The sequence below is a fragment of the Poecilia mexicana genome, unplaced genomic scaffold (genome assembly GCF_051168715.1).
Source record: "Poecilia mexicana isolate PSO_F unplaced genomic scaffold, ASM5116871v1 scaffold_16, whole genome shotgun sequence".
Taxonomy (NCBI): Eukaryota; Metazoa; Chordata; class Actinopteri; order Cyprinodontiformes; family Poeciliidae; genus Poecilia; species Poecilia mexicana.
Window position 1 is genome coordinate 2,939,073 of NW_028263385.1, and position 121,896 is coordinate 3,060,968.

The 121,896-nt window shown below is 47.3% G+C and overlaps 6 protein-coding genes and 1 long non-coding RNA gene across 15 annotated transcripts; 4 read left to right on the forward strand and 3 right to left on the reverse strand.

Moving 5' to 3' along the window:
* Positions 1 to 2,632: 2,632 nt before the first annotated feature.
* pik3r4 (phosphoinositide-3-kinase, regulatory subunit 4) lies at positions 2,633 to 12,770 on the reverse strand. 7 transcript variants are annotated; one of them, XM_088013783.1, is made up of 21 exons: positions 12,437 to 12,770; positions 10,521 to 11,255; positions 10,310 to 10,443; positions 9,510 to 9,720; positions 9,085 to 9,444; positions 8,873 to 9,007; positions 8,376 to 8,597; positions 8,135 to 8,308; positions 7,771 to 7,916; positions 7,502 to 7,705; positions 7,036 to 7,252; positions 6,710 to 6,813; positions 6,319 to 6,541; positions 6,077 to 6,242; positions 5,785 to 5,949; positions 4,650 to 4,861; positions 4,442 to 4,573; positions 4,271 to 4,371; positions 4,112 to 4,200; positions 3,616 to 3,736; positions 2,633 to 3,234 (listed from the first exon to the last, which is right to left on the reverse strand). In XM_088013783.1, exons 2-21 carry the CDS (start codon positions 11,236 to 11,238, stop codon positions 3,064 to 3,066), a joined length of 4,005 nt encoding a protein of 1,334 aa, XP_087869909.1. In that variant the 5' UTR covers positions 11,239 to 11,255; positions 12,437 to 12,770; the 3' UTR covers positions 2,633 to 3,063. The 7 variants fall into 7 exon arrangements, with proteins under 7 accessions (XP_087869909.1, XP_087869914.1, XP_087869913.1 ...); XM_088013788.1 differs by having other exon boundaries at positions 6,710 to 6,810; positions 7,036 to 7,237; positions 12,437 to 12,769; XM_088013787.1 differs by having other exon boundaries at positions 7,036 to 7,237; positions 12,437 to 12,769.
* A 4,507-nt stretch (positions 12,771 to 17,277) lies between these two features.
* atp2c1 (ATPase secretory pathway Ca2+ transporting 1) lies at positions 17,278 to 42,274 on the forward strand. Of its 2 annotated transcripts, none has more exons than XM_014977006.2 (27): positions 17,278 to 17,364; positions 22,979 to 23,083; positions 26,065 to 26,181; positions 27,210 to 27,299; positions 28,475 to 28,510; positions 31,755 to 31,816; positions 31,882 to 31,990; positions 32,064 to 32,219; positions 32,299 to 32,367; positions 33,192 to 33,267; positions 33,345 to 33,411; positions 33,517 to 33,641; positions 33,721 to 33,818; positions 34,950 to 35,045; positions 35,149 to 35,238; positions 35,483 to 35,587; positions 35,697 to 35,853; positions 35,939 to 36,109; positions 36,881 to 36,978; positions 38,136 to 38,186; positions 38,283 to 38,449; positions 38,583 to 38,651; positions 38,727 to 38,843; positions 39,007 to 39,154; positions 39,238 to 39,333; positions 39,406 to 39,547; positions 40,967 to 42,274. In XM_014977006.2, the coding sequence occupies exons 1-27, from the start codon at positions 17,341 to 17,343 to the stop codon at positions 41,086 to 41,088; spliced, it is 2,763 nt and encodes a 920-aa protein (XP_014832492.2). In that variant the 5' UTR covers positions 17,278 to 17,340; the 3' UTR covers positions 41,089 to 42,274. The 2 variants fall into 2 exon arrangements, with proteins under 2 accessions (XP_014832492.2, XP_014832490.2); XM_014977004.2 differs by lacking the exon at positions 17,278 to 17,364 and adding an exon at positions 18,987 to 20,464.
* Positions 42,275 to 45,822: 3,548 nt separating this feature from the next.
* LOC106910393 (zinc transporter ZIP1) lies at positions 45,823 to 50,065 on the forward strand. Of its 2 annotated transcripts, none has more exons than XM_088013800.1 (4): positions 45,823 to 46,012; positions 47,046 to 47,270; positions 47,351 to 47,481; positions 48,761 to 50,065. In XM_088013800.1, the coding sequence occupies exons 2-4, from the start codon at positions 47,093 to 47,095 to the stop codon at positions 49,436 to 49,438; spliced, it is 987 nt and encodes a 328-aa protein (XP_087869926.1). In that variant the 5' UTR covers positions 45,823 to 46,012; positions 47,046 to 47,092; the 3' UTR covers positions 49,439 to 50,065. The 2 variants fall into 2 exon arrangements, with proteins under 2 accessions (XP_087869926.1, XP_014832494.2); XM_014977008.2 differs by having other exon boundaries at positions 45,824 to 46,159.
* A 12,892-nt stretch (positions 50,066 to 62,957) lies between these two features.
* aldh5a1 (aldehyde dehydrogenase 5 family, member A1 (succinate-semialdehyde dehydrogenase)) lies at positions 62,958 to 70,438 on the forward strand. The gene is made up of 10 exons (XM_014973122.2): positions 62,958 to 63,360; positions 63,754 to 63,837; positions 64,011 to 64,181; positions 64,290 to 64,406; positions 64,481 to 64,624; positions 64,694 to 64,837; positions 64,908 to 65,066; positions 67,505 to 67,668; positions 67,746 to 67,804; positions 69,345 to 70,438. The coding sequence occupies exons 1-10, from the start codon at positions 63,073 to 63,075 to the stop codon at positions 69,554 to 69,556; spliced, it is 1,542 nt and encodes a 513-aa protein (XP_014828608.2). The 5' UTR covers positions 62,958 to 63,072; the 3' UTR covers positions 69,557 to 70,438.
* kiaa0319 (KIAA0319 ortholog) lies at positions 70,220 to 76,368 on the reverse strand. The gene is made up of 13 exons (XM_088014190.1): positions 75,752 to 76,368; positions 75,503 to 75,614; positions 74,929 to 75,024; positions 74,465 to 74,636; positions 74,241 to 74,389; positions 74,024 to 74,175; positions 73,819 to 73,957; positions 73,588 to 73,747; positions 73,346 to 73,482; positions 71,780 to 71,902; positions 71,601 to 71,691; positions 71,435 to 71,526; positions 70,220 to 70,950 (listed from the first exon to the last, which is right to left on the reverse strand). Exons 1-13 carry the CDS (start codon positions 76,358 to 76,360, stop codon positions 70,799 to 70,801), a joined length of 2,184 nt encoding a protein of 727 aa, XP_087870316.1. The 5' UTR covers positions 76,361 to 76,368; the 3' UTR covers positions 70,220 to 70,798.
* Positions 76,368 to 82,203, forward strand: LOC148154927 (uncharacterized). The gene is made up of 2 exons (XR_015765704.1): positions 76,368 to 78,601; positions 78,652 to 82,203. It is a non-coding gene; the product is annotated as an uncharacterized LOC148154927 (long non-coding RNA).
* Positions 82,204 to 96,188: 13,985 nt separating this feature from the next.
* Positions 96,189 to 120,669, reverse strand: dennd4b (DENN/MADD domain containing 4B). The gene is made up of 29 exons (XM_014973113.2): positions 120,515 to 120,669; positions 112,990 to 113,349; positions 109,985 to 110,240; positions 109,847 to 109,916; positions 109,183 to 109,352; positions 108,850 to 109,091; positions 108,670 to 108,736; positions 108,274 to 108,332; positions 106,978 to 107,122; positions 103,354 to 103,529; positions 103,178 to 103,278; positions 102,893 to 103,108; positions 102,507 to 102,652; positions 102,290 to 102,423; positions 102,101 to 102,215; positions 101,203 to 101,409; positions 100,999 to 101,127; positions 100,603 to 100,744; positions 100,355 to 100,513; positions 99,939 to 100,155; positions 99,579 to 99,864; positions 99,330 to 99,428; positions 99,085 to 99,260; positions 98,854 to 99,010; positions 98,548 to 98,787; positions 97,739 to 97,835; positions 97,499 to 97,664; positions 97,359 to 97,417; positions 96,189 to 97,263 (listed from the first exon to the last, which is right to left on the reverse strand). The coding sequence occupies exons 2-29, from the start codon at positions 113,328 to 113,330 to the stop codon at positions 97,118 to 97,120; spliced, it is 4,518 nt and encodes a 1,505-aa protein (XP_014828599.1). The 5' UTR covers positions 113,331 to 113,349; positions 120,515 to 120,669; the 3' UTR covers positions 96,189 to 97,117.
* Between the last annotated feature and the right edge of the window lie 1,227 nt (positions 120,670 to 121,896).

Here is a 121,896-nt window from a genome sequence, read left to right on the forward strand (position 1 = left end):
GGATGCTGATGTTGGATGGTTGTTGGATGGATGTCTGATGTTGGATGGTTGTTGGATGGATGTCTGATGTTGGATGGTTGTTGGATGGATGTCTGATGTTGGATGGATGTCTGATGTTGGATGGTTGTTGGATGGATGCTGATGTTGGATGGTTGTTGGATGGATGTCTGATGTTGGATGGTTGTTGGATGGATGTCTGATGTTGGATGGTTGTTGGATGGATGTCTGATGTTGGATGGATGTCTGATGTTGGATGGTTGTTGGATGGATGCTGTTGTTGGATGGATGTCTGATGTTGGATGGTTGTTGGATGGATGTCTGATGTTGGATGGTTGTTGGATGGATGTCTGATGTTGGATGGATGTCTGATGTTGGATGGTTGTTGGATGGATGTCTGATGTTGGATGGTTGTTGGATGGATGTCTGATGTTGGATGGTTGTTGGATGGATGTCTGATGTTGGATGGATGTCTGATTTTGGATGGTTGTTGGATGGATGCTGATGTTGGATGGTTGTTGGATGGATGCTGATGTTGGATGGTTGTTGGATGGATGTCTGATGTTGGATGGTTGTTGGATGGATGTCTGATGTTGGATGGTTGTTGGATGGATGTCTGATGTTGGATGGTTGTTGGATGGATGTCTGATGTTGGATGGATGTCTGATTTTGGATGGTTGTTGGATGGATGCTGATGTTGGATGGTTGTTGGATGGATGCTGATGTTGGATGGTTGTTGGATGGATGCTGATGTTGGATGGTTGTTGGATGGATGTCTGATGTTGGATGGTTGTTGGATGGATGTCTGATGTTGGATGGTTGTTGGATGGATGTCTGATGTTGGATGGTTGTTGGATGGATGTCTGATGTTGGATGGTTGTTGGATGGATGTCTGATGTTGGATGGTTGTTGGATGGATGCTGATGTTGGATGGTTGTTGGATGGATGCTGATGTTGGATGGTTGTTGGATGGATGTCTGATGTTGGATGGTTGTTGGATGGATGTCTGATGTTGGATGGATGTCTGATGTTGGATGGTTGTTGGATGGATGCTGATGTTGGATGGTTGTTGGATGGATGCTGATGTTGGATGGTTGTTGGATGGATGTCTGATGTTGGATGGTTGTTGGATGGATGTCTGATGTTGGATGGATGTCTGATGTTGGATGGTTGTTGGATGGATGTCTGATGTTGGATGGTTGTTGGATGGATGTCTGATGTTGGATGGTTGTTGGATGGATGTCTGATGTTGGATGGTTGTTGGATGGATGCTGATGTTGGATGGTTGTTGGATGGATGTCTGATGTTGGATGGTTGTTGGATGGATGTCTGATGTTGGATGGTTGTTGGATGCTCATTTCCTGACTCAGCAGCTTCTTCATCCCAATGCTAATCCAACATGGCCGCCCTCCATAACCACGGGCCTCGTGCATAAAACCCTGCGCAGTTTTCACTGGAAGTCTGCCGCCACGTGAAGCAGTAACCATGGAAACGGCCTTGTTTGAACCAGTTTAAGTATTTATGATTATATATTTCATTTAAAAGGTGCTTTCAGGGCTCATAATGTCACCTCACAAAAATAAAAATAATACATTTTAAAGAAAACAAAATCCAAAATAAAGAATAAAGAGATCCTGTAAATGCCTGTCTGCACAGCAGCAGAGCGTTCAGCTTTTAAAGACGGAGTCAGAGGGTCTTTGGTGGGAAACTGGACGTTTATCAATAGTAGAATCATGTGAATAAGTTGTACAGTTACAGAATCAAGATGCTTTATGTCCATAAGGCGCTTTCACAAAGCGGGAGGCTGGATGGCTGCAGCTGGACCGGTACCGGTACCGCTCGGCTCTGTCTTTAAGTTCTGCTCAGAGCCCCAGGATAATCAGTCTGGATGAATCACCATCAGATCAATATGATCTCTGATCAATCCTCCCTCTGTTCTCCATCAGAGCCAAAGCTCCACATTACGGCTCACCTGGATGCAGCTACTGAGATCCGTGTGACTGCAGACACACCTGGATCACCTTAAATAATCAAACCTGTTGATTAGTTTTACTCAGCAGGTTGGAGTTAATCTGCTGAGCCTGTTTCCTGTTTTCAGTGAGAATGAAATGACCCCATAGATGCATTTCGGCTCACAGATCAATGTGTTACATCTCTGAGACACAAACTGAGGAAAAGTGCCATTTACATTAGAGCGAGGTTTTCACATGCTCTTATTTTCTTTATTTTGTGTTCGTGTTAGCTTATTGTCTGAGGATGAATGGGTTCAGTTTCATCGTTTAACAATAAAATCATGAAAAACATCGGTTTGGTGCTCCTTGGTCTAAATAACTGAATGTCCTCAGACTTCAGTGCATTTATGTGAGTTTGACGCTTTGTGGTTTCTTATCGTCCACAGAAAAAGTTTGTGTGGCTGCTGCACATTTTCACCCAGCGAAAACGTCTGCGTATATTTACACACACTTTGACGCAAAGTTAATTTTTATACATGCCGACTTTTGTGTAAAATATGAGACCGCACTGTTTTTGTGCACACGCCGCTTTATGCACGAGGCCCCAGGTGTTTAATTATCATGTGAAGAATTCAGTTTCAAACTTGGACTTTCAAAGTAAAGCTCACAGATTCTCTTCAAAATAAGAGTCTGGCTTCTTTATTAAATATGAATGACTGGAAAGAAGAAAGTGGGATTTTATTTCTCTTAAATGGTTCTGAATTATTCCAGAACCTCACGTCTGATTAACAAACCAGTTTCACATCAGTTAGACAAAACAAAGTGACTCATGATGAACAGAACCAGAACCGGGTTGAGCTGCAGGGAGTCTCTTTAAACAGAACCCAGATGGTGCTGACGACAAGCAGAACAAGACGTCCAGATTAACATTGAGACCAGACCTTCAGGTCAGTCAGAACCCGGCTCATTTGCTGGTCTGACTGGTTAGAACAGAACCAGAATCGGGTCCATCCACAGCTCACTTCCACATTCTGGGATAAGTTGCATTAGGATAAAGCAGGAGAGGAAGTCTGATGTCAGGAAAACCCTTCAAAATAAAAGCCGGTCCACGTCTTCACTTCCACACTTTGACTATGCCGTCTCTGGACGAGGTGACGATGAAGCCCTGCGTCGTCTGGAAGGTGGCGATGTCGGTGATGATGTCATGATGGCCGACAGGAAGTGACTCCAGGCCTCGGCGAGGCGAGTCCTCGGCGGCGCCGCTCTTCTGTTTGCTGTGGATCTCCTGCAGAGATGGGAGGAAGGAGGCAACTCTCTGTGTGTGTGTATACTTGTTTTCATGCATAAGCAGGGCTTCCCTCACCAGTTTGACCTGCAAACTGAGGTCATTGTGGGAAGGGGGGACATTTCTCTGGTCCTTTTTTCTCAGATTTACTGCGCTCTACATCAGTTAGCTCTAGAAGTATGGATCTTTTAATGTCATTTTCTCATTTTGAAGATTTAAGTTTTGCTGATTCAGAGTGATGTCAGCCCACCCAGGAACTACCATCAGGTTTCACAAGCTGCTGTTTGATCAAAATTGGAAATCATCTTTGGTATAAAAAATTGGAGATTTGCCCAGCTGGAGGTAAGGAGTGATTTCAGCTTTGGTTTGTGTTTCCTTTACCTGAACCACTTCGGTTCCCTCGATGATCTTACGGCTGTAGAGGACAGACGGACAGTGCAGCGAGTCGTGGGCTCCTCCCGCCACGATGTACGACCGCTCCGGGTACGCCAGGTCCCAGAACCTGAACAGAACCAGGCAGTGAACACAGAACCTGAACAGAACCAGGCAGTGAACACAGAACCTGAACTGAACCACCTGGTTAAAACCTGCTGCGGTTCGAATTGTTTTCTGCAGAATCTCGTTGTTTATGCTGTGAAGACTGGGACCAGGACCGGTTCTGGTGGTCCATATGGTTCTGATTAGATTACTCTGTGCAGCCTTTAAAGAGCAGCAGCTGCAGAACTTCCGACTCGGTTCTAATTAAACCCTCAGACAGTTTTAAGGAGCAGAACAACTGAAACATTTCCCTTTTGGCCTCCAGTTTGACATCAACACGTCAGAACTGACCGGTTAGATGTTCCAGTCCGATCTCTACGGATCCAGAGGTTCTGCTCACCTGATCCTCATGTCGGACCCGGCCGTCAGCAGCAGAGGGTTCCCGTCGGCCGGGCTGCAGTAGATCCCGTGGACGCTGTGAGGAGACGGCTGCAACACAAAGCAAGACGTCAGAACCGCTGCAGGGCTGGACCCGGACCCAGAAACGGACCGGACCGACCTGCATCTCAGAGAGTGGAGGGGCGGAGCTGGCCCACAGCGTGAACTTCCTGTCCCCGGTCTCCATGTCCCAGATGGACACCTCGTTGTTCCCCTGGACAGCTGCAGAGACACAGACAGGCGGTGAGACGGGTTCTCCTTCGGACCAACCCGGTTCTGACGCGGTGCCGACCTGCGATCACCGACGACTGGTACAACGGGTGCATGAGCAGCCGGCGGACCCGGGCCCGGGCTGGGTGGGAGTGGTTGGAGATGGGGAGCTGGAACCGCATATCCCAGCATGCCATGGTGCCGCTGCTCGTACCTGCGGGGTGAAGCAAAGCGGCTCGGTCACCGGGGAAACTGACCAGAACCAGGAAGGCTCCAGGACCGGGACGGACCTAGGCAGAGCCAGCACTGGTGCACGTCCACGCTGAAGGAGGTGATGAGGCCGAGCCGCAGGTCGTGCCGCAGCGTCCAGGCGTTGCAGTTGGAGCGCAGGTCCCAGCCCACCAGGCCACCGTTCACCGTGGCGTAGGCCAGCACCGACTGGGCGCCGCTGTGGAAGTGGTGCATGTCCACAGCGCAGCCGTCTTCCTGCAGGTCCAGAGTCCTGGAACCAGATGGAACCAGAGGAAAACATTCATTCAGATTTTTACTTTCAGCCATATTGGATCTGATATCTCATTTCCTTAAAGCAGCAAAACATTGGCACTTATTATTATTATTTATTATTATTATTACTTATTACTTATTATTACTTATTATCCTTATTGTTTGGCAGGAAGCAGACACTCATCCTTTTGAGATTAAAAGATTAGTTATTAATTTAATGTCTGTGCAGCAGATGGCGCTACTTCCCCCTGAGCAAAGCTGCTATGAAGCATCACTGCCGGAATAAGAAAATCATTTTTGGTTTTTACTTATGAGTGTTAAAGATGGGAGAGGTGGTGGGTTCGCCAACAGCCGAGCTACGTTTCCACTTAGCATTTCTGCTAACTGAAAACGTTTACAGGATTTATCTTCCCCTAAATGATTTTTTCCAGAAAAACTCTGAAGCTCTAATTTACTGGGCTGTTTTGTAAACTTTCAGCTGAATTAAGTTTGAAATTGTGTTAAAGCAGCTGGACATTTATGTTCAGGCTCTTATTCTGAAGTTTTGCTTCCTGTGGAGCAGCAGTGATGTTTATTATTATATAAGACCAAAAGTCCACAACAATAAAACTGAAGCAGGAGTGAAAGGTTGATCCGGAGGTCGGGTGTAGCTGCACACGTAGTTACGTTTCAACATGGTTAAACTTGGCGCGTTAGCGTTAGCTTCCACTACAGTGGAGCAAAATAATGTGTCAAACTGACCTTTAGAGGGTTTCAGACCCAAATAATATAAAAATATAACTGAACACTTCAGACTGAAGGAGCTTTGGGCTCATTTAATGAGGTTAAAAATAATAATTAGACCATTTCAGCAGCAGATGTTTGTGTCCTGATGACTAATATCATCTCCATGTAGAGAGTGTGTCGGGTTCTGGACCTTACCGGCTCTGGAACGGCTGAACTTTGGGAGATTTGGGAGGCTTGTTGGCTTCCACGGCCAGCAGCTGGATGGATCCGTTATCAGACGCCACAGCTAAATAATGTGAGCCCTGGCAGAAGGTCAGCGTCTTCACGTGACCCCCGATACGGGAGTAGGTCAGCACGGACCTGCAGGAACACGGAGAGACGGTCCGGATCATTCAGAACCGATCCACAGGAATGGAAAGACATTCCCACTGCCTCCTACAGCCTCCCACTGTCTGTAGGAGGCAGTGGTGAGTCTGGAGGTTCCCACCTGGTGGTGGTGGTCTTGCCCTCCATCTTCTGACTGTCCCAGACTTTGACTGAGCCGTCGTTGGACGCCGTGGCGAAGATGGAGTGTTCATCCGAGACGCGGATTCTGTTGACGGCCGCTTTGTGTTCGTGAAGATGGGCCACCAGCAGACCCTTGGGGTGCCAGCCTGAAACAGAGCGCAGCCAGGTGTCAGGCGGCTGCAGCTGGACCGCAGCGCCCACAGCCAGGTGTGCAGGCCTTACCAGGAGGAGGCGGCCGGCTCTCCCACTCGGCGCTCTCCATCATGTGCTTGGCCATGCGCTCGGCGCTGCACTGCTCCCTCTTCTGCTGCAGCAGCTGCTGCAGCTCTGCCTTGCAGGTGTTGATGCGGCGCTGGTAGGTGGGGCCGCTGGCCACCGCCTGCTGCACGGGTGGCGTCGGAGCTGCAGTCGACTTCCTGACCTGGTTACCGGAGCCGTCGGCGGACTGAGGGAGAGCAGGAAACATCTGCCTTAAAGATCATCACTGAACAGAACCGGAACAAACGGGTCGTGTTGCTCTGGTCCAGCCAGAAACCACACAGAGGAAGGGGCGGAGTTACAGTGAGGGGCGGGGACATAGAGGGGGAGTGGTCACTATGGTGGGCTGGGTTACCGTGGTTACCGTGGTGGGCTGCGTGGCCGGCGGGTCCTGAGATCCAAACATGCTCTTCCACTCCTCGTTCATGGCCGAGTCCTGCTTGGTGTGTTTCCTCGCTGCTGGGACAAACAAGAGAACCTGATCAGAACCCGGTTCTGGAACAGAGATCGGCCCACATGGACGCCTCCAGCTGTCCGTCTCATTACTGATCCACAGATAATCAAACCGAGCAGAGCTCAGAACCAGAACAGAGACCCGGCAGGTTCTGGTGACTAATCCAGATCCATCTGAGCCGCTGCTGCAACCAGAAACACAAGAACCGGATCAGAACCATTTCCCACCTCTCTTGTCGTCAGACTCTGTCTTGGGTTTGACCAGGTCCACCTGGCGGCCTGTGATGCCCAGCGTGCCCAGGTCGATGACCCCCGTCTGCCCCGCGTCCCCCAGGTGTCCCGCATCCCCCATGTTGGCCTTGGCCTTGTTGGACTTCAGCATGAAGTCTTTGAGAGCCAGAAGCTTGTCCTCCTCGTCCTCCGTCATGCCCTGGACAGGAACACGCTGAGGTTTGATTCATGGGAACAAGAAGAAGGTTTAAGTTCTGGGTCGGTTTGATCACAGAACCAGAACGACTGCAGATCTGAGACTGATCAGAGTTCTCTGAGCTTCAGAGCATCAGGACCGTTCTGGTTGAACTCTGAAACACACTGAACCACAGCATGTAGAGAAAGCTAATGCTAACGCGCCACAAAGCTAATGCTGGCGCGCTGTATCATCCTGGTACAGACTCTCCAGACGAGCTGTCCTGACCTGCGACAGCAGCTTCTTCAGCAGCTGAGCGATGGCCGGGTCATCCGGAGTCGGACATTCCGGGATGGAGCCGGATCTCTTCTTCTGCCGCAGCAGCAGGTGTCGGAACAGGCTGCCGATGTCTTTGGAGCGCAGGGCGTAGTCGAAGATGGAGCGGCTGACCGGCTCCTTCAGGACGCTCAGCAGGACCAGCTCCTTATCGATCTGAGAGGAGACGGGCGCGTGAGGAGGGGAAGGAGGAGGAGGAAGAGGAAGAGGAGAACACGCACCTGGATGATGGGCTGGGTGACGAAAGGGGTCAGGTGAGGCATCAGCTTGCAGTAAACGTCGGCCACGTTGAGGTGCTGCGCCACCACAGTGATAAAGCCCACAGCGCCGTAGCGGATCCACAGGTTGGGGTGGCACAGGAAGGGAGCTACGGCAAGCAGAGCAGGACAAGTTAGAGCCCAGAGACAGAGGGGCGTGGCCAGGCGTGGAGCGGTAAGCAGGGCTGTAAGAAGCACTGATCTCAGCTTTCCAACTGTCGCTTTATCAACATTTATGACCCTGAAGAGGCCTTTTTGTTTCCTAAAGCAGCAGTGAATCTTTTGTCAGCTCGGCTGCGATGCAGAGCGAGAGGAGCTGCCATCTTACCGATGTCACTGACGAACTCGTAGATGTGCGGTTTCTGCAGCAGCCCCAGCTGACACATGCAGGTCAGCGCGTTCAGAGCTTTGAAGATGACAAACTCCTCAGTGTCACTCAGTCCCTGCTGCAGCAGCGGCTTCAGGATGGACGAGCTCTGCCAGCCCACGTACGCCGCCACACCTTCAACACGACACAGCGTTAGTGTGCAGCCAGGTGCCACTGCACCGCGCCGCCACCGGCTCCTCACCCACGATGCTGTCGAAGAATGCCCCCCGCAGATGCCAGTCGTTCTTGTCGTTCAGGAAGGTGATCATGTGGGACAGCAGCACGTCGTTGGCCTTCTGCCTGCCGAAGAACACGCACAGTCGCGTGATGCCGTTCTCCATCAGCGTCTGCTTCACGATGTTCTCTGAGTCGCTGAGCAGCGTCACAACCTTCTGCTGCACCATCTCATGCAGCGCCTGCAGCTCTGAGGTCACAAACATACAGTGGCAGATTAGTGTGGCTAACGGGTCATGGCTAACGGGGGCGTGACTAACAGGGCGTGGCTAACGGGTCATGGCTAACATGGCGTGGCTAACGGGTCATGGCTAACGGGGGCGTGGCTAACGGGTCATGGCTAACGGGGGCGTGACTAACAGGGCGTGGCTAACGGGTCATGGCTAACATGGCGTGGCTAACGGGTCATGGCTAACATGGCGTGGCTAACGGGTCATGGCTAACGGGGGCGTGGCTAGGTGTCACCTGAGTCATAGTTCTCGTTGGGGTGGCTGCTCTCCTCTGCGTCCTCTCCGCCCGGATCCTGCTCCGTGTTCACGTTGCTCTCCTGCACCAGCTCCAGGAAGCGCAGCGCGCTCTCCGCAAGGTGAGCAATGTTCTCTGTGCAGCGGGAGACAAACATGGAGACCTGAGACGCAGCTGGGAGATGGGACTGCGTTGCGGACTGCAGCACAGACCTGCGTAGGCCAGCCTGACGATGGTGGCGTCGTCCTGGGCCAGGTGAGCGATGCCGGGCAGCACGTACTCCGGGTAGATGTTCACGTCGTTCCTCGGAACCTCCTTCACCAGCGCCAGCACCTTGGTGAGCGTGCGCACGGCCTGGGCGCGCACACGGGGAACCGGGTCATTGCAGAAGTGCAGCAGGTATGGCGTGATGCGGTCCAGCAGGATGTCGACGCCTAACCGCGGCGACAGGTGCAGGACGAGCTCCAGTGCCGCCAGCTTGGAGTCGCAGGAGTGCAGCGTCTGCAGGCAGGAAGTGATGACGGAGACGAGCACCACGAGTCCCTGCTCCTCCTGGCAGGAAGAGGAGGAGCCTGGAGGAGAGGCAGGCCGTCAGACAGGAACAGGAAGTGTGGTGACAGGAAGCGGACGGGCTCACCTCCCCGCAGGTTCAGCAGGATGTTGTCCAGGTCCTTTCGGATCACCAGGATGCGCTCGTCTGCAGACTGGAACGTCTCCTTGGCAAACTGAGCCATGTAGGGCTGCAGGAAGCTGTAGAAGATGTCGGGGAACGCTCTTCCTCTCTGCAGCTTCAGGTGCTCCTCGGCAGAAAGACGCTTCTCCGGCTCGCGCTGAACCATCTGGGCCACCTGCAGGACAAGATGGCGGCCGCACATTTCCAACCTGCTGACTCAGCTCTACTTTCTCTGTTTCACAACAAACTAACCACAAATCTAAAGCTTCAAGAATGCAAGTAGCGACAAAACGAGCGGCTTTGTTGCGTTTTTGGAGACATTATGCATAGAAGAAAAACCCTTAGTGACCCATTTAGCCCGTCTGCAGAAAAAAGCTGAAGTTTAGATTCTCCTGAAACATTTTTATTCATGACAGGGAAGAAGCATCGTCTGGGTTAAAGTTCCTCCCTGGAGAACTCTGGAGGAAACCTCTGGGTCGCTTCAACAGAACCAGAACACAAAGGCCTGGAGGAGGCAACTGGGTCAACGGTTCTGTTGGACCAATGATTGCAACAGAACCGTTTTTACTGGAGACCAAATTCATCTGGAAGTTCAGATCCAGAAATCAGAATTTCCTCTCAGATCACGATGAAGGGACAGAAACCTTTGGGTCAGGCATGCCGATGTGACCTTTGACCCTGAATTAAACCATTGGGACCAGCCTGGAACCCAGTCAGACCTTCTACATCTGGCCTGTATCAGATCAGAACCAGCCCATGCCTACCAGCTCGCGGATGCTCTGGTCCTCGATCTTCAGCAGGACCTGCTCGGCCTGGAAGTGTCCCTTGCGGTAGGCCAGCAGCTGGGACAGGTCAAAGAGCGGGACGCCCTCGGTGAAAAGCTCAGCGATCACGCAGCCTGGAACACACACACACGTTCCCGTTCAGCCCTCCAGCCGGGCCTCTGGGCCTCGGCCTCTCTCGTCAGGTCCGTACCTGCAGAGAAGATGTCCATGGCCGGCCGCAGTTCGCCTCGGCTGCGCTGGTTGTTGTTGGTCAGGTCCACCAGCGGCGTGTTCTGGTCGCTCTCTGTGGTGAACATGCTGCCGTCCACGAACCTCTCAGGGGCGATGTAGCACGTCCGGCGCCTGGACGTGTCGAAGAAGTAGTTGAAGTCGGCAGGGTTGTCCTCTGGCAGGTAGGTGGGCTTGAAGCTGGCGAAGTCGGTGAGCAGCACCCAGTTCCAGCCGGTCACCATCACGTTCTCCGTCTTGATGTCGCCGTGGCGGACGCCGGCCTTGTGCGCCTGGTCCACAGCGGTAAGGATCTGGAAGGCGATCCAGCGCTTCTCCACATTGTTGAGGAAGGGCCGCGTGCTGATCCGATCATACAAGTTGTCCCGGACAAACTGGCGGAACAAGATGGCGGCCTTCTCTGTCAGGGAGGTCTTCTGGAAGGGCAGGCAGTTCTGGCAGGAGTGCAGGCGGATCTTCAGCTCCTCCAGCTCCTGCTTGTAGCTGGTGAGTGGCAGCGATGGGTCCTGGATGGCGAACACCTTGACCACCACCAGGCCCTCGCGGTGCTTGGCGCGTGCCACCTTGAAGAAGCGTGTGCTTCCCAGGCTCTTGTCGTACTCGTGGTCGTGGATGTCTGAGAAGTAGCTGTCCACAGAGAGGATCTGGGAGGGCGCAATGCCTGCCAGCTGGTTCCCCATCCTGCCGCCGAGCCCGTCTGGGAGACAGACGCCACGGGTCACACACTTTACTGCAACTTCACACACACTTTATAAAAGTAAACTCTGTACCTGCCTGGATGCTAATCTGGTCTTAATAGTTTTGAGTTTTTCGTTACAGTTTATTTTTATTTTGTGATGATTTTTTGTTTATTTAATTGAGTTAGTTTTAATTAGTTTTTGCTAGCTATCTTTAATTGCATATTGTTTAGCTTTAGCTTACTTTTTACTAGTTATTGTAGTAGTTTTAGTTTTTTCATACGTTGCTTGATTTTTACATCGATTGGGTAATAAATACTCAACAGAAGACTACATTTTCATCCTTGAACAGCCAGTTGGCTCTGGAGTTTCTCTGTAATTTACCAACAGCTGACATAAACAGACACATCAGTTTGTAAAGTGAAAAAATTAAATATATTATATCTATAATTTTGTTTTGAATTAAAAGAACTATAAAAAATTATGTATGTTTAATTTGGTTTGTTTTAGTTTTATAAATGCATGATATAGTTCCAATTAGTTATAGTTTTCCCCATTATTTACCAAAGTTATTCATTTGAGTTAACAAAAATGTTTTTTTCAATTTCAGGTTTTTGTTAGTTTACATTAACTATAACAATTTTGATGCTAATTGGGTCACAATAGGAAATAATATTTCAATATCTAATCTGAGGTCTCTTTATGATACACATTAACATGAATCCCTCATGTAACAAACTGATAGAATGAAATGTGACCACCACATTGTTCTTTTATTTATAACATCCGTAGGTTCTGACCACATCTTCTGTTTCTCAATCCTATAAAAGCTGAAGTTACTTTAGCATTTCTTTTTTCCTTCCACTCAATATTCCAATAATATTCTTGCTACAGTTCTCTGAACAGCTCCGTGATGACCTTTAGCAGCCTGTAGTCAGTGGCTATCGGTTGTGTTGGACTGAACCGAACATTTCTATATTAAATTCTTCAAAAGTTGTGCAATTCTATGATTAATTACTCAGAGGAAAATAAGTATTTAGACGTATATCAGAAACATATCTGTCTAGGTTTCTGATAGTTCCGACAGTTCAGCAGTTATCTAGTTGCTCTCTGCGGAACCGGCTGTCAGCGTTAGCTCCGCCTCAAAACGCTCGTTTTCCAATAAATATGAATAATTCGTAATCAAAAGGTGTGACTTTACCGGTTTACTTTCAGATGTTTTCGAGTTCCCGCAGATCGCGTGACCGGTTCGCCGTTTGCTTTAGCTTGTTAGCATGAGCCAACCATTTCTCCTTTATCCGCCGGGGCTCTGATGCTAGCAACGGCTAAGAGATGCTAACGGCGTCAACCCGCGGGGCTTTAACTACTTCCGTTCCGCAGGCTTCACCATCTTCCGCCCCGCTTCGATTAGACTCCGGTAACCGTTAAAATGTGCTATTATGCCGTAAAAGCCCCAGACTGGACCACAAACCTGAGCGGCCAGCCGAGTCCAGCTGTTGTTATGAATCCGGGTCACAGTAGATGTGTGCTGTGGCGCCCTCTGCTGGTCAGCATGTTCAGATCGTCTATTAGACAGATGAAGTACTCTGCACTTAGAGCAGAGGTTAATGGAAGAGACTGGAGAGCATACGAATACAACATTTTTAATTTTGTATGTGGTTTCAATAAAAAATTAATATTGCTTAAATAGTACGTTTGTGTGGGTACACCATTATGAAACGCTTAGTCAAATCAAAGTATAATTTATTAGGACATTTAAAACTTCCGATTAACCAGAATGCTGCATCAGCAAAAACAAGCTACAATTAATATGAAATATTACCAAATAAAATCACGTAAACTAAAGTAAAAATTCAACAAAGAAAATCTTGCGAACTAAAATACAGTGAATAAAGCTTTCATTTTTAAATTAATTCAAAAACGTTTTATCCCGAGAGAGAGAGAAATAAAATAGTCAAGTTTATGTTTACAGCACATTTCAGCAACAAGGCAGTTCAAAGTGCTTTACCTCATCAAAATAGTCGATTGAGAAACCAGCAAACATTACATTTCGATGAGTGCCATCATGAAAAACATCTTACACAGATATGTTGGTCAATGTTTCATTTATTATGGTTCAGAAGAAACGAGACAGGTGGGTTTAAAAGAATTCAGTGTTTCAGCTGTTTTACAGTTGTTTTGTTCCAGATTTGTGGGTCAAATGTTGCATCTGGAGAGCAACCAGAATCAAACGGAATAACTGTTCAAACAGAAAAATGATTAACTGAAGTCTAGAAAAAGATTGAGTCAGAGCTAAGAGCTGCTCCAACACGCTGCCGCCAGGAGGCGCTGTTTAAAGCAGTCTGTGCAGTTCTGAGAGGAGGAGAAAGTGGGGTGGGGGAGGACCATAGACATAGACATAATATAAGGATAGACCCTCATGGACCGCTCTCGCCTATTGGAGCTGACGAGATTTAGGGCGGCCATCTTGGAGCGGTCCACCACTCCACTCAGCTTTATGTGTTTAGCAGCACAATGACGTATCAGCGGATTTAATCCATCATAACACACTTTGTTACTGTAAACCATATTCAAACATCTATCAAAGCTACATTTATAAACAATTGTATTTTTTAAGTATGTTTTTAATACATAGTTCATCATATTTAAATATGCTTAGTGGCTATAACAATAGAATAGGAATGGAATATTCTGATATCGATGAATGAAGAGCATATTACAAAGCACACAGCCGTTCATAATGTATTTAATAAATTATTTAGTAATATCAATATATATATTTATATAACTACAAACACTAATAAATAAAGATTAATAATGGCACAAAAAATGATTAATACTGAATTATATATATATAAACATTATAAACATGTGTGTGTGTGTGTATATATATATATGTTGGTAAGGATCATTCTCTACAAGTACCTGGGAATACCACAAGCAAATGGCAACCTCGATGAGGTCACAAGGAAAGGAGCCACAGCCAAATACCTCCAACGAATAAGGCAAGTCCTGAGAAGCCAGCTCAATGGCAAGAACAAGATCCGTGCAATAAACAGCTATGCCTTACCAGTAATCAGATACCCTGCCGGAATAATTAGCTGGCCAATGGAAGAGATGAAGGCCACGGATGTTAAGACTCGGAAGCTACTAACCATGCATGGAGGGTTCCACCCCAAATCCAGCACCCTGAGACTGTACACAAGCTGTAAGGAAGGAGGCAGAGGACTAGTGAGTGTGAGAGCCACTGTCCAGGATGAAACATCCAAGATCCATAAATACATCAAGGACAAAGCCTCAACGGACGATGTGCTCAGCGAATGTCTCAGACAATGGGGAACAGAGGACGAGGTGCTGGAGGAACCATCATGGGAAGACAAGCCCCTACATGGGATGTACCACCGACAAATAACTGAAGTGGCTGATATCAGGAAATCCTACCAATGGCTGGAGAAAGCTGGACTCAAGGACAGCACAGAGGCCCTCATCCTGGCCGCCCAGGAACAGGCCCTAAACACCAGAGCAATAGAGGCTCAGATCTACCACACCAGACAAGACCCAAGGTGTAGGTTGTGCAAGGAGGCCCTCATCCTGGCTAATGGAAGATATGTCATTAGCCTTTACAAAGGAAGATGGTGTGAAACTTTTTAACTGCTGCAGTATTGACTTTTGAAATCTCAAATGTGTAGGATACTCAGAATGGTCGGCGATTTGGGATCAGCTCTGAGAGGGGCCTTTTGTACAGTGGTGCCTGTGGTCATCGGGGCCCTCGGGGCAGTCACCCCCAAACTGGAGCAGTGGCTCAAACAGATCCCAGGAACAACATCAGACATCTCAGTCCAGAAATGTGCAGTTCTAGGCACAGCCAAGATACTGGAGGAGAACCTGAAGCTCCCAGGCCTCTGGGAGAGGATGAGAGAGAGAGAGAGAGAGAGAGAGAGAGACAGAGACAGAGACAGAGAGAGAGAGAGAGAGAGAGAGAGAGAGAGAGAGAGAGAGAGAGAGAGAGAGGGAGACAGAGAGAGAGAGGGAGAGAGAGAGAGAGAGAGACAGAGAGAGAGAGAGAGAGAGAGAGTGAGGAAGAGAGAGAGAGAGAGGGAGGAAGAGAGAGAGAGAGAGGGAGGAAGAGAGAGAGAGAGAGAGAGAGAGGGAGAGAGAGACAGAGAGAGAGAGAGGAGAGAGAGGAGAGAGAGAGAGGGAGACAGAGAGGGAGGGAGAGAGAAAGAGAGGAGGGGAGGGAGAGAGAGAGAGAGAGAGAGAGAGGGGGAGAGAGAGAGAGAGGGAGAGAGAGAGACAGAGAGAGAGAGACAGAGAGAGAGAGAGAGGGAGAGAGTGAGGAAGAGAGAGAGAGAGAGGGAGGAAGAGAGAGAGAGAGAGGGAGGAAGAGAGAGAGAGAGAGAGAGAGAGAGAGAGAGGGAGAGAGAGACAGAGAGAGAGAGAGGAGAGAGAGGAGAGAGAGAGAGGGAGACAGAGAGGGAGGGAGAGAGAAAGAGAGAGAGAGAGGAGGGGAGGGAGAGAGAGAGAGAGAGAGAGGGGGAGAGAGAGAGAGAGGGAGAGAGAGAGACAGAGAGAGAGAGACAGAGAGAGAGGGAGAGAGAGAGGGAGAGACCACCCGCGGAGGGTGAGAAGGGAATTTTTTTTATATGTCTATGGTCATAATATAAGCTGAATTATATATATAATTCAGCTATGTCTATGACCATATTATGTCTATGGTCATAGACATAATAAGCATAGACGCCTCATGGACCGCTCCGGCGCAGGAAATACGGCGGCCATCTTGGAGCGGTATACCCTCCTACTTTGCTCAACCAAAACAGCAGAAGATGCCTCAGCACTGAGGGATATTGTTGTTCTGGTCGATGGATTATTGATGTGAGGGCTCCACAGACAACATTTCACAAGTAAGATGGACATATTATTGTGTATATATTGTGATTAGAATATTACTTTACTGTATTTATGTCCACCGGCGAGATACCAGCTAATATTAGCTACAGTGCTAATATTAGCTACAGTGCTTGGTGTAATACGGGTTCAGCCCCGCTATGAAGGCTAACTGAGATTCTGTTAATATAAAGAAATTAATTATTCTCTAACATTGACTTAGATTATCTGACACAAGGGCCTATATTAGAAATGAAACAATATAACACATATTATAAAACTTATATTATGTGTTATAACATTCACCGGCAAAGTTTACACAGGTGGTAAAGACTATTATTTATATTCTTTCACTCTGTCAAAGTAAGATGCATCCTAAATCTTCAGTTTTTGTTTTGAAAGTTTCCTAAAGACACGATGTGAGGAAGAAGAGGGAGAAATCTATAAAGAGAGACGGATTCACTGCAGCACGGATGGATCTCACATCGGATTTTGGACTCGTCGGCTGAAAAACATATATATATATGTGTGTGTGTGTGTGTGTGTGTGTGTGTGTGTGTGTCTGTGTGTGTAGGTGTGTGTGTGTGTGTTTTTAAAAATAAAACCATTTGAAAAAACTAAGGTAAATAAAGTAATTCCTGTCCTGTGGTGTTTGTGACTCTAAACATATTTTACTTAGTTGGACCTTTTACCTCAACAACCCAAACACATTCAGGAATTCATCAGTCAGTTTTAATTCCTTCCAATAAAGAGACGGAACAATAAAACACGGTTTTCCACTATTGCAATACTATTTCTGTTTCATGATTTTTGAATTGAATAAAAACACATATATAGTACTGATTGTTTCTCTTAATATCACGTTTTACATAATTTATTGATATAAACATCCTGACAGAAGAGTCAGAAATACTGATTTACATTTATTATTAAGTTATCCTGTTCATCTAATAAAACCAAAATGTTCGGTCCAATAAAGTTTAACTTTTCCTGAATCAGTTATCATTTTACAGTTTATTTCACTGAGCATGATGATGATGAATATGATGATGATGGTGGTGGTGGTGGTTCTGACCTGGTGAAGCTAACACAGCGTACTCTGGATGCTTTTATTCTGGAGGGTTAGATGCTTTTATTGTGAAGGGCTCCCTCCGCTCTACCTAACAACATGGTGGACTCTGTCCTCTTCAGTCGCTTTGCGGTGGGATTTCACGGAAGATGCTGAAGAAACGGGAGCTCTTGGTAAGTTCGGAATCTTTTATGTCAGTCTTCCAAACGACACCGTGTTTCGGTGCCGGCGCTTCCTCCGTGGAAAGCCGGCTTTCCGCGGAGGAAGCGCTGGCAGCGGCGACTAGTTTGGGGAGTTTGTATCCCGGAGTGAAGCTGCTGCTCTCGGCTGTTAGCCGCTGCTGCTACCGGAAAGCGGACTGGACGCACGGAACCGATCTTCCTGTCGTCTGACTGGACTCCGAAGTGTTGTTGCTCTGATGTTCTCTGTCGGTTCTGCTAGTCGTCCTTCTGGTTCTGAGTTGTTTAACAGTTTCTGACTGCCTCCTGGAGGGAAGCTAACGAGCTAACGGAGGCTAACAGGAGCCTCAGTCCCCATAGAAGCTCCACTCTGGTTCCTTTTGGTCCCAGTCTGGACCCAGGGGTTGCTGACAGATTTCCTTTCCGGGTCCAGTCAGGTTCTTCTCTCACCTGGTCACCATGGCGACACTCTGGGCTCTATAGGTCCTGTTTGGAGTTTTTCTTTCTGGACCTCCATCATGTCTCCTTCAGGTTGCTGGGTAAAAAACCTGAGAATGGTCCGACCGAAATCTGTTCTGGTTCAGGTCGGGCTCTGTCTGGAACCACTACTGGCTGCTGGAGGAGACTGGTTCGATTTTGTGGTTCTGCAGCAGAGTTCGGATCAGACAGCAGGAGAACCTAGCTGTCAGTAATTGGGTTAAGGAGGCTCGGCTCTCATGTAATCTGATCCCATCCTGATGGACCGGATAGGTACCGGGGTGAGCCGTTCTGATGCTGGGTCCATTAAAGTTCTGCTGGCTATCCAGGTGAGCTCCTCTATCTGATGTTCCCAACTGGATGATCCGGACTCTTCCAGAACCTCCAGCCATTTTGGATCCTGCAGCTGAAAAATAATCTGCTATTTTCCACTGAAGGGAGCGAACCGAGTCTGGGGCTCCTGGCAGACATCTTGGTCTCAACCTGCGTTCAGCCCCAAGCAGGAAGTTTGGATTTTAATCTGCTGGAAGGTAAATATGGCTGAGCAGCAGGTGTGTTTACTGATCCTGGAGATGCAGCTTCTGGCGATGTTGGAGGAAGCTAGCGCTCAAGCCAACATGATATTTCATGGAAGCTAGCGCTAAAGCGCTATACCAACATGATATGGAAGCTAGCGCTAAAGCGCTATACCAACATGATATTTCATGGCAGCTAGCGCTAAAGTGTTATGCCAACATGATATGGAAGCTAGCGCTAAAGTGCTATACCAACATGATATGGAAGCTAGCGCTAAAGCGCTATACCAACATGATATTTCATGGCAGCTAGCGCTAAAGTGTTATGCCAACATGATATGGAAGCTAGCGCTAAAGTGCTATACCAACATGATATGGAAGCTAGCGCTAAAGCGCTATACCAACATGATATTTCATGGCAGCTAGCGCTAAAGTGTTATGCCAACATGATATGGAAGCTAGCGCTAAAGTGCTATACCAACATGATATGGAAGCTAGCGCTAAAGCGCTATACCAACATGATATTTCATGGCAGCTAGCGCTAAAGCGCTATACCAACATGATATGGAAGCTAGCGCTAAAGTGCTATACCAACATGATATGGAAGCTAGCGCTAAAGCGCTATACCAACATGATATTTCATGGCAGCTAGCGCTAAAGTGTTATGCCAACATGATATGGAAGCTAGCGCTAAAGCGTTATGCCAACATGATATTTAATGGAAGCTAGCGCTAAAGCGCTACATTAAATTGTAACCAAAACTTAAACACAGATGTTGAACTTTATTCAATTGAAAGTTTGTAAACCTGCAGAATAAGTTAGCATTTAGCATGGATAATTTAGGGGAAGCTAACTGTGCTAAATGTTTTTAAAACTCCAGTCAGGGCTTATTGACCAATTAGCTCTACTATTAGTTGATTAGCAGAAGTACCGCCCATCATGGATCTGACGGTTCCAGACGTTCTCTGCTGGTTTGGACCCAGTCTGTGGTTCTCTGTTCTCCAGAACTTTTGGTTCTCCAGGTATCTCTCTGGGCCCGGCTGTTTTAAATGGACTTTGGTCTTGAAGGGGAATGAGATGATAACGGTAAATCATTGCCAGACTTCCTGTTCCTCCTCCTCGTCTTCCTCTGCTCTAATTAGGCCGCTGTCACATGGTGCGTCTAATATTAGAGCAGATGTTCCTGCAGGGACCGAAGGTGACCCCGACCCGCTTTCTCAGAGGAAACTCCAGGTGATGGACCGGGACAGAGCCAGATCAGAACAGAACCCATTCTGGGTCCAGGGTTTTGTTAAGGAAGATATTTAGGATAAGAATTGTGATTCTGAAATCCAATCAGGATGTTTTGGTTCTGATCCGATCCAGGTGCAGCATTTAAACATCTGCTGATATTGTTGTTTTTTCTTAAAGCATCGGTACCGGTGTTGGATCAGATGAGCCGGAATAGGTCCAGATGTTGGTTCCGTAGATCTGCGTGTCAGATTATGATAAATATCCTGAGGCCCGGTTCTACCAGAACCTTTAGTTAAAACGAACAAACCGTCTGAATCTTAATAAAAGCTGTGTCTCCATCATTCAGTGAGGCCCTCTGAAGTGGCCATGGCGGGCCGGGTTTGGCCCCTGGGCCACCAGTTTAACACGTGATCCAGAACTATTCAGAAAGTCGTTGGTTCAGAAAAGCAGCCAGAGTCCAAAGAAAGCCGGAGAACTGCTGATCTGGTCCTCTGGATTAGACTCCATGAAGTTCTGGACCGGATCCGGGTTGGACCGGACCGGATCTCAGTTCAGACGACGTTCTGCAGATCCAGCCGAGTTCCTGTGACTCTAGCAGGAAGGAGCGGCTTCCTGGAGGCAGGTGTTCTGGGTCAGGTGGTGGGCGGAGCCAGCAGAACCGGCCCGTTGCGGGGCCCGGCAGGGTGGAGGCGTGTTTGCTTTAAATGCTCAGCGTCTCCTGCCTGTGACTCATCCTGAGAGACGACAGCCTCCTGACGGTTCTGCAGCAGAACCCGACCGGTACCAACATGTTCCGCTTCCCGTTCCCGGCGTTGTGGCAGAAAACGGAAAAAAAGGAAAACCAGGAGATCATGGTCCAGCCGCTGGAGGTAAGGCTGGGAGTAGAACCAGAACCCTGGTTCTGGTTCTGATGGAGAAATGGTCTGTTTGTTCTGTTTCCTTTCTCTTTTAGCTAAACTTTATTTATTCTTGTTATTTTATGAAAGTTTCTAAGTGCTGATGAAGTGAAACTGATCCTGAGCTGCTTTGACTAAACTTTGCATGAGTTCTGGAGTCCAAACGATATTTACCAGAACTTCAGTCTGGAGGCCGCGACCCCGTGAGCCTGCTGGGGTCAGGTGACGACGGGACGGCCTCATGGTCCAGGCCTCTGCTGCCCGTCACTCTGGCGCTCCTCTCAGGTCCAGAGCCTGACCTCTGACCTCCAGGGAACATTCCTCCCTGTCAGGTTTTTCCAGATCCTTTCCTGCGTGTTTCAGATGCTTCCCTGGTGTCAGAGCCGGCTTCAGGACGCCACAGGTTCTGGAGTGACCCGGTGCCGACCCGGTGACTTATAGAGTCAGGACGGGGAGGAGAGCTGCTTCCTGTTGACATGGCCTTCTTGAAAGGCCTGCAGGGGGCGTGCTGGTGGCTGCTGCTCCCCTCTGCGCCTGCAGGGGGCGTGCTGCACTCTAATAGGTTTTCAGCAGCATGGAGGCGTTTACGTCAGTAATTCATAATTTGTTCCTCTGGGTTTTGGTCCAGCAGCTCCTGGTTCTGGTTCATCTTGCAGCGGTCGGGTCGGGTCAGCCGAGCAGAACCAGAAACTTCACAGTTGTTACGACCAGTCTAGAGGTGGCCAGGTCGCAACATGAAGGATCCATCCTCCTCAGATCTCAACAACCGACACACGAAGTTCAACAGTTGATAATTATTTATTTTTAACCCTTTAAAGACGAGGTCCAAATGGTCATCCCGGCGTGGAGTCTCTCTTCTCTGTGCGTCAGCGCTCGGTATGAAGCCATGTAACATCTTTATCAAAAATACATATGGAGTCGCTGCCCGCCGTGCGGCGTACAAGCATGTGACGCATTTATAAGGCTTCGTAATAACATGGACGCATAATGATTTTTATATTGGTTTTGTGGTTATTTACTTCAAAATAAAGCCAGAAATAACCACAAAACCAATATAAAAACACCACTTTTATAAAGTTTGAAGTCCGTGCTGTCCAACAGAGTCGAAATGAAAACTCGGTATGCGTCCATGTTATTACGAAGCCTTATTAATGCGTCACATGCTTGTACGCCGCACGGCGGGCAGCGACTCCATATGTATTTTTGATAAAGATGTTACAATCGGAGTACTTGGCTTCAGAGTGAGCTATAGCCGAGAACAACAAACAAAAGGAAACTATCTAAATAGTAACAGAAACTTATCTAATCGAAAGTAAATAAAACCAAAGGACAAAAACTTCCCTTCCTCACTTAGAAAAACATGAGAAAATTAAGAAAACATAAATGGCAGCTCACTCCTACACGCCAGAACTGACAACAGATGAACAAAAGAAAGAGGTGCGGCCTGACCCCGATCCTGACCCCGATCCTGACCCCGACCCCGATCCTGACCCCGATCCTGACCCCGACCCTGACCCCGATCCTGACCCCGATCCTGACCCCGACCCCGATCCTGACCCCGATCCTGACCCCGATCCTGACCCCGACCCCGATCCTGACCCCGATCCTGACCCCGACCCCGATCCTGACCCCGATCCCGACCCCGATCCCGACCCCGATCCTGACCCCGATCCTGACCCCGATCCTGACCCCGATCCTGACCCCGATCCTGACCCCGACCCCGATCCTGACCCCGATCCTGACCCCGACCCCGATCCTGACCCCGACCCCGATCCCGACCCCGACCCCGATCCCGACCCCGATCCTGACCCCGACCCCGATCCTGACCCCGATCCTGACCCCGACCCCGACCCCGATCCCGACCCCGATCCTGACCCCGACCCCGATCCTGACCCCGATCCTGACCCCGATCCCGACCCCGATCCCGACCCCGATCCTGACCCTGACCCTGACCCCGATCCTGACCCTGACCCCGACCCCGATCCTGACCCTGACCCCGATCCTGACCCCGACCCCGATCCCGACCCCGATCCTGACCCCGACCCTGACCCTGATCCTGAGTAGAGGATGGAACACAGGAAGTCCGCTTCAGCAGCCTTTATATCCGTCACCTCTGGGAAGCAGCCAATTAGACGTTTCCGTCGTCTTCTGGTCAGCCAATCAGGAACGGGAACCTGCACACCATGTTTGTATAGTTAACCTTACGACGTCGTAACAGGCAGTGTGAGAAGTGGCTGCCCTTCCCTCTGCAGAACTGGGTCTGGAAGCTCTGACCTGGTTCTGTAGAATGGCTCTTTTACTCTGTTCACTCTTGGGTTCTGTTTGGACCCGGTTCTGACCCAGTCAGCTGTCAGAGTATACACTGGATCAGATGATGCGTCTGACCCGGTGAAGCTTTATACGGAGCTGCTCCAGAACCTGTGCTCCTGGTTCTGGTCCGGTTCTGGTTCTGACCCAGTGTGTGTGTGTGTGTGTGTGTGTGTGCAGCTTTCCCAGAACCAGCCCTGCAGTGAAGATGAGACCATGGTCCCAGTACTGACGTCCAGAAAAGCCTCAGAACTCCCGGTTAATGAAGTAGCGTGCGTCCTGCAGGTGAGCCGACCCGATCGGGTCAGAACCAATAAATATCTGTTCATGTGATCATCTCCACAAAACTGGTGAAAACATGAAATAAACTCTGTTTTAAACATCTAGTTCTATAAATTCATGAAACATTAAAATGATTAGAAACCAATTAATTTGATATTTGTTTACGTTTTCTCCCCCTGTATGAATAATTATGAACCTGAGGCGACCCGCCATCAGCTGATCCGGTCCGGAACCGTGAGCTTACATCCGGTTTGCAGCTCTTATTTTGACCGTCTCTATGGAAACCAGATCAACTGTGTTATCTTTATGGTTCCCTCACTGCTCTGTTTACTCAGACCAGATCTCATCAGAACCGCCTGAGAACCGGGTCAGGAGAAACGACCCGGTTCAGAGCCGAGCTTATAAAAACAGGAAATAATGGAGCGTCCAAGTTGAGTCAGGGTTCCTGTTTTACAGTCATTAAAGCAGCTTCACATGGAAATTAATGTCAGATTCCCGGTTTTATGTTAACGGCGTATTAAGTATCAATAGCAGCTTTATTTGTAGCTGAACTGTGAGAGAGAGAGACGGAACCGAGGTTCTGATCCAGATCTACGACGGGGAGTCAGGGGAATCGGGGCCAGGCTCACAGTTCTGCTTAGATCACAAGAACCGAGTTGCAATATTACCAGAGCAAAGCCGCATTATTATGAGAACAAACCGGTAATACCAGAGTAAATCAGAATGCTTTGTTGTCTTTGTGCAGAAGCAAAATGAAATTTCATTCCAGCGCAGCCCGTCCACAGAGACGCAAACAAAAGCCGGGAGAAGACGGGCGCCTGGGTTCGCCGCCGCCATGGGAGGCGCCGCCGCTCTCTAGATCACAAATGAAAACATGAAGTTTGACGTAACTCACAGTCTGTGCCGACATTAAGGACAGACATTTCATCAGTCAGTGAGGCTGGGAAAAAAGCAACGTGGGAGAACTCTGACATGAAAATAAAATCACCTGTAACACTGAGCATGTTGCGCTACGCTTTGGTATCGGTTTTAAAAGTAACAAAATATTTAATACTTTAACATCAAATTCAAATTATTATCAGCATCAGGACTTTTTTGATGTCTGACTGGATTTAAAGACCAAACCAGAAGAACTGATGTTTACTGAGGGTGCCTTCCTGTTTGCTCCCTTCCTGTTGTGTTTGCTGCCTTCCTGTTGTGTTTGCTGCCTTCCTGTTTGCTCACTTCCTGTTGTGTTTGCTGCCTTCCTGTTGTGTTTGCTGCCTTCCTGTTGTGTTTGCTGCCTTCCTGTTTGCTCACTTCCTGTTGTGTTTGCTGCCTTCCTGTTGTGTTTGCTGCCTTCCTGTTTGCTCCCTTCCTGTTGTGTTTGCTGCCTTCCTGTTTGCTGCCTTCCTGTTGTGTTTGCTGCCTTCCTGTTGTGTTTGCTGCCTTCCTGTTGTGTTTGCTGCCTTCCTGTTGTGTTTGCTCACTTCCTGTTGTGTTTGCTGCCTTCCTGTTGTGTTTGCTGCCTTCCTGTTTGCTCACTTCCTGTTGTGTTTGCTGCCTTCCTGTTGTGTTTGCTGCCTTCCTGTTGTGTTTGCTGCCTTCCTGTTGTGTTTGCTGCCTTCCTGTTGTGTTTGCTCACTTCCTGTTGTGTTTGCTGCCTTCCTGTTGTGTTTGCTCACTTCCTGTTGTGTTTGCTGCCTTCCTGTTGTGTTTGCTGCCTTCCTGTTTGCTCACTTCCTGTTGTGTTTGCTGCCTTCCTGTTGTGTTTGCTGCCTTCCTGTTGTGTTTGCTCACTTCCTGTTGTTTGCTGCCTTCCTGTTGTGTTTGCTCACTTCCTGTTGTTTGCTGCCTTCCTGTTGTTTGCTGCCTTCCTGTTGTGTTTGCTGCCTTTCTGTTTGCTGCCTTACTGTTTGCTCACTTCCTGTTGTGTTTGCTGCCTTCCTGTTGTTTGCTGCCTTCCTGTTGTTTGCTGCCTTCCTGTTGTTTGCTGCCTTCCTGTTGTTTGCTGCCTTCCTGTTGTTTGCTGCCTTCCTGTTGTGTTTGCTGCCTTTCTCTTTGCTGCCTTCCTGTTTGCTCACTTCCTGTTGTGTTTGCTGCCTTCCTGTTTGCTCCCTTCCTGTTGTGTTTGCTCCCTTCCTGTTGTGTTTGCTGCCTTACTGTTGTGTTTGCTGCCTTTCTGTTTGCTGCCTTTCTGTTTGCTGCCTTTCTGTTTGCTGCCTTTCTGTTTGCTGCCTTCCTGTTGTGTTTGCTGCCTTACTGTTGTGTTTGCTCCCTTCCTGTTTGCTCCCTTCCTGTTGTGTTTGCTGCCTTTCTGTTTGCTGCCTTTCTGTTTGCTGCCTTTCTGTTTGCTGCCTTTCTGTTTGCTGCCTTCCTGTTGTGTTTGCTGCCTTTCTGTTTGCTGCCTTTCTGTTTGCTGCCTTCCTGTTGTGTTTGCTCCCTTCCTGTTGTGTTTGCTGCCTTCCTGTTGTGTTTGCTCCCTTCCTGTTGTGTTTGCTGCCTTCCTGTTGTGTTTGCTCCCTTCCTGTTGTGTTTGCTCCCTTCCTGTTGTGTTTGCTGCCTTCCTGTTGTGTTTGCTCCCTTCCTGTTGTGTTTGCTGCCTTACTGTTGTGTTTGCTCCCTTCCTGTTTGCTCCCTTCCTGTTGTGTTTGCTGCCTTTCTGTTTGCTGCCTTTCTGTTTGCTGCCTTCCTGTTGTGTTTGCTCCCTTCCTGTTGTGTTTGCTGCCTTCCTGTTGTGTTTGCTCCCTTCCTGTTGTGTTTGCTGCCTTCCTGTTGTGTTTGCTCCCTTCCTGTTGTGTTTGCTGCCTTCCTGTTGTGTTTGCTGCCTTCCTGTTGTGTTTGCTCCCTTCCTGTTGTGTTTGCTCCCTTCCTGTTGTGTTTGCTCCCTTCCTGTTGTGTTTGCTGCCTTCCTGTTGTGTTTGCTGCCTTCCTGTTGTGTTTGCTGCCTTTCTGTTTGCTGCCTTCCTGTTGTCTGACTGACAGCGCCCTCTGTCTTCCTGCAGGCAGACTTGCAGGCTGGTCTGACCCAGGAGGAAGTGACCCGGCGGAGGGTCTACCACGGCTGGAACGAGTTCGACATCAGTGAAGACGAGCCGCTATGGAGGAAGTACATCTCCCAGGTAATGGATGATGCTGGAGGGGGCGGGGCATGTTGGGCTTCTACTTCCTGCTGAGGAGGACTAGAGGCTGCAGCAGCGATCACCGATCAGATCAGAGCCGATGTTCCAGCTGAGCAGGAAGTGGCTCCAACATCCAGAAACTGGAAACGTTGGACTGTTTGTTCTGCTACTGTCACTGTTTACGCACAGAAACATAAAAGCTGCAGCTCACAGGCTTCTGATTGGTCGGTTGCTTCGCTCTAAAACAGGGACCAGTGGATGAGGACGTTTAGGTCCATTGTGTCAGGCCGTTCCAGCTGTAACATTTATCACATCAGGGCCAGTGTTGTGTCGCCCTGGGAACTGTTCCCTGGAGGCTCTAAGCTGGGAACTGTTCCCTGGAGGCTCCACGCTGGGAACTGTTCCCTGGAGGCTCCACGCTGGGAACTGTTCCCTGGAGGCTCCAAGCTGGGAACTGTTCCCTGGAGGCTCCACGCTGGGAACTGTTCCCTGGAGGCTCCACGCTGGGAACTGTTCCCTGGAGGCTCCAAGCTGGGAACTGTTCCCTGGAGGCTCCAAGCTGGGAACTGTTCCCTGGAGGCTCCACGCTGGGAACTGTTCCCTGGAGGCTCCAAGCTGGGAACTGTTCCCTGGAGGCTCCAAGCTGGGAACTGTTCCCTGGAGGCTCCACGCTGGGAACTGTTCCCTGGAGGCTCCAAGCTGGGAACTGTTCCCTGGAGAATCTGGGCTGATTCCTGCTGACTCTCTGTCATCTGAGACACAGGATTCAGTATGTCTGACCTGAAACCAGACAGGTTTGGTTCTGACTGAGCTGCAGACGGAGAGAACAGCAGGATGTTTGATTCTGTCTCATAGTGACTCTGCAGTCAGGTTTTTATTTTGGATTGAAGGTTGAACTCTGTTCCTCCAGGTTGACGCTGCACGCCTCCTGAAGGCGTCGCTGGTTTGAACGTTCGTCTCGGCAGCAGCTCAGGCTGCCATGTTGTTGTTGTTGCAGCTCTTTAATCTCTCTCTTTGTTCCTCTGCAGTTCAAAGATCCTCTCATCCTGCTGCTGCTCGCCTCGGCCGTCATCAGCGTCGTCATGCACCAGCTAGATGACGCCATCAGCATCACCGTGGTAAGTCGCTGCCAGCAGGACAGAATCAAAATGGCTTCCTCCCTCTTATGACCATGACTGTAACTGGGCCGCCTGGCATTTTTTTTATTTTTATGGCAGTAAAAGTCTCAAAAAATGTGCATTGAGTCTGTATTTTTGCTCTTTTTTCCAGGACAACCTCAGCTTTCAGTGTTTCATAGTTATTTAACATTTCTGTCTCTTAAACATTCTGAACAGTTTCCAAAAACAAAAGTCAGAATTGAAATTTCCAGGTTTATTACTAAACAAGAACTTCAAGACGACAGAGACTTTATTTCATAAATGCAGAGAAAACTGAAGCCTGGCCTCCAGTTTACCAGTTTTTATTCCTGTTTTTCATTAAATTATTTCAGGTGTTTTTATTTTTTTGCTAGGCTCTAAAGCAGTCTCACTCTGCTTGGTTTTTTATTTCCATCCTTCCATACACTTCAGGTTGAGAGTGTATGGAAGGAGGACCGGTGACCTGTCTCAAGAGGACAGGTCACCGGTCCTCCTCCGGACCGGTCACCGGTCCCTCACTCGGCTGATTGTTTGTCTTTTTTTGCCAAAATCACTTTTGGTTAAAAAAAATGACTTGGGGCGTTATTTTTTGGAAGGTCAGGATTTTATTTTCAGCACAATAAATATTTATTGTAGAAATTGTGCAGGAATCAAGATGAAGCCAACATTTAGTCAATGGTTGTGCAGCATTCATAACTTTATGAATGCATAACCCGGTTCGCTGGTTATGCGTCTCATGTTCCCTGCCCTCAGATCTCAGCCTTCTGGGAAACTTCTTCACTCTGGTGGGTTTTCTTTTGGACATTTCCATAATTTTATGCGATTTCCACTGGTCCTCTGCCGTTTTCTCCCTGCTGCGTTGATACGAAGCTCCGCGGGAAATTCTGTAACGGAAATATTTTCTGTAATGTCTATTGCAACATGCAGATGTGATGCACCGTTTGAATACAGCCAGCCGTTCAAGAGTTATGACAGAGTAACTTAGGTGACAAATATGACACAAGCCATAATCTTTGGCGACAGGTTGGTTCTGAGAGGGTTTTGAAGGATCCTCCAGAGTTTCCAGGCCTGGTTTGTTCCAGTGGTGCCTCTCCTTTCAGTCAGTGGAGCCCAGCCCTGCTGCCTTTACCTGATCGTTTCTTCCTCTGTGTTGACAGGCCATCATCATCGTGGTGACGGTCGCCTTCGTGCAGGTGAGTCCCGCCGGCTCCGGGCGTGTTCACGTTCATGAACCCTGAGGAGAGCGGATCAGAACCAGCAACCCAGCCTCACTTCATCAGAGAACTTCACTACACACAGGCGTAACTTCCTGAAGTGGACATGTCCCCACCAGTATTTCCTTCTTTTTCTTTATGTGCCTGCATCCATGTGCGGCCAGTAACTCGGCAGCAGCTGTGGAGCGACAGTCCTAGTGGGCTCTGCTGCCCCGGAAATTAAGATAAAATACTCCAAACTATGCATTTCCACTCATTTTAATAAACCTAACACCAGTTTATTATCAAGGTGGAAGTTCAGGATAATGACTGAGTCATTGACCTGAACTTTATTTGAAAATCATACTAAGAAATTGCATTACCCTTATTTTTATCTGAACATTATGTGGCTGTTGGCCTTTCTTCTTGAAACAAGAATGTTTGTCCATCTATGGAAAAGAAGAAATTATGAGTCAGAGTTTTACTATTTCAGTTCACAGATCATGAAGTGAGTCTGCTGGTTTCAGTATAAAACTCCTTTCTGCTCACAGCCTGACGCCAACAGATCCTGTTCTGTAGTCTGACCTTATTTAGTGACTCCAGAGGTTTGGGAAATTTATTACAAAACACAAAAGTCACTAGTCAAACTTCAAAACAGAACAAGAGTCATTACTAGGATCAGACTATACACAATATACACAATTTTGTACTGAACTACAAAATACTCTACAAATAAATAAAGCCAATTTGGTACACAATTTCATTCATAAATATAAAAATAACTCTATATTAATTAAGTACTGCATTGCCACATAAAATTGCCTGTTGCAACAAATCACTAAGCAAACTATTTTGCTTTGCAAATTATCTGAATAAAAGTGCTGATGATACAAGTCTGCTCCCTTATAGCTGTTTAAAAATATACATATAAAGATCTTTACCGTTTTCTTTGGAGGCTGGCTCTAGATCAAATGTACCATGGGGGCCGTGTAGTCAGTGATTTTTCATGGAGACACTTGAAAAGGAATGAAAGAAAAACGGAGCAATATTTCATCATTTATTGTTGTGAACCAAAGAGCTGCTTGTGTCTCCAGAGATCCAGATCCAGCAGATGGAAAGTCTGATCCCATCTCCATACAGCGGCTAAAAGAGCAGCACTATAATTTTTAATGGTTAAAATAAAATTGTGAAGGCTTAAAAAATATCTACCACTGAATATTTAAAAAAGACATTTATTTAGTATAACTTCTTGAGAACCCCTCCTGGCCGTGCCATGGGGGGGGGGGGGAAGCCGTCTGGATGAAAAAAAAACTAACAAAAAAACATGAACACTGTATGCGCTGGGTTTTTACCTTAGAATGGCCAACTCTCTGTTATTCCTATGTCAGTTTGATACAGTAGAGGCTTCCACACTTCCCATATCTGTGTCCTCTGTCACTTTTATCAGCAGTTAAAACTGTTTAATCCGTTGTTAACATGTTGTAACCTGTTTTTCCGAGCCGCCTTTAAACGCAACATGAGCGCTACGACGCTCGCGCTGGGTTTCCACCTGTGAAGGAGACCTGCTGCTGCTGGGCGGAGCTACGTAGGTTTGTGTTAGAATCACGGCAGCAAACCAGCAAAACGCAAAGAACTTTTCAGTTTTTCCCCCAAACTTAACCGCCTGTTCAGTGAAGCTCAACAGGCCTGGATGCAGGTAATGTTAGCTAAAAGATGACTAGCTAATATCAATACAGAATAGAGATGTGCCGATCAGGGTTTTTCCTCCCGATACGATAACATAATTTTTTTTTTATCATAAACACTACCGGTTACATTATGTGGAAAAAGGAACCATGAATTCACCTTAATTTAGACAAAAACTTGTTTTTAATAACTTTTTCCAAGAAGAAAACTAAACAAAACAGGCATTGTGCAAATTGTACTGCTATTGATAATACTACCTTTAACAGACTGATAACATATGAAGGCTCTGAAGAGGCTAAATAACACAAAGAGCCAAAATTAAACCTCTCAACATTGCCAAGAAGTTCAAGTATAAAACTTAACATTCAAAGGCAAAAACAGGTTCCATACAATAAACAATCCAGAGTTACTGAATGAAAACTTCCTGTTAGCATGGCGGCTAGCTGATTGCTGCTAGCTCTGATTGGCTGTTTCTGACTGAGCGGAGTAATTATGCAGATCAGGGAGGAGATTCAGAGATTATCTGTCTCATGTTAGGACAGCAAAGTTTTAATACGTATGTAAAATGTATTTTTTAAGTTAGATGCTGCAGCTTTAAGCAGGTTCGGTGTGAGAGTCACCACCAGGTGGAGCAGAAGCGAAGCTCCGTCTGTCAGATATTACTACCTGTAGCGTAGCAGCGGTTCAACAGGAGAGCAGAACCAGCGTCTGACATCGCAGCTCGAAGACTTAAATAATTTTGCGGGTTATTTGTTTAGCTTTCTGACCGTCATGCTAATCCGGGTGAGTGTTTGTAGCTGTGCGCTGCTTTACCTGCTGTCTGATCCTCCGTATGTCTTTTTTACTGCAGTGAGCCTCGATGTAGCCAAACTCCGTCAAGTATCTCATTGTTTTTATGTCGTATTAGCTTCGTTGTGTTGATGCATTTTGACCTGCTTCAATTTTCCGCTGCAACACGCAAACTTCCCCATTTCACTCAGTGGTTATAGATCCACATCGCTTAGGATTTGTTGCTGCGTTTGCGCAGAGTGAAGGAAAGAGGAGACCAGCTGCACAGGCAGGCTGGAAATGAGATGATCGGTATCGGCAACAAGAGCCAATGATCGCCTATCACCGATCATGCACTTTTTCACGGAAATCGGCCCGATTATGATCGGTGACCGATCGATCGGCACACCTCTAATACAGAACCTTAAGGTTGTTAACTAGTAGCTTGTAGGCTACCGACGGTGTCTATGTTCAGCTACAATTCATTTTGCTCCCAAAAAGTTGATTTGTTGCCTGATGTATTCTTATTAATGTGCTAATAAAGAGACAAATTTGTATTTTACAAAATGGATTTAAAAATGTTAATCAGAAATGGACATTCCTGTTCTTTCCTATTAACTTCAGATTTACCTTACAATAATCCTGAGTTGATCTGAGATGATGGACCAGTTGAGTCCAGCAGGTCTCGGTAATCCTGTCAGATGTTTGGGTCTGGGCTCATCCTGCTGCTCCTTTCCTGCCCTAGTTCTGATCGAGTGCGATTGCTTTCCTCTCTCTGCCCCGGCTGCAGGAATACCGCTCAGAGAAATCGTTGGAGGAGCTGGGGAAGCTGGTGCCTCCAGAATGTCACTGGTGAGGGTTCTCTCTCCTTCCTCTTCCTGTTGGCGGTTCCTCTCTGACTCAGGCTGTCCTCTCAGCATTAGGGACGGACAGTTGGAGCACCTGCTGGCCCGGGACCTGGTTCCTGGAGACACTGTGTGCCTGTCGGTGGGGGAGCGGGTCCCTGCGGACCTGCGGCTGTATGAGGTGAGGACAGTGCTGGTTCAGTTCGTTTCCTCCTCGCCTGGCTTTCCGGGTAATCCCTGCCCTCCTCCTGCAGGCGAGCGACCTGTCCATCGATGAGTCCAGCCTGACGGGGGAGACCCACCCCAGCTCCAAGTCCACAACCCCCCAGCCGCCCGCCTCCAACGGGAACATCGCCTCCCGCAGCAACATCGCCTTCATGGGGACGCTGGTTCGCTGTGGCAAAGCCAAGGTACCAGCACGACCCTTGACCTTGGCTCCACCTTCTCCTATTCTGATGGAGGCTCTGAACCTGGATTTCTGATCCTCAGGGCATCGTCATCGGAACTGGGGAGAACTCTGAGTTCGGGGAGGTTTTCAAGATGATGCAGGCGGAGGAGGTGAGTACTCCTGGTCCGAGAGACGGAGAGGAACATGTCGACCAGCGAAAGAGTTAGAAAATATCCAAATGAAAAGCTGAAAGGTCTCTGAGCAACGCTGGGTTCAGGATCCAAGATGGCTGCCACACATAAAATAATGAGGACGTTGCAGAAAATCTCCTGAAACAACCGAGGAGCTGTCTCTAAGCAGAAACAAGCAGAGATTCTGGTTTAAGAAATGAGATCTGGCTCGGGATAATTATTTAAAAGGAAGAAATTTCCAGCCTTTGTTTCTTTTTATTTATCAAAAAGTTTCTCAAACAGATTCCAGCTCAGACGTCACATCCATGCTGGCCTCTAGGGTTAGTCTCAGCAGAATACCAGTTCCTGCCTCATGTTGGCACCAATTTGTTGGGAGTGGAATCACAAAAGTAAAATGATCACACAGGAGTTTTTCTGTTGCATCATAAAAAGTTTTTACCAGCACATTTTGGACTTCCAGGCCATAAACTGTGTTGCTTCCTGCCTGATTTCCATTTGTTATTCTGACTGACAATGACTGCAGTTTGTGTGTTTGGAGGCCAAACCCTGCAGGAACACCATAAATGAAACCGGAGGAAGAAATCTGAACATTCTCCTTCTGGGAACGTTTGCAATTTTTAAATTAAAGCTGATGAAGATCGTCTTTGCTGTAAAATGCAGTTAAATGTTTAAAAATGAACAAACAGGAAGTAGTTGTGACTCCCTCCTGCAGGGGCAGCTGTTGACCTTTAGACGCAGAACAGTTTGGTTTCCTGCCCTGGTGGCGCCTCCTCAGTCCTCCTCCTTCCTGTCTCCTGTTGCAGGCTCCTAAGACTCCCCTCCAGAAGAGCATGGACCTGCTGGGGAAGCAGCTGTCGCTTTACTCCTTCGGCATCATCGGTGAGCCGCTGGCCTCTGCAGACCCAGCTCTGCCTCTGCCTCTTCTTCATGCTTTTGTGGTCTGTGTGCCGTTGCAGGGGTCATCATGCTGGTGGGCTGGCTGCAGGGGAAGAGGATCCTGGACATGTTCACTATCGGCGTCAGGTAGCTTCATGCTAACCTTGCTCTCCTCCAAGGTTGCGGCTGACTGCAGAGACCGAGCCGGCTGCGGTTTGTGTGAATCAGTGAAGAGTTTCTCCTGTGCTGCAGCCTGGCGGTGGCGGCCATCCCAGAGGGTCTGCCCATCGTGGTGACGGTGACGCTGGCGCTCGGCGTGATGCGCATGGTGAAGAAGAGAGCCATTGTCAAGAAGCTTCCCATCGTGGAGACTCTGAGTACGTAGCGCTGAGGGAGGCGGCGGCGAGCAGCTGCTGCATGTTTCCATGGTAACGTTGTTCCTGTGGTTCCTGCTAGGCTGCTGCAATGTGATCTGCTCAGACAAGACGGGAACGCTGACCAAGAATGAGATGACTGTGACCCAGGTCTTCACCTCAGACGGACTCCATGCTGAGGTCTGAACCCACAGGAACGTCAGCGTTCATCAGCCGCTGCGTTTCACAGCAGATATCTGCTGAACGGGTCGGTCAGGTTCTGGGTCAGGACAGACGGCCTGGTCCGGTCTAACAGTTTGTACAGCGATACAGAGCTGGTGATGGGTCAGGTTAGTTTTCACCTGCTCAGCAGGCCTCAATGTGGGCATCATGGGATTTCCAATTAATTAGACTTTCTTTATGGTATTTTTTAATTCAGAATTAAATATTAACATGATTCCAATTTGTAACGGATTTATAAAATGAGGGGTGACACACAAAGGTGTGATCACGTTTTATACATGAGTTAGTTAATTGAATTGAGGTGTTGTACCGAGTTAGACCACAGGGTGGCGGTGCTGCTGCTCTCAGCCTTATTCTCCTTCATTCCAGGTTGGTGACTTCCACATGGAAACGATTCCCTTACAGTTTTGATTATTATTTCTATAACTTGGGATTTAAAAAAAACTGAATCAGCAGACTAACAGACATCTGACCGTATGATCATAAAGGTTTTACTGCTCTGGTTGCATCCCAGCCTGGTGTGCTGTAGCTGTGATCACATGTTCAGTTACATCCACCCTTCTTTCATGGCTGTTTTGGAATCCATGACTAGCACTTTGTAAATTCAGTCTGCTTACTCATGTCAACCAATCTCATGTAGATGATGCTTTGAGAGTGAAATAACTTCTACTGTGTTAGCATTTTGGCGCTGGTAGTCCCCTAGCTTAGCTGCTAACAGCTAAAGTATTAGCTATGATTGTATTGGTCTGATGGCTACTACAGAGGTATAAAATAATGTATTTCAGTCAGAAATGAAGACATTCAATGAGAAAAAAATCCTCATTATGTTAAAAGTTCTTTATTTTATTTAAAATAACATTTTGTTCATGGCAGTGGCATCGGACCATCACTTTGGGAGAGTCGGCCTAAAGAAGCTGTGTGGTTTATGCAGGACTAAGCCTCGTTTGTTGTAAAATAACAGTTGGGGGTTCAAGCTGAAAAACGCAGTTTGACCAGCAGCTGATCTGAACCAGGTGGACCAGAACATCTCTGGGGCCAGGAAACACAAGTAGATGTTTGGGCTGCTTAACCCTCGGTGTTGTCTTGCAGGTGACAGGCGTGGGCTACAACGGGACCGGAGAGGTGCTGCTGGACGGAGAGGTGGTCCACGGCCTCGCCTGCCCTTCCATCAGTAAAGTTGTGGAGGTGAGAAAAGCAGGTCTGCTTCTCTGTAGTTCTGATGTTAGAAAGTAAAACGCTTTAGATGAGGCTCAAACAAAAGGGCTGATGCACCTGCTGCTGTTGCCAGGTGGGCTGCGTGTGCAATGACTCAGTCATCAGGAACCAGAACCTGCTGGGCCGTCCCACAGAGGGCGCGCTCATCGCCCTCGCCATGAAGGTAAGCAGCAGCCGCTTCTTATCGCCTGGAACCAACTTCCTCTGATAAACACCCAGACTCCAGAGTCCGATCAAACGACCTACACAGAACCAGCTTTTATTTCAAAATGCTGGAGCGGGCCGGAACCAACCAGTCTAGGGCTTTGGTGGACCTTTCTGCTTGGTTCTGGTTCAAAGTTTGAGGAAACCATCAGCCAGAGCAGATAGCAGAGGTCAGACGTGACGACAGTTTGTGTTTTCCTCAGATGGGTCTGGAGAGCGTTCAGCAGGAGTTCATCCGTCTGGAGGAGCATCCCTTCACCTCCGAGCAGAAATGGATGGCTGTTCGCTGCGTCCACCGCACACAGCAGGTACAGGCTAACACCCGGGTCTGGATTCGGGTCTGGGTCCTGGACTGATTCTGCAGTGTGTCCTCTGTGCTGATGTAGCTCCTCTCTGGTTCTCTGCTGCCCCCTCCAGGATAAAAGCGGAGTCTACTTCATGAAGGGTGCCTATGAGCAGGTGATCCGTTTCTGCAGCTGCTACAACAGCAGAGGCTCCAACCTTCCTCTGACCCACCAGCAGAGGGAGCTCTACCAGCAGCAGATCAGCTACATGGGCACCTCAGGCCTCAGAGGTACCGATCAGAGACGAGATCAGGACGATCTGACCTTACATCGACCTCCCTCTGACCCTGTGTGACCTCTGTGTCTGCCACTCAGTGCTGGCGTTCGCCTCGGGTTCCCAGATGGGGAGCCTGACCTTCCTGGGTCTGGTGGGCATCATCGACCCGCCCAGGGAAGGGGTCAAAGAGGCCGTTGCTACGCTGCTCAACTCCGGGGTCGCCATCAAGATGATCACTGGAGACTCCCAGGAAACGGCCGTGTCGATAGGTCAGAGGTCACTCTGCTTACCGCAGCTGTAGTCTCACCTGAACTCACCTTTAGTCAGGCTGAATGAAGCAAAGCGTTTTTACTCCCTCCGTTCCTCTGAAGACGCTTTTATCGTAACTTCATGGTCAGCTAAAAACATGGAGGGAAGAAATCTGGACCATCAGAACCAGAACATTCTTTTAAAGTTTCCCTCCTCGTCCATCTGCTTCAGTTACACTTAGTGATCCAAGACCAAACCCTGCCCATGACCTCTGGCCCCAAATCCAGAATCCCAACTAGCTCTCTGACAGACTGTTTTATAAACGATCCCTGCAGAGGGAGAAGCCAGACCTCAGAGTGCATGCAAAGTTCAAAATGTCTCGTTTATTTACAGGAATTACAGCACACACACACACACAAACACACACACACGTTTCTCCCTCCTCTCTCAGATCAGATCCGTTTGCAAGTTAGCAGCAAACTACAGTGGACAGCGTCATGAGAGAGTCGCTCTCTAATGTCAGACAGCCGATCACCTGACAAATGGAAACAATGGCTGCCTACAGAGCTGGGGGGTGAAACCAGGATGAGCCGCATTATTACAATAAGACATTCTCCAGTTTCTGGTTCTGGTCTGCCCGTTTTAGACAAGGCCGTTTATTTCTCTGGAACGCCTTCAGAGAAAGGCATTCAGGAATGCTGGGAAAATGCTAAACACCAGATCTCTATACAGGACATTTAGTAAGGAGGACAATATAATCCACTGACAGGTGTGTGTGTGTATGCGTGCAGCAAACCGTCTGGGCCTCTACTCCAAAGGATGCCAGTGCTTATCAGGAGAGGAGGTGGACCATCTGGACCTGCAGGAGCTGTCCAACATCGTTCCTAGGGTGAAAACACACACATTCTTGTACTTCTATCGTTCTGAGGTCTTCCATTCGTTTTAGTCGCTGCATGTTTGTCTAACCCAGACATGTTTCCAAACCATTTCCAGGATATTCCTAACCTTGTTATGGACAAGTGAAACCAAGTAGCTTCCTCTCTTTTTCACATGAACACAGCCAATGTTGGTTAATTGAATCTTCCTCTCATGATACGGTTGCTATTAGAAGTGGTTTGATACCATCTAGTGGTTAAAGTGTGAGCTACATGTGGTTCATGGAAGCAGAAGTTTGCAACTGGCTGATAAATTCAGTAAGTTAACTTAGCCCTGAGCTAGGTTGTCCAATAAAAATACATTTAGACTTACTAATGTCTTTTACAACTGATATATCAAAATAAACAACATGTGACCAAAGCTCTAAGTTGTTTTTAATTTATGGTATGAAACTTCTTAGCAAGACTGAGAAATACAGGTGTTAGTAAGCAATATATGAATTGTAGTCATAGTTGTAGAAAAAAGTAAATAATGTGCATTCATTTTGGCTATGCAACCTTATATCAAAATATTACATTGCTTTCAAGATATCCAATATAAATATTGGATAAATCATTTTTTGTACATACCCTGTTTTTTGTATCATGAAATACAGAACAAAAACTTCTAGGACAGTACAGTCAAAGTAATTTTGCAGTATTTAGCTGTATTTAAAACTGTCTTGCAGCAAAACTAATGGTTGTTCAAAAACCTATAGTTTAACTTATTTGTAGTGTGGTTTGAGCAAACACAGCATCAACAAAATAATCAGTAGACTGATTCAACAATGTTTGACTCCTTACGTTCCTACTGCCGCTGATTAGCATCATGGCTAAATTTACACTAATAATGGGTGCAATGTTCAAATAAATCATCTCTAAATAATACAGCATCTGACTGACAGAAACTCAGGTCAGATGTTTTTTTTGTGCAGTTGCATATAAAATAAGGAGTGCAGTAGAACTGAAACAAAAGTGAAGAAAAATGTCCCCACTTTTTATAAGGGCCTCCTTTTGTGGGTTGAGCAGGTGAAAGTGGTCCTCTCAATGTACTAAAGACAAGTACACACATGCGCACTCACACACCACTTTGTCCACTTTCTGAGCTAAATTTGTACTGTTTTCTTCACAGGTGGGTGTGTTCTACCGGGCCAGCCCCAGACACAAGCTGAAGATCGTCAAGGTGAGTCTGACCCAGTTTCAAACTGGGCCACAAAAACAGAACTCATTCTGCTGGATCGGTTCCTGAACCGAAATGAAGAGTTCTGTGTCTCTGCAGTCTCTCCAGAACCTCGGTGCCGTGGTGGCGATGACTGGCGACGGCGTAAATGACGCCGTGGCGCTGAAGGCGGCCGACATCGGAGTGGCGATGGGCCAGACAGGCACCGACGTCTGCAAGGAGGCGGCAGACATGATCCTGGTGGACGACGACTTCCAGACCATAATGTGAGTCCGCCATCAGGGGGAGCTGCTCCAGCTGACAGATGCTGGGAAGGCTGGATCCAGAATGTTTGAATAAGATGCAGATTTCTGTTTTATTCTACTACCCTTCAAATGAAAAGACTGACTTCGCTTCCAGGTCGGCTATCGAGGAAGGAAAAGGAATCTACAACAACATCAAGAACTTTGTCCGCTTCCAGCTGAGCACGTGAGTCGCCGTTTCCTCTGCTTCCTGGTTTAAATGTGGTAAACTCAGCTTAACGCTGCCCCTGCTGGTCACCAGGAGCATTGCAGCGCTGACGCTCATCTCCCTGGCAACGCTGATGAACTTCCCCAACCCTCTGAACGCCATGCAGATCCTGTGGATCAACATCATCATGGACGGACCGCCCGCTCAGAGGTACAGCAGCATCATGGGAAATGGAGTCTTTTAACACTGATTTTTAGCTTTTTCTCTATTTCTTTAACTTTCTGGATATGTTCTCTTTTACATTTTTATTGTTACATGTAACTTTTCTGACTAATTATGGACAGCATCAGCTAAATGTGGCCTCTATATGCAGTCTGGGGGTGGAGCCTGTGGATCGTGATGTCATCAGGAAGCCGCCTCGAAACGTGAAGGACACCATCCTGACCCGCAGCCTGCTGGTCAAGGTTCTGGTGTCAGCCTTCATTATTGTCTGCGGGACGCTGTTTGTCTTCTGGAGAGAGGTGCGCCATCTTCCTGGTTGTGCTGGATCTGTCTTCTGATTGGCTCTCCGGTCTGACTGGTTTCTGTGCTTTTTGGATTTCAGTTGCAGGACAACGTGATCACTCCTCGAGACACCACCATGACCTTCACCTGCTTCGTCTTCTTCGACATGTTCAACGCTCTGAGCTCGCGCTCTCAGGTGAGACCCGGACCCGGTATCTGAACCAGATCCTCTGACTCTGGAGTTCTGATGAATGAACTGTGTCCTCAGACCCGCATGGTCCATGAGATGGGCCTGTGCAGCAACAGGACGTTCTGCTACGCCGTCCTGGCCTCCATCATGGGGCAGCTGCTCGTCATCTACTTCCCTCCACTGCAGAGCGTCTTCCTGACGGAGAGCCTCAGCATCCTGGGTGAGGTCCTGATCTCACACGCTCCTCCTGATCGCCGCTTTGGTTCCTCCCACTTGATTTTGGACCCGACGTACTCTGGTCGGGCATGAGCCGATGATTTAAAGCATGCTAACCTGTTCTCAAACTGACATATAAAAAAACACGGGCTGCACAGTGGTGCAGTTGGTAGAGCTGTTGCCTTGCAGCAAGAAGGTTCTGGGTTTGATTCCCGGCCCCGGTGTTTCTGCATGGAGTTTGCATGTTCTCCCTGTGCATGGTGGGTTTTCTCCAGGTACTCCGGTTTCCTCCCACAGTCCAAAAACATGTCAGGTTAATTGGCCTCTCCAAATTGCCCCTAGGTGTGAATGTGTGTGCATGGTTGTTTGTCCTCTGTGTTGCCCTGCGACAGACTGGCAACCTGTACAGGGTGACCCCGCCTCTCGCCCGAAACGTTCACTGGAGAGGCACCAGCAGCCCTCCTGACCCCACCAAGGGACAAGGGTACATAGAAGATGGATGGATGTATATAATGCTAACTTCTAACATGGTAAACAGATATTTTTCCCCTGAATGTCTTCATTTCTGGCAGAAATACATTATTTTATGCCTCAGAAGATATCAGGTCAATAGAATCACTGCTAAGTTTAGCAGTTAGCTGCTAAACTAGTGGGGCTACTAGCATGCTAGTGCCAAAATGCTAACCCAGTAGAACAGTTATTTCACTCTCAAATCATTGTCTACATGGGGAGTGCTGTGGTGGCGCAGCGGTTCAGCACAACCCACATATGGAGGCCCCAGTCCTCGACGCGGCCGTCGCAGGTTCGATTCCCGGCCCGGAGGCCTTTGCTGCATGTCTTCCCCCTTCTCTCATTACCCACCTTCCTGTCAGTTAACTATCAAATAAAGGCCACTAGAGCCAAAAAATCTTAAAAAAAAAAAATCATTGTCTACATAAAACTGGTTGATAGGATAATAAATGATAGACGATAAAGACTTTATGGGAATCATGTGGTTAGTGGATGTTAATAACCTGGAAGTAACTAAAATAAGAAGGAGAATCTTTACTCTCTGTGCCCTTCATGTGTCTGTGAGGACTGGAAAAGCAGCAGCACCGCCACCCTGTGGTGTAACTCTGTACAACACGTCAATTCAACACATTTTAACCACCTTTTAAATTCTGAATTAAAAAAAAAGTAATCACCTTTTTATGTGTCACAACTTAGTTTTGTCAGTTTGTTACATGTTGTGTTTAAACTAATGTGTATATATAGACAAATCTCTCAAATTAAAAAAGTCTCCATATTTAATGAAAATGATGTGGAACTACGACCTGCCAAAGGAGAGACGTTTGATTTTAAATTAGTTTACTTAAACCATTAGTTTTAGTTAATTAGTTGTTTTGTCTGGTTTTAATAATAATAGTTTCCATCCGTCCTGCAGACCTGCTGTTCCTGCTCAGCCTCACCTCCTCGGTATGCGTGGTGTCAGAGGTCATCAAGAAGGTGGAGCGGTGCCGAGGAGCTGAGCGCCGCCCCCCCTCCGACTGCTCCCTGGAGGTATGAGCCGCCCCCCGTTCTCTGGCTGCTGATTGGAGGAAGAGGACGTCGGGATCTCACCTGGCAGCACTGACTTTTTTCCTGCGAGATCCTCCGACAGCGACGCTCCGGTCTGGGACTGGATGCAGCTCCTGCTTTAGTGGACTGGGATTAAGAATTGGGAGGACTGGTTTGTAAAACGCTGCTTTGCTTTGAACCCTTTTGATTCTGGTGGAGGTGTAACCGTTCAGTTTGGACTCTGAGGGACCCGATGGGGTCAAGGGTCAGGGTTTATTTAATTACTGGAACATTCCACTGGGATTTGATGCTGGGAAGCTTACTGGGACGACTGGGACCAGTGAAGCTGGTCCTGAGCTTTGTGAGCTGAGCTGGACCAGAACCGCTCAGATGTTACTCCGGGGTTCAAATCATTCCATGTTTCTAATCGTTGGGAATTTCTGCTGAAGCCCCGCCCACTTCGAAGCTCCGCCTGTTTTTGGATAAATATTCCAGCTTTGTTTCTCGTTGCTCTGCTGGTTGTTTGGTTCTGATCCAGCTGAATTATGGATCCAGATCCGTTCATTACCCACACTACAGCTGGTTGAGTCACACTAAGGACCTGGAAGCCGGATCTCGGATCGGATTGTCAGAGCCAACAGTGTACGATTAAACTTCCACCAGGCCGGCCCGGTTCTGGTTCTGCTCACCTTGACCCGTCGGGTCAGCAGCAGCTCCTGTTTATTCCCATGAAAACGTTTCTGATACCAAACCTGCGGCTCTTCAGGGTCCAAACGGCGACTCTTCCTCTTCTGGTGCCTTAGAAGCCCTGGACGGTTCGACGGACTTCCTGCTTCCTGTCCTGCTGTGGTCTGTAGAGAGGAGACGCCCCGGTGCATTCTGGGTAATCTGGGGCCATCTCTGTGTACGATTTTATTTATTTCTGAAAGTCTCTGCTGCTGTTTCCCAAAAACAAAGCTCCAGTTTCCTCTGGGCTGCTGCTTCCTGCTGCAGGCTCCTCCCCCCCCTCCTTCGGATAAACTCTGTTTACTTTTAGTTTTTCTAGTTTTCACCCTTTTAATATTTTTATGATCAGGCATACAAGCCAGAATAATCGTTTAATTTATAAATAAATATTGATGCGGGACTTATTTTTATCTTGACTCGTCTCGGTGGAGAAAATGTGGTGGAAGAAATAAAAATATAATCAATAAAATTCTGGATTCTTTCTTATTTTTTGCAGTTTCTAACATTTTTAAGCAAAACATGTTTTGCTTAAACCACAGGTGTCAAACTCCAGTCCAGGCCGCTGCCCTGCAGCTTTTAGACGCTTCTCTGCAGCAGCTGAACAGAATAATTAGGTTGTTGAGGCTCTGGAGAGCCGATCTACACCAGGAGGAGGAGATGAAGCTGCTTCATTCCAGTGTTTTGTTCCTGTGGCTCATCTAAAAACTGCAGGACAGCGGAGGGCTGGAGTTTGAGACCCTGACTTAAATGGTCCAGACCTAAATGTTGACTGGAGGCCTCTGAGTTCGTCCAAGTCCTGTCACTTCTTTATCCATTTATACAGACTATCTCTCCTCCCTGAATGTTTTTTTTCTCACTTTTCTTCACTAAGTAATAATAATTACATATTATCACTTCCACTGCCTTTTGCTGTGTTATATTAAATTAAATTGGTGTTCTCCTAACTCCCCATCCTAGTATGACCAGCAGAGTGCAGCTGAAGCAGGACAGGCTTGTAGGTCTTACTGATTCCTCCAGCTGCTAGAGACGATCAGAGCATGAGGATGGAGAGACCAGCAAGTGTTGAGTCAGAGAAGGTCAGGTAGGGAAGGAAGTGTTGCTTTTAGGGGCCGGGTGTGTTTGGCTAAATATATTTCTCCAAGTCAGTTTATTTATTGGTTTGCCCCTAGAAAATAAATAACACAGTTGTTATTTGTTATGTTTGTTATGTTTGCCCCATAACACAGCAAAAGGCATATTACATCTAATTCGGAATAAAACTAAGTACAGGACACACACACACCAAATAATAATAAACAGAAATTATGTGAATATCCTCCTTCGGCCTGTGACCTACCAGCTTAGTTTTACATTTTAATCTGGAAGAAAATATATATTTAAGAGTTACACTGCCTCCCCTCATCGACAGCACTGATTATGTGCTTGGTAAATAAATCATCTGCACAGTCACTTGACGTGTGGTGCAGATTAACGTGGACCTGATAACATTGGAGCAACGATCTGCTGTTTTCCCACTTTAGCTTCAATGCTAGTTAAAACACACACACACACACACACACACGGAGGATTACACAACAGTTTTTAACACATATTTCCTCCAGATATATTTGGTATTTTCCACGCTTAATGCCACTCGACAGAGGTGCGCTGGTTAACGAATTCAACATAAAGACAGGCGAATATTACACAAGCCTAGTTTATGAACTTTACCTAGTGCTAACATTAGCTAGCACAATATGCTACCGGGGACCGCGGCAGACAAAATATGTGACTGTGGTCATAAGTTGAGTAAGATTTCTTCTTTGAAACAGGGTGGACACTTTAGAAGCTGCTAAACGGTGTAGTTTTGTGAAGATTACTTACCATCACATTCTGTGTCCCGTCACCGAAGCCCTGCAGTTCGGGACGGAGTTCTGAGATCTCAGGGAGTCATCCGCTTTAGTCAGCGCTAACCAATCGGAACACGTCTTACATCGCTCGTCCTTAAGCCCCGCCCAGAATGTTCATGTAAGCTTCGCCAAAGCAAATAAAGTTGTATAAGCAAGAAAACGAGTTCAACCAAAAAACTCAGAAAAAGTTTCAACCAAAAAAAAAAAAAATAAAAAAAAATAAAAAAAAATTAATGATTAGGGCTGCACAGTGGTGCAGTTGGTAGAGCTGTTCCCTTGCAGCAAGAAGGTTCTGGGTTTGATTCCCAGCCCCGGTGTTTCTGCATGGAGTTTGCATGTTCTCCCTGTGCATGGTGGGTTTTCTCCAGGTACTCCGCTTTCCTCCCACAGTCCAAAAACATGTCAGGTTAATTGGCCTCTCCAAATTGCCCCTAGGTGTGAATGTGTGTGCATGGTTGTTTGTCCTCTGTGTTGCCCTGCGACAGACTGGCAACCTGTACAGGGTGACCCCGCCTCTCGCCCGAAACGTTCACTGGAGAGGCACCAGCAGCCCTCCTGACCCCACCAAGGGACAAGGGTGTAAAGAAGATGGATTAATGATTTTTGCTTTGATTTTTTTTTTGATTGAATAATTGTGGAACAAATCTAACTCCATATGCATATCCTAACATAAGAGTGAAAAGCTTTTGTATCTTGTAATATTATTTTAATCCCAGGAAGGTGCCAGAAAAATAACACAAGTTGAGAAACTAACGCAGCCGCTGCGGAGGATCGAGATAAATGGCCGCAGTTCTTCACTCTTCAACCCGAGGCTGATGACGTGAAGGATTTCCTGCCACCTCCAGTAACCCTAAGAAACCTGGGCTGCTGTGGTGGCGCAGGGGCAAAGCACGACCCTCATACTGAGGCCCTAGTCCTCGTGGCGGTGGTCACAGGTTCGATTCCCAGCCTCTCTCATTAATCTCTTTCCTGGCTATTTTCAAATAAAGGCCACTTTAAAAAAACAAATAAGAAACCATCTTCAACTAGCAGCCCAAACCCTGATGATGCTAATGCTGTGCTAGCTAACCTAATCAAGATAAGCAATGCTTTAGAAAAGGATCAGCCACAGTTGGTGCAAAGATAAAGAAAACAAACAAAGGTAAACTATAAAACAACAAAATATCATTGAAAAACTGAGTGAAATCAGGCCTCAGTCAGGTTTAAGACCAATGAGTGAAAACAAGTTTTCAGTGTGTCGGACGTAAAGCTCAACAAGCTGTAGCTGTTGTGACCTTTGACCTGAGTCCTAATTGTTCTGGATGTGTCCTCTCTCTTAAGTATTAAGGCAACATTTCTGTAACTAAGTTGACTGAAAAACTTTTTGGAACAAGTCATGTTTGGGTTTCAACAAAATTAATCTAAAGGTTTTATCAATTCATTCACTATATGAAGCAAAATTTCAACAAACAAATTCTGATTTTGGAAGAGGAGACCAGACTTTAAGCAATGTTTGCATCCAGTTGGACATAAATGACAACATGGAAATTTTCTCCTCTGAAATTATTGATTGGTATTAAATATTTTTTTTATGAGGCTCCATAATGTTACAGTTTGTATAATTGTTTTCTTTTGGCAAATTTTTTGTTCTTATGATTTTTTATTGCTCAAAACATGTTTTTGTTCTTCACCAACACAAACATAAAAACAATCTTCCTGCTGTGACCGTCTCTGTTAGCGCCTCCATGTTTCCTGACCTGGTTGTTCCAGGTTCTGGGAATCGGACTGGGTTTTGGTTCTGGTTCTGCGGGTTGTTGACCTTTCTGGTTAGTGACTGATAAGGAGTGACTCCCACTGTTCCAGGATTCCGACTGGATGGTTCCTCCTCTGCCTGCTGCTGAGGGAAGTTACACACGGTTACACCGGAAAACCGGTGGCATCTTCAAAATAAAAGCACGAGGAAAAACCCAAAGGGAGTTTAATCTGTTTCCTTTAACTGATTTTCTACTTGATGCTGAAATACTTTTTTTTTTTTTTAAAAAAACTTCAACAAATAAAATAATAAGGTATAGTAAAATATAATGAAATACAAAAGTTGTATCAGATTTTTTTTCCTTTTAATTTGAAAACCGGAAGTGCGCTGCTGTGTCGTTGCAGGGCGTTTGACGTCAGCTCCTGGTTGAGGCGGGATCTGGTGATGGGAACTGAGTCAGATCTTCCCGGACTGTCCGCCATAAATCCCAGTCAGGAGAAGAACATTCCTCCTGAAAGCAGCTGGGTCACGTGACTGAACCGAACCGGTCCGGGAAGACCAAGATTCGGGAACCTAAGGAGTAGCGGTGGGTCGCGGGTTTTCTCGCGTGATTTTTCTTTGGACCAAAGTGGAAAAAGTAGTGGTTCGCGTCTGAATCCGCCTGGTTCCGACTGAAAACGGACTGAAGGCTCAGCAGGAAAGTTCTGATGGTTCTGATCCAACTTCAGGTTATGTGAGTACAGATCCAAACTTCTGATTCTGTTTGGGTCATAACTTTTTTAGACAGAACCGCGTGAGTCCAGACTGAAACTCAAAGTTTCCAGATATACGAAGGAGCTAAAATCCCGGTTCTGATCCAATCAGTTGCTTTCCATTTCTAGAACCCATCCAGAACTACCAGGAAAATTTTGGAACATTCCGGTTCTGGATCTGGATCCAGTCCGATTTCTGGAGTTTCAGTCTGGAATCCCGGAATGAGAAACAGGAACTAGATTAAAGCTGCAGCAGCTTTAATAAAAACCTGATTTTTTAAATGGCCTCCATGTTGTGACACATAATCTGCTGCTAACCACCCCAGTGTTTCTCTTCCGGTCCTCAGGCCTCCTGCCCTGCAGGTGTCTCCCTTCTGCCACACCTGGATTGAATCTGTGGTGATTAACAGCCTTCTGCACTTTTTGATGGTCATGCAATCATTTGAATCAGCTGTTCTGGAACAGAGGAACATCTAAAACATGCAGAGCAGGGGTCTTGAGGAAGCACTGTGCTAACCGCTATCGACCAAAAATAACCAATCAGAGCCAGGAGGCGGGGCTTAGCGCTGCCAACCAGTCTCATGTCTTCACTGCTAAAGTGCTAATGGCAGAGAAACAAGTAATCGCTACAGGAAAGCCGTTTATCTTCTGCCATCAGTGGCTATGATAACTAGCATTAGCATTCCTGACATGCTATGTTAGCTGTAGAGTTTGTACTTAGCACTGGGATCTTGTCAGATTTTCCGTCTCAGGTTAAACATGTTGACATTGCCAGAAATTATTTTCAGAAAAGTTTCAACCTGCAGCTTTGAAACGCTGGTTTGTTTCCAGAGCCCTGGATGCTAACGGCTGCGTTTGTTCTCACAGATTCTGGTTCCGGTCCAGGCCAGGCTGCTGCGGGCTCTGAGGTGGCCATGACGGTCCTGATGGGTCCTGAGGGGGGCCCGGCGGCGCTGCGGGACGACCCGGCCGACCTCCCAGCTCTGGAGATCAAACTGGTGGCGCTGGTGGTTCTGCTGTCCGTCACGCTGCTGTTCGGGTTCGTCCCGCTCTGCGTCGTCAGGGCAGGTGGCCGCTGCGGCGCGGACCCAGGTACTGGCCCGGTTCTGCTCCGTCCGGACTCCGGACCAGCTGGCTGAGCGATGCTGAGGGTGTGTGTGTGTGTTCTTTAGAGCGGCGGCGCCGCCTGCTGGCCCTGATCAGCTGTTTCTCTGGAGGCGTCTTCATGGCCACCTGCCTGCTGGACCTGCTGCCCGACTTCCTGCAGAGCATCGGCGAGGCGTTCAGGGACGCTGGGATCAAAGTACGACCAACACTAACAGAAACAGCCCATGCTTACCAGGCCAGGTCTACGGCGCCCCCTGGGGGACATGGAGGATTTTTTAACTACTGAAAGTCTTTCTGCTGTCAGGTTGTTGTAGTTTGCTCAAATCTGGATAATGAGATCAGAAGTCAAACATTGTGTTTCATAAAAACGACTAGTTAAAAAGTTCTGACAGTTTTGATCAGAACCGGCCCAAGGCACTTGCAAGTTAAGCAGTTGCTTCAGGCCCCCACACCACCAGGGGGCCCCCAAGAACACCAAGATAACATGATTAAAAATACATGTTTAAAACTACATTAAATGATACAAATTAAATGATGTTACACACATAAAAACAACCTCCTAAACTTTAGTGTTAATCAGATTAAAATAATTTGGCACTTAAACATCAAATCATTACCACTGATATGATGAAAGCTAATGATGATGCTAACGCTAACGGCTCACCTGGCGCTGAGGTGAGCCGTCATGTGACTCGGCTGGAACACGGATGTTTTACGACCCTTGACCTCAGCAGATGAAACATCTCACAGCTGATGGTTCTGAGCCCAGGAACCGGCCCGTTCTGGTCCTGGCAGAACCATTTAATCCAGGAGTCTTCAATGTTTTTCAGTGTAGATTTTTTGATAATAAACTAGATTTAGTGCTGCATCCAATAGGAATGTTTAGCTTCTTTATGTTTTTATTTTAAACACAACGTGTTGGAGAACTTTTAACATAATCAACGTCTCCATTTCTGACTGGAGCAACTATTGGACCCCTACAATCACCACTAACAAGTTAGCAGCTAAGCTAGCATGCTAGCAGCAAGGAAACTAGCATGCTAAACAGTTATTTCTTTTTCTAAACATTGTTTACATATAATTGGTTGATGGAATAATAAATATTAGATAGTAAAGGTTTTTTGGGAATCATTTCCATGAGCTTCATGAACGTTAACAACCTGGAATTAAACTAATTTCCTGCTTCCTTCATGTATCAGGACCGTTTTAGCAACACCTCATTAAATATACTTTAAACTGCTTTTAATTATGTTAAATTATCTATCAAACAAAACCATGTGATCACACCAGTTTGTTACATGTTGGATTTATGTTCATGTGTATTCAAGGACGTAACTTTTAATTTGACAAAATATACAAAAAATGTGTCAGATTGAAAACCTCAGCTTTACATACACGGGATACTGGTTCTGTTAGTTACTCTGGTTGCTACTGGGTTCTGGTTCTGGTACCGAGTGGTGTGTTTGCTGTTCCAGCTCCAGTTCCCTCTGCCGGAGTTCATCGTGGCCATGGGTTTCTTCCTCGTTCTGGTTCTGGAGCAGATCGTCCTGGCCTTTAAGGACCAGTCTCCGCCCCAGCTGGAGGAGCGCCGGGCCCTGATGGCGGACTCCGGCGTCCAGACGGCCGGCGGCGGCCTGGCCCAGCGCCGCAGAGGCTCCGCGGAGCCGGCGGGTCCCCTGCACGCCGCCCCGGGCTCCCAGTCGGCGCTGCGGGCCTTCGTGCTGGTGTTCTCGCTGTCGCTGCACTCGGTGCTGGAGGGGCTGGCGGTGGGGCTGCTGCAGCGCGGCCAGGAGGTGCTGGAGGTCTGCCTGGCGCTGCTCATCCATAAGAGCGTCATCGCGTTCTCGCTGAGCGCGGCGCTGTCCCAGGGCCGGCTACGGCGCGCCGTGGTGTCCGGCTGCCTGCTGACTTTCGCTGTCATGTCGCCGCTGGGCATCGCGCTGGGCGTCGGGCTCACGGAGAGCCGGATGTCGCCGCAGCACAGGCTGGCCCGCTGCACGCTGCAGGGGCTGGCGGCCGGCACCTTCCTCTACATCACCTTCATGGAGATCCTGCCGCACGAGCTGGCTGCCGGCCGCGGCCGCATCCCCAAAGTGGCCATGATGCTGCTGGGCTTCGCCGCCGTCACCGGGGTGCTCTTCATCAAGCTGTAACCATGGCGACGGGGGAACCAGAACCTCTGGCTTGGACTGATGGAGGAGGGCATCTGTCTGTTATACAGGATCTTTGTTCCAATGACGGTCAGAGTTTTACAAAGGGAATTTTCATCAAAGTGATAATTCTCATAAAGTTCTTGGAGTTTAACTAAAGGAGGTGAATCAACCTGCTGCTGCCACGGTCGTAAACCAAACATGATCACTTCCTGTAAAACACGGCAACTTCCTGTACGGCACCAACATCCAATCCCCAACGAGAATATTCAACATTCATGACGTCACTTTGTGTGTTTGTACAACCAGATATTATAAATGTCTCATAATTTAAAACAATCCTGGTCCAGATGTTTTCAGAGTCCGGAGGAAACATCAGCATCAGGAGGCAAAAATCACCAGAAACAGAAACCACAGCGCCCCCTGTTGGACTGCAGAGTGGAGTACAGATGGATAAAAACAGAAATAGTTTTAGATTTAAAAAAAAGAAGATATAAGTATTTATATATTCTGCTTTTATTTTACTGATTAAATGTTTATTTTTTCCTCTTTGGTTTATTTCTGCACCCTGACTGAATATTCTGTATATTCTATTAAAAAAACATCAGCCCTTCTGGTTCTGGATCCTGAGACCAGCTGCTCACATCCTTTCCAGAGGAACATGAATCCATCCGTCAGATCAAACACTTCGATGTCCTGATTAGAAAAATTCAGAATCTGTTTAGTACTGAAATCGCAGGCTGAAGTGACCCAGTTCATATTTTTTGTCAAGTCGGATTTCACACTTCCAGGTAAATGTGTTCTGCAGTGTGAACTTTAAACGACCTGAATGTGTCCCGCAAGCGCAGTAGCGTCATCTTTTCAGTCTTCTGCCAACCGCCATGAAAAGAAGAAGTGCTCAGTTTGCGGAAGTAAACATGGAGGCTAACGGTGGAGCTTAGCTTACATATTGGAAGTTGTGCAGTCTGTCATGGTTGTTTTTCTTCCCGCTTGGCCATCAAGGCGCAGAATAGAGACATTTATCGAGAATCGGTGACAGGTCAGATGAATGCGACCTGGACGTCGGGCCACATTTGACTCGGATACCCAAGTGGCCTGGGTCGCTTTCGGAAAGAATCGGACCTGCGTTGTTCAGACTGTCATGAGAAGATCGGATACAGGTCAGGCTGCAGCGGCACCACATCAGTTTCCCTTCTGATAAAAACAAGTCATAGCAGAAATAACATCGTTTTTCCCCACATGACCTGATTAGTTATCAACCATCTGGGCGGCAGGTGAAACCAGCTGTCCTGATGCGCTTACCAAAAAATTCACCAACATACAAAACCGTTAAATAATCTCAATAATTATTGTTTGCGCTATTCTGTGCGTTTTTTTTCCATTACCAAAATAAAATAAAAAGGGACTCAAAGACCGACTGACCATCAGAGCAGGAGTTTAAATCAGCTCATCAGCTTCCGCTGTGATTAATAATCACAAGATAAACATCCAGCCTGAAGGCCTGATATAACGGACTGAATCAGGGCCGTGCAGAGACCACTAATGGGGCAGGTGCTCAAGCACCCCCAGCCCCCCCCTCTGCACGTGCCTGGACTGAATGTTACGTTTTTAAAGTAAACTCTGCTCAGGGGGCGCAGGCGGTTGCCACAGTAACGGGTGTGTTTAAACAACAGAGTAAAAAGGTCCTCATGGTTCAGAGCTGATCACCTGTTCAGCCGCTGTAGTTTCTGAACGTTCAATAAACGACAAACTTGGACTAACGACCTCGTTCGTCTGAGTTTAAACAAACATCACATTGGACAAACTTAGTTAATTTAGTATTTAACAAACAAATGGCTCCTACCGCGATAATGATATGAAATTAATACAATTAATATTAATTGTCTAATGGGCTCTTTGCACCTAAGGCGTTGACGTCACATCTCCAGGAGCTAATGCGGCTCACTTGTTTCCGCTTTGAGTTACCATGACTGGTAGAAAAGACTAAGTCGTATTTCAGATGCAAAAAAACAATACTATTAACATTGTTGTCTTCCTAATATAATGGGCTTTTAAGTTTTCGTTAATTTCCAAGCGATCCTGAATTAAGAAGATGGCTTGTAAATATCTGTCGCTACCAGTTAACGCCGAACAGCAAAGTTTGCAGCCTTCACTTCACTCCGGATCAGCCTAAAACTACCGGGGATACGGATGGTAAATAAAGGAGCCTCCCTGAGTTATTTCCATGGAATCACTTCTATATTCAGCCTGAAAGAGTTTATGGGAACCAGAGAGCAGACCAGAGCCAGACAGCCGAGCAACTGATCCGCCTGTACATCCTGCTGTAAACACCGTCCTATCTGAGCTCTGAACAAGAAACATGCAAAGGTAATAAAACGAAATAACACGGAGACATGAAGCAACACGGTCATATTTTTCTAAAAGCAGCAACTTTGAACCTGAACAGCTGAACCAGATCTCTGACACCAGAGCTGCGCTACTGTTAAGCTACGAGGCTTGTTGAGCTCCGTCAGGCTTCGGAAGTAAAAAGTCCGAACCGGAACCGAACCCCGTTAGTCTGTGACACTAACGACAATAAACACACATGATATACTTGAAAATAAGATAAATACATTGTCCGTTAGAATGTTCAGATACTTAAATAGCACATTTTACAAGAACAATGTCCGAGAATATTGCCTACTAGCATAAGCTAACGTTAATGTTAGCCACAAAGTTTTAAGTAAAACTCACCTTCGTGTCAGTGAATGTATAACGAGGCGAACATCTAAAACCTTTCTCCAGCTGACTTGTTGGGGCTTCGGATCGATGTACAAACCTTGGCCAAGCCCTGAAAGCACCTGATGTAAATGATATTTGTATTGGATCGGAAACAATCGAGCCACTTTACCCCGAACGCGGAAGCTGAGGTGCAAAGAGCCCATACAGGGGTCCCCAAGCTACGGCCCGCGGGCCGGATCCGGCCCGCCTCCTCATTTGGTCCGGCCCCCTGATCAATACCAAAGAGCATTCAGTGTTTTTTTTTTCATATATATGTGGATTTTTCTTCAACCACCAGGGGGGCTCTTGAGCAGATATGAAACTTAGTAAACCAGGATGCCAGGTCAGAAGGGAGTTAACTACTCCCCACCCAGAGACTGGGTATGCAGCCCCAGTAATGAACGAACCATCTGAGCTGAACGAGACAGCAACTGACCTGAGAGAGAGAATCGTGGCCCGAATGAACACCAGGCAACCCCGACGCCAATTACAACGGCTGAGTGAAGTACCATCAGAAAGTCTCATTGAAGATGTGAATGCAGCATTGAGAACAATCCCTACCAACACCATAACAGAAACCAATGAGCTGATATACAACTCAGCATCAGTGATCCTTGAAATGCTCGGCTATAAGAGCAACCATGAGATCCAATATCCATCATGGAAAAGACGGTTAGAGGCTAAGATCAAGATAACAAGGAGGGAAGTGAGCCAACTGTCAGAGCTCCAAAGAGGTGCAATGAAAAGATCAGTACCCAAGAAGTACAGCCAGATGCCCATACCTGAAGCACTCGAAACTGCCAAACAAAGGCTCCAAGCCTTGGCCAGCCGCCTAAAGAGATACACAAGAGAGAATGAAGCCAGGAGGATTAACCGGCTCTTCTCCACCCAACCAGCTAAAGTGTACTCTCAATGGCAGGGTACTAACAACAGAGCAGACCCACCAAGGCTGGAGACTGAACAATACTGGAAAGGCATATGGGAAAGGGAGGCGTCCCACAACAGCAATGCACAGTGGCTAACCTCTCTACGAGAGGACCACAGCAACCTCCCTGAACAAGCCCCAGTAACCATCACTGTGGCAGATGTGCGCATGTAACAGGTGTAGAATGGATCACGACAGGAACCAGGATTTGCATTGATTTATTCCTGTTTAGAACAAAAACATATTCAGCAGCAGCTCCTGGCTCTGGCTCTCCCACACACACCTCTCCACAGCGCAGCTTGGCGCAAACTGACAGGAATGGGTTAAAATCATCTAAAGTTCACAAATAATAATAAAATAAAATCTGCATTCATACAAAACAATTAAAATAAAACTGAAACAGAAATAATCTGCCCAAAGGTTACAATTTTACACAGTAATATAAAAATATACCAAAATACATGCATTTAACAACCAGATAACATTTTGAAATAACTCACATACCTGTTTAGAACAAAAACATATTCAGCAGCAGCTCCTGGCTCTGGCTCTCCCACACACACCTTTACCATCCAAAAGAACAAAAATAAAATAACCATGTTGGCACGGTAAACTGAATAAATGCAAAAAACGTGGGAATTAAATACCCAGAACAGTGCTGTGCTAAACATCAAAAAGTTAACCAACTATTTACAACTTATGAGTTGAACAGCATACTTTTCCTTTTTACATTTTTAATATTTTAATGTACAGCAGAAGACAACTCTGTGCGCTTACCTCTCCACAGCGCAGCTTGGCGCGAACTGAGGAGGGCAGCGGGAACACACAGGATGTGACACGGAGACAGGAAACAAGAAAATAAAAGCTTCTCCACCAAAATAAAATACAATTCAAAAACCAAGGAAAAACTAAAATGGGGATGGATTTGGGGCCACATTAGGATCCAAAATAAAACAGTATAAAACAGAAATAAGTGCAAAGGTGACAGCAATCATGTAAATTCAACAAGGTGTTTTGAGAAGGTTCATCAAAAAAATAAAAAATTTAAATTAACTCAGCTACACGCACAATCCTGATCCAGAAGGATCCCTCAAAGGGTTCAGTCCCATCCAACTATCGGCCGATAACCTGCCTCTCTACAACATGGAAGCTCATGTCAGGCATCATAGCAGCTAAGATAAGCGGGCACATGGATAAATACATGAACACGGCACAGAAGGGCATCGGCATAAATAGCAGAGGAGCCAAACACCAACTCCTTGTAGACCACACAGTCGCCCGAGACTGCAAAACCCGACACACCAACTTGTGTACGGCTTGGATTGATTACAAGAAAGCCTATGACTCAATGCCACATACCTGGATCATTGAATGCTTAGAGATGTACAACATCAACAGGACTCTAAGAGCCTTCATTGCAAACTCGATTTGAAGCCAACTGCAAACCACTTGCACAAGTGTCCATCAAATGTGGCATATACCAAGGAGATGCTTTGTCCCCACTGCTGTTCTGCATAGGCCTGAACCCCCTTAACCAAATCATCAACAAGACTGGCTACGGATACCGACTCAAGAATGGGGCCACCATCAGTCACCTCCTTTACATGGATGACATCAAGCTGTACGCCAAGAGCGAGCGAGACATCGACTCACTGATCCACACCACCAGGATCTACAGCACTGACATTGGGATGTCATTCGGACTAGAGAAGTGTGGCCGGATGGTTACAAAGAGAGGGAAGGTCGTCCACACAGAAGGGGTCTCACTCCCAGAAGGAACAATAGCAGACATAGAGCACAGTTACAAGTACCTGGGAATACCACAAGCAAATGGCAACCTCGATGAGGTCACAAGGAAAGGAGCCACAGCCAAATACCTCCAACGAATAAGGCAAGTCCTGAGAAGCCAGCTCAATGGCAAGAACAAGATCCGTGCAATAAACAGCTATGCCTTACCAGTAATCAGATACCCTGCCGGAATAATTAGCTGGCCAATGGAAGAGATAAAGGCCACGGACGTTAAGACTCGGAAGCTACTAACCATGCATGGAGGGTTCCACCCCAAATCCAGCACCCTGAGACTGTACACGAGCCGTAAGGAAGGAGGCAGAGGACTAGTGAGTGTGAGAGCCACTGTCCAGGATGAAACATCCAAGATCCATAAATACATCAAGGACAAAGCCTCAACGGACGATGTGCTCAGCGAATGTCTCAGACAATGGGGAACAGAGGACGAGGTGCTGGAGGAACCATCATGGGAAGAGAAACCCCTACATGGGATGTACCACCGACAAATAACTGAAGTGGCTGATATTAGGAAATCCTACCAATGGCTGGAGAAAGCTGGACTCAAGGACAGCACAGAGGCCCTCATCCTGGCCGCCCAGGAACAGGCCCTAAACACCAGAGCAATAGAGGCTCAGATCTACCACATCAGACAAGACCCAAGGTGTAGGTTGTGCAAGGAGGCCTCTGAGACAGTCCAGCACATAACAGCAGGGTGCAAGATGCTGGCAGGGAAAGCGTACATGGAACGACATAACCAAGTGGCGGGCATAGTGTACAGGAACATCTGTGCAGAATATGGACTGGAAGCCCCGAGATCAAAGTGGGGAACACCCCCAAAGGTGGTGGAGAATGACCGAGCTAAGATCCTGTGGGACTTCCAGATCCAGACAGACAAGATGGTAATGGCGAACCAACCGGACATTGTGGTGGTGGACAAAGAACAGAGGAAAGCCGTTGTGGTGGATGTAGCAATACCAAGTGACCACAACATCAGGAAAAAGGAGAAACTGGAGAAATACCAGGGCCTCAGAGAGGAACTGGAGAAGGCCTGGAAGGTGAAGACCACAGTGGTGCCTGTGGTCATCGGGGCCCTCGGGGCAGTCACCCCCAAACTGGAGCAGTGGCTCAAACAGATCCCAGGAACAACATCAGACATCTCAGTCCAGAAATGTGCAGTTCTAGGCACAGCCAAGATACTGGAGGAGAACCTGAAGCTCCCAGGCCTCTGGTAGAGGACCCGAGCTCAGAGGATGAAAGAGACCACCCGCGGAGGGTGAGAGGGGAATTTTATATTTTATATATATATATATATATATATATTATATACACACTTTTGTCATAGTATCCCCAAGTATTTAAAACTACTTACACCTCTGCTCACCGGTCAAACGCCATAACTGTCGTTATGGGTTCAGTCTCTGTTGCCTCCTGATTTCTCTCAGTCTTGTTCTGTTTTCCTGAAGCTCCATTTCTCCAGGCCACACAGCACTGACTGATCCATGTGATCAGAACCGGTTCGCTTCTGTCTTCGTCAGGCTTGAGCACCTGCCTCTTTTGCTCCTTGCCCCCAAGTGCCCTTTTGGTCAAAATTTTTTTTATTTTATTAATTTTTTTTTGTATTATTATTTCCTAAGCCCTCTTCTGACACATAAAAACATGTACTAAAATTATTTGCTTTTTTGGTTTTGTTTTTTTTGCACAACATAATAAGCCCTCCGGTCACCTTGTTACCTTTGACCTTTTGCCCGTGACCCAGTTGCCTCTCGCGCAGTGAGATAAGGCGGCTAACTGGAGCTGAACGATCCAGATTACAGATCAGTTTTTGGTGAATTAAAACGTTTTGGTGAATAAAGTGGAGCAGACCTGCTGCTTGTCAGATGACAGGAAACGTTGAAGTCTCGTTTCTGCTTCAGCGGTTTAAGCAGAGAGGAAATGAAATACCACAGACACTGACAGGCCTCTGTCTGCCTTTCTCTGAAGAACTACTGAGGGGAGGAGACAGGTGAGGAGAAACTGTTCTGATCTATCATTCAGGATTTTTATCATACAGACATTAGGCTGTTGTGCTATTAGCTAGCTGCTAGCTAGCGACTTTGCTAGCAAAGCAAGATAACTGAAAGCTTCTTCCCTTTATGTTAATGATATCAGTCATTCTTCAGTATCGATTATGCAGTAGGGTTATCTAAATGAGGGCAGGCCCTATAAAAGCTGGCAAATCATTGTACCAATGAATGACTTGAACAAACTGTCAGAAATGTGCTTGGCACTAACACTTATTGCAGTGAGGTACGTTTTAGTTTGTTTGTGTTGTAAGTTTATGTTTATATTCTAATATTTTTATCTGTTTAGTTTTCATGGTGACTGATGATCCACATCAAAGAAAACTAAACAAACCTTGAAAATCACCGTTGAGACCGCGGACATTAATTCAAGTGCAGGGGATCAGATACACTTGGTGAATACAGCAAAGAAAAGACTCCCTTCCACTGGTCTCAATAAAACCGCATAGGTCCCAGTTTAAAACAAGCCAGGGGGCTACAATAGGAGCAGCTCATGAAAACCCAAAATCCCCATCTCAAAAAATTAGCATATCATGAAAAGGTTCTCTGAACGAGCAATTAACCTCATCATCTGGATCAACAAAGTAACTCTAAACACCTGCAAAAGATTCCTGAGGCCTTTAAAAACTCCCATCCTGGTTCATTACTCAAAACCGCCATCATGGGTCAGACTGCCGACCTGACTGCTGTCCAGAAGGCCATCATTGATGCCCTCAGGCATGAGGGTGAGACACAGAAAGACATTTCTGAACCAATAGGCTGTTCCCAGAGTATCAAGGCACCTCAGTGGAAAGTCAGTGGGAAGGAAAAAGTGTGGCAGAAAACGCTGCACAACGAGAAGAGGTGAGCGGACCCTGAGGAAGACTGGGGAGAAGGAAATGCCAAAATGCCAGAAGTCCAGCGTCAAGTACCCACAGTCAGTGATGATCTGGGGAGCCATGTCAGCTGCTGGTGTTGGTCCACTGGGTTTTATCAAGAGCAGGTCAATGCAGCAGCTATCAGGAGATGTTGGAGCACTTCATGCTTCCATCTGCTGAAAAGCTTTATGGAGATGAAGATTTCATTTTTCAGCATCACCTGGCACCTGCTCACAGAGCCAAAACCTTGGTATTACTGACCATGGTGTTGCTGTTGGCCTGCCAACTCTCCTGACCTGAACCCCATAGAGAATCTGTGGGATATTGTGAAGAGAAAGTTGAGAGACCCAACACTCTGGATGAGCTTAAAGCCGCTATCGGAGCCTCCTGGGCTCCATAACGCCTCAGCAGAGCCACAGGCTGATGGCCTCCATGCTGCAGAGAAGCAGTCATTTCTGCAGAAGGATTCCTGACCAAGAACTGAATGCATAACTCAACATAATTATTTGAAGGGTGACCTTTTTGATATTAAAACACTTCTTTTATTGGTCGGATGTAATATGCTAATTTTTGAGACAGGAATTTTGGGTTTTCATGAGCTGGATGCCAAAATCATCAGTATTAAAACAATAAATGACCTGAAATATTTCAGTTGGTGTGCAATTAATCTAAAATATGACAGTTTAATTTTTATCATTACATTATGGAAAATAATGAACTTTATCACAATATGCTAATAGGACCTGTATGGTCCTTCTAAACATGCATGTAAAAACACATACGTGCTTACGCACAACTTTGTATACTATCCTTCTATATTATGCTCTCATTCACAAACACACCTACTATAATCAAATTCTATGAAATAATTCAGTTTTCTTTAGAAATCGAATAATTATTTGCATGTTTACTCCCCAAATTCTTCCTCAAAATATCTAATAAATTAACATTTTCCTTCATACTTTCAAACTCTCTCCTCATTTATCTTCTCTTTTTCATATTTATGACATTCTAATATAACATGCTCTACAGTTTCATATTTATCACAGTAATCACATTTGTCAGTTTTGTGCTTTTGAATTTTAAAAAGTGTATAATTAAGTCCTGAATGTCCAAATCTTAACCTTGTTATCACTCTTTCTTCCTTTCCATTTCTTCTTTCTCCTACAATCTGAATTTTATAAAACCATCTTCCTGTTTTTTCTTCATCCCACCTTTTTAGCCAAACTTTCATCAGTTTCTCTTTCCTTCAGATTTACTTGTTTTAACTGTAAAGTTAACAGGATTCTGAATCTCTGCCATCTCATCTCCAATTTGTGCTGGAACACAAATAGAACTATCAAACCCTGTTTTGTATTCTGAATAATTAAATATTTATAATAAAATCTCCACCCTTCTATCTGAATGATTATATTTTAAACTTAATAATGCAGAGCTTGAATCTGAACATATTATTGTTTTTAATGGTTTTATATCTTCTATCATTGTAAAGCTAATAATATAGCCAACATTTCTCCTGTATACTGATAATCATCTGTAATTCATTTTCCTATTTTTATATTCAATTCTGGTTCTATAAACTCTATTCCTATTTTCCCAGTTATTTTTGATGCATCTGTGTAGATTTGAACATATTGATAATAATTGTTGAAATATAACTGCACTGAATAACTTTGTGATTTATCTGGTTTCTTTTCCATTGCTGACATTTCTACTGTTGCTTCTGGTAGAATCCAGGATGGTCCAGGTGAAGTTGGTGTTTGACTCATTTCTAAACTATTCATTTTAAATTCTTTTATTTCATTTCCATTCAAAGCTCCTCGTTTCTTTCTTTTCTTTTTCCCAACATGGATTTAAAATTTCCAGGGTTGGAGGATCAAAGTTATTTCCTTGCTAATTTAACCAATAACTGATTTCTAGTTTTGTTCTTGGTAACTCTAACGGCTTTTCTCCCGTTTCTATTGCTGCTGTTGGTGAGGTTTTAAATGCTCCAGTTCATAATCTCAGAGCCTGATGTTGGATAAAGTCCCATTTAACCAGATGTGTTTTAGCTGCTGAACCAAAAACCAAAGTCTAGTTGATCTCATTCCTGTGTAAATCTGTTTTATTGTCTCTCTGCTCCCCAGTCACTGCCAGCCAAGCATCTCAAAATATTCAACATTTTCTTACATTTATCAACAACTTCTTGAATATGTTTATTCCATTTGAACTTTTCATCAAACCAGCCCTGAACATTTTACTTTACCTGCTCTAATTCTTGGTTATATGATTTTAGTTTTATTCCCTTGTTTATTTTTTCTGAGTAAATATCATTACTTTTATTTTATCAACTGAGAACTTAAACTTCTGACCTCCTGCCTGCTGTTAAATGTGAACGCCGTTTCCCTGCCTCCTAACAAACCAGCTGCGCTCCGTCAGCGTTTTCCTTATATGGACAAGAGGAAGCAGCACAGAACCCCCGACTACAAATAAAAAAATACTAATTGTAAATCTTTTATTATTGTGTTTAAAAAAAACAACATTTTCATGAAAACAGAACAATTTATTGTATCTCCCAGGTGTTCAGGTCCATAACTTTTTGGGTCTAATGTTGATTTAGAAAACTTTTTTTTTTTCATTTTTCAATGTTTATTAAATCCTTCAACAATGAAACGTACAGTCATATCAATATTGACAATATCAGCACTGTAAAGAATACAACATTAGGTAATTATACAGAGAAGGACTTAACTTTTCTCCCCTGAACCCTCCCAGTCCTCCCAGCCCTCCCAGCCCTCCCAGTCCTCCCAGTCCTCCCAGCCCTCCCAGCCCTCCCAGTCCTCCCAGCCCTCCCAGCCCTCCCAGTCCTCCCAGCCCTCCCAGTCCTCCCAGCCCTCCCAGCCCTCCCTCTCTCAACCAGAGCTAAAGCAAAGGAAAAAAATAAATAAATAAAAATAAAAAATAAATAAAAGTAAATAAAAATATGTACACACACATTGTATCTATTTATTTTGGACCTGTTATTTGAATCTCTCCAGTTTAAAGGATGATTCCCATCTATTCTGATGTGCCTCAAACTGGCCATTTATTTTTGAATGAGTGTTTCGTCAGAGGCCGTCTATCGTTCTGTACAGGTGGGGATATTTTGGCCTTTCCAGTGTTTTAATTTGACTCGTCCTGCTGTAGGCAGTGCTATTTTTAACCATTGTGTTCTTTCAGTCTGTATTGGAACCTTGTAGTCTAAATAATTGAGGAGTCCCAAAGTTGGTGTCAGGATTAAGTTTGAATTCAGGATCCTGTTGATTTTCCCCATAACTTTCTGCCAATAAGAAGTTAGAATCGGACACGTGACGAACATATGAAGTAAGTTTCCTGAAGTTTGTTTACATCTTAGCTCTAAATAGTTTGACTGGTGTCCAGTACAAACCATTCAGAATGTTGAACTGCATCGATGTGCAGAGCATCTCTCCTGGGTTTCAGCATTTCTTTGACCACTGTTCCCACTGCTCCTCTGGGAACTTTTTGTTTAGCTCTGATTCCCATATTTTCTTAAGTCCTGTATTAATGTTGCCATTTTTCTCAATCAGGAAGTTATAAATGTGATTTTTCAGTTTAACATATGATTCCATGGGTATAGTCCCTTATTTGTAGGAACTGCCAAAGATCTTTATGGTGTAGATTGTATAATTCTTGAAGTTGTTGAAATGACAGTAAGTCACCATTTTGGAAGAAGCAGCTGATCCCATCAATCCCTTTTGTATCCCAGCTCCACAGGATCGTTTTCCCCTCTATTTTTATTTTGGGGTTATTCCACACCGAGGCATTTCCTTCAATGAAGGGACGAGCGTTTGCTCTTTTATGTAAATGCTGCCAAACGTTTTTATTGTGGATCATAATTGGATTGGATTTAACTCCATCTTTGAATGCTGTGATAGATAAGCAGTTATTTCACCTTCCAAGTTTACCCAGATAGGACTCTCATGGTTCTTTAACATAAGTGATGTTATTTGTGCACTTAAAAAAGTTTCCTGATAAAGTTGCATATTAGGTAGTCGTAATCCTCCGTGTTCAATTTTAGATTTGACTTTTATGGCACATTTTAGGCTTTTCCCCCTCCCAAATAAAGTTGTTTATCATTTTGTCCAAGGTCTTAAATATAGAATACTGTATTCTGAGCGGGAGTAAAGCAAAGAGATAATTTAATTTTGGTGTAATGATCATTTTAATGGCCTGAACTCTACCCCACAACGATATTTGCAGTTTGTCCCACCCTTTTAAAAGCAAGTTTATCTTATTTATGACCGGTTCAAAGTTATCTAGAATAATATTTTCTAGGCCTGGGTTCAGCAGTACGCCGAGGTACTTAAGTTTTTTTGGTACCCACTGAAAATTCCACTTTTGTATGTGGCTTTTATAACAAAACTTTGATAGAGGCATTACTTCACATTTAGACCAGTTGATCTTGTATCCGGATAATTCAGAGTAATTATTGATCAAATCAAGTAAAGGAGGTAGAGATTCTTCAGGGTTCGACAGTAGAAGCAGTACATCGTCTGCAAAAATCAACATTTTGTTGTCTAGTCCGCCCATTGTTATACCTTTTATTGTTTCATTTTGTCTAATGCCTTGGGCTAACGGTTCGAGTGCTATAATAAAGAGCAGGGTGACCAGGGGTCTCCCTGCTTGGTATTTAGAAAACATTTTAGTTTAAACTAAGCAGCAAAAATAAGAATGTTCTTATAAAATCCTGTCTTTAATTAAAGTTTGACCAAGTCTGCTGAGTAAAACATTGCTGAACATTTGTGACCCGACTTCAATGATATCAAAATCAACGTAAAGAACATGACTTATAAAAATATATTTTTGTGTGACTGAACACTTTCCGTTTAGGAATATCTCATCATCAGCTCCCTTTGCTTCAGGCTGAAATTTGCACCATTCTTAAACTGCAGTCATGGCCTCAGAATTTATTCCAAGGTCCGCCAATGGCCCGAGAGCCGCACTTTGGGTACCCAGGTTTAAACTGCTGAAGTCAAGGGATGAAGTGGTTTATCTCTGTGGCAGCGCTCGTCACTGCACGCTAAAGCAGCTCACTAGCGCCACCATCTGGATGAAATCATCTTCGGGTTCTGTCTGGCTCTTTGGCAGAGGATTCCAGCATACATGGGATTTGTAGTTTCTTCCTGAGACCGGAAGCAGAAGGTTCAGCCTCTCTGTGCAGCGCCCAGGAGTCCCAGCTGCTCCTCTACCGGCATCCTCCTCCCTGCTATGTCCGCCGTCAGAGCGCTGAGGAGCCGCCGGCTCCTCCGGCAGGTGTCCCCCGTCCTCCAGGCCTCCCTCCGCAGATATTACAGCTTGGACGTCCCTGCCGCGCTGCTCCGGACTCAGGGATACCTGGGCGGCCGCTGGGTCTCTGCAGCCTCGGTGTTCCCGGTTCTGGACCCGGCCACCGGACAGGAGCTGACCCAGGTGTCGGACTGCGGGCCCGCAGAGGCCAAGCAGGCGGTGGAGGCCGCCTACGAGGCGTTTCAGTCCTGGAAGCACACCACAGCCAAGGTAGGCGGCTGCTCTTCGGGACTCCGTTTAAAAAAATGACACATTTAAGATTAAATGCAGCAGATTGACCGAATACCGACACGAAACCCCGTGTGGGTCCGGTCCGTGGCTTAATGGTGAACACTTTGTGGTTCGGCTCTCACATCATGGACCAAAAGCATGTTTTCATGCTAAATTTTAGCTCAACCTGTTGCTCCGACGTATGATGTGAAACATGAATGTAAATGTCACAGTTTCAAGCTACATATTTAGTTTGAAGCTAATTATTCAGTATGCTACCTAAATATTTAGTTTATAAGCTAAATATTAAATTGACCAATTTATCTCCTAACTAAATGTTTGTTAGGATGTTAATGTTGAGCTTCAGACTAACGGTGCGGTGCTGCCCTGCAGGAGAGGAGCGTCCTGCTGAGGAAGTGGTCCGACCTGCTGCTGCTGCACCAGGGACACCTGGCCAGGCTCATCACCTTTGAGTCTGTGAGTAAATTTTGATTATCAGGTTCATAATTGATTCTCCCCATTCCGGTGAAAGTTGCTGGAGGTTTGTGTTGCTGCGTAGCGTCAAAGCAAAAACCGTAGTGATCAAAAAATTGTTTGTGTTTTTAGAATTATTTAATTTCTGTGTTTCTGTTTCTCTCTGTGTGTTTCAGGGTAAACCTCTGCCGGAAGCCCTGGGTGAGGTCTCGTACTCGGCCTCCTTCCTGCAGTGGTTTTCAGAGGAAGCTCGCAGAGTTTACGGCGACATCGTTCCGTCTCCGGCCGCGGACCGCAGGCTGCTGCTCCTCAAGCAGCCAGTAGGGGTCGCCACCATCATCACACCGGTGAGCACACGCACCAAACAGGAAGTCAGCGCCACATGCAGGAGAGAACCTGAAATATTTGTGATGCGGGAGTCCAGAGGCTCAGAACCTTCTTCTTCTCCTGCTCAGTGGAACTTCCCCAGCGCCATGATTACCAGGAAGGTTGGCGCCGCTCTGGCCGCCGGCTGCACCGTGGTGGTGAAGCCGGCCGAGGACACGCCGCTGTCCGCCCTGGCTCTGGCCGAGGTCAGCCTCCATCTCCGGCTCCGGTCCCGGTCTGGTCCGGTCCTGGTGTTCATCCTGCCTCCTGTCTCCTGCAGCTGGCGCAGCAGGCAGGCGTCCCGCCGGGTGTGGTTAACGTGGTTCCCTGCTCCAGGGAGAAGATGACCGCCGTGGGCCGGGTTCTGTGCTCCGACCCACTGGTGGCCAAGATCTCCTTCACCGGATCCACGGCAACCGGGAAGGTGAGACCGGACTCCACCGGATTGGACCAGACCGGCTGAGAACCTCAGCCGGTCTTCTCTCTCCTTCAGGTGTTGCTGAAAATGGCCGCCGACTCAGTGAAGAGGGTTTCCATGGAGCTGGGAGGTCACGCCCCCTTCATAGTGTTCGACAGCGCCAATGTGGAGCGTGCGGTGGGTGGAGCCATGGCCTCCAAGTTCAGGAACTCGGGACAGGTGAGGCGGGAGGGCGGGGCTGTGCTGGTGTGACGCAGCGTCTGGCTGACCGCTCCTGACCGCCCTGCAGACCTGCGTGTGCTCCAACCGCTTCCTGGTCCAGAGCGGGATCTACGAGCGCTTCCTGGACGGGCTTGGCCACGCCATGGACGCCGAGCTGCGTGTAGGCCATGGGTCGGAACCGGCCACCACGCAGGGACCGCTCATCAACGCCAGAGCAGTGGAGAAGGTTGGACCCAAAGCCAACGACCCAGAACACTTCCAGAACCAGAACCGCCTGCTCTGCCTCTCACTGGGCCTTTACTGAATCAATCAGGGTGCATTCTGGGAAAAACTCTGGTTTCTGGACCAGAACCTTTTCCAGAAAACACTGGATGGTTCTGGATCCAGTTTAGGTCTGGATCACGATTTAATGGTTTCGGATCAATCTATCGATAATTATTGATTAGCTTTTTGCTTGAAGTATCTGAAATCCTGTTCCTGTTTGTATTTTAGCCTAAAACTGCTGCTGCGCTCCTTCAACAGGTGGTTGCTAGGCAACCAAAAGTGAGCGGGTTTGTTATGGCTGCCCAGCTAGCTTAGCTAGCCTTGAGTTTGAGTGGCTAGAGCCTTTCCTCTGCCTACATCGGCCAGAATGCTTCGCAGTAGGGCTGGGCGAGTATACTCGATGTACCGGGATATTTTCAATTTACGATTGTTAAAATGGCTATATCGCAACTACCGAGTATAAATTGTTGTTCAAATAATAAACTTTCGCGGTCAAATTCACTGCGAGTATGGTTTATCCGACACCCTATGAATGCATCACTAGTCTGAAGAGGAGTCAGATGAACTCGTCTAGTTCCGAACAGAATCAGCGCTGGATCAATAACTTGGATTTTATATGTGTAGCAGTTGGTAACAGGAAGTCAGAACCACACTGGAATCAGGATTCAGGATAATTTTATTCCTGTTCAAAACAAGAACATTTTAAACACAGCAGCTCCTGGGCTCCGGACTCTCCACAAACACCCTAACCAACCAAAAGAAAAAGATAAATAAAATAAATAACCACATTGATACAGAAACTTGATGGTGTCACCAATGTGGGAGACAAATGCCCACATAGTGCTGCGCTAAATATGAACGGTTAAACAACAATATATATAACATGTGAGTTTACAACATATTTTTTAGAACATTTTCAATATTTAATACACAAATGAAAGACAACTCTGGACACTGACCTCTCCCCAGCGCAGCTTGGCGCGAACTGAGGAGAGCAGCGGGAACACACAGGATATCACGCAAAAACAGGAAGTAAGAAAATAAAAGTTTCCCCGCCAAAATAAAATACAATTAAAAAACAAAGGAAAACAAATATTCATAGATGAGGATGGCTTTTTACACGCTAGGAACCAAAAATGAAAGCAAAATAAAACAGAAATAATATATAACAGACATGTCAATTCAAAGAAAATTAGTTTTGAGAAAGTTCATAAAGAAAAATAAAATAAATAAAATTAACTCTGCTAAATATGGAGGATGTCGAACAAAATGAGGTAATTTGCAAAACTATTGCGACAAAAGGCTGAACCACAAAGTTACTTTCCCCCCTAATTAGACTATTATTTTACATGTTATGAACGGTTTCACTTCGTTAAAGTGAAACCTGGAGACATAGGTAGGATTCGTTTAGTGATATGCAATGGGAAAAATAACTCAAAACTTCTCGCTCTCTGTTGAATTTACGATACACGCAGACTCGTTGCCACAGCAACTGACAACAATTCAGCACCAAAAACTCTCAAACATTACCCCACATAGAGCAGAACATTCAGTTCGTTACAGTTTTCGGTTTATAGGCTTGATGTGTATTTTGCGATTATTAATAAGTGATCACTGTGGTAGATTAGCCACCGCTGCTATTAGCCACGCTAACAAAGCGGTGGTAGATTAGCCACCGCTGCTATTAGCCACGCTAACAAAGCGGTGGTAGATTAGCCACCGCTGCTATTAGCCACGCTTAACACAGCGGTGGTAGATTAGCTAATTTAAACACCTGCTTCACTGATGATCTGTCAGTTTGTGTGTAGGTCGCCTTTTTATTTCTAAACTAAACCAAAACACACCTTATTCCACAGAACATCTATGTTGTTTGTCAAATGAAGCATAACTGACCTACTTCCTTCGTCCTCTCTATTTTGTTCTCAGTTTAAACTTATTTCTCATCTTGTTATCAAGTCATAGTGTAGACAGTTCATAGTAAAACACTGCATCCCTTTTAATATGAGCTTACAGGTAAGTAGCAGGGAAATAGGCAGGAGCTGGCCTGGATGACATCAAGCTGCAAGGAGTCTATAGTTTAAAATAACATTGGAGCTCAGTTAAGAATATTGTGATATATATTGAATATCATGATATAGCAAAAATATATCAGGATATTAGATTTTCCTCATATCCCCCAGCCCAACTTTGCAGTTCTGATCAGAGTTCAGTGAAACTGATATTGATCACATGTTCATATTATATTATTGATTTACTGCCCGGGCCTAGTCCAATGGTTCCGGATCAGACGGTTCTGGATCTGTTGGGGGTCGGATGGTTCTTCGGCTGGTTGGATGAGGTTCTGATGAGGTTCTCATGGGGTTCTGATGAGATTCTGATGGGACGGCGTCTCTGCCCCAGGTGGTCCATCAGATAGAGGACGCCGTGTCTCGTGGCGCCCGGGTTCTGCGAGGCGGGAAGCGTCTGGACGGGTCGTTCATGGAGCCAACCCTGCTGGCGGGCGTCACCACTGACATGCTGTGTACGCAGGAGGAGACGTTCGGACCGCTGGTTCCGGTCATCAGGTTGGAGTGGGGGGTTCTGCTCTGGGGGCGGGCCGTCCAGGTCCGAACCAATCAGCAGCTGTTTTCCTCGTTTCCAGGTTCGAGACAGAAGAAGAAGCTCTTGCTGTGGCCAACGCTGCCAACGTCGGGCTGGCAGGTGAGAAGGTCCGGTTCCCCTCAGGCTCTGCAGAACCTGAGCTCAGTCCCAGTACAACCACCGTGAAACCAGTAGAGAAACCGGTGCAGTTAAAGCAGGGGGGGGGGGCAGGTCCAGGCCTGGAGGGCCTCCTGCAACTTTTAGATGTCTCATCTTCAACACACCTGAGTCAAATAATGAGGTCGTTAGCAGAACCTGATGCACTGAGGAGGAGATTCAGCTGCTGGATTCAGGTGTGTTGGACCAGGGAGACGTTAAGAGCTGCAGGACTCGGACCTCCAGGACCAGGATTGCCCACCGCCGAGTTAAAGTGTCTTCGAGACACTTTACCTGCTGAACTCAGGTGGTACCAGTCAGTCCAGTTAGAGGAAAGTGGAAACTCATATTTAACACGACTGCCTGCAGAAGAAGAAAAAAACAACAAAATAAGGAGGGACATGCTAGCACCGCTAGCTCAAAAGTTAGCACTGCTAACTCTAAAGCACTGATTATATGTATTATGTCTAACTCCACACTTGCATGCCAACATGGTATTTAGGGTGAAGCTAGCGCTAAAGCGCTATGCCAACATGGTATTTAGGGTGAAGCTAACGCTAAAGCGCTATGCCAACATGATATTTAGGGTGAAGCTAACGCTAAAGTGCTATGCCAACATGGTATTTAGGGTGAAGCTAACGCTAAAGCGCTATGCCAACATGGTATTTAGGGTGAAGCTAACGCTAAAGAGCTATGCCAACATGGTATTTAGGGTGAAGCTAACGCTAAAGCGCTATGCCAACATGGTATTTAGGGTGAAGCTAACGCTAAAGAGCTATGCCAACATGGTATTTAGGGTGAAGCTAACGCTAAAGCGCTATGCCAACATGGTATTTAGGGTGAAGCTAACACTAAAGAGCTATGCCAACATGGTATTTAGGGTGAAGCTAACGCTAAAGAGCTATGCCAACATGGTATTTAGGGTGAAGCTAACGCTAAAGTGCTATGCCAACATGGTATTTAGGGTGAAGCTAATGCTAAAGAGCTATGCCAACATGGTATTTAGGGTGAAGCTAACGCTAAAGCGCTATGCCAACATGGTATTTAGGGTGAAGCTAACGCTAAAGAGCTATGCCAACATGGTATTTAGGGTGAAGCTAACGCTAAAGCGCTATGCCAACATGGTATTTAGGGTGAAGCTAACGCTAAAGCGCTATGCCAACATGGTATTTAGGGTGAAGCTAACGCTAAAACGCAATATCCCTGAACTTTCTTCAACTGAAAGTTTACTTAACAGCCCAGTAAATTAGCCCTTCATGATTGATTTTGAAAAATGTATTAATTTAGGGATTTCTAAATGCAACATTAGCTCCTCTATTAATGTGTTAGCTTAGGTTCCCACCACTCAGTCTCAAGATCTTGTGATGTCAGTTTGAACCTCAGATTCTCCTCAGGCTGAAAGCCGTTGCTTTGGATCGGAATCCACAAGAATCAAACCCACAAAGATCGTCTGTGACGCCTCCCTCCTGGTTCTGATCCAGTTCTGCGCTGTCTCTGCTTCCAGGATACTTCTACTCGCAGGACGTGGGCCAGATCTGGCGGGTGGCCGAGGCGCTGGAGGTGGGCATGGTGGGGGTCAACGAGGGGCTCCTGTCCGCCGCCGAGGCCGCTTTCGGTGGGGTCAAGCAGTCCGGCCTGGGCCGGGAGGGATCCAAGTACGGCATCGACGAGTACCTGGAGGTCAAGTACATGTGCTTCGGAGGCCTGAAACCCTGAACCGGGCCGGAGCTGGTACCGGCACCATAGACAGGAAGGAGTGAGAGCTGCTGATCAACATGACTCAGGAAGCTTCCCAACCCTCCAGCATGTCTGCTGCCATCATTAATAATTATAGTCAATTAGATTTCTAATGTACTTTACATTTTAAAATCTCAACATTCAGGATCAAATGTATAGTAAAAATAAGACAAATCTAAAAAAATTTAAAATAATGAACTAAATACCAGGATTAATAATTAAATAAATGTACAGAAACATTAAAAGCACCAAGATTGAAAATAGTTTTTTATTACTGCTGGTTTTTTCTATATAAGTAACATTTTCATGTCTTAAATTGTTCAACTTTCCTGTCTGATCCGCTGCCTGGTTCCACTAATTAAAGGTTCCGTGTGTAATGAACACTGCCATCTGGTGGTCAGGGAAGGTATTACAGCCATTAGGTTTAATGACCCCATTTCCTCAGACTGAGCATGTTAAACATGGTTTTGTAATTTCTGACCCGAAAGTGATTTTTTGTTTTTCCCTCAATTATTTTGGAAAGGCTAAGCTCCGCCCACTTTTACACATCACTTCCTAGAAGCTGTTTGATTGGACCCAAACTTACAGAGCCCCTTGCCTATTGCATTCAGGCAACAAAGTGCAGAAAAAACCCAACTGAAGTTGGAGTTTCATGTTGACTTTAATCTGATGGATTTTGGATGAATCCAGAATCTGGGTTTCCTGCTGGAACCGGGTCGGTTCTGCTGCAGATGGAGATCTGTGGGTTTGTTGGATGCTAGATGTTCAGTTAGTTACAAAGTGTCTTGGATTATTCTGGAAAACTTTGCTGTTTAGATTTTTGTATGTTTGTGTTTGATCTGAAATAAACTGACGGATGAATTCATGTTTTATTTGTTCGGCTTCTCCTGAAACTTTGACCATCAGAGAAAATTAATGTCTGGTTCAGTTAAATCACGAGATATGAAGCGACATGGAGCTGGTTCTGCTGAGACGTTTGGGTTCACCAGGATGCTAAATAGTCCCAGCTGGGTTCGGTTCTGGTTCTGATGGTTCAAAATGAGCAGTGACACTAAAGGAACAGTCCAACAGGCCCAGATGAACAGAACCTGAACTCATGTCTTGGTGCTGCCCCCTGGAGGCCAAGTCTTTGCTTCATGAATGTTTCTCTGGGAAGAACAAATGAAACCTGTGAACCGAACATGTGCTGCCACCAGGAGGCGCCGTCCAGACTTCCTGTCTTCACCCGAAGGCGTTCCCATTGCGCGCGGCCTGGGAGCTGACCCGGTTCCGGTTGCGGACCGGCCGGCTGAAGACGGAGTCCTGGTCGCTGTCCAGCTCTGACTCGGACATCATGAGGCTGGAGTTGTGCTCCGTGCTGCGGTGCTTCAGACCTGTGCAGGACAGGGGGGAGTTACTGAGCGGGAACGTTCGGATCCATCCAACAGAACCGTCGTCTGTACTGGAAAAGGTTCTGACCGGACCGGTTCCCTCCCCAGAAAGGCTGGGATTATCTTTCATCCACATCTGGATGAGACACAAACCATTTTTACTTTTTAAATTGCTTTGCAGAAGGTTCACCCCCAGATTAATCCCAGATTAAACCAGAATTAAACCCGTATTAATCCCAGAATAACCCGTTAGTCGTACTTCTGCACCTCTTGAATGGATGTCGGATCAGATCGTTGTGAGATTTTCATGCTTAGAAATTCTCTGCTGTTTTTGTTGCTTTATTGAAAAGTTTTGCTGCTAATTCCAGTAAAATTTCAATCAGAAATTAGGAAAAGAGTGAATCCTTGTCACTCTGGGGTTTCCTGAAGGGCAGGGCAGTCCGGTCCGGTCCGGTCCAGAACCTGCAGAGCCGGTGGACAAACTCACTGAATCTGGGCCGGAGCTCCAGCCGCTCCTGCTCGTCCATGTCGTCCAGGATGGTGTACCTGGTCTTCTTCCTGCCCTTGCTCTGCTTCCTCCTGCAGACACACAGAACACCGAATCGGACCCGGCGGATTCCGGGTGGGATCCTGACCCAGTGGTCCAATCTCACCTCCGGCTGCAGCAGACGAAGGTCCAGCTGAGCGACAGGATGAGGACCATCGTCAGGAAGCTGCTCAGGATCACGAACAGAACCCTCCACTCTGAGGGGACGAGCAGAGCCGGGTCAGAGGCCGACCACAGGGAACATCTTTAGAGCCACCGGCTCAGGAATGAGGATAAAAATGTTACCACAGTTACTCTCTCCGTCCCCGAGGTAGAGCCGGATCAGGTTCTCTGTCCAGAACGGGTCACAGGAACACTGTTTGGTGATTGGATCACACTGGCCCCGCCCTGAACAGCTCAGCTCGCACGCTAACGAAACAAATGACACCAGAACATAAACAAAGAGAAAACAAACATCCATTTCCTTCTTATCCGGGGTCGGTTCATAAGGTCAGCTGCCTAAGCAGGAGTCTCCAGGGGAAACAGCAGGCCAGCAGAGAGACATCGTCCCTCAGCGTGTCCTGGGTCTCCCCTCCTCCTGGTGGGACCTGAACTCCTCACCAGGGAGGCATCCAGGAGGCATCCTGACCAGATGGCCGAGCCTCAACTGGCTCCTCTCGACGTGGAGGAGCAGCGGCTCTACTCTGAGTCCCTCCTGGATGACCGAGCTTCTCTCTCTAAGGGAGAGTCCAGCCACCCTGAGGAGGAAACCCATTTCAGCCGCTTGTATCCGGGATCTCGTTCTTTAGGTCATGACCCAAAAGCTCATGACTATGGATGAGGGTGGGAACGAAGATCGACCGGTAAATCGAGAGCTTCACTTTTTGGCTCAGCTCTCTGTTCACCACGACGGACCGGTACGGCGCCCGCTTCACTGCAGACGCTGCACCAATCCGCCTGTCGATCTCCCGCTCCCTTCTTCCCTCATTGGTGAACAAGATCCCCAGATACTTAAACTCCTCCGAGGGCAGCCCTGGCGGAGTCCAACTCTCCCTGGAAACGATCCCAACTTAACGCCAGCAATGCGGACCAGACCTTGGCACCGGTCATATAGGGACCTGACAGCCCGTATCAAAGGTACCTCATACTCCCAGAGCGCCCCCCACAGGACTCCCTGAGGGACACGGTTCAACGCCTTCTCCAAGTCCACAAAACACATGTAGACCGGTTGGGCGAACTCGCAGAACTCCCAGAACCCTCCAGGACCCTGCTGAGGGTGTAGAGCTGATCCAGTGTTCCACAACCAGAACCACACTGCTCTTCCTGAATCCGAGATTTGACGATCCGACAGACCCTCCTCTCCAGGACCCTAAATAGACCTTGCCAGGGAGGCTTAATAGTGTGACTCTACCGTTCCCCTTTTGAATAAGAGACCGCCACTCCGGTCATCCCAAGCCTTAAGGAACTCTGAATCTTAACTATTCAGAGTTCAGGTGAATAGTCACGGTGTTGTGGAAAGGGGTACCCATGTCTGCTTTTCAGGCTGTGGGTTAAAGCCAAGGCACCAGGTCCGGGCCAAGGAACACTGGTTCCATTGGTCTATTCATCTTTAGGCTGAACTTTATCTGGTGACCCTACGAGGAGCATGAGGCCCCTGATGGCACAGCTGACGCTGGGGCACTCAGACCCCTCCACTAGGTGGCAGCCAGGGACGGGCTGACCACAGACAAACAGGAAGTAAAGCTAAGAGCCAATCAGAGTGACCCAGCCAGGGGAGCCATCCAAACATCCCCAGCAGACACATGTTCCCCGACGGTTCTAGATGGTTCCACTCTAAAACATGAACCCGGACCGGTCGGGACCAGAACTTACCCACAGTGTCGACTCTCAGCACCTTGAATAGCAGGAAGTCACTCTTGTCTCGGAGCAGCTGCTTCCTGAGCAGAACCACCAGGCTGGAGGCCGGGACGGGTCCGGTTGGGCCCTGGACCCAGAACTGCAAAACCGTGCTGAAACAGAACAGCAGAGCAGAGTTCTGATCCAACTAGCAGCCAGCAGGTACAGGTACAGTGAGCAGCGTCTATTTGGGCCTGTCCCAGTCCGGGTTCTGATACCTGAGTTGGGTCCGTCCCTGCAGTGCCCGGACCCGAATGTCCCGGTCCAGGACGTGGATCAGTGCGGCGAGCTGCCGGACCAGTGTGTCCCTCTGAGCCACGCTTACCTGAGACACTGCCACCAGCATCTCCAGCTCCACCTGCTGGCCGCCGCCTGGTTCTGCACAAACCAACACAGAGGTCCGTTTACCCTCAGAACCTCAGCAGAACCTGCGCTGTGCGGCAGCCTACCTGGCCGGACTTCCACGGTGGCAGTGGCGGTGCTGACCCGGCCCTGAGCATCCGTCACCCTCAGCTGGAACAGGTAGGTTCCCTCCACTAGGTCTGACAGGTACAGGACTCGCCGGGTCTCCGAGCCGAACAGGACCTCCTGCACAGAACCGAGAGGTTACCTGAGCGGGCCATTTGGGCCTAAACCATTCAGAATGGGCGGTACCCCAGCTGCTGGACTCTGGCTGTCCCTGGTCCACCGATACTGGACCTCCGTCTGGTCTCCATCAGTAACTGACCCCTCCAGAACCACGGAGCTGTTGGGCAGAACCAGAACATGGCTGCCGCTGGCGTGCGCCACTGGAGGAAGACTGCGGGCTGCAGGGGGAAGGAGACAGGTAGTACCAATCAGAAGCAGAACCAGAACTTACAGCAGAACTCACCTTCCTGGACCCGCACCGACAGAAGGGCGCTGTCTGTCGCCCCCTGCTGGTCCGACACAGTCAGCTTGAACGCGTAGCGCCCCACTCTTAGGCCCGTCGCCATGGCAACCGCCCTGTCGGCATCCTGCAGCCGCAAACCAGGAGGACCGCTGCAGACACAGGTGGCAGAGAGTCCGTCAGGTACCGAGCTGCCGGTTCCGGTCCCGGTCTGCAGAGCTGCTCACCTCACCACCTCCCAGCTGTAGCTGCTAACGCCGCGGTCGTCGGTGCTGCCGCTGCCGTTGAGCAACAGGCTGGCACTCAGAGGGAGAACCAGACGGAGGTCCGGACCCACAGCGGCCAGTGGGGCTCGGTTCGGCCCCTGGGGTTCTGCTGGGGCCGGAGGACAGACAGAACCTCAGAGAAAGAACCAGCTGAAACGATCAGAACTGGGCTGCAGAGGCCTGAGATGACGGCCAGCAGGGTCCAGCCAGGGCCGCTGCTAGCCACCGGGCGGCTAACAGCCTAGCTGTAGCGGCTAACATAAGCTATGCTAATACCATATGCCTATGTTTGTTTCCCAGAAGAAGAAAAGCAACTTTTAAGGAACTTAAAAGTAACTAATAAATAAAAATCAGTAATCAGTTCAGAGTCAGAACCAGAGCCTGGCAGAACTGGACCAACAGGAACCAGAACCAGGTCGACATACCTGCAGCAGTCGGGGGGAGAGCGGCTGAGGAGGAGAGGTCAGAGGTCACCTGGATCAGCGGGTCTGTGGTTGGAGCCTGGAGAACCTTCAGAGGTTCTGTCAGAACAAAAACAACTCCAGCATTAAGCTTCTGACCAGAACCCTTTGCAGAACTTGGGGTCAGACCTGAAGTTCTGTTCCCGGCTTCAGAAGAATCGGTTGGTTCTGATGTCACAGCAGCGCCGAGGTCCACCGGATCCACCAGGTCCCCTATGGGATGACCTGCTGGAAGACGGTCCAGATCAGGCCGGACAGAACCACCAGAACCCGACCCAACACCAAGCATTATTTCTGCAGTTGGTTCTGACCCGCTCAAAGGGATTTTCACGTTCTGCATCTTTAAAGGCAGCCACAAAATAACCATGGTTACCATGGCAACAGCCATCAAAGGAAAGAACAGGTTCTGGCCCTGTTGGAAAGGTTTGGGTCTTTGCGAAAAATATTTTAAATTAAACCAGGAAGTGAATGTTGTCACATGACTGATCGTATCGTCCAATCAGAGGGCAGAACCCGGGTCCAGATTAGAGTCACCTACCTGGGCTCACCGTGGTACTGATGATATCACCAGGCATGGTCATGTGACCCGTAGGGGCGGAGTCAGTGACAGGTGCTGCAGATGGAGGAAGCTCGGGTCTCTGACTTCCTGCCTGGAGAAGAGGAAGAGGAGCAGGAGGTTCTACAGGTTCTGTTCACCAGAAACTCCATCGTTGTTCTGGTTTTGATCTAGCTGCAGATCCTGTAGAGCTGGTTCTGTTGGTTCTGACACGGAGCAGTCTTCACTCACCGTTCCCTCTGCAGCAGCTGGACCAGCTGGTTCTGTGGTTCTGGTCCGCTCCTCCTGACCCGCGGTTCTGGTTCCGGTCAGGTTGCTGTCTGACTCCGCCCCTCCAGGATCCGCTTCCTGTGATTGGTTAAATGCGTCCCAGAACCAATCCGCCTCCAGGTCCGCCGGGTCGGACCAGGTCGGGTCGGGGCCGTCGAACAAAGCCGGGCCCCTGAGGGCCTCCAGGTCGCCGCCGGGCCCCCGCGTCCGGTCAAACGGCGCCGGCCTCCCCAGGGACTGCAGCCGGGAGCGGGCCGGACGCTGCAGGAAGGCCAGAACTGAGTCCGCGCCGGGTCGGACCTGGGGCCGGCAGTCTGCCCCCTGCTGGCAGCTCAGGACGTAGCAGCGGCCCTTAAAGCGCCAGGCCAGGTCGCAGTCTGGGAGGTCGCAGCACGCCGCCACGCACCGCTGGAGCGACGCCGCGGCCGGCACGCGCACGATGCCGCTGCTGTCCGCCGCTGGGGACACCACGGCCTCCGGGAAGGTCGCCCCCTGCCAGCAGGGCGGTGCCACTGCAGCTGCAACACAACCAGCAGAGGAAGTGAAGTACGAGACGGGTCCGTTCATCATCTACCAGCTGTGAACTGTCGAGAAAAGTCGAGCTCATCCCACTTCCCCATGCTGGAGATTTTAGTTTAATAATAACAATAAATAAAGTTATCTTTAAAACTGATTACACAGGTGACATCAAGACCCAACAGTAGAGTCAGACGGTAATAAAATTAATCTGGTTGTGTGTGTGTTATTGTGTCCTGCTTTAATTCTACTTTTTTCTATATAATCATAAAAAAAATCATAGTCAGGCAGAAGGAGAGTTATGAAACAGGAAAAGCAGGTTTCCTGGAAAAAGAGGAAGTTTCCAGCATGCAGTGGTTAAAAATAGTTCAGACTGCTCATTTTGAGCACTAAAGGTTTAAGGAATAAAAACTAGACATTTTGAGTAATTGGATAAAACCCAGAGTAAAATACTTAAATTAATAATGATAACTTATGATTAAGCCGATAATTAATATTGGTTTAACCGGTGGTTGATGTTGGTTTGATTATAAGAATATTTACACTTATACTTATGGAAGTACTTAAAGGAGAAAGAAGTAACTGTAACATGGTGTCAAATAATTAGAATAATGGATTATTATTGGTTTCTTTTCAGAAATGTCTGTAATAACTCACATTATGATTATAAGAGTAACTAATAAGTAATGATTATTATAATATTATAAATGAATGCTAAACCAGATAAACTAAAAGGTTATAAATGTGATTTTGACATTGAACTTGAAATGTGGTGAAATGTGTAACTGTAACTAAAGGTCACTGATGCTGTGTTAGAGGTAGATGGTAGGTGAAAGGTCAGGGGGAAAGAGGAACTGATGGGAGAGCGGAGGTATCCAACGCCTTATTGCTAAACTTCAACTTACCTAAGAGAAGGTTAGACACAAGAGGGCTGTTGAGCAACTCGGGGACATTAGAACAGACATCAGGTCATGTCCAAAGATGGTGATGGATATGAGATTATCGGTCCAAGCAGTCAGCCAATGAAACAGGCACAGCAACAAAGCTAGCCAATGCAAATGCACCAAAAGGGTGGATTAACCCTTTATAAGGTGAGTGCAAAGAGGAATCTTTGGTTGGATCCTTCAGGCAGCTTCGAGCCAAGATCGAGATGGACAAAGAACTCTGCAGCTGAAGAAGAGCCGGGGCCACAGAACCGAAGACTGTTCTGCACATGGGGACCAACCCGTTAGCCCCGCAACATGTGGCTTCAAATCGCACTTTTCTCAGCTGGGTTCGAGACCCCAAAGACAAAGCCAAAGACAAAGACCAAGGCAAAGATGAAGATAAAGACAAAGATAAAGAACAAAGGCAAAGAGGAAGAACTGGTGTGTTCCTTCCGTGAGACCAGCTCGTCTACATCTCGAAGGACCAGAAAGATCGTGAGACGAGGAGAAAGGAGCTACAGAGCTGCAAGACAAGAAGGAGAGGGCCGCTACGAGCATGAGGAAGTCACCCTGAGGCCCAAGATCTGCCGCTCTGACTCAGTACTCTTCCTGTACTGGGAGCCTCCTGCTGCTGCAACACCTTTTTCATCATCAGGCCAGTTCTGGGGTTCAAAATGCCAACCTCCGTCCGTCTCTCTCAAAGTTTTTCTTTTTTAGTTCACAGTGTCAGCATTAGGGAAAGATAGGCTAGATTATTGATTTTACTTATTTGATTATTTCTGCTACTGATTTAAGCTGTACTGACCCTTGCAAAACTGCCTTACTAATAAAAATACTTAGCATTAAGAAAATCTAAAAGATGTTGTGGACATTCAGTTAATGAGTCACCTTAAAGTTCTTTGATGGTTGTAAAATAGCTATGAAGTTTGATTCTGGGAGGAGAAAGTGGAAAATGTTTTATAGGTTGCTTTTAGCCAAAACTAAAACAACACCCTTGGGACTCGCCCGAGTCACTAAAACCAACCTGGTTCAATAACAAGTGCAAGTTGTAATAAGAGAAAGAGCGACCGTTAACAGGTGTGCTCTGTGAAACTAGCTGATTCTGGGCTGCTCTATCTGGCTAATTCACAGGGTGAGAAAGGGTGGGACATCTGGATGAAGGTCGTCAGAAACCAGGCTAGTCTTTCTCGCACCCAGCTTAAACAGAGTTTACTTCAGTTCTGGGTAGGGTAAATCTCGGCAGATTTAGGAAACTCAATTCACCCGTTAGACGGAGAGCTGGGAGCAACATCTCCCTCCTCTCAGAAGAGGAAGTAGAGAGAGAGAAGGGGGGGGGGAGGTGTTGTGCAACAACAAGGTGGCGCCCAACGTGGGGCCACGCCCCTTGAGAAGAGGTGGGGCACCGCCCCTTGAGAAGAGGTGGGGCACCGCCCCTTGAGAAGAGGTGGGCCCATTTCAAATGAGTAGGAAGGACCTACGTTAACCAAGTCAGTAAAAACAGAGAGGCGAGTATCTGAATAGCTCACTTGGAGTCTAGCTCTTAAGGAATAGAGTTAGTGGTGACTGATCCAGCTGTCAGTCACAACCCTTGCAGTAACTGTATGGCATGCAGGTGAGGGAGAGCTTCTACTGAGGATAAACGATCGTATCCAGACGAGAAGCCAGTAGCCAATAGCCTGGACCCATCCCTGCTCGAAGGCTAAAGAGAGGCTTTGGGGGAAAGGCGACTCGAACACAAAGAAAAGCAGGAGAGAAGATGAAGATCGATCCCTGTCTAGATCCCTGTTCCAGTCAGCCCCAGTGAGAGTGATTCTGTGTGGAGAGGGATTTGAGACATGGACTCGAGTGAATCAAAGGAAGGTTGTCTTTGCTGGAATCGAGAAGTGGGACAGTTCTCCCAGAGGAAGGGAGGTCCCAGAAGAGTACGGGGACGAGGTCATGCGGAGCGTGCATGGGGCCCTAGGACATGCAGGCGTGCGATCCACCCGTAAGGAGCTGGTGGAACAAGACCTTTGGACGTCCCTTCAGACCGTCCGATGCAGCTGTGAGACTGTGAGTATGTGGTCCATACGCAGGGCTCTCAGGGCAGCGGATGGAAGGGTTGTTCATCAAAGAGCACATTACCCAGGGCTTTAGTCTGCATGGATGTAGCAGACCCCATGGATAACAGAAAAGAGAGGTCAGGAGTACCTCTTGGTGCTGATGGACATGATGTAACAGTGACAGCTGTAGAAGAGTAGGTCTTCCCCTGCAGAGAAACTCCGTTCACGTCACGGAAAGCAGGAGGGCGGAGGCGCTTCTCCTTTTGGCCCAGAGAGGGAAAGGGGAAGTTGCGGTTTGCAGTGTCATTGAAAACAGGGCAGAAAGTTTGGATTAAAGCTCAAGATCAGCCTGCAACAACGGTGATCAAGCTGAAATTCAATGGAAAGAATTTTGTGAAGCAAGTACTGCACTGCAAAACAGTACTATTAATGAGGAAAGGGGTCCACAAGGTCAGTGCTCAAGCCAGTTCTTAGCTAAAGCGAACCAGAACATTGCAAGAATCAAGCAACATGCCATCATGTGTTAGATTTTCCACTATTACAGGATGATTGCCATTCAAAGAACAACTTCAAGGCTTTGACTGGGAGGGCCCTGAAGAAATTGGATTATGCTAAAGAAGAACTCCTGTCACAAACGGATGGATTAAAATGGAAAAGGGACTGAAGTCATGAGAAAGGAGTGACATCATAGAGAACCACCAAGATCAATCCTGCAACAAAGCATTAAACACCTGGAAGGGGAAGGGTCAACAGTTTCCTCCCAGGACCTGAACAACTTCTGATGCCTCCGACAACTCCAGTACCCCTTGATGACCTCCAGCGACGGAAAAGGATTACGATTGTGGATAAAGCGTCATGCTGCTTATGCTTTTTGCTTTGTTCTGCTGAACTTCCAGATTTTTTTTTTTTTTGTGAGGTTTCTGCCTCAGCCCGTCAGCTCATCAACCTGTCCCTAAGGATATTCCACATCCTGAAGAACCGACAGTTCATCCAGCTGAGGATCAGAGCGACCTGGGTTCTCTTCGACATTCGTCACTTCCGGGGAGGCATCAAAACTCCAAGGAGGGGGTGTCAAAGAGCAGTGGAGTTTTGAGAATCTGCATCTTCACATCCCAGAGGACCATCTTCTCTTTCCAGGGGATGACGACGCAGACCTGAAGGAGGGTGTTGGGTTCCCAGCATGTGAAAGGTCCGACCTCGAGGAGGGGGTGTCGAGAAAAGTCGAGCTCATCCCACTTCCCCATGCTGGAGATTTTAGTTTAATAATAACAATAAATAAAGTTATCTTTAAAACTGATTACACAGGTGACATCAAGACCCAACAGTAGAGTCAGACGGTAATAAAATTAATCTGGTTGTGTGTGTTGTTATTGTGTCCTGCTTTAATTCTACTTTTTTCTATATAATCATAAAAAAATCATAGTCAGGCAGAAGGAGAGTTATGCAACAGGAAAAGCAGGTTTCCTGGAAAAAGAGGAAGTTTCCAGCATGCAGTGGTTAAAAATAGTTCAGACTGCTCATTTTGAGCACTAAAGGTTTAAGGAATAAAAACTAGACATTTTGAGTAATTGGATAAAACCCAGAGTAAAATACTTAAATTAATAATGATAACTTATGATTAAGCCGATAATTAATATTGGTTTAACCGGTGGTTGATGCTGGTTTGATTATAAGAATATTTACACTTACTCTTACACTTATGGAAGTACTTAAAGGAGAAAGAAGTAACTGTAACATGGTGTCAAATAATTAGAATAATGAATTATTCTTGGTTTCTTTTCAGAAATGTCTGTAATAACTCACATTATGATTATAAGAGTAACTAATAAGTAATGATTATTATAATATTATAAATGAATGCTAAACCAGATAAACTAAAAGGTTATAAATGTGATTTTGACATTGAACTTGAAATGTGGTGAAATGTGTAACTGTAACTAAAGGTCACTGATGTTGTGTTAGAGGTAGATGGTAGGTGAAAGGTCAGGGGGAAAGAGGAACTGATGGGAGAGCGGAGGTATCCAACGCCTTATTGCTAAACTTCAACTTACTTAAGAGAAGGTTAGACACAAGAGAGCTGTTGAGCAACTCGGGGACATTAGAACAGACATCAGGTCATGTCCAAAGATGGTGATGGATATGAGATTATCGGTCCAAGCAGTCAGCCAATGAAACAGGCACAGCAACAAAGCTAGCCAATGCAAATGCACCAAAAGGGTGGATTAACCCTTTATAAGGTGAGTGCAAAGAGGAGTCTTTGGTTGGATCCTTCAGGCAGCTTCGAGCCAAGATCGAGATGGACAAAGAACTCTGCAGCTGAAGAAGAGCCGGAGCCACAGAACCGAAGACTGTTCTGCACATGGGGACCAACCCGTTAGCCCCGCAACATGTGGCTTCAAATCGCACTTTTCTCAGCTGGGTTCGAGACCCCAAAGACAAAGCCAAAGACAAAGACCAAGGCAAAGATGAAGATAAAGACAAAGATAAAGAACAAAGGCAAAGAGGAAGAACTGGTGTGTTCCTTATGTGAGACCAGCTCGTCTACATCTCGAAGGACCAGAAAGATCGTGAGACGAGGAGAAAGGAGCTACAGAGCTGCAAGACAAGAAGGAGAGGACCGCTACGAGCATGAGGAAGTCACCCTGAGGCCCGAGATCTGCCGCTCTGACTCAGTACTCTTCCTGTACTGGGAGCCTCCTGCTGCTGCAACACCTTTTTCATCATCAGGCCAGTTCTGGGGTTCAAAATGCCAAACACCATCCGTCTCTCTCAGAGTTTTTCTTTTTTAGTTCACAGTGTCAGCATTAGGGAAAGATAGGCTAGATTATTGATTTTACTTATTTGATTATTTCTGCTACTGATTTAAGCTGTACTGACCCTTGCAAAACTGCCTTACTAATAAAATAATTAGCATTAAGAAAATCTAAAAGATGTTGTGGACATTCAGTTAATGAGTCACATTAAAGTTCTTTGATGGTTGTAAAATAGCTATGAAGTTTGATTCTGGGAGGAGAGAGTGGAAAATGTTTTATAGGTTGCTTTTAGCCAAAACTAAAACAACACCCTTGGGACTCGCCCGAGTCACTAAAACCAACCTGGTTCAATAACAAGTGCAAGTTGTAATAAGAGAAAGAGCGACCGTTAACAGGTGTGCTCTGTGAAACTAGCTGATTCTGGGCTGCTCTATCTGGCTAGTTCACAGGGTGAAAAAGGGTGGGACATCTGGATGGAGGTCGTTAGAAACCAGGCTAGTCTTTCTCGCACCCAGCTTAAACAGAGTTTACTTCAGTTCTGGGTAGGGTAAATCTCGGCAGATTTAGGAAACTCAATTCACCCGTTAGACGGAGAGCTGGGAGCAACATCTCCCTCCTCTCAGAAGAGGAAGTAGAGAGAGAGAAGGGGGGGGGAGGTGTTGTGCAACAACAGAACGGATTCAAGATCTGATTTCATGTTGCTGAGCCTGAAACAGGAAATCAGTCTGAAAGGTTTCAGATGCTTTTATTTTGAAGGTTCTGCCTGAAATCTAAAACATTCTTCTACCATGAGCAGCAGAACCTTCTGGGTCCAAACCAGGTTCTGATTGATTAAACAGAACCTTTAGGTCCAGGTTCTCCAGAACCAGTCAGAACCAAGCCAACCGGAAGTGAATGAGCTATGGCGTGTCTCTCTGCTCTCTGGTTGGTCAGAAAACAGGAAATGGGAGACAGAAACATTTCTGCATGGAGAAACTGGTTAAATCAAAAAGGTTCTGAATATTTTACCAGGTCAGAACCATGATTGATCTATGCTGAAAAAAATATGGAAGATTATCGATGAGAAACTAAATCAGTAAAAATCCATAAAGAATTCCTGAAAGTTTTTACCCTCCATGATGTGAAGCAGCAGCAGCAGAACTGTTATCCTCCACCTGGTGGCGCTGTGTGGATCCGCAGCCTGAAAACAAACAGCAGCTGGAAGATCCGGTCTGACAGGAAACTAAATAACCCGACATTCTTTTTTTTTTTAATCCACCTTATTCCGAGCCCCCATGAGACTTTGCGTGATTTATGGGAGCGACTTCCGCCGCAACCCGGAACCGCCATTTGTTTACATGTTAGCAACTCGCTAACTGGCTTTCCACAGATGATTTAGGCTATAAAATATGTGGGAACTCCAGCTATCACACCTTAAATGTGGCAATATTGTTTTACCGCTACCTACAGCTAATAGGGAGGGATGGCGACTTGAAGAAATAGCCGCAAATAACCCGCACTAGCATATTTAGCTACTTTACTGACTCAGTTGCTTCGGATGCAGACGTGGGCTTTGGTCCACACTAGTGATGGGTCCAGCAACACCGACGCGTCGGCGCATGTATCAAGCCCCATAGACCAACACCCGTGTCGGTGCGCGTATTGGTTTCAGCAAGTCACGTGACCGATACAGGAACTGTTTCAAAATGACGCTGGATGCCAAATTGTGTTTATAAGGAAGCGAATCTGTCAAAAGCATTTGCCAAACAAATTCTTGATCTTTTACAGCATCAACTACGGAGCAGCTTCAAAGAAAAGGTTTCCGCAGAGTGGGACCATTTTGATCTTATACTGGAAAATAAATTTGTTTTCGTTTTTGTCGTTTCATCCGGTTCTTGTCAGTTTCTACTTGATCTGAACCCAAATTCATCTGAAACTGACTCTTAGTTTACTTTCATATCATGTTCTGCAGGTTAAGTGTCGCATTTGTTTAACTGTCTTATTTAAATAAATCCACCTCCTCAATGCTGAGGTATCATGAGGCATGAGAATGAAGTCCCAGATACACCTAGAATAAACTCTGATATACAGCCATTCTACAAATTACTCAGTTGCGTTTTATAAATTATTTCATATACAGTGATCTTCGCTATAATGCGGTTCACTTTTCACGGTATCGCTGCTTCGCAGATTTTTTTGTGCAGTTTTTTTTCCACAGTGTTCTTCGTCCTGATTGACCGTATGATTGGTAAAAACAGTCTCCGCGCTACCTGAGTGCCAATAACGTTACGGTGTTTAATACAGATTGGCCACTCAGGAGATGGAAACTGAAACTTTCGATGTCTCCTGAAAAAAAAAAAAAAAAAAACTGTGGCCAGAGGCAGCGCAAAACCCGACTGGAGGCTCGTTTGATGAGATCCATCGCTCTGCTGTAGATACAGCTGTGAATCTCGCGGGGCAGGTTGGAGGAGACGCTTTAATGACATGACTGCGGATCACATTGAGGCCCGATTGATGAACACGCACATCCGCTGACCTGAAAACAGGTTTTGTTCTTTGGTTTCAATGTAGAGTATTTATTTATGCTGTGTAATAACTGTAAAAATGAAGGTAATTATGTAGAGGAATATAATTCTACTAATAGTTAAAAGTCATGTTGTTGGTTGATTCACATTAAGATATGTTTTGACTGAAAAGAAATGTACTGGGTCAATCTGACCTAGAAGTCAGAAAGGAACTCATTTCATGAGTATAGCACCTTTAAATTCCTCTATAACTACTTCACGGATTTCGCCTATCACGGGTTATTTTCGGAACGCAACCCCTAAGAAAAATATTCGCTGTAAATGTAATGTTATGTAATGTTTACTTAATTTTTTTCTACAGCAGGAGAAGTTTTGTCAAAAAAGCGTAACAGGCTAAATTTCAAAAATGTCGTAAAAACTTTTTTTAAAATAAAAATGTGTGGGGAAAAACAGTCCATATTCCAAACACATTCACTTAAATTTTCACTTTATGGTACATATTCACATTCTTTATTGACTGTATATCAAATATATTTTAAATGTAACTGAAGATATGACATAATACAACATATAATATTCAATAAAATACAAAGACTTAAATCTTATTGTATAGACTAGGTCATCAAATCACTACGTTGCCTGTAGGAATTTTTAATGTCCAGCAGGTGTCAGTATTGAGCGACACAGTATCGACACAGTATCAATACAGTGTTGCTATGAGTCGAAACGCCTCATGACGCCTCATTTACCCATCACTAGTCCACACAATACAGTGAGCACATGTAAAGCATTTTGGGTTCTCTGTTCAAGTTTAGAGTTTTTAGTCAAATTCTTTTTGTTTCCTTAACTGTCGGTAGGAGATGAAAACTACCGCTTACCACAGAAACTCTGCCTTTTTGATTTGGGAGCACATTCAAAACACACCTGTTGGTGTTGTAACATAGTTAAAATGGTTCAGGTTAAATCCTGCTGAAATGCACCATCTGCTGGTAAAAAGTTGTATTGCATTCACCTTAGATATAGCGGGTATTATGGATAATCCTCAGAGCCATGAGGATCACCGACGAGGAAGCGTGTCTGCTATGTGATAAAGAAATATTATTTATGCATTTTATAAAATATGTTTATGGTTTTTGTTTTTGCATATTATTGAAATATGTTCAATCCAGGTCACGCTAGTTCTGTTATTATGTCGTGTTTAAAAATGTTTAGTTCGCGGGAAAGTGCAGAGGGAATTTCCCACCCGGTAACATTATGGCTCCTGCATGCAGGAGCTGGTTTATCCCAGAGACTCCATGCCCGTTGTGTGAAATGCAGATGGAGAATTAAAGAAACAGCTGATGCCAACTTGAGCAGCTCCTTGTCATTCATTGCCACCAATAGAAACCACCAGAACCACATGGGCCACAAACTAAAGTTCATCTGATTATTAGAGAACAGCACAACAGTTCCCCGAGCTTCACAAGGGCATCTTACGACTCTTTCCAGTGGAAAGTTGCTCTCTATAACGGGTTAATGTGTGATTCGGTTCGGTTCTGGTCCAGTGGGAGATTCTCCGTATTACGGTCTGGAGCGCAGCAGCTGCGGTCAGCAACGGAGAACCTCAAGGTTCTGGTTCTGATGGACTAAATGAACCCAGATAGTTTATTTTGCCTTATAGAAAAAGTATTGCTGCCCCAAACATAATGATAGAGACTCAGTGTCATAACGGAGGGTAAACCTCTGACCCACATGCAGAATCAGACCCGGAAACAACTGGTGAGTTACTATTTTTCTTTTATTAAAGAAAGAAACAATCTCAGGTTCTGCAGGTGATCCGAGGACCTAGGTCCGAGTCACGCCTGGAAGCGGAGAGAACAGGTTAAAGGTCTGGCCAGAGGAGGGCAAAGTGTGATAGGGAACCGAGTTCCAGCTTACGTTCTCTTGAAAGGCTTCTGACGGGGGGGGAGGACGAGATCGAGCAGTGGGCTGGAGCGGGCAGGCAGGTGGGCTCTGAAAGCTGCAGGCAGGTTCGTCAGAGGAAGGTGGCCAGATCCGTGGGAGGATAATCATCCGGCGGAGAGGAGAGGTCCAATGGCTCCTTAAATCCTCTCGACTGATGATCCAACTGGCTTCAGGCGTGCAGCTCCACTCCAGGCCACTCCCCAACGGGAAGCCGAAGGGGAGAGACCTTTCTTAAAGAGAAACCCAGAACCTGACACTACCCCCCCCTCAACGGCCGCCACCTGGCGGCCAAGAGGAGCAGGATGGACGAGAAGCCTCAAAATCGCGGAGCAACCGTGAATCCAAGATGAAGGAGCGAGGAACCCAGGATCGTTCCTCAGGTCCATAACCCTTCCAATCCACCAAGTACTGAAATCCCCTGCCACGACGTCGAACACCCACGATACGGCGAACCGAATACGCGGGGCCCCCATCAATGTCTCGGGCGGGCGGAGGGGGTTCGGAAGGAGGGCACAAGGGACTTGAGACAACGGGCTTAATCAAAGAAACATGGAAAACTGGGTGGATTCGCAAACAGTCAGGTAACTTGAGACGAACTGAGGTGGGATTGAGAATCGAGGAAATCTCGTAAGGTCCAATGAATCTGGGAGAAAGCTTCTTATTAAACGACTTCAGTGTTATGTCCCTGGTGGAGAGCCATACCTTTTGACCAGGTTGGTACGAGGGTGCAGGAATCCTCTGTCGGCCAGGCGTCGATTAAGGGATGCGGAGCGGTTTAGGGCAGCGATGGTTTGATTCCAGGTACGCCTGCATCGACGGAGATGGTGCTGAACAGAAGTGACAGAGAGTTCTTGTTCCTGAGAAGGAAATAAAGGTGGCTGGTAACCAAGGGAAGATTCAAATGGTGACAACCCAGTAGCTGATGACACATGACAGTTATGGGCATATTCAACCCAGTGAAGCTGTGAACTCCAAGAGGTGGGATCAGAGGCGCAGACACAGCGGAGAGAGGCCTCAAGTTCCTGATTCAAACGCTCAGTCTGGCCATTAGTTTGTGGGTGAAAACCGGAACTGAGCGCCACCTTAGCCCCTAACGCCCTCCCAAACTCCTTCCAAACTTTAGAGACAAACTGGGGACCTCGATCAGATAGGATTTCAAGGGGGGTTCCATGAAGACGAAAAACATGTTTAATAAGGAGCTGAGCCGTCTCCCGTGAGGAGGGGAGTCTACGTAATGGGACAAGGTGACAGGCCTTAGAGAAACGGTCAACTATGGTGAGGATGGTGGTGAAACCCTTAGACCATGGCAGACCAGTGACGAAGTCGAGAGCAATGTGAGACCAGGGGCGACCTGGGATGGGGAGAGGTTGAAGCAACCCACTGGGGGGCTGATTGCGGGTCTTGCTTCTGGCACAAATCGGACAAGAGAGTACATAACTCTTAACGTTAGCATAAAGACTTGGCCACCAAAATGAACGACGGATTAATGCGAGCATGCGGTTAACTCCTGGATGACATGAGAATTTGGCAGTGTGAGCCCAATGGAGAAGTTTAGACCTGACTGCAGAGGGAACATAGATCTTGTTAGGAGGCCCTGACCCTGGGTCCGGCTCTAGTTTTTGGGCTTCTAGAATCTCCCTCTGAATGTCCCATGTGAGGGCCCCAATCACACAAGACTCAGGAATAATGTGGGCAGTAGTTTCTTCATGGTCAGCGGAGAACTGTCTAGACAAGGCATCAGGCTTAGCATTCTTAGAACCAGGTCTATATGAAATAACAAAGTTGAAACGAGAGAAAAAAAGCGACCACCGAGACTGTCTTGGGTTGAGACGTTTGGCCTCACGCAGGTAGGCCAGGTTCTTGTGGTCTGTCCAGACAATAAAGGGATGTTTGGCCCCTTCCAACCAATGTCTCCACTCCTCTAGAGCTAATTTGATAGCCAAGAGTTCCTTATTCCCCACGTCATAATTTCTCTCAGCTTGAGATAACCGACGGGAAAAAAAGGCAGATGGATGGAGCTTATTATCTGAGGGAGACACTTGAGAGAGGACAGCCCCCACTCCGGTATCTGAGGCGTCGACCTCCAGAATGAATTGTCTGGATGGATCAGGCTGAATGAGGATGGGGGCAGTGGAAAACTTCCTCTTGAGCTCCTTAAAGGCCTTGTCAGCCTCAGAGGACCAGACAAAAGGCTTCTTAATGGAAGTTAGACTGGTGAGTGGGAGAGCAGTCTGGCTGTAATTTCTTATGAAACGGCGGTAAAAATTGGCAAAACCCAAAAACCGTTGCAACTGTTTACGGGTAGACGGGGTGGGCCAGTCTAGGACGGCCTGGATCTTTACTGGATCTGACTTCACCTGCCCGCTCTCGAGGACGAACCCAAGAAAGGTGAGGGAAGAGGCGTGAAACTCGCACTTCTCTGCTTTGACGTACAGCAGATTCTCCATCAGACGCTGAAGGACCAGTCGAACATGTCTTCTGTGTTCCTCAAGAGATCTAGAAAATATGAGTATGTCATCAAGGTACACAAATACAAAATGGTTCAGAAAGTCTCTAAGGACATCATTAACGAGTGCCTGGAAAACTGCTGGTGCATTCATGAGACCAAATGGCATCACCAAATATTCAAAGTGCCCTAAAGGGGTCTTGAATGCTGTTTTCCACTCATCGCCTTCTCTTATCCTGATGAGGTGGTAAGCATTCCTCAAATCCAGCTTAGTGAAAATGGTGGCCCCCTGGATGGGTTCAAAAGCTGCAGAAAGGAGTGGCAATGGATACTTGTTTTTGACTGTAATCTGATTGAGTCCCCGATAGTCAATGCACGGACGAAGACTTCCATCCTTCTTCCCCACAAAAAAAACCCCCTGCACCTACAGGTGAAGATGACTTGCGAATAAAACCTGCAGCAAGAGATTCATTAACATATTTCTCCATGCTCTCCCTTACAGGTCCGGATAGGTTGAAAAGGCGACTGGACAGGAGTGGAGCACCAGGTAAGAGGTTGATAGCGCAGTCGTAGGGCCTGTGTGGTGGTAAGGATAGGGCTCGAGACTTACTAAAGACTCTGTGCAGATCATGATACTCAGAAGGTACGTTTGAGAGCGCTGAAGGGCTAACCTGCTCCTCAGAGACTGGGGCCTGGAGAGCGCCCCAAGCTGATTGGAGACAGGAGGCCAGACATTTGGTGCTCCAAGACTCCACCCTATTATCTCGCCAATTGATATGAGGGTTATGAAAGGACAGCCATGGAAAACCAAGAACAACTGGTGCCTGGGGGGAAGGAAACACAAAAAAGGTTAGAGACTCCCAATGGTTACCTGAAACCAGAAGGTTAATGGGTTTGGTCTAGTGCGTGATCCTGGGTAATGGATTTCCATCAAGAGCAGACACCTGGATGGGAGCAGGAAGGGGGATAACTGGTATCTGAAGTTGTTTTACTAGGTTCTCATCAAGGAGGTTTTGTTCACACCCTGAATCAACCAGGGCGAAGGTCTGGAAATGGGTCTTGTCATTCATTAGAGCACAAGAGAGTGTTACCCGGGAATCAAATTTCTTAATTCCACCCACCAGTATTCCCGAGCCTACCGGCGGGCTCTGCCTTTTGACTGCAGAGGGCAAGCAGCCACAAAATGCCCTAACTGACCACAATAAAGGCAAGCTCCTGTCTGCATACGGCGCTGCCGTTCCTCAGGTGACAGCCTTGCTTGACCTATTTGCATGGGCTCCTCTGTGGCAGGTTCCGAGCCACTGTCGGCGAAGGGGGGAATAGGAGGAAAAATTGGTGCAGTAACAGGGAGGGACCGCCTCTTAGCCCGAGATCGTTCTCGCACCCTGTTGTCAATCTTAATGGCCTGGGAGATCAGAATCTCCAATGTCTCAGGTTCGTCACGATAGGCCAACTCATCCTTTAGTGGTTCATTTAAGGCCTGGAGGAACGCTTAAGAGCCTCATCATTCCAGCCAGAAGAGGCCGCCAATGTGCGAAAATCAATCGCAAACTCAGCTACAGATTGGCTTCCTTGTTTGAGACTCCATAACTTCTTGGTGATTTCAGACCCTGACTCAGCATAACCAAATGTCTGTTTGAGTTCGGAAATAAAGTTAGTGAATGAACTCTGTAACAGTGTCTGTTGTGAGTATTTGGCCTCAGCCCACCTTAATGCTCTTCCTTGAAGTAATCCAACAATGTAGGAAATGCGGGAGGGGTCATCAGGAAACGACTGGGGAGAACGAGAAAAGACTAGTGAACATTGGAGGAGGAAACCCCCACATCTGCCGATCTCACCCGCAAAAGGTTCTGGCGTGGGAGAGACAGCGTCTCTAAAACGGGATGGAGGTGGATCTAGTGCCGGGACTGCCGCTGCGCCGGGTGCCGCACCGGCTGCCACGCTGGCTGTTGCTCCGCCCGCTGCGCCGGCCGCTGCGCCGGCTGGGTGAGTAGGTGAACCCAAGGCAGAAAGTTTTCGATCAATATCCTGGAAAAGCTGTGCCAGGCGATCCATCCGCTGGTTAGACTGATTCTGCTGGTTAGAGAGAGAATTTAGGAGGTCGTCATGTCTAGCCAAGACTGTTAATGGGTCTGGGCGAGATCCTGCTGGGTCAGACTGTTGGCCGGATGATTCTGTCATAACGGAGGGTAAACCTCTGACCCACATGCAGAATCAGACCCGGAAACAACTGGTGAGTTACTATTTTTCTTTTATTAAAGAAAGAAACAATCTCAGGTTCTGCAGGTGATCCGAGGACCTAGGTCCGAGTCACGCCTGGAAGCGGAGAGAACAGGTTAAAGGTCTGGCCAGAGGAGGGCAAAGTGCGATAGGGAACCGAGTTCCAGCTTACGTTCTCTTGAAAGGCTTCTGACGGGGGGGGAGGACGAGATCGAGCAGTGGGCTGGAGCGGGCAGGCAGGTGGGCTCTGAAAGCTGCAGGCAGGTTCGTCAGAGGAAGGTGGCCAGATCCGTGGGAGGATAATCATCCGGCGGAGAGGAGAGGTCCAATGGCTCCTTAAATCCTCTCGACTGATGATCCAACTGGCTTCAGGCGTGCAGCTCCACTCCAGGCCACTCCCCAACGGGAAGCCGAAGGGGAGAGACCTTTCTTAAAGAGAAACCCAGAACCTGACACTCAGATCATGAACTTTATTATTTTTTAAATTCAAACGAAAAATAAAATTCACATCACACCAGCTGATATTATGTAGTTCTGGTGTTTTACACCGTCAGCGCTAACAGCAGCTCAGACTCTGAGCAGCTTCTCTGCTTTCTCTTTATTCCTGTCAGCTCTTCAGAGAAACGAGCTGCTAGCAGCGATGCTAATTCACGGTCATTACGTTACAAAATGTAACGATCTTGTTCCTGTCGCTCCCCTGATTAAACTCACAATTACGATCCTCTGCACTGAGCAGCTCTCTGACAGCAGACGGTGTGTCTGTGAACATGTTTTACTAAATATTGTATTATAACCGAAAACAGAGATGTAACTTCTATCATGAATATAGATTAGCAAAAAATCCTACAAATTACAAAGAAATAATGCCACTTCCACTAGCCGCCGGAAGTAACACCCATAATCGTTTCCTCTGTAACCCTCTCAGGAATAAGGTGGGTAGAATAGAACAATGACAAACTCGCAACATGTCAATAACAGACATTACAAAAACTAAATATCACAACTCCTGCTGTTTACAAGTCACAATTAGGAACCGAGGTTCGAACATAGTATTAAAATGAGTGAAAATAAATAAATAAAATAAAATAAATTAATAAGAGACTTGTTAGGGGGCTACTAACTGAAAATCTTCCATTTACTGATACTATTTTTTTTGCATTTAAATTCTACATCTTTTTCAGACATCCTTTAAAAAGGAAAGTTTGTTTTTGAGAGCAGTGATTGAGAGGGAGTGTTTTGTATAGTGACATTTATGGATATAATATTTAGTTACAATTGACCCTTTTCACAGTGACGTCAGACAATGGCCGCCATAACTCAAACCTGGGTATCTTTACTTCCGGTGTGATTTTGCCTTGGGAACCAAGCTGAAAAATTCCCGCATTCTCATAATCTTAAGGATATAATAAAAGGTAAGTTTAATAATAACAGCATTTAAGTGTTAGCCGTTATCAGTCATTGTCAATTCACCATTCTCCACCTCTATTTAAAGGAACCAGCCTCCGATCGGAGAGTAAACCAGCTAGCAGTAGCTTTAGCCACAGTGCCTTTCAGTGCTGTTGTTAAAAGTTTCACTAAAATCACTGACATCTTCCAACAGTTGTTTAGAAAAGCATTTTAAATATTGATTTAAGCGCTATCTGCCAAATAATTTACATATTCTGATGTGATTCATAATTTCTCCATTTGTTTTGTTCTCCGTCTTTCTCAACAGTAGCCTACCTAGCCTACCATATCTGGGATGGTCCTGTTCCTCTGTCCATGGCAGGTTCAGTCAATCAGCTGTGGGACATCAGCTGCCTAGTCAAAGTATCATGGGCCTCTTGATTTAAAAGGAGAAACCAGTACAGAGCCTCCCTGCTCCTGCAAGTCACACTTCTTGGATGAACACTCAACACTGCAGCTGTGATAGAAATGAAATCTTTGTGTATCTATCCTTTAATTAATATCTATATGTATCTTAATAAATTGATGATGTGTAGAGTTCTGTAAAAACTATTGTAAATAGCTTCTCTTGAGTAATCTACATATGTGTAACTTTTACATTTAAATTGTTTCTTTTTGTAAATTTTAGACATCTGGCAACGAAGTATGTGGAGGAGAGGAAATGTTAAAATTAAAGCTGCTATTGTGGAACAAAGACATAAAGTTTGTGGCTGTTTCTTTAAAACATCTATGTAATAATTATATTAAACTACATGGTTACTACATTACACAAACAGTTAATTTCAGTCATTGATGGAGAAAATGTATTTACAAAAGCATATCAGTTTTATTTCAACAGTATGTACTCAGGGTTTACAACTTAGGAAGACATCCATGTGGGGTCCTTGGTGGGTGGCAGTCTGCAGTGAACTGGTCCCAGTCTGCAGTGAACTGGTGCCAGTCTGCAGTGAACTGGTGCCAGTCTGCAGTGAACTGGTCCCAGTCTGCAGTGAACTGGTGCCAGTCTGCAGTGAACTGGTGCCCAGTCTGCAGTGAACTGGTGCCCAGTCTGCAGTGAACTGGTGCCAGTCTGCAGTGAACTGGTCCCAGTCTGCAGTGAACTGGTCCCAGTCTGCAGTGAACTGGTGCCAGTCTGCAGTGAACTGGTCCCAGTCTGCAGTGAACTGGTGCCCAGTCTGCAGTGAACTGGTGCCAGTCTGCAGTGAACTGGTCCCAGTCTGCAGTGAACTGGTCCCAGTCTGCAGTGAACTGGTGCCAGTCTGCAGTGAACTGGTGCCAGTCTGCAGTGAACTGGTGCCAGTCTGCAGTGAACTGGTGCCAGTCTGCAGTGAACTGGTGCCAGTCTGCAGTGAACTGGTCCCAGTCTGCAGTGAACTGGTGCCAGTCTGCAGTGAACTGGTGCCAGTCTGCAGTGAACTGGTCCCAGTCTGCAGTGAACTGGTGCCAGTCTGCAGTGAACTGGTGCCAGTCTGCAGTGAACTGGTGCCAGTCTGCAGTGAACTGGTGCCAGTCTGCAGTGAACTGGTCCCAGTCTGCAGTGAACTGGTGGGTGACAGAGGTAATGTTATACTGTAATGAGCAGTTTGAAGCAGAAGTCCCACCATGTGATCCACAGGGTTTTCCCACCTCAGCACAAACTTCATGCTCTTCGTTTCCACAGGCACCACAGCAGAATCAAGTGTAACCTGTTAAAAGGGATATAAAGGTTTTATTCTTATATTATCAATTTTCTACTGCCAAGTCGACAACCACAGGAAGACAAAGTATAAGAAACTTAACCTTCTAAGTTCTAATCTATGTATCTATCTATGACAGCGTCTTCCTCCTCGTGTCTCTATCTTAGTAAGAGTTTAACTTCTCATGACGTGGTGGAGCTGCAGGTGTTTGGCATAACTGTCAAGTTTTGCCAAACTTGGACTTGAGACTACAGGTAATGTCGCTACTGAGCAGGTGGTGAAACTAGTTTGAGTGAGGAGGGTTTAATACGATGATGCATTTTACGTGACGGGTGGCAACCCCAGTCTATACTATAAAATCTGATTAAGATTAGGGCCTAAATACGTTCTATGTCCAAAACAGAAAGGCTACGTAATGTTAGCCAGCTAACAAATTACTATTGCTATCCTAGCATATCAACTAACAGCTAGAAAAAAACAAAACACATACCTTTGTAGTGAAACTGGTATCATTCAGCGAGGAATTTGTCCAGTTTAGATTATGTTCATGAAGAAAAATTGTTTGCAAATAGTGATACATCTTCAAATGGTATTTGTTGCAGCTGCTTTAGAGTCCAGAAACAGCGTTAACTACACACACCGGAACCGAAGATACACTGGATCGAGTCAAAACGGAAGTTGTCTGACGTCATATGAAAAAAAACATTGACTAAAAATTCCACATTTTTTTCTTTGATAGATAAACTGAACTGAAGGTTTTGTAAAGAAATAAAATCCACATCTATTGTTTTGTTTTAGAAGACAGAAAGTTACGAAGTTGATCCCATAAGTTTGACACTTCTTTACATTCAAAAAACAAATGTTTAGTTAAAACCACAATTCTCAACTTTAAAATTAAACTTCACTCTTAAGAACTCATTTGAAGGAAATGTGTTATTATTTTAACATAATATAATATTAATATAGATTTTTCTACCACATAGAATGGCTCTGTTGCTCCACAGTGGGACATTATGGGGCTGAAGTTGTGCTTGAAGATCAATTTCCACTGTAACAAAACCTGTTGATGGAAAGAAGAGAGCTGTACGGGAGTTTAGATAATTCAAAATCACCAAATAAGAAAAATAACCTGACATTCAGCATTCAGCGTGACTTTACCTGATCTGGCCGGAAATGCAGTTTCAGCACCACTGAGCTGGAGAGCGCACCTTTAGCCCCGCCCAGCTGCAGCACAGCGGCAGGAGCTGGAATGAAAATCAAGCATTCATTACTTTAAACTGCACAAAACATCGATAATTAATCAGCAACGACAAATAAAGCATCAATATCGATCAGTCTTTCGTTCGGCAAATATTAAGAGCAACAAAACCAACATCTGAACACGGATTTATTCCAAAGAACGTTTCAGTTAAAATATAAATCGGGATCTTATTTCTCATATGTGAAATAGTAATATAAGGAGATAAAAGCATGGCCTAATTATCAAATACAAATCAGATCTTTTAGTTAAAATCTTATTTAATATCTTCAGTCACAAAACTGTCGTAAAATGAGGATTCTGGAGCGGAACCAGCGGAGCTTCTGCCAACAATCCGACATTTCCAACCATCGTGAAAAGATCCGACCTGCCTCGTGCTCCTGTCGGAGATCCGCAGCGCGTGACGGACCGTTGACCCACCGGGAGGAGGAGGACTCTCCTCCCGGTTCTCCCAGGTTCTCCGGGACCCAGCTCGCTGGTTGTCCACAACCAGAACCACTCAGCGCATCCCGGAGGAGCGAAAAGAAACGAGTCATCCCAAGGCAGAATCACCTGTCCCACTTCCGGTCCGTTCCTACAAAATAAAACATCCCAATAATCTTCATGGGGATGTGGAACCAGAACCAGAACCATTACATGAGGATGGGTGAACAAAAACAACATCAGGTTTTTTTTTTTTACGTCTTTTATTGACGATTTTGTTAAAAAAGCAACATTGCCATGGTAACCACAGTCAGATATAAATTAGACAAACAGCAAATTTAAATAAACGTCTCCAGGTCAGAACCGCCAGGAAGGGCCCAGTCCTGAGTTCTGCCTTCAGCACATCAGTCGGAGTGAATGAACAGAACCAGAATGGAGACAGGAGGAAGAACTCTGAAGGTCAGAACCAACCAGAACTAAACAGAACCAACCAAGCCACTGAGCATGCTCGGTTGGAGTTCTGCATTTCTGGCTCAATTTGTGTCTGATTTCAAAATTTGGTTCTTAAATCCAAAAACTTGTTTTCCAAAGGAGGATTGACAGACATTCAGAAGCTTGTCTGGATTCTGGCTGGGTTCTGGTTGCATTCTGTTCTGGTTCTGGTCAGGTTCTGGCTGGTATTAAACCAATCAAAACTCTGATATTTTACATTTTCTTTCATTTCACTTCTGAATCGTTCTGCCTCTCATCCCAGATGGTTCTGATCCATCCTGACCCATCCAGGCCTGAATGGGACATTTGACCCCAACTGGACTTTGAAGCGAATCCCAACTGGTTGGAAAGCAGAATGCATCGCTGAGTCAATAGAACCGGTTCTGAGGAGTTAAAACGGGTCAGATCTGTTTTCACAGTTTCAACAATAAATATCTCATCCACAACGTTCCAGTTCAGGAAACGGATTCCCAGGGGAATCTCTGGTTCGGATGCCAATGAGCCTTCCTCTGACTACAGAGCAGATCCGCAGCCGGGTCCGATCCGGTCTGATCCGGTTGCTTCAGGATCCATAGAGGTTGGTAGGAAGTAGGATGCTGTGCCATCCACCAGGGGGCAGCAGAGAGGCGAAGCGGGTGTTGGTTGGGTGGTGTGGTCCGGTCCAGTCCGGTCCGGAACAGCTCAGCACTCCAGAGGTGGGTGGAAGCTCCGTCTGCAGTCGACAGCTTTGGTGCTGGGAGGCTGGGCCCGCTTCCTGCGGAGCTCGTCCCGGCCCAGGGAGCTGCTGAGGCGCAGGAACGCCGTCTTGTACTTCTTATCGAATGCAGCTGTAGAAAGAGATGGGAGAGGATTGCACAGCTGGACTTCCAGAACCTTCCTGGTTCTGATCAGAAACCCGACCCAGATCATCCAGGAGTCTTACCGACGTGGTCTTTTCCCATCGCTGCCAGAGTCAGGAACAGCATCTCTCGGTAGAGACTCCTGTCAGTCCAGGAAACACAAACATCTGAGTTCAAGCTCAGCATGAATCATCAGAACCGGTGGACCGGTCCGAACTCCCACCTCTGGGTCTGTGGCGACCCGGGCTGCTTCTCCAGGGTGTCCAGGAAAAGCGTGATGGCCTTGTGCACCTCGTTCATGCCCACCCAGCGCAGAACCTCCTCCAGGAAGGACAGGGTGAACGGGTGGTTGTGCCGCCTCCAGCTGTAGCTCCTCATCGGGGTGCCACCTGGTGGAGGAACACGTTAAAGCACGGCGGGGACGCTGTGTCCTGTCATGGACTCGTCCGCCTATCGTCCTTACTGTGGATCCTCCAAAGGACGTAGAGCGGCGGCCACTGGTCGGTGTCGGGGCTCAGCGTGTCCCAGAGGAGCCGGACCCTCACCGCAGAGTTCTCCGACTGGAACAACCAAGACAGGCTGTTAACAACCCCGGAGGCGCCCCCTGGTGGAGGAGGCGCCCCCTGGTGGAGGAGGCCCCCCCGATGGAGGCCCCCCCGGTGGAGGCCCCCCTGGTGGAGGAGGCGCCCCCTGGTGGAGGAGGCGCCCCCGGTGGAGGCCCCCCTGGTGGAGGAGGCGCCCCCTGGTGGAGGAGGCGCCCCCTGGTGGAGGCCCCCCTGGTGGAGGAGGCACCCCCGGTGGAGGCCCCCCTGGTGGAGGAGGCACCCCCTGGTGGAGGAGGCCCCCCCGGTGGAGGCCCCCCTGGTGGAGGAGGCGCCCCCTGGTGGAGGAGGCGCCCCCTGGTGGAGGAGGCGCCCCCGGTGGAGGCCCCCCTGGTGGAGGAGGCGCCCCCCGGTGGAGGCCCCCCTGGTGGAGGCCCCCCTGGTGGAGGAGGCGCCCCCCGGTGGAGGCCCCCCTGGTGGAGGAGCCCTCCAGGGGGAGGCCCCCCAAAAACAGTTATATTCAGGTGCTTTCCTGGACTTTAGCCCTTCCAGAAACTACCTGAACTGGAAAAGGAAGCTACAGGTTAGCTTCTCCAGCTACTTTCCAGCAGCTTGTGTCATTAGAAACCTGGATCAAGGTTCTGTGTTCAGACAGCAGAACCTTCTAAGCGAATGAGTTCATATTCACAGTACTTGAGTCTCCCAACATGAACTAGTTCTTTAGAGTCACCTGAGTGAAGTGGCTGACCAGTGGCGAGCTCTGGACCAGCTGCAGCAGGTTGCTGGGCAGGCCGAGCCGCTGGAAGTACCAGACCAGGTTCCAGAAGATGATGGAGTGGCTGTCCAGAAACTGAGGCTGGGCCAGAACCGACTCGCCCTCGTTCTCCAGCAGACTCTCCAGTTCCTTCCTCAGAACCAGAGGGCTCAGGTAGGCCACCGTCACCTGAGGAGTCCCTCCCACCGACGACACCTGGAAAGAGGGCGGAGCCTGTCACAGTGAGGAGGGACGCAGCGGGGCAGCGGCGGGGGGAGTTACCGTGGTGGCCTTGCTGGTCTCGGAGTAGGTGCTGGTTTCAGAGCTGGAGTCGTCGCTCAGCCCGTTGCACTGGGGCCGCAGGGACGCCTCGTGACCACTAGGGGGCCTCACGGCGCTCTCCACCTCATCCTCCCGGTTCATGGTGCAGCGCTCCGCGCTGAGGAGCAAGAGCAGAACCGGTGACACGACAGAACCAGGAGTGCATGAGCGTCCGGTCGGCTGGCTCTGTACCTGCTGACAGGCCCCGGGTCGCAGATTTCTGCGTTCAGGAATGGGACAAAGGAGGCGGCGCAGAATGGGCAGGACGAGTTCAGGTTGGAGTCGTCCGACGTCCAGCCCGCCATAATCTCCTCATCGTACACCAGAGAGTTGCAGCTGCGGCACAGCGAGCAGCTGGACATCAGAACCTGGACACAAACACACTGTGAGGCCCCACCCGGACGAAACCGCCTCACCGACCGCACCGACCGAGCTACCTCGATTCCCGCCCCCTCCTGGTTGGCGTCCCACGACCTGCGCAGAGGATACACCGCGGTGTCCGTCAGGTCCAGGTCACTTCCCACTGACAGCGAGCTCTGAGGAGAGATTCCTGGTTATTCCAGATGACAGGAGAGGCCTTCACATCCAGAAGTATAGGGAAACATCTCAGCAAGAGCTGGACAGCAGCCCCTAGTGGAGGACGCTGGATCTGCAGCTCATCGCCTTCAACAGGAACATGCAGTCACCTCTGACGGGGCGTTCACCAGCCGCTCCTTTGCCTTTAGCAGTGTTTCAGCCACCTGGGACTTCCTGGACTGCCTCTGATCTGACACTTTCCGACCAATCCCTCCTCCGGACCGGCGGTTTTCCACGCTGGCGGCACGCCGGACCGATGCTCGGTGTTTGGTCGGTGTGAGGAGCTGCTGCAGTTTCCCTGCCAGGCCTCCTCGGCTCGGGGACGACACGTGGTTGGAGTTCTCGTCTACGGTCCTGGCCTTGTTCTTTCCACCGGAGCTCCCGAATCTGTCGGATCTGCAGTCGGAATGTGAATCCAGTCAGATCGGTCAGAATAAACTCAGAAAACCTGGAGGAATGAACACACTGACCTGCTGAGCCTCTCCTCCGGTTCACATCTACAGTCCAGCTCCGACTCGGTGTAGAAGGTGGAAAGGCAGACCTCACTGCGCCGCACCACGACTCCCCCAGGGGCCGCTGCAGGCGGAGCGGAGGCTTCTCTCCGTCCCAGCGGGGGCTTCCGGTGGACCGTGTCCCCGTTTGTCCCTGAACCGTGGAGGACGGGGGACTTCTTACAGACTTTGAGCTCTGAGGGCAGAAAGGGCATCAGGTCAGCTCTGATCTGTGGAAACGTCGCTAACAAGCTATTAGTGGAGCTTATTTTTAGCTTAGTGTTGTTGCTATGCTAAGTGGGCTCATTTTTAGTAGCAAGACGTCTAGGATATCTGATGTTCATAATTAGCGCCTCAGGGTTAGCGCAGCTAGCTTTCTAGCTAGCAGTGCTCACCACTGACTGTGGGCGTCTTCATGCTGCTGAGGCTGGAGCTCTTCACCAGCGACCCGGTCAGAGACTCGTGACTCGAGCTTTCGCTCAGGCCGCTCCAGCTAGACTGACGAATCAGAGCGGACTGTGGGCGGGGCTTCTGATCGGGCTCCATCATGGCTCCTGGGATGGAAACAAAGATCATCTTCATCACCTTCATCGCTTAGAGCGGTGACGTTTTATCCTGCAGGACGAACTACGAGACATCTGACCTCTGGAGCCCACAGAACTACTTTTCCGCCGCTGCTTGATTGGCTGCCTGAACTGAGCCACGGCCAATAGAACGTTCCGTAGCTTAGCCCAGCGGAGACGGCCGCCCTGATTGGTCGAGGGCCACTTACACTCCAGCACAGCCTGAGGAGGGAATACAGCCATCAGCCTGAAGCTTTGTGGTGTGTGTGTTTGTAATACCTTGTGGGGACCATTTTCCTGACACATGCTACGTTGTGGGACCAGAGCCTGGGCCCCATAAGGGGTACGCTGTTTTTGGGTCAGGGGTCAGATTTAGGGCTAAGGTGTGAATTGAGTTTCGGTTACAGTTGGGGTTAGGCTGTAGAAATGAATGGAAGTCAATGGAAAGTCCCCAAACGTGTGTGTGTGTGTGTGACCTTGTTGTAGTATCCGTAGGTGATGGTGTTGGGCGTGATCCCGGCCTTCTTCATCTCCAGCAGGACTCTGACGGCGAGGACCGGCTGGCCGTACTGACCGCAGAGCTGCATCAGGATGCGGTAACACACCTGACACACACAGCAGAGTTTCTGTTACTGCCGGCGCGCCCGGCCCGGTCGGCGCGCCGGCCCGGCGGGCCTCACCTCGTCGGGCAGCACCACCTTGCGGGTCTCCATGTGCCGGAGGACGTCGTGGGCGGAGTGCAGGGCGCGGACCTTGGAGCCCTCGGCCCGGACGAAGGTGGGCAGGTAGATGAACCACAGGCCGTAGCAGTGACCCAGCAGGCATTTGGACCACATGTCCGGAACCGCCGAGTACTTCTGGGCCCGCTTCTGGGCCACCTTGATCTCCTGCAGACACACAGGGGTTCTGTGAGTCCATCAGAACCAGAACCTGTTTCTGGTCCTAAAGCGCCCCCTGCTGCTGCTTCTGGGATCTGCTAGAAAAGCAGGACTGTGATCCATCCGTCCGTCTAGGGCTGAAGCGGTTCCTCGAATGATTCAAGTTCCTCAATTATTAAAATTTCTCGAGGACATAATTGAAGCTTCGTTCAATTATGTTTTATTATTCAGCCACCGTGTTCCGGCCGGGTTGTTATTTGCGTTGTGCAGAGCTCTGACTTCCACCTCTGAGTTGTTGACAAAAAGCTAAGTGTTAGGAGCATAACATCCGATTTTCCAATTCGGCCTGGGGGATTTTATTGATTCATGATAATGCCCAGGTTTTCGTCATTTTTTGGGGATTTTAAGCATCCTTAAAATGACTGGCGTGATACCTGGAGTACGCCAGCCTTTCTCCTCCTGGAGCGCGGCGGGTGAGCAGATAGACTGAACACGGCGGGCGGCTGTGCTTTAGATGAACCAGAACATTTATTTCATATCTGATCCGACCCGTACCACTGACTGGAAATCGGGTCAGTCGGTTCTGAAGAACACGCTGTCACGTTCTTCACTAAATCAACACATTAAACTGCAGGAACCTCTCCATCAGGGCAGCTTGGACCTTGTTGGGCCAGAACCGGGTCAGAACCGGGCCGGCTACCTGCTTGGTGCGGCGGGGGGCGGGGCTGCTGGGGGCACTGCCTCTGGCCGGGGCGCGCAGCGGGTCCTGCGGTCGGTCGAACAGCTCCGCCGTCAGGCTGGGGAACGTCTCGTAGCTGTTGGACGAGAGACACGTCAGGTCACACGGCACCTGGTGTGTTGGCTCCGCCCCCTGGGGGAGGAGCCTCACCTGTAGAGGGCGGGGCACTCGGCTCCGTCGGCCTCCTGCGGCTCCTCGGGCGGCATGATGAAGACGGTGTGTTCGCCGCCGCCGCTCTCGTCCAGGTCGATCAGCCGCACCTCCTCCGGCTTCTCCACGTCCACCTGGGGACCCAAAGGTCAGCGGATCAACGGATGGTCAACAGAAGGTCACCGGGCCAAAAGAAGGAAACGACTTGCCCTCTGACCTTCTGGACGCACTCGTCAAAGAACTCGAGGCAGGCGTGGCGGTCGCTGACGAAGGAGCATTCCTCGATGAACTGGGTGAACATCTGGGTCCGGCTCAGCTGGGCGTACAGCTTCTGCTGGCTCCGGTCCCGAGACTTCAGGAAGCCTGCAGTCACAGGGTCAAAGGTCGCTCAGCTATTTACAGATTCTGACAGAGTCTAAACTTTCTAATGATGTCAGACACATGGAAATAAAAAACAAGTTGTTCTTTACTGTTATGTGCATTAATAACATTTAGGGCTCTGTGATTTAGAAGCACAATTAAAGAAAAATAGACTTGAGTTGCTTTAACAGAAACAAAAAATAATTTTCTGCAGAGACTGGAGTGTGTTATAGGAGAGCGCACCCTGCAGGTTAAACAGGGAGCTGCAGTCGGTGGTGGTGTCGGACGGCGCCTGCGTGATGGGCAGCAGGAAGGCGCGGTAGCCCCGCAGCAGGCAGCTCATGAAGCGCAGGAAGGCCTCCTGGATCTCCAGCTCCAGCTGCTTCTGCCGCCGGTAGATCTGGTCGTAGTCTGTGAGCAGAAACTCCAGCGTCGCCTCCTCCTGGCCGGGGCTGCAAACTGCAGGCAAAAGCACAGTGTGACCCCTGACCTCTGGCTGCTCTCCTGACACGCTCAGCAGCCACTCACTCTTCTCCAGTGTCCGGTGCAGGTTGGTCAGCGTACTGAACAGCGTCTTTCCGTGCTTCCTGGGTAGCGATCGCCATGACAACGGCTTCTTATCCTCTGACCTGCAGGGATCCGAACAAGAGCAGCTGATGATCTCCCTGTTGACGGCTGCAGAAGCTGCAGCGACTCGGACTCACTGGAAGATGGTGTTTGTGTCCAGGTCGACGCAGATGACCTCCGGCGGGGGGTCGTAGAGGTCAAAGTAGCTGGAGTGAACGCCGACGATGAAAGGCATGGGCGCCAGCAGCACGTCGGCCATCTGCAGTGGGCACAGAGGGATGTAGGGGCAGAGCCAGCGCAGCGGGAAGGTCATCTGCACACACACAGGGAGAGCGTGTAGCTTCAGTCAGAATAACAGATTTTAGTCATAAATGAGCAGAAATGACTTCATTAACAAGCCAGAGGTTCTGCTGAGGGTCAGAAGATCAAATCTTTGGGTCTAACTTCTTCAGTTCTGTTTATTATGGTGTTGTGTAGTTGGGGCCTCCCATGTAATGCATGGCAGGCCCCAATTGTTCCACACCCAATAGAATGTCTCTTTCTTCTTATTTATTTTTCTTCCGTCACCGTTAATGCGGCTCGTACCGCTGCGAGAAAAAGGTATCAAAACGTGCGGCTCGATCCCGGCATGAGGGCGATTATTTTTATTGGGGTTTCAAGTAAAAATGGTGACGTAAAAAGTTAAAAACAAGCAAAATGTCCAACTGCCGAAACGCAGAGTGTAACTGACACCAACTGCCGCTTTTTAGAGTGAGAAAGTGAGTAGATTTTTTACCTCAAAGTAATTTTGAAATCGCTGTCATGGGTACAAAAATTGCTCTATTGGTATGAAAGTCGGTCATGACATTGATACGCATGCCTGCTCCCGTAAAATGTTTTCAAAATTTCTCTGGGGCTGACGGTTTTCTGTCAAGGTGCTTCAGAGTGAAATCATGTGACAGGGTAACCTCAGACACTCAGCCATTCATTTTCAGACTTTCCTGAAAAATTTCACAGCTCAGCACACACCATTTTTCTCTCATCGCTGCTATTTCTGTGAGTGACCTACAGATATGAATCGTGGGAGTATTGGAGATGACAAATAGCCTCTCATATGCTTCAAACTGTTTTCAAATACGTCTCACGGATCCTGAATGGGAAGCAGTTGTTCGGACTGCTTTTTTCATTAAAACTGACTGGTGTCTCATAAAGATAGAAATCCTTCCCCAGCTTTCTGTCTCACACACACAGCAGTTGGCTGAGGACCCATCGCTATAGCAACAGAACACAGAGAAAGGCAGAGCTGCAAGACTGTGTCCGAATTCAGGGTCTGCATCTTTCGTAGGACCGGTCTACGTAGGATGGGTCCTTCGAAGGCCGGGAATAAACTAAGACCGGAAGAAAAATACCTGTGGATTGGGACAGGTGTAGCTTCACCAACTGTCCCCACCTCAGCGTAACTCATGTTGCCTAGCAACCGTGACAGCGCGAAGCAGAGAGGAGAAAAAACAACGGAGCCGAAGTTTGTTTCTCAGTCATGTATTACTGATTTCTATATTATTCTTCACCTTTTATAGTAAAAGAAATGTTCAAATGTGCACTGCACTTTTCTACAAGGAATACATACAAGTAAATTATTCATTTACAAATATAATACTCTCCACAAAGCAGATAGGACATTACGGTGAAATAAACCTATTATGTTTGAAGGCTTAACTTTAAGCAATCAACAACCAGACCTGTCTGAATAATATCGGTGTTTAACTCCCACTCATTGGGGAAAGCTAGCGGGAGTTTTTATAACAATGTGCCAGGAGTTAGGCGTTTTCTCTCGGTGTACCGAACCTGGAGCGCCTGGCCGGCTGACAGCTGAGCTGGCTGTTAACGCAGCGGGAGCAGACAGGTCCGAAAATGTCAGAGCAATATTGCTATTAGATGATGTATTGATGAACCGAGCAGATATTTGAGATTTACACACTTACATTCTCGCCTAAAAACGTTGTACCAAATCACGTTGTGTCATTTAAAGTGTTATAAAGCTAAATAATTTGTCGCTATTCACCGCCATTATCGCTCTGCCTGAACGCCCAGTGGGAACCCGCAATGAATTATGGGATATCGTGGGCCGTGAAGGACACCGGACCTTCAAATCTGGGGAAAAGGAGCATTGAGGTCGGACAGGCCTTGTCGCCACGCTATGACGTAATCGGCTTACAAATCCGTCCTTCAAAGGATGCAGACCCTGAATTCGGACACACCCAAAGACTCTGTAGTTCTAAACATGGCGGAACACTTTAATACAGAGGAGGGCTGAGCAGAACGTTATAACTACAGACAGGGCAGAATGTTCTGGGCATTATATAATTGGTTTAACCAAACCACTGTTACACATTGGATTAGTGTGGTAAGTTAAAATGAAGCTTACTGAATGTTTCAAAATAAAAGTCTCAACTTTCCTCCCATGTGAGTGCACCGTCATAGGCGGTGCAATAATATTAGCCTTGATTATCTTTTCTTCCCTCAGGACAGTGACATTAGCACAAATATTAGCATTTCACTGCCCCCCACTAGTGCACTGCCTTGTGCATTAGCCTTTTTCCTAAAATTAGCTATTAGCTAGTTTTCTTATAAATTAGAAATGTTTAGTACTGTATAAACAACATGCTAGTAAAGCTCCACATGCTACTGCCAGCATTTAGGCTAACATTAGCATTTTGGCTAATTTTAGCCTATACACTAATTTTAACATACAGAATGGGATAAGTAAATCCTACTCAACATGCTTGAGATTCTCCACATGCCGTTGAGTACACTGCAGCTTTCTTTAGCATTGATGCTAATTTTTAGCATCAGAACGCTGGGTCCAAACCGACGGGCACACTGTGGCAGGCCCCGGTTAAATTTCTTCAGGAATTTTCTAGTTCTGTAATAATGCTGCATAATCCAGAGAACAAACAACATCTTCCACAGTTTAGAGCAAAGGTCTTCAACAAGGAGGCCATGAAATGTCTGATTAATTTGACATTTTTTTCTATATCTTTTTAAACATTTATAAAATGATAAAACTGATAAAATGAAGTGTGAAACACAATATGTGATCATATTGTTTTGTTTTATTTACCAGAATTAAAAGGAAGTGAAAGTGAATTGAAGTGTTGTACCGAGTTATGCCACAGGGTGGCGGTGCTTCCCCTGCTTTGCTCAACCTCACAGATGTAAAGATTCTCCATCTTATTTTAGTTAATTCCCGGTTATTAACATCCACTACGCACATGAAGATGATTCCCGTAAAGTCTTCATCATCTACCATTTATTATCCCATCAACCAGTTTTATGTAGATGATGATTTGAGAGCGAAATAACTGCCCTACTGGGTTAGCATTTTGGCACTAGCATGCTGGTTACCCCACTAGTTTAGCAGCCAAGTGCAAAACTAGCATTTTTCCACCACACTAATGCATAATTGTGAATTCACTAAAAATTCACAAAAAAAACATTGGGCTGCAGTGATGCTAACTCCCACCTGCAGGTGGCAGTATTAGTTACTTCCACCTCTCTGCAGCCTCAGCCTAACTTGATGTCAGTGATCAGGAAACAAAATATCACATCTCCTGTCATACATAAGCGCAAAGGACCCAGGCTAAGATCTGTCCCTCAACTGCAATATTTCAGAATAATTAACATATTTAGCTTTTAGAACCAGAACCGGCTCCTCCAGGTCTGCTCAGTTCCAGGGAGCAGACCTGACCCGGTTCTGTTTCAGGAGGAGGGTGGAGTCTTACAGAGACGAGGGCCTCGCTGACGGAGGTCAGGACGTCGGGTCGCAGTGAGTGCAGCAGCAGCTTGTGTTCGGTGAGGACGGCAAGCAGCAGTGTGCAGGAGTTCTCTGGACCCAGGTTCTGGAGCAGCTTCAGGAAGCTCGCACCACTGCCACACACACACACACACACACACACAGACACACACACACACACAGTTAGCATGAAAATCACAACTAGTGATGGGTAGATGAGACGTCATGAAACGTTTCGGCCCAAAGCAAAACTTTATTGATTCTGTCACTGAATACTGACACCTGCTGGACATTAATAATCACTACAGGCAACGTAGTGATTTGACGACCTAGTCTATACAATAAGATTTAAGTCTTTGTATTTTATTGTATATTACATTATGTCATATCTTCAGGTAAATTTAAAATATATTTGATATACAGTCAATAAATAATGTGAACATGAACCATAAAGTGAACATTTAAGTGAATGTGTTCGGAAGGAGGATGCATGTGGACTGTTTTGTTTCCCATAAATTTTTATTTTAAAAAAAGATTTTCAACATTTTGAAATTTAGTCTGTTACGGTTTTGGACAAAACTTCTCCTGCTGTAGAAAAAAATGATTTAAACACTACATTTATGTGAAATAGTTTATAAAAAGCACCTGAGTAATTTGAAGAATGGCTGCATATCTGAGTTTATCTGGGACTTCATTCTCATGACGCCTCAGCATTGAGGAGGTGGATTTATTTAAATAAGACAGTCAAACATATGCGACACTTAACCTGCAGAACATGATATGAAAGCAAACTAAGAGTCAGTTTCAGCTGAATTTGGGTTCAGATCAAGTAGAAACTGACAGGAACCGGATGAAAACAAAATGAAAACAAATTTATTTTCCGATATGAGATCAAAATGGTCCCACAGTGAGGAAACCTTTCCTTTGAGGCTGCGCCATAGTTGACGCCGTAAAAGATCAAGAATTCGTTTGGCAAATGCTTTTGACAGATTAGCTTCCTTATAAACACAGTTTGGTGCTTTAATGCCATTTCCAAACAGTTCCTGTATCGGTCACGTGACTTGCTGAAACCAACACGCGCACCGACCCGGGTTTGGTCTGTGGGCTTGATGCATGCGCTGATGCATCGGTGTTGCCGGACCCATCACCCATCACTAGTAAAAACAATACAACTTAATCAAGTGAGTCTCTGAGAAATTAAAGGAACAGTTCAACATTTAATCTGAGTGTGTTTACTGAGGTTTGGTGTTCCTCAGGGTTCTGTATCTGACCCAGTCGCACTCACCTGAGTGGGAGTGGGGAGGAGACCGGCTGGCAGAGCAGCAGGTTGTCATACGGAGAGAGCTGCAACACAGATGGGAAAATTAAACCATGACGGGACCTGAAGGATTCCCCCAGAGGAGCTGGAGCAAGTGGCTGGCAGAGGGAAGTCTGGGCCTCCCTTCTTAGGCTGCTGACCCCACGACCTGACCCCAGATAAGTGGAAGAAGATGGAGGGACGGATGGATGGACTTCAGGTCCAGACAGAGGAGTGACCGGTGGAGCAGATCTCTATCTGAGATCAGGCGATATGCTGATGATACTGAGTTAAATATTTTATTTAACTAGTCTCTTATCCAGAGTTGAAACTTTTCTGGTATCAGTTGCCGGGTTCATAGGTGTGTTTTGGTTTGACTTTTACCTGAACGAGGATCCGCGGACGCTGAGGGGAAGGGAACGGAACGTTGTGCATGAAGCTGGAGATGTGTCTGCAGAAACAGGAACAGAGACGAGTAAAGACAGAGAAGAAGAGATGCAGACTCCGTAAACAAATAACTTTTTTATCTGAAAACACGGCTGAGTGGAAAGGAAGGATTCGGACTTCTCGAGCGGCAGGACGTGCGGCCCGGAGATGGAGTATCTGTAGATGAAGGTGAGGAACTTCTGGAAGACTGTGAAGAAGGGCCAGTGGGACAGGACGCAGATGCTCTTCTTGGCGTGCAGACTGCGGCTGGTGATGGGCCGGCGGTCCACCACGCTGAGCAGGCCGAGCCGGACGTTCTGCCGCTCAGACAGAAGATCCCTGGAGAACGACTCGTAGAACTGGATGGCAGCGCCATAGACCTGCAGGAACAGAGATGGGGTTACTCGACGCTGGCGTTCTCCGCCTCTCTGGTCCATTTGGTCTAACCGCAGCAATCGTCTCTGGACCCACCTTGTCTCCGGAGGCGGACGTGAGGACAAAGGTGGAAAAGACGGGCAGCTGGTACTTGGAGTTCAGCGGCCAGCTCTCCACGGTGACGCCCATCGGCAGACAGAAGACCGGCACTGACTCGGGAAGAGGGAACGCCTCCAGGTCCTCCTCTGGGTACCGGCTGATCAGACCTGCAGAACACAGAGGGTAGAATCAGCAAGACTGGGCCGTTCAGAATCTGAGAGTGCAGACGGAGGAGAGGATCTCTCTGCTTCATGAAGTGATTCTGTCCAAAAACACCCTCATGTATGAAGCTCTTCTGGCTTCTGGAAGCTTTTCTTCAGACTCTGGCTGTTGATGTCCAGTCTGGGAGCTTAAAGTGGTGGGCACATTTCTGCTAATCTGCTAATAGTAAAGCTAATATTTAGCTTAGCACTTTAACATTTTTGGTAACTTACCAAATACCATGCTGGAATAGCACTGAAGCATTAGCGGATCTAATATTTATGCTTAGCACATTAGCGTTAGCAACTCAGTACAGCTAACTCTTAAGTTATCGATTCCCACCACTGATGTCATTATTGTTAGAAAACCTGGCTGCTAGGAACCGGACTGTGAACCCAAACCCAAATCTCGTCCTTCTGCAGCCTCAGGTACAATAGGAAGTAGCTGAGCGCCGACTCACTGGCTTCGAACACCAGGGCGTTGGCTTTGGCCACGGCTCTCTTGTAGCAGACGTGCAGAGCTGGACCCCACTGCAGAAACAGGACCCATTAGTATTCACACCCTCACAGAACCGGTCCGGACTGCCACTGCTACTCACCATGCCCGTGTTCAGGTTCTTGTCGACCCGACAGAATGTGTGTGGCGCCACCTCCCCCTTGCTGGGCATCAGCAGGGCGATGTCGGTGACGCCCAGCGTGTGCAGGCCCTGCGAGTCCAGGGCCCGGCGGTACATGAGGAAGACCCGGTGGGCCGTGGGGGCGCCACCGGAGCTCAGGCTGGCCGAGCGGCTGTATGGCGTGGTCTCGATGACGTACCAGCCCTGCTTCGGCTGCTCCTTCCCCTCATACAGAACCCTGCAGATTAGAACACGACAGGGACGGGCTCAGTAACACGGCCACTAGGTGGCAGCAGAGCCACCCTGTTCCTTTAAAAGGATCCACACTAGTTGAACATGTTGGCCTAAATATGTTGGAATTTTCCAATTACTTAAAAAAAAATGCTGTTTTTGAGAAACCAAAACTCATAATTACTTTAAAAATCTACATCAGGGGTGTCCAAAGTCAGTCCTTGAGGGCCGGCATCGGATGTTTTAGTTCTCCCTGGTTTAGCACACCTGCATCAAATGATGGCTCGTTAGAGGCCTAAGAGGAACATTGACTTGCTGAGAAGGTTGTTACAACCACCAGGGACAGAACTAGAACATGCAGGATGCTGGCCCTCGAGGACCGACTTTGGGTCCCCCTGATCTACATCTTTTGTTGCATTTATCACCCATGGAGGTCGCCAATTTTTCACCGCTGGATTGATGACGTCATAAGGACCATTGTGTACTGAAGTCTACAGAGTAAACAGAGGAAGGCTAACTTTACCCCAGTAGTTGTTTATCATATTACGTTTGACTGGTGTCACTTTAGATAATGCCACACGGTGTCACCATCAGCTGTGATAAAAAATAAAAATTGAGACAGAATCTAGATAATTTCCCACGTGAAAGAAAGGAGAGTGGAACACAACCTGATTTGGACAGGAAATGCTAATGGAGCTACTGCTAATGGAAATGCTAATGGAGCTACTGCTGCTGGAAATGCTAATGGAGCTACTGCTAATGGAAATGCTAATGGAGCTACTGCTACTGGAAATGCTAATGGAGCTACTGCTACTGGAAATGCTCATGGAGCTACTGCTGCTGGAAATGCTAATGGAGCTACTACTACTGGAAATGCTAATGGAGCTACTACTACTGGAAATGCTAATGGAGCTACTGCTGCTGGAAATGCTAATGGAGCTACTACTACTGGAAATGCTAATGGAGCTACTACTACTGGAAATGCTAATGGAGCTACTGCTGCTGGAAATGCTAATGGAGCTACTGCTAATGGAAATGCTAATGGAGCTACTGCTGCTGGAAATGCTAATGGAGCTACTGCTACTGGAAATGCTCATGGAGCTACTGCTGCTGGAAATGCTAATGGAGCTACTACTACTGGAAATGCTAATGGAGCTACTACTACTGGAAATGCTAATGGAGCTACTGCTGCTGGAAATGCTAATGGAGCTACTACTACTGGAAATGCTAATGGAGCTACTGCTGCTGGAAATGCTAATGGAGCTACTGCTACTGGAAATGCTCATGGAGCTACTGCTGCTGGAAATGCTAATGGAGCTACTGCTGCTGGAAATGCTAATGGAGCTACTACTACTGGAAATGCTAATGGAGCTACTGCTACTGGAAATGCTAATGGAGCTACTGCTACTGGAAATGCTCATGGAGCTACTGCTGCTGGAAATGCTCATGGAGCTACTGCTACTGGAAATGCTCATGGAGCTACTGCTACTGGAAATGCTCATGGAGCTACTGCTGCTGGAAATGCTCATGGAGCTATTGATACTGGAAATGCTCATGGAGCTATTGATACTGGAAATGCTCATGGAGCTACTGCTACTGGAAATGCTAATGGAGCTACTGCTGCTGGAAATGCTCATGGAGCTACTGCTGCTGGAAATGCTCATGGAGCTACTGCTACTGGAAATGCTAATGGAGCTACTGCTGCTGGAAATGCTAATGGAGCTACTACTACTGGAAATGCTAATGGAGCTACTGCTACTGGAAATGCTAATGGAGCTACTGCTACTGGAAATGCTAATGGAGCTACTGCTACTGGAAATGCTAATGGAGCTACTACTACTGGAAATGCTAATGGAGCTACTGCTACTTGAAATGCTAATGGAGCTACTGCTGCTGGAAATGCTAATGGAGCTACTGCTACTGGAAATGCTAATGGAGCTACTGCTACTGGAAATGCTAATGGAGCTACTACTACTGGAAATGCTAATGGAGCTACTGCTACTGGAAATGCTAATGGAGCTACTGCTACTGGAAATGCTAATGGAGCTACTGCTGCTGGAAATGCTAATGGAGCTACTACTACTGGAAATGCTAATGGAGCTACTACTACTGGAAATGCTAATGGAGCTACTGCTGCTGGAAATGCTAATGGAGCTACTGCTACTGGAAATGCTAATGGAGCTAGATCACCGGTACTGTAAAACCATTATGACACTGAACAAAGTTCAGACCCCTGGACTCAGAGCTACAGAAGTACTTACCAGATCACACAGTGACCAGAGGTGGTGAGTCTCATTCATTGTTTCATTATGAAGCTAAAAGCAGCAGCAGCTCCTACACCAACTCTTCCTCTGTTTGCTCCTCCTCTTCATCACCTCTTGTTATTTCTAGTTCTGATCAATTTCAATGCGCTCCGATTCAAATTCAAAAGGCTAACAAAGTTACTCATCACTGTTTTGGCTGGAGGACCCAGGCAGTTGGACCGCTATATGTCATTTACCCAGAATGCATTGCAGTGTGAACAACATGGCGACATTCCTGTGAAAATATTTTATTAAAATTTATAAAACCAAATAACCTACAGTATTATTACTGTACTGTTTTTACATCCGAGATAAATATTTCCAAAATAAGGTCTATTTTTATAACTAGTCATAGTTCCCTTTAAAGACCACTAGGTGGCAGCAAAGCCACGCTGTTCTTTAAATCTAATGAACTAGTTCAGAACCAGACCCAGATCCAGTGTGGTGACTCACCCCAGGTCCAGGACCGGTGGCTTGTCCCGCCCCCGGCGGTAGCACAGGTACAGGTGTGGGTTGTTGATGAGCCCGGCGCTCAGCTCGGCCGAGTGGCCCCCCAGGGTCTTCTCTATGCAGGTGAAACCTTCTGGCACTTCCTCCCCCAGACCGCGAGCGATCACCGCCAGGTCCGTCACCGGCTCCGCCGCCCGGACCGCTGCCGCCGATGATGAAGAGGAGGACGAAGAAGAGGAGGAGGAGGCCCGGCCGTCTTCGTCCAGGGACCTCCAGGGCCCGGCGGGGTCCAGGCCCGCCACCACGAAGTAGTCCACCAGCTGGGGACATTTCTCATCCGTCATGCCTCCTGAATGGCCTTCACTGAAGGGTCAGAGGTCAGAGGTCACCAGCAGAGGGTTAAAGCCTCAGTGGAAAATACTTCCTACAGTTTTATTAATATCATAAACCCTGAAAATCCTGAAGAGGCAAAACACGACTATGGATTCAATCCAAAACGGAACGGGATCAGAACTGGATCAGACCAGTTCCAAACCAGGTTGGACCAAATTCAATCTTCAGCTCAACCAGCCTCAATCTAGATCAGGTTCAAATATGGTTTGAACCCGGTTTAGACCAGATATAAACTAGTCTGAACCATTTTCAGAAAAGTTAGAACCTGGTTAGAACAGGTTTAATACAATCCAGTTTCAAACCCAATTGAGTGATTCCACTGAACCTCCTGTGAACAGATTAATCCAGATTACAGGAAGTCTAGAAATAAATTTCTGTCTGTGACTCTAGATTAAGAATCAGCTTCACTTTCTGACAAACTAACGGTTCTGGTTCTGCTGAACCAGCCGGTTCTTCCTGTGGGGCTCAGATTTGGACCCGTCATCAGGGGGAAAAGTGACAGAGGCCAAAGTTCATCTGGCAAACAGGAAGAGGCCTGGCAGCCTGCTTCCTGTTCTTTGAGGACTTCCTGTGTGGTTGCCGGTTACCATGGTGACAGCACATCCGGTTATCAACGGTTCTGTTACCTTCAGTCAGAACCGGCAGAAGGAAAGAACAGCAAAACCGCCCAGTTCTGATCAGATGATCCAGCCCAGATGAACAGGAAGTACTGCAGCAACTGGTTCTGACCCAAACAGAACCCAGCAGAACCAAACGGAACCGAGCTGGGTTCTGAAACTAGTTAAAAACCAGAACCAGATTAAAGTGAGCTCAGACCGGAACCAGAACCGACCCAAACAGCAGAATGGTTTACTGCACTTCCTCCCCAGCTGAGCATCAGGTGGGCAGGACTTGCTGCTCACTTCCTGTTTCCACAGGAAGCAGAAAAAAACGAGCTGAGAATAAATGTGATGAAGTTGGTCAGTTTCACATTAGAATCAGAACCGACTGATCCAAAAGCAGCTTCAGAGAAACTAAACCTTCCCGGACCTCCAAAACCAGGTTCTTCAGTCTGGTTTTGTCATCGTCATAGAAACAGAAGTGATGATGATGATGATGGCGCCGATGTCTCCGACCCGGATCGGCCGGCTGGCACCGCCGGGCACAACAGAGGCTGCTTGTCACTGATGGTCGTCATAGCAACGCATCAGGCAGAGTCACATGACTGCAGCTTTCATTCAGACGGAACAATGGAGGCTTGACTGGACCAGAACCAGAACCAGAACCAGACAGAGAGGAGAAACCCGATGAAACACAGAAAGAATGTTTACTTATGGATTTATTTACATTATTTATTCATCTTGTTTAGTTTTTTAATAAATTATTTATTTCAATCTATAACTGACTGAAATTTATTTTATTATATTTTCTTTTTTCTTTCCTTCACATTAAAATATTTCACATGTATTTTTACAAATTCAATAATTATTGTTTCATCCCTGCCAGCATGCCTAGGTGGGCCCCATATGGGGAAAAGGTGGGCAGACCAGATGGGTCCCATACGGGTTTGTCCATGTAGGGCCCACGTAGGCTGTGGCCCTACATGGACAAACCCGTATGGGACCCATCTGGTCTGCCCACCTTTTCCCCAATGGGGCCCACCCAGGCATGCTGGCAGGGATTTAATGATTTCTATATTTATTCCTGTTTATTGTTCTTAGTTTTTATCATTTAGTTTCATTTTATTACAGTGACCTGGTTTATTAACAGGCCACTTTAATAAATCAGATTTTATGAAGGTTAAACTCCAGGCGTCTCGTTTGACTCGTCATCAGGCTGAGACTCACGTTGAGGCCGTTTCTGTTTCATGTAAGAAACTTTTCTAAGGGCAGACAGACGAGCTGATCTGGAGGAAATCGTTCAGGCTTTAGTCTGACCTCGTCTGACTAAAGTACTTTTTACCTGCTGGTTAAATCCTTCGTTTGGTATGAATGCAGAACGCAGCAGCCAGACTAAATCTGTCGTGTCCCTCTGGTCGGTTTTAGGGTTGATGTAAAGTTCTAGTGCTGACCTGCAGAGCATCACATGACCAGGCTGCCGGTTCCCTGGTAGCTAAATGTTCTGCCGGTTCCCTGGTAGCTAAATGTTCTGCCGGTTCCCTGGTAGCTAAATGTTCTGCCGGTTCCCTGGTAGCTAAATGTTCTGCCGGTTCCCTGGTAGCTAAATGTTCTGCCGGTTCCCTGGTAGCTAAATGTTCTGCCGGTTCCCTGGTAGCTAAATGTTCTGCCGGTTCCCTGGTAGCTGAATGCTCTGCCGGTTCCCTGGTAGCTAAATGTTCTGCCGGTTCTCTGACGTTTATCAGTTGGAGGTTTTGGACGTCTTTCCCTCACAGCTCCGATTTCTGACTGGAGGTTTTTAAAAAGCAACTAAAACATTTTTATTTACTGTTTCTTATGCTGGTTTTATGTTTTGAATAGTTTAAGGTTATATTATATAATGTATGATTTTATATAACATGAGATTTATTTACGTTATATTCTGATATATTGTTTAGTATTTTGCTGGATGTTTGATTTAAAAAAAAACAGAAGTGAAACGGACTCATCATAGTCTTCATCGGAGTCTTCCTCGCTGAACAGACTGTTGCCATGGTTACAGGGACAGAACCTGAGTTCTTCCAGAGATGGAAACGTCACATTGGTGTCGACCACTTCCTGTTTAGCTGACTCAGAACCGGGTCAGACTGTGTTTCCTTCCACTCAACTTTCCATAAAGTAGTTGCACAACCTTCCTTGGAGACAGTGACTGTGTGCTGGTCACCAGAACCAGAACTCTCTCTTGTTGAATGAAGTGATCTGGGTTTTATTGAAAGCTTCAGGGTTGTTCCTGGGGTGGTTCTGGACTCTGGTCCGTCTCAGAGGTTCCGGTCCGTTTCAGCAGCAGGCTGAAAGCCGAGGCGCTGAGGCTCCAAATATCTGCCTCTATTTTTATCTGCAGCAGGAGCAGCTGCTGCCAGGATGACAGAGCAGAACCAGAACCCGACCCATCTCCATCTGTGGTGTTCAGCAGAACCAGATCCAGAGCTGCTAGCCCACAGAATTACTACTCTGCTGGGTGGTGCTGGTTCTGATCCGCTGAACCACAGAAACACAGAACGGATCTGGACACAAAAACAACATGGCCACTGAGGATGGATGTTGGTTGGATGCAGGTTGGAGACCGGTTGGATGCTGGATCCTGGTTGGATGTTGGTAGGATGTTGGTTGGATGCTGATTGGATGTTGGTTGGATGCAGGTTGGAGACCGGTTGGATGCTGGATCCTGGTTGGATGTTGGATGCTGATTGGATGTTGGTTGGATGCAGGTTGGAAGCTGGTTGGATGCTGGATCCTGGTTGGACGTTGGATGCTGGTTGGATGATGGTTGGATGCTGGATCCTGGTTGGACGTTGGATGCTGATTGGATGTTGGTTGGATGCAGGTTGGAAGCTGGTTGGATGCTGGATCCTGGTTGGATGTTGGATGCTGGTAGGATGTTGGTTGGATGGTGATTGGATGTTGGTTGGATGCAGGTTGGAAGCTGGTTGGATGTTGGATGCTGGTTGGATGTTGGATGCTGGTTGGATGTTGGTTGGATGTTGGATGCTGGTTGGATGTTGGATGCTGGTTGGATGTTGGTTGGATGTTGGATGCTGGTTGGATGTTGGTTGGATGTTGGATGCTGGTTGGATGTTGGTTGGATGCTTATTGGATGTTGGTTGGATGCAGGTTTTAAGCTGGTTGGATGCTGGATCCTGGTTGGACATTGGATGCTGGTTGGATGCTGGTTGGATGTTGGTTGGACGCTCATTGGATGTTGGTTGGATGCTGGATCCTGGTTTGATGTTGGATGCTGGTTGGATGTTGGTTGGATGCTGGATCCTAGTTGGACGTTGGATGCTGGATCCTGGTTTGATGTTGGATGCTGGTTGGAAGCTGGTTGGATGTTGGTTGGATGCTAGTTGGATGCTTGTTGGATGCTGGTTGGAAGCTGGTTGGATGTTGGTTGGATGTTGGTTGGATGCTGGTTGGATGTTGGTTGGATGCTAGTTAGATGCTTGTTGGATGCTGGTTGGAAGCTGGTTGGATGTTGGTTGGATGTTGGTTGGATGTTGGTTGGATGTTGGTTGGATGCTGGTTGGATGTTGGTTGGATGCTAGTTGGATGCTGGTTGGAAGCTGGTTGGATGTTGGTTGAATGCTTGTTGGATGCTAGTTGGATGCTTGTTGGATGCTTGTTGGATGCTGGTTGGAAGCTGGTTGGATATTGGTTGGATGTTGGTTGGATGGTAGTTGGATGCTGGTTGGATGTTGGTTGGATGTTGGTTGAATGCTTGTTGGATGCTTGTTGGATGCTTGTTGGATGCTAGTTGAATGCTTGTTGGATGCTTGTTGGATGCTTGTTGGATGCTTGTTGGATGCTGGTTGGAAGCTGGTTGGATGTTGGTTGGATGCTAGTTGGATGCTTGTTGGATGCTTGTTGGATGCTAGTTGAATGCTTGTTGGATGCTTGTTGGATGCTTGTTGGATGCTGGTTGGAAGCTGGTTGGATGTTGGTTGGATGTTGGTTGGATGGTAGTTGGATGCTGGTTGGATGTTGGTTGGATGCTAGTTGAATGCTTGTTGGAGGCTTGTTGGATGCTAGTTGGATGCTTGTTGGATGCTTGTTGGATGCTTGTTGGATGCTTGTTGGATGCTGGTTGGAAGCTGGTTGGATGTTGGTTGGATGCTAGTTGAATGCTTGTTGGATGCTTGTTGGATGCTGGTTGGAAGCTGGTTGGATGTTGGTTGGATGTTGGTTGGATGCTAGTTGAATGCTTGTTGGATGCTTGTTGGATGCTTGTTGGATGCTGGTTGGAAGCTGGTTGGATGTTGGTTGGATGTTGGTTGGATGGTAGTTGGATGCTGGTTGGATGTTGGTTGGATGCTAGTTGAATGCTTGTTGGAGGCTTGTTGGATGCTAGTTGGATGCTTGTTGGATGCTTGTTGGATGCTTGTTGGATGCTTGTTGGATGCTGGTTGGAAGCTGGTTGGATGTTGGTTGGATGCTAGTTGAATGCTTGTTGGATGCTTGTTGGATGCTGGTTGGAAGCTGGTTGGATGTTGGTTGGATGCTAGTTGAATGCTTGTTGGATGCTTGTTGGATGCTTGTTGGATGCTTGTTGGATGCTGGTTGGATGTTGGTTGGATGCTAGTTGGATGCTTGTTGGACGTTGGTTGGATGCTAGTTGGATGGTAGTTGGATGCTGGTTGGATGCTTGTTGGATGCTTGTTGGATGCTTGTTGGATGCTTGTTGGATGCTGGTTGGATGCTTGTTGGATGCTGGTTGGAAGCTGGTTGGATGTTGGTTGGATGCTAGTTGGATGCTTGTTGGATGTTGGTTGGATGCTAGTTGAATGCTTGTTGGATGCTTGTTGGATGCTTGTTGGATGCTTGTTGGATGCTTGTTGGATGCTGGTTGGAAGCTGGTTGGATGCTTGTTGAATGCTTGTTGGATGCTTGTTGGATGCTAGTTGAATGCTTGTTGGATGCTTGTTGGATGCTTGTTGGATGCTGGTTGGATGTTGGTTGGATGTTGGTTGGATGGTAGTTGGATGCTGGTTGGATGTTGGTTGGATGCTAGTTGAATGCTTGTTGGATGCTTGTTGGATGCTAGTTGAATGCTTGTTGGATGCTTGTTGGATGCTTGTTGGATGCTGGTTGGAAGCTGGTTGGATGTTGGTTGGATGCTAGTTGGATGCTTGTTGGACGTTGGTTGGACGTTGGTTGGACGTTGGTTGGATGCTGATTGGATGTTGGTTGGATGTTGGTTGGATGCTAGTTGGATGCTTGTTGGATGCTTGTTGGACGTTGGTTGGATGTTGGTTGGATGCTAGTTGGATGCTTGTTGGATGCTTGTTGGATGCTAGTTGGATGGTAGTTGGATGCTGGTTGGACGTATTGCTGCAGCTCCATCAGCTGATCTGTGTTTGTGGCCCCAGTGCATGTTGGGACTTGGTGTCCTCTATGATCTCATGGATTCTTCCAGATAAACTTCAACATTCATCCTGAAATCTCACAGCGTCAGTCTGACCATTCCGGATCCAACCTGATCCACAAGGACCAGAACTGGGTCTGTTAGTGGAGCGTCGGCATGTCGGTTCCTTCAGGGACAGACGTGAGTCGACACGTCCTGAAAGCTCCAGCAGCCGCAGACAAAACAAACCCAGAGTTGGTCACATGACTCCCAGGAGGGCTGTGATTGGAAGAAAACCTTCAGGAATCTGGACCACCTGGTTTACTCCTGACCCGGTCCTGCTGAACCTGGTCCATTTGCTGATGATTCTTCTGAGCAGCTTCCTGGTTCTCCACCTCAGGGCCCAACTCTGGAAAACCAGAACACCTGGGAACATCTGGGAACACCTGGGAATGTTCTCTGCTCCTTTCTCCATGAAATGTGCATCAATAATTCATACAAACCCCAGATGTCAGGAGCAGAGATCTCAGCTGCCTCTGATGCATGAGATGCAGCTCCTCCATTATCCAACCATCTGTCTAACCATCATCCAGCATCAGCTGCATGCGGGGCAGCATGCATGAAAACAGGCCTCAAAACTATTGCAGCAGCCGGCTTCCATCATCGGACAGCCCAGGGTGAAGGTCTGGCCGGGCTCTGAAGCAGCTTTCCCAGTCACAGCAGGTCGGTCAGAGCCGCTGACCAGCTTCGGAACCACCGAAACGGAAAGATTCCGGTACCAGCCGAACATTGGGCCGAACATTCCACTGTTCGATAATGTTTAAAGCTATTATTATTATTATTATTATTATTACTATTAAAAAAATAATAATAACGACACGAAACTGCGCTGACAGTCTAGCGGCGGTTAAACATGATTCGCCAACAACCCAATCGGGCTGAGGATCATTCAACCCGGATAAAACCCGAACCCACCCCTCTGGTTCCGAACTGCGACAGGTCCGAACATCACTAAAAACAAGCCAGAGAACTGTCCGACAATAGGCGCATCGCGGTGTCCGTTACTCTCCATAGCAGTTAGTGGCTAACTGGGAGTTGGACTGGGTCCGGCCCGGTTCGGTTCTGGGCAGTATCGGCTCAGCTGGAGGCGGGAGGACCGTACCTGGATGTAACAGCTGGTTCGACCCGCAGGTGAGAGGAGGGAGGATCATGGTCAGGTCGATGCCAGCCAGGTTCCGTCCATGTTAGCAGTTCTGGTTCTAGAGGCGGAGAAGAAGAAGAAAAAGAGGAAGAGGGACGCAACACGGCACACTGCTTCCGGAAGAGACCTTCAAAATAAGAGCACGGACGCCTCACCTGCAGTTAATCAGATATTGCTTTGTCGTTCATGTTGTCATTTACGTTCGTCCGTCCATCCATCCAACCATCCGTCCGTCAATCCATCCTTCCAACCATCCGTCCATCCATCCAACCATCCGTCCGTCAATCCATCCTTCCAACCATCCGTCCATCCTTCCAACCATCCGTCCATCCATCCAACCATCCGTCCATCCATACATCCATTCACCGTCACGCTCTTTCAGTCTAAAGTCTATATTATAGCAGTTTCTTTATAATTGTGATTTTATTTGGGTTTTGGAATCAGCTCAGCTAATCAGAGAATCTGGATTCTCTGAACATCAGCTTTAAATATCTCCGTGTTGTGCTTTCATTGGTTGATTAGTCCTCCAACTGTTTGTCTAACAAATAATCTATAAATCCATCTGACTTCCTTCAGGGGTTTTCTCTTTAGTTTGAGATTAGTAGTACTTTTATTTTGAAGCCTCGCAGCACTGCTTCCGGTTCAGATGCGGTCAGATTGACGCAGCTGCAGCTGTCAGAAGGCGATGAATTTATTAACCCGCTCCAGAATCGTACTCTCCATCTGGACCAGAACCAACATAACCAGCAGCAACTTCCGGTTCGGGGCCCGCCAGACCCAGCAGGGTCGGGTCTGGGTCTGGGAGTTTCACATGGAAAGATCCAGAGCTGATGGCAGAACACAACAGAACCGTTCTGGTTCAGGTCTGCCATGTGTAATCTGCTTTGTTTCCTCTTCCAGAATCAGACTAGATCCTGGTACCAGAACCGCCCTCTGGTTCTGTGTCCTCCAGATGAACTGGTTCCTCAATCAGATGTGTGGAGGTTTCAGGGATGTTTGAAATGGAGCAGCAGAAGAAGAAGAACGTTGTGAATAGTTCTGGAATCTACCGGGCCTGTTGCTGCAGAAAATAGAGGAAGTGCTAAAACCAGCACTTCCTGTTGCCTTCGCACTTACCATCATCAGTCAAGGTTATTCAAGATCACAGTGGGGGAGGGAGGACAGACCTGAAGCTAAAAGCTCAACACCTTTAGTTTTAATTAATTGTTAAAGTAAAACTGTGAAGGTAAAAATAAAATGGTTGAAGCATTGGCTTATATTAGATGTAGTTTTATCTGTAGAGTATGGGCCCCCATTAGCCCCTGATGGCCCCCATGGAGAACCGCCCATGCCCTGACTGAGTT

Excerpts from the sequence above, each read along its gene's own strand:
- kiaa0319 (XM_088014190.1), bottom strand. The coding sequence starts at position 76,360 with ATGATGAACGGACCCGTCTCGTACTTCACTTCCTCTGCTGGTTGTGTT. Across the intron at positions 75,025-75,502 it reads CAGTACCACGGTGAGCCCAG|AACCTCTGAAGGTTCTCCAG; the intron begins GTAGGTGACTCT and ends TTGTTCTGACAG. Across the intron at positions 74,176-74,240 it reads GTCGGTGCGGGTCCAGGAAG|CCCGCAGTCTTCCTCCAGTG; the intron begins GTGAGTTCTGCT and ends TTCCCCCTGCAG.
- atp2c1 (XM_014977004.2), top strand. The coding sequence starts at position 20,384 with ATGTTCCGCTTCCCGTTCCCGGCGTTGTGGCAGAAAACGGAAAAAAAG. Across the intron at positions 35,239-35,482 it reads TCATCGCCCTCGCCATGAAG|ATGGGTCTGGAGAGCGTTCA; the intron begins GTAAGCAGCAGC and ends TGTTTTCCTCAG. Across the intron at positions 39,155-39,237 it reads TGTTTGTCTTCTGGAGAGAG|TTGCAGGACAACGTGATCAC; the intron begins GTGCGCCATCTT and ends TTTGGATTTCAG.
- pik3r4 (XM_088013783.1), bottom strand. The coding sequence starts at position 11,238 with ATGGGGAACCAGCTGGCAGGCATTGCGCCCTCCCAGATCCTCTCTGTG. Across the intron at positions 7,917-8,134 it reads CGAGTTCGTCAGTGACATCG|CTCCCTTCCTGTGCCACCCC; the intron begins GTAAGATGGCAG and ends TGCTTGCCGTAG. Across the intron at positions 3,737-4,111 it reads GGGTCCGACATGAGGATCAG|GTTCTGGGACCTGGCGTACC; the intron begins GTGAGCAGAACC and ends GGTTCTGTTCAG.
- LOC106910393 (XM_088013800.1), top strand. The coding sequence starts at position 47,093 with ATGACGGTCCTGATGGGTCCTGAGGGGGGCCCGGCGGCGCTGCGGGAC. Across the intron at positions 47,271-47,350 it reads CCGCTGCGGCGCGGACCCAG|AGCGGCGGCGCCGCCTGCTG; the intron begins GTACTGGCCCGG and ends TGTGTTCTTTAG. Across the intron at positions 47,482-48,760 it reads TCAGGGACGCTGGGATCAAA|CTCCAGTTCCCTCTGCCGGA; the intron begins GTACGACCAACA and ends TTGCTGTTCCAG.
- aldh5a1 (XM_014973122.2), top strand. The coding sequence starts at position 63,073 with ATGTCCGCCGTCAGAGCGCTGAGGAGCCGCCGGCTCCTCCGGCAGGTG. Across the intron at positions 64,182-64,289 it reads TCGCCACCATCATCACACCG|TGGAACTTCCCCAGCGCCAT; the intron begins GTGAGCACACGC and ends TCTCCTGCTCAG. Across the intron at positions 67,669-67,745 it reads CCGCTGGTTCCGGTCATCAG|GTTCGAGACAGAAGAAGAAG; the intron begins GTTGGAGTGGGG and ends CCTCGTTTCCAG.
- dennd4b (XM_014973113.2), bottom strand. The coding sequence starts at position 113,330 with ATGACGGATGAGAAATGTCCCCAGCTGGTGGACTACTTCGTGGTGGCG. Across the intron at positions 107,123-108,273 it reads TCCTCCCCACTCCCACTCAG|TGGTGCGAGCTTCCTGAAGC; the intron begins GTGAGTGCGACT and ends TGTGTGTGGCAG. Across the intron at positions 102,424-102,506 it reads TTGACGAGTGCGTCCAGAAG|GTGGACGTGGAGAAGCCGGA; the intron begins GTCAGAGGGCAA and ends TTGGGTCCCCAG.